Source organism: Prionailurus bengalensis, chromosome E3 (genome assembly GCF_016509475.1).
Source record: "Prionailurus bengalensis isolate Pbe53 chromosome E3, Fcat_Pben_1.1_paternal_pri, whole genome shotgun sequence".
Taxonomy (NCBI): Eukaryota; Metazoa; Chordata; class Mammalia; order Carnivora; family Felidae; genus Prionailurus; species Prionailurus bengalensis.
In genome coordinates, this window is record NC_057357.1 from 18,699,827 (window position 1) to 18,830,203 (window position 130,377).

At 51.9% G+C, this 130,377-nt stretch overlaps 11 protein-coding genes and 2 long non-coding RNA genes across 29 annotated transcripts; 8 read left to right on the forward strand and 5 right to left on the reverse strand.

Moving 5' to 3' along the window:
* Positions 1 to 584: 584 nt before the first annotated feature.
* On the forward strand, positions 585 to 2,100 carry LOC122471469 (zymogen granule membrane protein 16-like). The gene is made up of 3 exons (XM_043560096.1): positions 585 to 709; positions 894 to 1,026; positions 1,700 to 2,100. Exons 1-3 carry the CDS (start codon positions 613 to 615, stop codon positions 2,001 to 2,003), a joined length of 534 nt encoding a protein of 177 aa, XP_043416031.1. The 5' UTR covers positions 585 to 612; the 3' UTR covers positions 2,004 to 2,100.
* A 12,054-nt stretch (positions 2,101 to 14,154) lies between these two features.
* KIF22 (kinesin family member 22) lies at positions 14,155 to 28,605 on the forward strand. The gene is made up of 14 exons (XM_043560082.1): positions 14,155 to 14,257; positions 20,798 to 20,993; positions 22,534 to 22,661; positions 22,752 to 22,906; positions 23,143 to 23,352; positions 23,433 to 23,663; positions 23,998 to 24,151; positions 24,284 to 24,419; positions 26,018 to 26,186; positions 26,696 to 26,864; positions 27,235 to 27,302; positions 28,014 to 28,226; positions 28,329 to 28,388; positions 28,473 to 28,605. The coding sequence occupies exons 1-14, from the start codon at positions 14,200 to 14,202 to the stop codon at positions 28,518 to 28,520; spliced, it is 1,995 nt and encodes a 664-aa protein (XP_043416017.1). The 5' UTR covers positions 14,155 to 14,199; the 3' UTR covers positions 28,521 to 28,605.
* A 691-nt stretch (positions 28,606 to 29,296) lies between these two features.
* MAZ (MYC associated zinc finger protein) lies at positions 29,297 to 34,473 on the forward strand. Of its 5 annotated transcripts, none has more exons than XM_043560085.1 (6): positions 29,297 to 29,419; positions 30,066 to 30,152; positions 30,236 to 31,092; positions 31,494 to 31,557; positions 31,834 to 32,005; positions 32,813 to 33,015. In XM_043560085.1, the coding sequence occupies exons 1-6, from the start codon at positions 29,384 to 29,386 to the stop codon at positions 33,013 to 33,015; spliced, it is 1,419 nt and encodes a 472-aa protein (XP_043416020.1). In that variant the 5' UTR covers positions 29,297 to 29,383. The 5 variants fall into 5 exon arrangements, with proteins under 5 accessions (XP_043416020.1, XP_043416021.1, XP_043416022.1 ...); XM_043560086.1 differs by lacking the exon at positions 32,813 to 33,015 and adding an exon at positions 33,349 to 34,473 and having other exon boundaries at positions 29,298 to 29,419; XM_043560083.1 differs by lacking the exon at positions 29,297 to 29,419 and having other exon boundaries at positions 29,899 to 30,152.
* Positions 31,908 to 32,945, reverse strand: LOC122471472. The gene is made up of 3 exons (XR_006294191.1): positions 32,833 to 32,945; positions 32,251 to 32,340; positions 31,908 to 32,122 (listed from the first exon to the last, which is right to left on the reverse strand). It is a non-coding gene; the product is annotated as an uncharacterized LOC122471472 (long non-coding RNA).
* LOC122471473 lies at positions 34,297 to 35,628 on the reverse strand. The gene is made up of 2 exons (XR_006294192.1): positions 34,846 to 35,628; positions 34,297 to 34,755 (listed from the first exon to the last, which is right to left on the reverse strand). It is a non-coding gene; the product is annotated as an uncharacterized LOC122471473 (long non-coding RNA).
* Positions 35,593 to 40,407, forward strand: PRRT2 (proline rich transmembrane protein 2). 4 transcript variants are annotated; one of them, XM_043560091.1, is made up of 5 exons: positions 35,642 to 35,745; positions 36,410 to 37,376; positions 37,770 to 37,902; positions 39,526 to 39,613; positions 40,300 to 40,407. In XM_043560091.1, exons 1-4 carry the CDS (start codon positions 35,729 to 35,731, stop codon positions 39,576 to 39,578), a joined length of 1,170 nt encoding a protein of 389 aa, XP_043416026.1. In that variant the 5' UTR covers positions 35,642 to 35,728; the 3' UTR covers positions 39,579 to 39,613; positions 40,300 to 40,407. The 4 variants fall into 4 exon arrangements, with proteins under 4 accessions (XP_043416023.1, XP_043416026.1, XP_043416027.1 ...); XM_043560092.1 differs by lacking the exons at positions 39,526 to 39,613; positions 40,300 to 40,407 and adding an exon at positions 38,074 to 39,330; XM_043560089.1 differs by lacking the exons at positions 39,526 to 39,613; positions 40,300 to 40,407 and having other exon boundaries at positions 37,770 to 38,066.
* Positions 39,592 to 42,322, forward strand: PAGR1 (PAXIP1 associated glutamate rich protein 1). Its single transcript, XM_043560093.1, has 3 exons — positions 39,592 to 40,506; positions 40,696 to 40,778; positions 41,898 to 42,322. Exons 1-3 carry the CDS (start codon positions 40,025 to 40,027, stop codon positions 42,095 to 42,097), a joined length of 765 nt encoding a protein of 254 aa, XP_043416028.1. The 5' UTR covers positions 39,592 to 40,024; the 3' UTR covers positions 42,098 to 42,322.
* A 121-nt stretch (positions 42,323 to 42,443) lies between these two features.
* LOC122471462 (major vault protein) lies at positions 42,444 to 66,347 on the forward strand. Of its 4 annotated transcripts, none has more exons than XM_043560078.1 (15): positions 42,444 to 42,838; positions 48,874 to 49,006; positions 49,190 to 49,385; positions 56,948 to 57,071; positions 57,172 to 57,303; positions 57,538 to 57,632; positions 57,931 to 58,167; positions 60,369 to 60,650; positions 61,489 to 61,733; positions 61,834 to 62,031; positions 62,881 to 63,267; positions 64,317 to 64,433; positions 64,590 to 64,716; positions 65,218 to 65,406; positions 66,085 to 66,347. In XM_043560078.1, exons 2-15 carry the CDS (start codon positions 48,882 to 48,884, stop codon positions 66,301 to 66,303), a joined length of 2,673 nt encoding a protein of 890 aa, XP_043416013.1. In that variant the 5' UTR covers positions 42,444 to 42,838; positions 48,874 to 48,881; the 3' UTR covers positions 66,304 to 66,347. The 4 variants fall into 4 exon arrangements, with proteins under 4 accessions (XP_043416013.1, XP_043416014.1, XP_043416015.1 ...); XM_043560079.1 differs by having other exon boundaries at positions 42,444 to 42,806; XM_043560080.1 differs by lacking the exon at positions 42,444 to 42,838 and adding an exon at positions 42,845 to 43,266.
* Positions 66,348 to 73,562: 7,215 nt separating this feature from the next.
* On the reverse strand, positions 73,563 to 77,558 carry CDIPT (CDP-diacylglycerol--inositol 3-phosphatidyltransferase). 2 transcript variants are annotated; one of them, XM_043560103.1, is made up of 6 exons: positions 77,057 to 77,558; positions 76,828 to 76,962; positions 75,960 to 76,113; positions 75,440 to 75,521; positions 74,775 to 74,856; positions 73,563 to 74,629 (listed from the first exon to the last, which is right to left on the reverse strand). In XM_043560103.1, exons 1-6 carry the CDS (start codon positions 77,097 to 77,099, stop codon positions 74,484 to 74,486), a joined length of 642 nt encoding a protein of 213 aa, XP_043416038.1. In that variant the 5' UTR covers positions 77,100 to 77,558; the 3' UTR covers positions 73,563 to 74,483. The 2 variants fall into 2 exon arrangements, with proteins under 2 accessions (XP_043416038.1, XP_043416039.1); XM_043560104.1 differs by lacking the exon at positions 77,057 to 77,558 and adding an exon at positions 76,228 to 76,417 and having other exon boundaries at positions 76,828 to 76,941.
* A 37-nt stretch (positions 77,559 to 77,595) lies between these two features.
* Positions 77,596 to 82,268, forward strand: LOC122471477 (putative protein T-ENOL). Of its 4 annotated transcripts, none has more exons than XM_043560106.1 (6): positions 77,997 to 78,084; positions 78,521 to 78,617; positions 78,915 to 79,062; positions 79,328 to 79,358; positions 79,548 to 79,605; positions 82,071 to 82,268. In XM_043560106.1, exons 2-6 carry the CDS (start codon positions 78,525 to 78,527, stop codon positions 82,104 to 82,106), a joined length of 366 nt encoding a protein of 121 aa, XP_043416041.1. In that variant the 5' UTR covers positions 77,997 to 78,084; positions 78,521 to 78,524; the 3' UTR covers positions 82,107 to 82,268. The 4 variants fall into 4 exon arrangements, 2 of the variants coding, with proteins under 2 accessions (XP_043416041.1, XP_043416040.1); XM_043560105.1 differs by lacking the exon at positions 77,997 to 78,084 and adding an exon at positions 78,091 to 78,217; XR_006294195.1 differs by lacking the exons at positions 77,997 to 78,084; positions 78,521 to 78,617 and adding an exon at positions 77,596 to 77,706.
* A 1,624-nt stretch (positions 82,269 to 83,892) lies between these two features.
* Positions 83,893 to 102,693, reverse strand: SEZ6L2 (seizure related 6 homolog like 2). 3 transcript variants are annotated; one of them, XM_043560101.1, is made up of 18 exons: positions 101,894 to 102,693; positions 100,846 to 100,977; positions 99,875 to 100,174; positions 99,369 to 99,508; positions 98,899 to 99,100; positions 94,346 to 94,531; positions 93,526 to 93,694; positions 92,732 to 92,895; positions 90,558 to 90,758; positions 89,942 to 90,080; positions 88,906 to 89,102; positions 88,571 to 88,765; positions 86,277 to 86,468; positions 86,002 to 86,193; positions 85,475 to 85,513; positions 85,179 to 85,296; positions 84,956 to 85,077; positions 83,893 to 84,479 (listed from the first exon to the last, which is right to left on the reverse strand). In XM_043560101.1, exons 1-17 carry the CDS (start codon positions 101,970 to 101,972, stop codon positions 84,963 to 84,965), a joined length of 2,760 nt encoding a protein of 919 aa, XP_043416036.1. In that variant the 5' UTR covers positions 101,973 to 102,693; the 3' UTR covers positions 83,893 to 84,479; positions 84,956 to 84,962. The 3 variants fall into 3 exon arrangements, with proteins under 3 accessions (XP_043416036.1, XP_043416035.1, XP_043416037.1); XM_043560100.1 differs by having other exon boundaries at positions 84,956 to 85,052; positions 101,894 to 102,689; XM_043560102.1 differs by lacking the exon at positions 85,475 to 85,513 and having other exon boundaries at positions 84,956 to 85,052; positions 101,894 to 102,689.
* Positions 102,694 to 103,919: 1,226 nt separating this feature from the next.
* Positions 103,920 to 107,325, forward strand: ASPHD1 (aspartate beta-hydroxylase domain containing 1). The gene is made up of 3 exons (XM_043560107.1): positions 103,920 to 104,968; positions 106,209 to 106,322; positions 106,855 to 107,325. The coding sequence occupies exons 1-3, from the start codon at positions 104,089 to 104,091 to the stop codon at positions 106,962 to 106,964; spliced, it is 1,104 nt and encodes a 367-aa protein (XP_043416042.1). The 5' UTR covers positions 103,920 to 104,088; the 3' UTR covers positions 106,965 to 107,325.
* Positions 107,272 to 121,866, reverse strand: KCTD13 (potassium channel tetramerization domain containing 13). The gene is made up of 6 exons (XM_043560109.1): positions 121,432 to 121,866; positions 119,954 to 120,123; positions 110,819 to 110,908; positions 110,677 to 110,729; positions 109,821 to 110,016; positions 107,272 to 108,098 (listed from the first exon to the last, which is right to left on the reverse strand). The coding sequence occupies exons 1-6, from the start codon at positions 121,673 to 121,675 to the stop codon at positions 107,862 to 107,864; spliced, it is 990 nt and encodes a 329-aa protein (XP_043416044.1). The 5' UTR covers positions 121,676 to 121,866; the 3' UTR covers positions 107,272 to 107,861.
* Positions 121,867 to 130,377: the final 8,511 nt, after the last annotated feature.

Here is a 130,377-nt window from a genome sequence, read left to right on the forward strand (position 1 = left end):
TCTTGAGCTGTGGTCCAAACTCGTTGTGCAGTTTCTCAACTGTTCCGATGCTGGTATTGGCACAGTCTCGTCTATAATCACCCTCACTGCCTGGGTGACACAGAGACGCACCCCTAAAATGTTCCTTTCCTTCTGATTTGAGACCCAGCTAAAGCTAGGAATTTAAACTCTGCCCCAGAGGTCCCCCAAGCCAGCCCCATGTGTCACAGGCAGGTTGCAGTTAGGTTTTGCTCAGAATCCTGGTTTGGTAAACTCAACCATCTCTATGGTTTGGAGATGGCCTCCACTTCTTTGAAACTCTTTTCCTGCTTTGTGCCAGGAGGGACCAGGACTTACACGGGTTGGTCCAGGCAGAGGCTTAGGACTGACCTTCTGACTCAGGATGGTCAACAAGGGGGTCAACAAGGGGGTCGACTACCTCGAGACCAGGGAGGACAGAGGGGTTAAGGACACCGTACCTGCCAGGAGCAGGACTAGAGACTAGGGGCAATCCTTTCTGAGCCCAAGACTGGGTCAATTAGGTCTCAGTTGAGGGACAAAGAGGGCCGAGTCTCAGTTGGAGATCTAACCCAGGGAAGCCTGGGTAAATGAAGTCCAAAGGAAACAGGGTGAATGAACCTTGACGTTCTCCTTTCTTTCCCTTCCAGCCCCAGAATGTTGACCATTGCTCTTCTTGCCCTTGTCTGTGCATCAGCCTCAGCCAATGCCAGTAAGTGAGAGGCCAGGAGCCCAGTATTAACGTCATGGGAAGGCAGCTTCCTGCTCTGCCGGTGGCCAAGGCTTGCAGGGGCTGGCTTGGGGTGGTGGGCGTCGAGTTGTGGGAGGTGTAGGAGTGGTGAGGAGGGACTGGAGCTCTTGAGATCTCTCCTTCTGACGCCTACTGTCCCCTCCAGTTCAGGCTAGGTCCTCCTCCTACAATGGAGAGTATGGAGGCGATGGAGGTGAGCGATTCTCCCATTCTGGTTACCAGCTGGAGGGCCCCATCACTGCCATCCGGGTCCGCATCGACAACAACTACATCATAGGGTAAGATTCTTTGTGTGTCTGTGGTTTGGGGGTCATCTCCGATCCTACCACACTGGAAAGTTCTCAGTCACTTTGGGTCACATCTGTTTCAGTCAACAAGTCCCAGGGACAACTTGGGATGTGAAAGGTATCAGGAGGCTGGGGTCTGAGGCCGGTGCTGCTACAGCCCTACAGCCCCCAGCGTGCATGTCCTCAGGTGAATCTGTAGCACAGCCACTGAGGCGCTGGGAAGCTGGCTACTTTGGCCCCACCTGAGGTGTAGGTCCCCTCGGGCATCCTCCATCTTGGCTGACACCTCTCCCCAAAACATGTATCCTTCTGATCCTGGAGCAACAGAGTCTCTTCCCTCATGAAAGCCATCCAGAAAGGCCCATCTGCTTCTTTCACGTAGGGGTTGGGGGCACAGCAGGAACCTAGATTTCAAAGTGAAGATCTACCACTGTCTGGGGGGCTCCGGCCAAGTTACTTTTCCTCTCTGAGCCTATCTGTCGGCAAAAGGAGTTGAAGTTCACAGTGGGACCTCAAGGGCTCCCTCATCCCTCACACACCTTGGGACTGGCAGGGGACCTGTCATCTCTGCCACCAGTTTGCAGGTCTCTCGGCTTGTAGGCCAAGAGGTCCTGAATTCCAGTCACCCTGCTCAGTCTTCCCTCCCTCACCACCCCCCACCCAGCCTCCAGGTGCGCTATGGCAAGGTGTGGAGCGACTATGTGGGTGGCACCCAGGGAGACCTGGAGGAGATTTTCCTGCACCCCAGGGAGTCAGTGATCCAGGTGTCTGGCAAGTACAAGTACTACCTGAGGAAGCTCGTCTTCGTGACTGACAAGGGCCGGAACCTGCCTTTTGGGACAGACATAGGCAGGAGTTTCAGTGCTGTCCCCTTGTACCACAACACCGTACTACGATTCATTAGCGGTCGCGCTGGCACCCTCATCAATGCCATAGGCCTGCACTGGGACTTCTACCGCAGGTATTGAACCAGTTGCTGAACCGCTGCAGCCGGCTGTGAGAACCGCCTTACCACTACCCCACCTACAGGGTTCAATAAAAATAATAATAAAAGGACATAGCTGACGCTGGAGTGTATGTGGGTGTGTGCAGCTGGGACCCGCCACCTGACTCTGGCTGTGGATGTGTGAATGTCCTTTCTGGCTATCTATAGATGTCTTTCTGGTGAAGAGTGGGAGGGAGAGAGAGAGGTGTAAAGTCTTAGGCTTTTCTTCCTGGTTTATGGAGAAGAGATAAGATTCTGGGTTGCTCCAACTCTTTTTTTTCAAGGATAGCTCCTGAGACTGTTTATCCAAACTGGAGTTAAGCCTGAGGGTGCAGCCTCGCTTCCTCCCCAAACCCCAGATGTCCCAGTCTCTAGACCTTGTCTCCCCTTGAGATAGTGTTTCCCCACCAAAAGGCTGTCACCTGGCTCTCTTGCCATTAACCCACTTGCTGTCTCTGGGTGGCCTGGGCCATTTTCTTTCGTGCTTTCCCAGAATCCACCTGTCTCCCGAAACTTGGCCTAAGTTTTTGTTGAGAACTCTGTCTCTTACTCCAGCCTAGTCCCTCCCCACCTTTGCCCATAAGCACTGATGCTCCCTGATTAGCTTAGCTCGCTCAGAATTGGGCTTCTTTCCCTAGGAAGCTGCCACCTCCTCAACAGCTTCTATTCTGCCAATTCCATCCTCAAAAAAAGGGCATTCCAAGAGGGATAGATGTCCATGGTGGGTTTCCATGAACGTCGGGGTTGGTTACCATTCAGGGGAAGCAACAGACTGGCTGGATAGATTCAGCAAGGATACAGAGTCACTTTGGAAATAATTCTTGGGACTCTAGTGCCCAGTCCTAAAATTACCACAGTGTTTTGTTTTTGCCTTTTGGTGGTGGTGGTTGGGGATGAGGGAAGTCACTCATTGCTCCCCAAAGACTTATTCACATTATGGTGAATGCCAGAGTCACATTTCTTCCCAATTAGACAAAGATAACAATTATGTACATGTAGTTTTAGAAAGGAATATTAACATTACAGAAACAAACTCATGCCTAGATACTTTTTAGAACAATTCCTTTATTTCTCTCAAAGAAACATGGGATGGAGTATCATGTCAGAGTAATTTGTTTTGAGATATAAAGTACATAAAATTCACCCATTTATTTAGTTATTTAAGTTTATTTGAGAGAGAGCATGAGCGGCACAGGGATAGAGAGAGGGAGGGAAAGAGAGAGAGAGAGAGAGAGAGAGAGAGAGAGAGAGAATCCCAAGCAGCCTCCACACTCAGTGCGGAGCACAAAGCGGGGCTCGATCTCACAAACTGTGAGATCATAACCTCAGCTAAAATCCAGAGTCAGCCAGCCATCCGGGTGCCCCAATATTTGACCTTTTAAAGCGTGCCATTTCCGTCGTTTTTAGTATTCACGGATTGTGCAACCATGACCACTAATGCCAGAATTTCGTCATCAGCTCAGAAAGAAATCCCATCCCCATTAAGCAGTCGCTCCCCATTCCTCTCCCCCAGCCCCTCGTAACCACCCATCTACTTTCTGTCTCTATGGATTTCCCTGTTCCGGGCATTTCATGTAGATGGAATCGTCCAGTAGTGTGGTCTTTTGTGTCTGGCTTCTCCCATTTAGCGTATTTTCAAGGTTCATCCACGTGGTAGCACGTGTCAGGACTTCGTTCCCTTGTGCGGCTGAATCTGACACATCAGATACCTGGTCAACTTCAGGATCAGCTTTGCACCAGCGGGTCTCACCCTCGGCCAGTGAAGTCGCTGGCACCTGACAGGCAGCTGCCGCAGAAGAGGACGAAGTCATGGGATTCCCGGCTTTTGTGTAGTTGACATATTAGGCTTTTGTAAAAGATTTTATGTAAAGAAAATTTTCCTTTCCTTATAAAGTTCTAAAATTGCTAAATTGAGCTAATCATACGTTTATCAAATGCTCTCTGCTAGGTGCTTGGGAATACAAAGACCACTGAAGATTTCTTTTCCTCTAGTCAAAGGGAAGACTTGGTGAAGGAAGGGGTGTGTGTGTGTGTGAGCGTATGCATGTGCATGTGTGATAGGGGCACAGTACTGGGCTATGCAGTATCAGCCTATGCAGAAATATGAACACATTAAAATGACAATTGCACAGTTAAAATGCAAAGTTCTACTGGGTAAAGATGAAGCCTCATGGAAAGGCAGGGACCATGCATGTCATGCTAAACTGTTGAAACTTTATTTTATGGGCTACAAGAAGCCAATGAACCAAGATTTCGCTCAGGGGATTGGTAAGATTTATACAAAAATCATCTTTCCTTGTATAAGTGGGGAAAATGGATTGAAGGTGAAGCAGGATGAGATAATAGTTAAGAGACTAGGTCTAGATCAGAAATGATGGATGTCTGAACAAAGGCAGTGATGTGAGGGAAAAAAGAGAGGGAGGAATTTGAGAGATTCGAGGGGGAGGGGAGACTTAGAAGAACTTGATAAAAGAACCCATGAAGGTGAGTCAAAGAGGAGAGTCTAGAAGAACTATCATGTCTAGTATGGGCAACTGGGAAGAGAGAGATTCTTTCTAAGACGAGGACTACAGAAGAAGAAATTAGCTTTTGGACCTGTTGCATTTTTAAATAATACTTATTTTGAGAGGGAGGAAGAGAGAGAAAGAGAGCAAGAGAGTGGAGTAGCAGGGAAGTGAGAGAGAGAGAATCCCAAGCAGGGTCCGTGCCACTAGTGCAGAGCTTTATGCAAGGCTCGATCTCACAAACCTGAGATCATGACCCGAGCCGAAATCAAGAGTCAGACGCTTAACTGACTGAGCCAGACAGCTGCCCCAAGGACCTGTTGCATTTTGACATATCTGTGGCACATCCTGATGGAGACCCAACATTACACAGAGGACTATTTAGCAATAAAGGCGTGGATACAGCTTTCAGGTAAGCCTTAGATTCAGGAGTCACAAGCACAGAGACAATGGACTTCCAGTGATGGATATGTGGAAGAAGTCACGTGGGAAAGCTGTGGGCATATAAAATGAGAAGAAGGCTGGCGTCAGAGGATTGGAGAATACCAAAGAGGAATTGGTTAGAGAAAAGAGACGGGAGGGGCCGGGGAGGGAACGCACTCAGGGGCAAGAGAGAAATTTCATGGAGCTGTTACTGCCATCTAAGCAAGAAAAAGAACGACTTGAGATTCTTTGCCTTTGGCAATCAGAAGGTCACGAATAATCCCGAAAGAGCTTCGGGGGATTGGGGGAAGCTGAAACCAGGCTGCAGTTGGCTAAGGAATGAATGGGAAATGAGGAAATACAGGCAGCAAGACTTGAATATTCCAAGATGTCTGGCTCCAGAAAGCCAGAAAATAGGCTAGTCACAGTTATGGGGGATGTAAGGAAAGAGAGATTGGGTTTTTTTCCTAGACAGGGGAGACGTGAGCATGTTTATATGACAAAGAAGGAGTCAGAGGGAGGAAGAGGCTGAGGATTCAGGAAAGAGGAGGGAACTGATGGAACAAGGTCTCGCAGGAGATTGGGGAGGATGTGTTACGTAGCTGTTGGGGCAGGAAACCTTAAGAAAGAAGAAAATGAAGATGAGTGAAGGTACAGGTTACTTTGTAGAGGGAGTGGGTATGGAGCAAACCTTGAGGGAATTAATATCCAACCTTGACTTGTTCGGTTGCATAAGTAAACCTGCCTGTTGTATGAGTCACATTCTTCCAGAGGAAAACCAGCAGGAGACATACGTACATATATACATAAAGAGGTTTTTTTTTATGTTTTTATTTATTTAAATGCTTTATTTTTGTGAGAGAAGGAGAAAGAGCACAAGAGGAGGAGGGGCAGAGAGAGAGAGAGAGAGAGAGAGGAAGACAGAATCCGAAGCAGGCTCCAGCTGTCAGCACAGAGCCCACTCAGGGCTTGAACTTGTGAACCGCAACATCATGACGTGAGCTGAAGTCGGACGCTTAACCAACTGAGCCACCCAGGGTTCCCCTTTAAGATTTTATTTTTATTTATTTATTTACATTTTTAACACTTATTTATTTTGAAAGGGGTGGGGCAGAAAGAGGGAGACAGAATCCATATCAGGCTGCAGGCTCTGAGCTGTCAGCACAGAGCGGGACTTGGGGCTTGAACTCATGAACCGCGAGATCGTGACCTGAGCAGAAGTTGTACACTTAGCGACTGAGCCACCCAGGTGCCCTTAAGATTTTATTTTTAAGTCATCTCTACCCCCAGTGTGGAGCTTGAACTCACCACCCCAAGATCAAGAGTTGCCTGCTCTAGTGACTGAACTAGCCAGGTGCCCCTATACATGAAGAGATTTACTGCAAGGGATCGGCTCCTCAACCGTGGAGGCGGGTGAGGCCAATGTGACGTCTGTAAGGCAGGCTGACAGTCTGGAAACTCCTGGACAGGAGCGGGTGCTGCAGTCCAGAGGCGGAATTTACTCTTCCTAAGGGAAACCCCAGTTTTGCCTTTTCTTCCTTGTAAATTAATTTATCATCAAAATTTACACTCGTAGTAACTTAATTTTCTTTAGAAATTCTTTTTCCAGTTTTATTGAAGTATAAATGGCAAATAAAATTGTAATGTTTAAGGTGTACGACGTGATGATTTGATACCTTGTGAAAGAACTCCCACAATCAAGTTCATTAACACATCCATCACCTCAGAGTTAGCTTAAAAATTTTTTTTTATGGAAGAATAATTGACATACAATATTGTATTAGTTTCAGGTATACAACACAGTGATTCAATATTTATATACATTATGAAATGATCACCATCTGTCACCATATAAAGTTGTTACAATATTATTAACGATATTCCCTATACTGTATATTATATCCCTATATCTTATTTACTTTATCAATTGTTACTCTTTTATATTACTTATTTTAATTATTTTAGAGAGAGAGAGAAAGCGCACGTGAGCTAGGGAAAGGGGCAGGAGAGAGAGTGAAGCTTAAGCAGACTCCATGCTCGGCGCAGACCCTGAACGCAGGGCTCGATCCCATGACCCTGGGATCATGACCTGAGCCGAAATCAAGAGTCAGATGCTCAACTGACTGAGCCACCCAGGCGTCCAAATAGTAACCCTTACTTAAAAAAAATTTGGGGGGCGGGGGGGACGCCTGGGTGGCTCAGTCAGTTAAGCATCTGATTCTTGATCTCAGATCAGGTCTCGATCTCAGGGTTGTGACTTCAAGCCTCACATTTGGGCTCCATGCTGGATGTGAAGCCTACTTAAAATAATAACAAAAAATTAAAAAATAAAAAAACTGGGGGGGGGGCACGTGGGTGGCTCAGTTGGTGGGGTATCTACTCTTGATCTTGGCTCAGGTCAAGATCTCACAGTTCATGGGATCAAGCCCCACATCGGGCTCTACACTGACAGTGCGGAGCCTGCTTACGATTCTCTCTCTCTCCATCTCTCTCTTTGCCCCTCTCCTGCTTGCATGCTCTCTCTCTCTCTCTCTCTCTCAAAATAAATAAACATTTTTTAAAAATTAAAAAAAAAATTTGTGAGAATGCTTAAGATCTACTCTCTTAGCAAACTGCAATCATACAGTACAGTATTATCAACTATAGTTACCATGCTACACAGTGGAATGTCTGTACCCTTTTACCAACTTTCCTCATTTCCTATACTTCCCAATTCCTGGTGACTACCATTCTACTCGGTTTCTACGTGTTCAACTTTTTTTTTTAAGAAATACATTTTTTTTTTTTTTAAGTAATCTTTACCCTGAAGGTTGGGCTCAGATGCACGACCCTGAGATCTAGAGTCACATGCTCTACAGACTGAGTCAGCCAGGAGCCCCTATGTTCAACTTTTTGATTTTAGATTCCACACATAAGTGACACCATGTAGTATCAGTTTTGTTTTTAAGCCTTTGAACTGCCTAGATGATGCCCACCCAGCTTACCCAGGATCATCACTTAAAGTCAAATGATTGTAGATGGTTACCACACCTACTAAGCCTCTTCACAGCAACACCTAGACTGCTTTTGACTTAACACTCTACTACAGCCTAGCCAAACTGACACAAACTACCTGTTGCACCTGAGAAAACCTAGGAGGGCTGGGGTGGGGAATCAGGACAATGGCAGGGAATGAAGGAGTTTGCTGACCAAAGTCAGATAAAAAGATTACTGAGGAATGCTGGGAACTTAGCTAATAGCTATTAGAGGTCACAGTGGGGTTGACAGAGTATTGCACAGGGACTTGGGAAACCTAAGTCCTACCTCCCCTCGGCTACATGGCCTCAGTCAAATCTCTTAACCTCTCTGGGTTTCAGTTACCCATTTGTAAAAGGAGTTTCTCTGGGTCACACGCTCTGTATGACCTATCCAGCTCACACATGCTAGAAATCTAACAATTTACTGTTACATGAAAATAACTGGCCTCACTGTGTGGTGGTTGAATGTTAAATAGGGATAATGGAGATATGTGTAGGAAGGAGGTCCCAGGCACATAGCCTGAGGTGGCCTGGAATGGGGGCACGTCTGAGGCCTTTCCAAGTAGGGAATACTCTGGAACATGCCTGGAATGAAGGGCCCAAAGGCCCACAAACTACAAAGAGAACCCACAGCTCCTCTGATGGCAACTGGAGATGAAAGGCGATCTCTCAAAAAGAAGAGCCCACCTCCGGCTAGGGGTGCCTGGCTGGCTCTGTTGGTACAGCACTGGATTCCTGAACTTGGGGTTGTAAATTTCAGCCCCATGTTAGGTATAAAGGTCAGGAAGAAGAAAAAAAAAAAAAGGACCCTTCCCACCCTACCCTGACCCTCCCTACAGGAGGTCACCAAATTAACTGGGTGATATGACTGCTTCCCGGTTTGGACCATCATGGACCCCCCAGTGGCTGGTACTGAGTCCTCAAGCTCCCACTGCAGAGTGGAGCGATGAAAGAGCCATTTTAAGGAAACGCAGGGCCAGGCCTCTTGAGCAGTCCCAAGAATAGAGAAGCCCCAATATGCACAAGCTGATGCAGTCACCCAGGAGACAGCTAAGGTCAAATCCCTAAACAATCCCCACCCACAAAACAACCCAACTATCCAAGAAAGAGAAGACTCCCCTTGGACTACAGTTCGTGGGTTTCAAGAAAGTTTTGAGCCCAATAAATTCAAGTCCAGCCAATGACACGATGTGATCCTTGGCGCTGTCACATGTAACGTGATGGGGAAGGAGAGCAAATATAGATCGATTACTAACACAGCACATATGAGAGAACGTTTAAGGATCACTTCTGGTAGGAAGTCTATATTAGCAGTCATACATGTTTTGGGGTGTGGTTATTTCAAGCAAAATAGTACAGAGAGACGAAAAATGGAAGAGGGACTTACATTTATTTTGCATCCATTGTGACTTCAGGCACTCTGCAAAAAGTACTTCATTTATTTATGACAACAATCCTATCGGAAGGTAGTAAGCATGGTCTCATTTTTCAGATGAAGTCACCAAGACAGAAATCAGTTACGTCTGTAGGTGGCTTAAGAGTTACAACAGCAGATGTCCAAGGCCTGTTGTGTCTCCTCCCCCTCCAGCCTTAGCCCCCTGCTTATTCCCCAGCAGGTGATAACCAAGCAAACCCAAACAAAAGCATGTTTGGTTTTTTCTCTGCTTCGGTTTGCCATTAAAGGAAACTCACCCAGAAACCCTCCAAATCTTGGTGGAGCAAATGAAAGTGAGATTTCTTGGAGTCAGTACAAAGTAGAGCTCTGGAAAATTACATGGCTTCATTCAGTCATATTACAAATATTCATTAGGTGCCTATGTGTCAAGCACTCTGCTAAATGCTGTTACTTGTCTAAAGTCATGAACATAACATAGAGCAGAGTTAGGATCGAACCCAGGTCTTTCTGACATTGAAATGTGGGCATTTTCCACATGTCTGATTTTCAAACGTCTTAGAAACAAAGTCTTGGACAAGATTTTCCAGTCTGAAGATCCTACAGTTAGAAAACCACGCCATGATGGGGCATCTGGGTGGTTCAGTTGGTTGAACTTCCGACTTCGGCTCAGGTCATGATCTCACGGATCGTGAGTTCAGGACCCGAGTTGGGCTCTGCGCTGACAGCTCAGAGCCTGCAGCCTGCTTCAGATTCTGTTTCTCCCTCTCTCTCTGCTCCTACCCATCTCGTGCTCTGTCTCTGTCTCTCTCAAAAATAAATTAACATAAAAAAAAAGAAAGAAAACCATGCCATGCTTCTGCACATGAGTTCTGACAAATATATATGCCTGTGGAACCCAAACTCCTCCATCAAGATACCATCATCAAGATGTCACCATCACCACCCAAAATATTCCTTCTGGGCCTTTCCCAGTCACTTCTTGCCCTCAACTCCCAAAAGGCAACCACTCTTCTGACTTTTTCACCACAGCCTAGTTTAGCCTGTTCTGCATTCAAACTGTTGTTATATATTAGACAACATGGAGCACTTGGAAAACTTCACTGTACGCCCCTGAGAGAATGAGTGAAAAGGCAAATAACATCTTTGGTATCATGAAAATTGCTTTAACTCTGTAGAGGCCAGGGGTCCCCAGACTACATTTTGAGAATCCTTGCTCTAGGGATTACAAGATCTTATTTATTTATTTATTTATTTAGCACGCGTGTGCACTAGGGAGAAGGGCAGAGGGACAGACAGAACCTTAAGCAGGCTCCATGCTTAGCGCCTAGCCTGAAGCAGGACTCGTTCCCACGAACCTGGGATCATGAGCTGGGCTGAACTCAAGAGTCTGAGCAGCCAGGCGCCCTATGCTGTAAATGTGAATGTGCCACTCCGTTTTGTCTTCTCGAGGCGTCCTCTGCAGTGAGCAGGTCACGCTTGCCTATGCACAGCAGCCCTTCAGAGCCCACCTCTGTGCCTTCAGTAAAGGACCTGCGGTTCCTTTTAGGAACCTCCCCCCACCCCCCCAACCCCCACAGCTCTTATACAGAGTCTATGACGTGAAGGAAAAGGATGTCCACCTGGCAGACTGGCAAGGCTTCCTGGCCACCCGTGTGCTCTGTTATCTCTCCCAGGAGTCCTTCCCCACCTGGCCCCCCAGATCTGGTCTTTTCCAGCGCCAATTCCCTTCTTCATCACTGCTGCTGTGTCTCTCACCCCAGATGATCCTCATTTACATCTTCCCAGGCTTAAAGGACAGAACCGTCTTCCTCGCTAACTAGTCTCCTTCCTGTTGTTATGGCGTAAACTCATGACTTTCCTCTGTTCTGCTTTGCTTCCCAAGGGTCTCATCTGGAAATTAAAAAAAAAAAAAAAAAAAAAAAAAAAATCCACTGCTTCTTTCTCTTCACCTGTCAGGTATTTCAGAACCTAATTTCCACCAGGCAAATGCACATCCTTAAAACCCTAGGAGGCAGATTCAACCATTAATCCCTTTTACCACCTCAGGAAATGGAGGCACAGAGAGGCTAAACCCCTACCCTGGATGGTCTGATACAAAGCCCTGTCCCTAAGCTATTTATTCAACCTAGGAAGTCCTGACTCCCTGACCTATGCTCTTTGCAACTACTTCCGGCAGGTATCTTACCAAATTTCTGGGGACTGGCAACAAAGGTGAAAACCTGAAGAGCCTTTTCTGAAGTGTGGGGGGAGACCAAACTGCCAATGGTGTAAGTCCATAGTTTCCCAAGGGTAGTCTAGGAGATTCTGAAAGTGTCTCGGCAGAGGTTGGCGGGGGGGCGGGGGGAGGGAGTGTTCACAAGGCCAAAACCATTTTCATAATAAAACTAAGATGCCATTTGACTTTTCTCCTTGCATCCTTACAGTTCTCAAGAAGCTATATGATGTACTGATATCACAACATACGGAATGCAGAAGCAGGTATGAGAATACAGCTATTTTCTCTTAAGCCAGACATATTTGTAAACAACAACAACAAAAAAACAAAAACGTAAAACAATGCCACTCTTCTCACTATTGTTTTGCTTTGGAAAAAATTTCCAAATTTATTTTTGGGGCGCACTTGGGTGGCTCAGTTGGTTAAGCATCCGACTCTCCGTTTCGGCTCAGGTCATGATCTCATAGTTCATGAGTTCAAGCCCTGTGAGCAGAGCCTGCTTAGGACTCTCTCTCTGCTCCTCCCCACTCACTCACTCTCAAAATAAATAAACTTTAAATGGTAAATCTTATGGACATTTAAAAACTATCTTTAAAAGTAAAATGTTATTTATATTCTGTGTAATAGGTTTGTTATTGTAATTTTGGGGGAAGATTTTTAAATGGAGGTATAATTCACTTATCATTTTTAAGTGTATACTTCAGTGGTTTTTAGTATATTCACCATGCTGTACAACTATCACACTAATTCTAGAACATTTCTATCACCCAGAAAGAAACTCTATACCTAACTAATAGCAATAATCCTAATTCACCAACACTTCACCAACTTCTGATCTACTGTCTCTATGGATTTGTTACTGCAATTTTTAAGTGCATTAATAAACATTTAAAATTTGTTTTCTTTTTTGTAAAGTTTATTTATTTTGAGAGAGAGAGCAAGAGGGGTAAGGGCAGAGAGAGAGAGAGAGAGAGAGAGGTGGGAGGGGAGTGAGAGAATCCCAAGCAGGCTCCACACTGTTAGCACCCATTCCGGGCTCAAACTCACTAACCCTGAGATCCTGACATGAGCTGAAACCAAGAGTTGGGAGTTTAACCACCAGAGCAGAGCCACCCAGGCACCCGTTTTAATTTCTAATACAATAAGTATGAAGACACAACCCATATAAACAAAAGATCTCTTGGGCCTCAATTTTTTAAAACATTTTTAAATTATTTTAAAATTATTTTTACATTTATTCATGTTTGAAAGACAGAGAGAGACAGAGCACAAGCAGGGGTGGGGCGGAGAGAGAGGGGAACACAAAATCTGAAGCAGGCTCCAGGCTCTGAGCTGTCACTACAGAGCCCGATGTGGGGCTGGAATTCAGGAACCGTGAGAGCGTGACCGGAGCGGAAGTCAGACGCTCAACCGACTGAGCCACCCAGGCGTCCCTTAAATTAACTTTTAAGTAATCGCTACACCCACCCTGGGGCTGTTATTTACAACTCCAAGATCAAGAGTCGCAGCCTGTACCTACCTACAGAGCCAGCCAGGTGTCCCTGAGGCCTCATTTTTTTTTTTAACAATGTAAAGGATTCCAATGCCAAAAAATTTGAGAACCGCTGGTCTAACACTTGTTTTGTTTAATAGTCTAGACATGTCTGACCCAGGGCTCTATCAGGAGCTCAGAGATGGGACATTCATCCCTGGTTAAGCTTCCAGAAGGGACAGGGACTTCACAGATGGCTGAACCCCTAGGACACTGGGACCGTGGATGAAGCTAAGTAACAGACTGAACATGCCTTTAAGGCTCACTCCGATATATTGAGTTACAAAGCAAGGAACATCCGAGACCAGCCCCCCTCCGCTCAGATTTGACATAAGAGGAGACATGTCACCTGGTATCTGCATGGTGATGTGGGCTTAGCAAGAGGGGGAGTGTAACGCGACTGTCTACAAACCAGACAGCGCAGGTCAGACCTACAGAAGTGACCAGACGGTAAAGTACCGTGAACTGGCACTGAGTTCCAGTCCGAGAACCCACAAACCCACGAACCCACGGAGCGCGAAACAAGCTGAAGAAACTGCTGAAAGTGAAACTCGCTTTGAATAACCCGTTTACATGCACGTCTCCCTTTTTCATATAATCACCTCTTCTGCCACTAAAACAGCTAAAATTGTAATCAATTCAGGGAAATCTGGGAGTAAATCGATTAAGTGCCTTCGATCACTGCATGATTAGTACCAAAATTCGTGGTTGAGGGGGAAACACGAGGCGAAAAGTCTGGACTTACGCAAATCTACGACTCGAAATCCGAAAGCCAGAAGGTACAGAGAGTCCAGTGCCCAGTGGCGCTCAGCGGCTCCTCCGACCGCCACCGCCGCCCAAGCCTCGGGCGCCAGAGTTCAAGCCACGACGAGCGCCGGGGCGTCCACGGCTGGGTGGCCATCCTGCGCGCATGCGTCCTCCGCCAGGGGAAACTTTTTCTTGCAGGACCCTGAGGCGAGCCCTAGAGGGCGGGATGGTTGCGAACCAAAACAGGGGCTTCCGGTAGCGAGTAGCCGTGATTGGTGGAGGCCAGGACGGGGGGCGGGGCACCGGGAAATTCGAATGGGAGAGGCGGGCCAACGGAGGGAGCGGAATGGACGCGGGGGGTACCGCGCAGCTGAGGCGACGCGAGATGGCGGCGGCGATCTCAGGTACGCGAGCCCGGCCTGGGCAGGACGCCGAAGTCTGGAACCTGGTGGAGTAATGTGCCGGAGCCTGGTCCGGGTTCTGCGGGTTGTCGGGGAGAGGCCGAAATGGCGCGGGGGCGGGGAGGGGAGGGGAAGGTGGGAGTCTCGAGCTGGTCAGCGCACCTCGCTCTTCCCGTCTCACTTGTTTCCAGCCCCCCGTGCGGGTCAATTGACCGTGTTAAAACACCCAGTTCCGATATAGAGCTTTGTTTGAGCCTAGCGCACTTTTCCTCTGTGAGCTTCCAGTTTCTTTGTAGAATGGGGACAGTTACCCCATCTCGGGAGATTATATGAGTAAGCGAGCGAAGAGTAGCTGACACTGACCCATAGGGACCAGACGAAAGGAGCTGGATGCGCATTTTGCGAGGGGAGGGTTCTGTGTATGACGTGCTGTTCGGGTGAGCGGAGATCCCTGGGAGACGCTGGAGGGCAGGCCGAGGCACAGCAGCTGGGTGTGAGTCGACAGTATAAGATGTGCCCAGATCACAAATAGGGGGAATAAGGGACTGTTTCCTTTCGCTCTAGCCGTGGAAGTCAGTGCTATTTTAGGGTTGGAAAGGCTGTTGGGACATTACGAATCTTGTATGTTGTGAGTGTTTGTTTACAGATGTCTCTGCTCTCTTCCTGTCCCCTGAATTCTGGTCATTGATTACGGTAGATGCCATAGTAATTGATTTGAGTCCCCTGCTGTTGGTCAGGCCCCGTGGAGAAACAAAGTTGTCTAGCAGAATGTCAAACACATGTTGAGCCCTTGCTAGGTGCCAGGCACAGTTGTAAGCACTTTGTGGTGATGAATCGTTTAATTGCTACACAATGCTATGAGGTGGTTGGTTGTTATTGTCCCTGTTTTACAGATGAGGAAACTGAGGCATAGATGGGTTAAATAGCTTGCTCAAAGTTAACACAACTAGTGAATATTGGGGTCTGAATTCTCACTCAGGCAGTCCTACTCTAGGGCCTCTGCTCTTAACCATTATGCCCAAGCACATGATACTCCTGCTTTCGGAGCACAGCCTCCCTCCCCTCACTTTTCTGACACCCACTGTGCCTGGTACATAGTAGATATGGTTAAAATGCTTGAATGAATATTGACCCTTCTCCCAGACAAGTTTATAATCTGTTTCAGTGGATAATCGTATAAATATATGCTATCATGAAAAGCAATGAGAGATATGTATAAACTGCGATCGAGAGTGTAAAATCTGAAGTAAACCCTTGGATATTCTGGGAGGACCTAATTAACGGAAGTGATATTTGAAGTGGGTTTCTTTTTTTTTTTTTTTTTTAATTTTTTTTTCAACGTTTATTTATTTTTGGGACAGAGAGAGACAGAGCATGAACGGGGGAGGGGCAGAGAGGGAGGGAGACACAGAATCGGAAACAGGCTCCAGGCTCTGAGCCATCAGCCCAGAGCCTGACGCGGGGGCTCGAACTCACGGACCGCGAGATCGTGACCTGGCTGAAGTCGGACGCTTAACCGACTGCGCCACCCAGGCGCCCCTGAAGTGGGTTTCAAGGGTCGGATAGGAGTTTATCAGGCCTCAGCTGGATGAAAAGACCACCGAGTGATTTATTTATGATGTATAAAGAGGCCAATGATGCTGTCTTTGGCTCAATTTCCTCATCAATAAAAGAGGAGTTAAACCAAATGAAGTTGGGGAATTGTGAGAGGGAGGAAATTAGAAGAAGTAAGTGCTAGCCTTGCCCAACCCTTAAAGTTGCTTTTATGATGAAAGGGATACACTCTTGTACTATAAGCACTTGTATACATGTGCCTCTCCTTTCCTTCTCCCTTGGGCTGTGAGCTTTGGGACAGGAATGGCAGGGAGCCATTTTTATGAAGAAAACAAGAAACAAGACAATGCTTTATGTTCATTCACCAAAACTTAATTTGTTCAGCAAATATTCCTTGAGAACTACTCTGTGCCAGGCACTGGGGATATAAAGGTGACCAGAGTAAGACTTGTTGTCACCGAGTTCACAGTCAGATGGAGCACAGAGACACATCTACAGTTACAGTGGGATGTCATGAGTGCTTGGATGGAGGAGCCAGAGAGCCATGGACACAACTTCATGGGAGAGTAATTTTACAAAAGAGGGTTTTTTAGAGGAAGTAAGATGTATTTACCTCAGTCACATGGCGAGTGGTGGTGAGAAGGAAGATACTTCGGGGAGAGAGGATAGCATGTGCAAAGGCCCAGAGGTGTGAGAGAACTGGGCATGTTGTAGGAACTGTAGGAAGGTCATTGTGGCTGAGAGCTTATAGTGCAAGGGAGGAAGTGGGAAGAGAGCGACTGGAGGGGAGTGAAACTAGAGGAAGGGAGACCAATGTGGGAGACTGTTGAGATGATGGTTGCCTTTGCGAAGATTGTGCAGTGGGGTAGAGAGAAGTGGACTCCTCTAAAAAGGCAGAATTGACAGATACTGAATAACTGATGTAGAAGGTGAGAAAGAAGCTGGAGTTAAGGAAGACTCCCGTCTTTGGGGTTGGTTCCATTCATTTACACTAGAGAGCATAGGAGGAGGACCAGGTGGCAAGAGAGATGGGGAAGGGTTCAGTTTGGGATAGGTGGGGTTTGAAGTACCTTACGACTTCAAGAGGAGGTGTAAGAGGAGGTGGGGGGGGGTGCAGAATGTTACTGGCATGTGTGTTTAGCATAGATGTGCTAAACACCCTGTAGTGCACAGGACAGCCTCACTACAAAGAATTATGTAGCCCAAAATATTAGGGCCAAAGTTGAGTGACCTCAGGCTAGAGAAAGGATAGAAGGAGCCTGGAAAAATATTTAAGATTGGCAGAAACTTAGAAGGAGTAAGCAGAGAGCTGTTCACCTTGGCCCTCTGGCATGGAAACTAGGGGAAAATGTATTTTTCAAAGGAAGGCAGATCGAGGGTGTCCGATCCTACTGGGAAGTCAAATAGGTTGGGGACCAGGCATGTCCACTGGATTTAGCATTAGGGAGGTTATTAGTGACCCTGCTGAATGGTGAGGGCTGAAGTGAATTGCTACCTGGAGGAGTGGGTAACAAGAGTAAATAAGTAAAAGAGTGCAATAATAACAATAACTAATATTTACTGAGCCCCTGATGCCACCCACTGTGCCAAACATTGTATGTACATTCTTTTTTTGACTTCTCACAATCTTATGATACTGTTATTTTATAAAGAGAAACCGAGGCTTGCAACAGTGAAGAAGGCTTCCCAAGCTCACACAGCTACTGGGTGGGTGGAACTTGTCTCTGACTCCCAGGCCCATGGGGATACAAAGATGAGCTGAGAAGGTCTGGGGACTCATACAGTGAACTTCAGAGTTAGACCTTCATTTGAAGCTCTGTCACTAGGTAGCTGTTGACCACAGGCAAGTTAGCCAACCTCTCTATACTGAGGTTTCCACATTTGGAAAATGAAAGATGAACATAAAATAAAACACCAAGGCTTTTACCAATGTACCAAATGCCATTCTGAGCACTTTGACATGAATTACCTCATTTATTCCCTTAGCAACCCAGCGAGTACATATTTATTCCCATTTTACAATTGTGGAAACTGAGGCACAGGAATAGACCATTATGTACCCGTTTCCTTGTAAGTGGCAGAGCTGGGCTTTGAACCCAGGCCATCTTACCTTGAATAACGAACCTACTTATTGTGTGCTGGTTACTGTGTTGGTATTTTACATGTTACTTCTTTTAATTCTCATTAAGCCTCTCCGAGGCCCACCCCACCCCATTGTATAAACAAAGAAAACCAGACCACCTGGATGTTAAGTCACTTGCCCAAGGTCACAAGCTAACAAGTGTTAGAGCTGGAATTGAAATTCAGCTCTGTCTGACCCAAGTACATCACCACAGACTTCCCCTTCCCCTTAAACTTCCTTAAATGTGTCTGTATCTGCCAACTTTCTCTGTTCTCCCCCAAACCCTGGGAAAGATAGGCAAGGAGAAGCCCCTGCACACATTTCTGACAAGTCAGTGAACCTCTCTGCACTTTAGTGTTCTCACCTGCATGGGTGCATCTGCAGGTTTCTCTTGTTACGGACTTTCAGGACTCCTGAGGATCGAGCGAAAACTAGATGCCCAAGTGCCTTGTAAACCATGGAATGAGAAGGGGTATTACTGGCTTCGTTTGTCAGATAAGGGAGCAGAAGCCCGGGTTTTGTAGGCCATCCGCTTATGGGCATGCCTTATGTGTAAGATTCTCAGCAAGGGTAGTCTGCCCACCTTTTCATCTCGCTGTTCCTGTGTTGGTCACACATACCAGCCTCTTGCCTTCTCTGAGGCCTATGGCCCCGACAACCAGCTGTTACCACTAGAAAAAGGGAGAGAGTCAGAGATGCCAAGAACTTTCCCAATAGGCAATATGGCATCCTCACTGAAAGCAGATTTTTGGAGGCAAAGAGATCCAGGTTGGAATTCTGCTGTTAGCTGTGAGGTACTGTGTGGTATCCTCCACCATAAAATAGAGAAATGCCCTCCTCATGAGATATTTTTTAGCTCATTCAGTCCTCATGAAAATAAGGAGGCTATTTGTTGTTAAATTTTTATTTTTTTTAAGTAGTCTCTATACCCACTGTGGGGTGCGAACTCACCACCCCAGGATCAAGAGTCTCATGCTCTACTGACTGAGCTAGCCAGGCACCCCAAACAGGCTTTTTTTTTTTTTTTTTTTTTTTTTTTTAAAAGTAAGCTTCCCGCCTAGTGCAAAGCCCAACATGGGGCTTGAGCTTATGACCCTAAGATCAGGGCCTGAGCTGAGATCAAGAGTCAGATGACGACGAGCCACCCAGGCGCCCCCCTCAAAACAGGCTTTTTTAAAAAAGTTTTATCTCGGGGCACCTGGGTGGCGCAGTCGGTTAAGCGTCCGACTTCAGCCAGGTCACGATCTCGCGGTCCGTGAGTTCGAGCCCCGCGTCAGGCTCTGGGCTGATGGCTCAGAGCCTGGAGCCTGTTTCCAATTCTGTGTCTCCCTCTCTCTCTGCCCCTCCCCCGTTCATGCTCTGTCTCTCTCTGTCCCAAAAATAAATAAACGTTGAAAAAACAAAGTTTTATCTTGTGTTTTCTGATAAAAATATTTATAATCTCTCTTTTTTTTAATGACTTAAATTTAATTATTGGAAGCAAACTAAACAGAAAGCTTACAACAGAGGAGGATTGCATGTTAATGCCTTTTGCAGACTGAGCTGGGGCAGAAAGGGACTGGGCTGCCTTTCAACCTCATCCCTTCCAAACAAAGGTGTCCATCCACAGTGTTACTTATTTTTTTAATGCAAACATTAGAGCATCACAGAACTGGGTAACAAAAGAAACCCACATAAGCTCCATCAAGAGAAAACCATCAGTTTTGTGTATGTAACACACATGTACAGGTAAGTGTGTGTTGTAAACCTCAGGTGAGAAATAGAAGCACAGAAGAGTCAGGCAGTTCATTGACTGGTTTTGGGAGGGGCAAATGTCAGCTCTTTTAATCCTTACAAGATGCTGGTCTACAACACCTTGGCAATCCAAAGCATGTCCTACCAGCAGCATCCACACCATCTGGCAGTTTGTTACAAATGCAGAATCTCAGGCATCATTCCAGGGACGGAAGTGAAATCGGCATTTTAACAAGAGCTTCCAGGTTACTTGTGTAAACATGACAATCTACTCCCCACTGGACTTATTTGTGGAGCAAGGAAAGAACTGGGCCAAGCTGGGGACACCCACACTACAGCCAGGGTGGAAAGAGCTTCCCCGAAATGAGCTGTGGCCCCTGGCCCTCCCATGGTGTCCCCACGACCTTAGCCTCCAGTCCATCTTCCCTGCCCCTCTGTCAAGGTTATGTGGGTCTCTAGTCTACTTAAGATGCTGGGGTTTTGTTTTGTTTTCAGGCTGTGCTTACTCTTTCGAGGAGCAAAAAGACAAAATGTAGGCTATGAAACAAGGTGCGACAGCCACAAGGCCCCAGGTGTAAAATACCGACGTGCTCAGAAGAGCTGCTGCACCTCCATAAGCCTCTTTGTTGGTAAAATGGCACTAAGAGGGGACACCACGGGACACCATGAAAGATTAAAGTGTACCTGACATGTAGCCAGTGCTTACTGTTAATGTTAATGTTAATGCTAATGTTACTGTTAATGTTTGCTAAGTACATGATATGGTTTGCAACCCCTGACCTGTATGTAGGTAATCTCTGTCCTCCAACCCCCACCGTACTCCTCCTGAGACCATGTATCTGATTCATCTTTGTCTTCCATCCTGCCCTTCTCTGGTCATCCTCACTAACAGAACACAGAGTCCCGCCTCACCAGTTCTCCAGGGGGCCATGCTTTCACACCATCATGCTTTTGCATATGCCATTCCTTCTGCCTGGAATGCTGGGCAAGCTGCTATTCATCCGTCAGAGCTCAGCTCTATCAAGTAGCTCTTCCTGTAAGACTCCTACCGTTACCTCTCTGCAAAGCCGGCTCCTGCAACTTCTGTGCTACCACCATATTTCATGCCTAAAAACTTCCCTTCTCTCCTCTAGGAGCTGGTCGCTGTCGGCTAAGCAAGGTGGGGGCTGGCCGGCGCCCACCTCCAGCTCGGGTAAGGGTGGCCGTGAGGCTGCGACCATTTGTGGATGGGACAGCTGCAGCAGGTGAGCCCCCTTGTGTGCGGGGCCTGGACAGCTGTTCACTAGAGATTGCCAACTGGAGGAACCACCAGGAGACTCTCAAATACCAGTAAGGTTCAGGCCACTCTTCCCTCCTGTCCCTCTCCTCTCTCCTAGCTCATGTTATCACTTGCCCAGACAGTTTCTCAGACGTGCCTTTTTAGAATCTCCACCTTTCATAGCACAACTTTGTTCCCCACACCTTCGTTCGGGCTTTCAGAAATGTTCATAGGTGCCCACTTGTGACCAGTGTTCTGTAGGATACTTGGGGAAAGACTGGCAGCTGAACCAGATTTATATTACTATTCACAGTCTCATGGGGGAAATAGGCACAAAGTGGGGAAGGAGTAGCAAGGGTGATCAGGGGAGCCCCAGCTAGGATCAGGGAGGTGTGGGAAGGGTGGGAGGAACATAGACCAGCCAGCCAGCCAGCCCAGGCTGCAGCTGGGTGTGACAGAAGCCATCCGGATTTGGGGACAGAACTCACAAGGGCAGCTACCTTAAAACCCCACTGGAGGTGGAAAGTTGAGACTTTTCGGCCTCTCGTTCTAGGCTAGGGGGTGGCAAACTACAGCCTGCAGGTCAAATCTGACCAGGAATCTTTTTTTGTAATAAAAGCTTTATTGGAACAGAACCACACGTGTTCATTTGCATACGGTCCACGGCTGCTTTCTGACTATAATGACAGAGGTGAATAGCTGCAAAAGGAATCCTATGGCTCACCAAGCCTAAAATATTTATTAGCCGGCTCTTTACAGAAAAAGTTTGACAACCTCATTCTAGGCCCTTGGCAATTGGACTTATTTCTTACCAGCCTCATTCCCCCCAACACAGGCTACACTCCACTTAAAATACTAATCTCTGCTGTGGCCTCAGCCACGACTTCTCTACCAGAGTATAGAGAGTAGAGTGCAGGTGAGTGGAGTCTCTCCTAGTCAGAAGCAGCATCCTCTGCGCCATCGTGGTGTACCAATACTGCTTCCTATATACACTGTGTTGGGGGAAAGATCAGGAAGCCCTGCTCTTGCACACCATGCCTTCTCTGTGCTATTTTTTTTTTAAGTTTTGTTAATGTTTATTTATTTTGACAGAGAAAACACGAGCGGGGAAGGGGCAGAGAGAGGAGAGAGAATCCCAAGCAGGCTCCCTCGCTGTCTGTGAGATCTCACGAACAGTGAAGATCATGACCTAAACCAAAATCAAGAGTTGGACACTTGACTGACTGAGCCACCCAGGCACCCCTGTGTGCTCTTTTTGATACGTGGAATATCTTTCTCCTCTCTGTCTCTGGCAAAATCCTCTTTGCTCAAGCAGACTCACTTATTCTTTCTAGTGTGTCCTCCTCTTCGTTTCCTGAATCACAACAAAGGATGGGTATCTTTCTATCCCACCAGACTACAGAACTCCCAAGATCAGGGCATCAGATTCATCTCTTTATTTCTAACACCAGTACAGAGACAGGAACAGGACAGGTGTTCAGTGGGTGCTTTCTAAGGTCTTTATGCAAGAAAAGGGATAGAGACTCTTTTAAATCCGTGGCTAGTATTACCCTGTAAGTCTGGGTGAGAATGGAACCCTCCACTAATCCCCTCCATTTTTCCTGTCTGCAGGTTTGATGCCTTCTATGGAGAGAGGAGCTCTCAGCAGGACATCTATGCGGGATCAGTGCAGCCCATCCTGAGGCACTTGCTGGAAGGGCAGAATGCCAGTGTGCTTGCCTATGGGCCCACAGGGGCAGGTGAGGGAGCCAGATAGGGAATAGCCATGGGTCAGAAAGGGCTTCAGAGTGGGGAGGAAGATCTCACAGCGATCTCCACTCTTTCCCCAGGGAAGACGCACACAATGCTGGGCAGCCCAGAGCAACCTGGAGTGATTCCCCGGGCTCTCATGGACCTCCTACAGCTCACAAGGGAGGAGGGCAGCGAGGGCCGGCCATGGGCTCTCTCTGTCACTATGTCCTACTTAGAGATCTACCAGGAAAAGGTGAGCACCCCCCCCCCCGCCCCCACTCTGGTTGGGGAGGGAAAAGACAAAAGTCAGAATAAGATCCAGTTCTTAAGCAGGAAGCTCTGCTCTAGCAAGGAGGCAAGACCCGGAAAAACAAGTTGAGGTAGCAGATGGTACAACTCTGACAGCCCAGCAGAGAAAAGGAGACTGGTGCCCAGGAAGTAAGTGGCCTGGGTCTGCAGAACCCGCCCTACCTCTCACTGCTCCGATAGGTATTAGACCTCTTGGACCCTGCATCAGGAGACCTGGTGATCCGAGAAGATTGTCGAGGAAACATCCTGATTCCGGGCCTCACACAGAAGCCCATCACTAGCTTCGCTGATTTTGAGCGGCACTTCCTGCCAGCCAGTAGAAACCGGACTGTAGGAGCCACCCGGCTCAACCAGCGCTCCTCCCGCAGTCATGCTGTGCTCCTGGTTAAGGTGAGGCCCGCCGACAGGGTGAGGACCCGGGAAGCCCCTAGAACCTGAACTAAGTTGGGGGTCCTTGCTCTTAACTCCAGGTGGATCAGCGGGAACGTCTGGCCCCATTCCGCCAGCGGGAGGGTAAACTCTACCTGATTGACTTGGCTGGTTCAGAGGACAACCGGCGTACGGGTAACAAGGGTCTGCGGTTGAAGGAAAGTGGAGCTATCAACTCGTCCCTGTTTGTACTGGGCAAGGTGGTGGATGCGCTGAACCAGGGCCTCCCTCGTGTGCCTTACCGGGACAGCAAGCTCACTCGCCTGTTGCAGGTCAGGCCACCCACCTCAGGGCGAAAAGGGGCTGGAGAAGGAGGTTCTTAGGTGTGCTGGGAGGGTGGGGAACAGCAGTCAAGAAATGAAAACGTTGGGGGATGCCTGGGTGGCTCAGTTGGTTGAGCCTCCAGCTCTTGATCTCACAGTTCCTGGGATTGAGCCCTGCTGACAACAACAGAACCTGCTTGGGATTCTCTCTCTCCCTCTCTCTCTGCCCCTGCCCTGCTTGCGCTCTCTCTCTCTCTCAAAATAAACACTAAAAAAAAAAAAAAAAAAACAACGGAAATGTGGGGTTTCTGATCTGCCTATCCTGCCCATCCCCATCCCTCAGGATTCTCTGGGTGGCTCAGCCCACAGCATCCTCATTGCCAACATTGCCCCTGAGAGACGTTTCTACCTAGATACAGTCTCTGCACTGAACTTTGCTGCCAGGTCCAAGGAGGTGATCAATCGTCCTTTTACCAACGAGAGTCTGCAGCTTCGTGGTGAGGACTGGGGTTGGCAAGAGTGGAAAAGCCAGATCTGGACAGCTGGGGAGTTTGCTGACTCTGCCAAGCATCAGCATAGAGGCTGACCGCCCCCCCCCCCCCCCCCCCCCCGCCCCACATCTTTCCTAGTCTTGGCACCCATTAAACTGTCTCAGAAAGAACTGGTAGGCCCATCAGAGGCAAAGAGAGCCCGAGGCCCTGAGGAAGAGGAGATTGGGAGTCCTGAGCCCACAGCAGCTCCAGCCTCTGCCTCTCAGAAACTCAGGTGAGCAGAGTGGGAGGGGCCTTGGGTATATTCCCTGTTCTGTTGTGTCTGGGTTGGGTGCAGGGCAGTAGTGGGTTTAGTCTGTGAACTTGTTCCTCATTGAATTCACCCCAAATGCTACTCTACCGAACTCACTGAAGTGCTAAGGTCAAACTCTGTCCTTGGTGCTGCTGCCCGGGGCCTGAAGAAAGCCTCCTCCTTGAGTTCCTAGCCCCTCCCTTTCCATTTTCCAATCCCTTTAGGCAGTCAGCAAAACCTCACATTTGGGGGCAGCTCTTTCTGGTTCAAAAAGTAATCTAGATCAGGTCTTTCAGGTCTAGAGGATAAGTGCAAAGCAAAGAGACAAGGAGGAGATGAAGAGCCATGTGTCCCTGAGACCTCTCAGTCTGTGCGTTAGAGTCCAGCATGTCCAGGACCCTACAAGGAGCCCGTTGCTATCTAACTTTGCTTCTAACCTCAGTCCAGAGTCACTGAGTCCCTCCCTTCTATGTGTATGGCGAGTCTCCCTAGTTCTGATGGCCCCAGCTCATGGCCCAGTATGCTTGAATCCTTAGGTCACTGCTGTTTAGTGGTCTTGCCTAGCTTTCTGTGTCTGGCCACCTGGCCCCCCCTAATAATTCTAGGGAGCCAGCCACAGTTTTTACTTTGCCCAGTTTCTACCCAAGCCCAAGTACAGTCTCTCTAAACTGTAAGTCTAAAGACTAGTGAATAGGGGTGACCAGAGGAGGTCAAGGATTAGTACATCCTCTGCCCTGGGGAGGCTGCTGTAGTTGAGGATGGATGGCATATAGCAACAGGTGCTTGCTTGCTTAGAACTCCATGTCAGTTTTGTCTCTCCCAAGCTATTTGTCAGCAGAAATGTACACCCCTGCACATGTGAATAGGCAAAGCTCAGAGATGGGGCACATCAGACCTAGTCAGACCTTGACCTCGGGCTCTAAAGGAAGAAGACTAGAACATCAGTATATGATGGAGGGTAGGTAGTACAGGATGCAGTAAGGAAAGAGGAGCTGCTTCTGTGAGAGCCAGGAAGGAAGAAATGACTTCTGGTATTCACCCATATTTTCTGATCCTGCTCTTCCTAGGCACTTGCACACAAAGAACAGGGCAGTCCCTGTCCTTGAGGAGCTAGTTCACAGTATAGGAAAGAAGATATACAATCAAGCTGGGTTTTACGGGAAAGGTGGTATCAGATTGACTTTTGAATGATAATTGTGAGGGGAAAACTTCCAGGCAGAAGGAACAAATGTTAGGCATTATGCTCAGATTAAGTCAGGACTCAGCTCGAATATGCCTTTCCTACTGCCCATGGGAAGAAGGCTTGGCATTTGAGGTCTGCAGCGGCTTTCAAAGCCCTGCTGAGGATGACTTCCTTTGTGAATCTTTCCCCACATGCTTCTCCTAGTGATTGATCCTCACTCACTTAATGAAGACACTACACCCAGAGAGTCTGAATGACTTGCTCAGGGTTGCCCAGCAACTTAATAGCAGAATCTGGAATCACAGAATATACCAATTTAAGGCATAATGAAGGGAATCCTGCTGTGGAGAGGGCGATAAGAGGAGAGGTGGGTGTGGAGTAACCTTTGTCTGCTCAGCCCCCTACAGAAGCTGAGCAGCATGGACCCAGCTGTGCTGGAGCGCCTCCTCAGCTTGGACCGTCTCTTGGGCTCCCAGGGGAGCCAAGGAACCCATGGGCTGAACACCCCGAGGCGAGAGCGGATGGTGCTCATGAAGACCATGGAAGAGAAGGATTTGGAGATTGAGGTAAGTGTTGGGCAGGTGGGGCTGGGATTCCTATTGGCCTTGAGAAGCAATCTGAGGATCTTCAAATAGGGAAGGACACTGAAAGGCTGGACCAGCATCCGATTTCTACCTAACCGGGAATCCGTTCTTCAGCTTCTGCTTGAATGTCCTTAATGTGGCTGGACCTTGAAAATAATTGATCAGCGGTGAGGGGGGTGGAAATCCAGGTAAAAGGAACAATAGAAGAGACTGTCATTTTGTAACACCAGCTCAAATTAAGTTAGGACTTTCGAACGGTCTTTCCCTTCAGTGTTTCACAAAGGGGCCCATTCCACCTCTGAGCATCCCTGATCATTAGAAAGCCCTTAATTACAGTGGCTCCAGTTGTCTCCTGGTAGCTTCTCTCCTTGGTCCTTGCCCTGCCTGCTAGGGCGTCAGAGCCCTGTACTCACTTTCCTAATCCACTGCCATCCAAGCTGCCTGAAAGTCGTTGGTTCTAGGTGACATGTCTCCTTGATCCTTTCCAATAGAGGCTGAAGATGAAGCAAAAAGAACTGGAAGCCAAGGTTTTGGCCCAGGAGGCTGTAGACCCAAAGGATAAAGAAAACTCCTCTCCTGCAGTGCTCCGACCGCTTGCACGCCGCACAGTCACAGTAGCTAAGCCCCTCAAAAAGGCTGTGGTGATGCCCCTGCAACTGAGTAAGTGTGGTGGTGGGGACCAGGAGGGCCAGATAACACATCTTGGAAAGGGAAGAGGTGTTTGGAGCAGCTTTCATCATGTCATTTGTGTGCTCCCACTATGTTGCAACCCCAGGGAGGGGTGAGGACTGTCTGAAATAGAGCTTGAGTGTTCTGTTCTCAGGCATTTAGTATGTTAACTAACATACAGACTAACAACAGACTACTTTCCAATACAAGAAAGGTCACATGGAAACAACAAAAGAAGAGGTTAATTTGGGATGGAGGGGACCGACCCAAGGAATCAGAAATGGGAGAACCAAGGGGCCACCAGGGAGGGTGAGAAGAAGTAGCCTCTGCCATGATTCTGGTTCACAATTCTTGCCTTCAGTTCAGGAGCAGGCGGCATCCCCAAATGCTGAGATCCATATCCTGAAGAAGAAAGGCCGGAAGAGAAAGGTGAGAGCAGCTGGAGGCTTCGGCTACACTTAGAGCGGAAAAGGGTGGGTAGTAAGCTCTAGTGAGAAGAGCACTGGCCATGGAGTCAAAACACGTACCAGCAATTTACAAGTTATTTATCCTCTGAATATGGAGACACCTCATAGGGCATTTAGGATGACATACAGTATGTACCTAGCGGAGAGGGTGTCCAACACCTGTTACTTCCCTTTCTTCTTGATGGCTCTCACCCTCAGTCAGTAGCTACTTGCTAGGTACATTGTGTAGCCTGAGTCCCACTCTCTACCAACTTAAGAGCCCACTTAGGGAAACATGACCTAAGCATTCAAGAAATGAAACAGCACCGAAAAAATCCTAAAAACTGAGATGATATGTTGGGGGCATGGGTATCATTTATCGCATGCCTTCTGTGTTCCTCCCTAGGAGTGAAAGATGATTTTTGGAGATGAGGCAGATTTAAGAGCTTACTATGTGCTTTGTCCTCAGCAACAGTCCCCACTCTTTCACAAGTCAGATAAAATGAGAATCAGCCCAGAGAGTGACCGGGGAGGAGGGTTTTTGGACAAACACTTGAAGGAAAGAGAGGCTAGGAAGGGCGGGGAGGTAGCTGCTGTTAGGTTCCTATCCTTGGCAGAGGAGTCTAAAGCAGTTTGCTGCCACAGGCTGAATAGCAAACTCTGTTTCTGTCACTCACCTCCCCCTGCCTCATAGCTGGAGTCCCTGGATGCCTCAGAGCCAGAGGAGAAGGCTGAGGACTGCTGGGAGCTACAGATCAGCCCAGAGCTACTGGCCCATGGGCGCCAAAAAATACTAGATTTGCTGAACGAAGGCTCAGCCCGGGATCTGCGCAGCCTGCAACGCATTGGCCAGAAGAAGGCCCAGCTCATCGTGGGCTGGAGGGAGCTCCACGGCCCCTTCAGCCAGGTAACGGCCCCGCGAGGGTGGCCTGGAATGGGGGGCGGCAGAGGAGAAGCGCGGCAACCCCCCTTCCTCCCCTGCCCCTTCCTATCGCTGCTGTCCTGCCAGGTGGAGGACCTGGAACGCGTGGAGGGCATATCCGCGAAACAGATGGAGTCATTCCTGAAGGTGAGCCCACGGCCTGGCCCCCTCCTCACCCTGGCCTGTGCCCCGCCCCCAGCTCTAACGCTGCTCTCCCCTCCTGTGTTGCAGGCGAACATCTTGGGTCTCGCCGCGTGTCATCGCTGCGACACCTCCTGACTGCAGGCTCCTTTCCTCACTTGGCCATTTTTTTTTAAATTCTCGTATAACCGTGTGTCGTGTAAATACAGTTTTTACTCTGGTGCTTCAGCCTGATTCTTGGGACTACGGGGGTGGGGCCAAGGGTATAATTGCCCTTGGGATGGGCCACAAGCTCCGCCGCGTAACCTCTTTCGGCGCCATCTTTGGGAAGAGCAAGCAGGAAAGAAGCGGGGCAGGATTGTAAATAAACCGCTGGAATGGGGGAGAGGGGAAGGACGGTGGCCGAAAGGAATCAAAACACTAACGCAAAAGCCCCAGAAGGACGACCGTTAGGCGGGCGCGCGCTTCGTGTTTAGCCCCGCCCCATCCGTACCCCCGGCGCGCGCTCCCCTGTTCTCCCGCTCAGCAACGACAGCGGTTTTATGCGCGTGCGCGCGAAATAACGGCCGCTGGCGGAGGGAGGAGGGGGGTGGAATCTTTGAAGGGGGGGGAAGAGAGAAGCCGCCCTGTCTCCCGCGCGCCCACCACCTGCGCCATCGTCAGCCAATCAGCGGCCGTCTCAGGGGTCTCGCGCTTGGGGCGACTCGGGCTGCTGGGTGGCTCCCCCGTCCCTCCTCCCGCCAAGAGTCCCTCTCGTACCTCCCCCCTCCCGCTGGCCTCGCGCGCGCTCGCGCTCGCGCCCGCTCCAGCCTCTTGTGTGTCCTCGCGCCCCCCGCCCGCCCTCCCCGCGCGCAGTGTGCTCCGCTCCCCCCACCCTCCTCCTCCTTCCCCCCTCCCGCCCGCCCCGCGCGCCTCCTCCCTGGGTTCCCCCTCCCCCACCGCCGCCTCCTCCTCCTCCCGCCCCAGGGTGAGCTCGAGCCACCTCCCTCCCTCCCTCCGCCATGGATCCCGGCAACTGGAGCAGCTTCATCTTCCAGGTAACAACCCCCTCCCCCCGCCCCCCCACCCCCCCTTCCCACACCCCCTCCCGCCCGCCCTCCCTCCCGTCCCACCCCCCCTCCGCGCGCCCGGTGCGCGCGCAGCTGTCCCCCTCCCTCCCTCGCGCCCTCCCCCGCCCTCCCCGAGGCGCCGGCTGGGCGCGCGCGCGGCGGGGGCCGAGGCTGCTCCCTCGCTCCCCCCACCCCGCCCCGCCAGGCTCCAACCGCCGCCGCCGCCGCCGCCGCCGCCGCCGCCGCCCGGGCCCCCGCCCCCTGCCCCCGGCCCCCGGCCCCGCGGGGCCTCCCGCCCCCACCCAGGGGGCGTCGCCGCCGCCGTCGCCGCCGCGCTCCGCGGCCCGCCAGGCGCCCTCCTTCCCTCCCTCCCGCCGGCCGGGGTGCGCGGGCGGCGGGGCGGCCCGCGGGCCATGCGTTCGGCGCGGCCCAGCCCGGCCGGCCGGGGGCGGCGCCCCGAGCCCGGGCCCCGCGCGGCCCGCGCCCCCGGCCCCCGCTGAGCCCCGGGGGCCCCGCCGTGGCCGAGGCCATGTTCCCCGTGTTCCCTTGCACGCTGCTGGCCCCCCCCTTCCCCGTGCTGGGCCTGGACTCCCGGGGGGTGGGCGGCCTCATGAACTCCTTCCCGCCACCTCAGGGTCACGCCCAGAACCCCCTGCAGGTCGGGGCTGAGCTCCAGTCCCGCTTCTTTGCCTCCCAGGGCTGCGCCCAGAGTCCATTCCAGGTGAGTAGGGGCCGGCCGTGGCGGGCCGGGCCGGGAGGGCGCCGACCCGCGGCCGCGGCCCACACGGCGCCTTGTCTTCGCAGGCCGCGCCGGCGCCCCCACCCACGCCCCAGCCCCCGGCGGCCGAGCCCCTCCAGGTGGACTTGCTCCCGGTTCTCGCCGCCGCCCAGGAGTCGGCCGCCGCCGCGGCCGCCGCCGCAGCTGCCGCCGCCGCCGCCGCCGTCGCTGCTGCGCCCCCGGCCCCGGCCGCCGCCTCCACAGTGGACACAGCGGCTCTGAAGCAGCCGCCGGCGCCCCCGCCGCCGCCCCCGCCGGTGTCGGCGCCCGCTGCCGAGGCCGCGCCCCCTGTCTCTGCCGCCACCATCGCCGCAGCCGCGGCCACCGCCGTCGTAGCCCCAACCTCGACGGTCGCCGTGGCCCCGGTCGCATCTGCCTTGGAGAAGAAAACAAAGAGCAAGGGGCCCTACATCTGCGCCCTGTGCGCCAAGGAGTTCAAGAACGGCTACAACCTCCGGAGGCACGAGGCCATCCACACGGGAGCCAAGGCCGGCCGGGTCCCCTCGGGTGCTATGAAGATGCCCACCATGGTGCCCCTGAGCCTCCTGAGCGTGCCCCAGCTGAGCGGAGCCGGCGGGGGAGGGGGAGAAGCGGGTGCGGGCGGCGGAGCGGCCGCCGTGGCCGCGGGTGGCGTGGTGACCACGACCGCCTCGGGAAAGCGCATCCGGAAGAACCACGCCTGTGAGATGTGCGGCAAGGCCTTCCGCGACGTCTACCACCTGAACCGACACAAGCTGTCGCACTCGGACGAGAAGCCCTACCAGTGCCCGGTGTGCCAGCAGCGCTTCAAGCGCAAGGACCGCATGAGCTACCACGTGCGCTCACATGACGGCGCTGTGCACAAGCCCTACAACTGCTCCCACTGTGGCAAGAGCTTCTCCCGGTGTGCACGGGGCCTCGGCCGCCCACTGGGCGGGTGGGGAGGGAGGGACGGCTACGGAGGTGGCCTGGCCTTGGCTGGCGGGGAGGGAGGAGGTTTCTGAGGACGGGGACCGGGAGCCACTCCCCGGGAGGAGGGAGGAAAGCCTCTCCTGGTTACCAGGGAGCAGGGGGTGGTACTTAGCCAAGGAGGTGGGTCCTCCGGTTGTAAGAAAGCTTCGCGTGGGAGGAGGACCAGCCCGCCCTGCGTCAGGGGGAGGGATTTCCTGCCGCGCCAGCGCTCCGAAGCCTTGGGCTGGGCCGAAAAGGCAGGGGTCTTTGGAAAGGCCGGTCGTGCTAAGTTGGGTAGAATTGGGAGCGCGTCCGCTCCCCAGGCCCCTAACCCCAACCCCAACGTGTTCCCAGGCCGGATCACCTCAACAGTCACGTCAGACAAGTGCACTCAACAGAACGGCCCTTCAAATGTGAGGTAGGAAGCCCGCCGCCTCCTGTCCCGGTTTTCATGATTTTGATCCTCATTGTAGCTGTCTGAGCTCAGCCTCTCAGACCCCCTTTTTCTCTCTCTTCTTTTTGCTTTTTCACTCCATTTTCTCATCTCTTCTTCAAGACCCTGTCATCTCACTCCCATTTCCTACAGATCAAAGATCCCCAAGGCTCTGATTCCTTTAACCTCTTGCCCCCCTCTCCCCACTCCCCAAAGCTTTAACTCTCCTGACACCCCCCACGCCCCTCCCCCCTTCCCCAGAAATGTGAGGCAGCTTTTGCTACGAAGGATCGACTGCGGGCGCACACAGTACGACACGAGGAGAAGGTGCCATGTCATGTGTGTGGCAAGATGCTGAGCTCGGCTTATATTTCGGACCACATGAAGGTGCACAGCCAGGGCCCTCACCATGTCTGTGAGCTCTGCAACAAAGGTACATGCTGAAAGATGCTGGGAGGGCCAGGGACAATGGGTAGGGGACAAAGCCAGAGGCCCTTCCACAGACGTGGGTTAAAGGTGTTGTAGTCCAGAGCTCATGGCATTTAGAGCCCTTTAGGAAGCAAATGGAACAACATCAGGAGGACTGAACCTCATTAAGTTTTGAGAGGTGTTGACTGGAGGAGATGACCTACCCGGAAGAGTCAGTCTCGGGGTGGGTAGGGAGGGTGGGAGCAGGACTGCTGTGGGGAAGGAGTGGTCAAGAGCCAGTTCCCAAGGGTTGGAAGCCAGGGTTTCAGCTGTGTGGCCACATGTTCTGCTCTTTGGCTCCTGGGGCAAGCAGAGCGCGTTGGCAGGGGTTTAACAAGCTCGCGCCCTGCCCCAGGAGCAGAAAAAGCTGCTTTTAAACAGATTCACATATTCACGGAGTAATTGGGCTGAGACTGTATGGGGCCCTGGAGGGAGGGGACACAGCCGTCTCTGCTGAGGGTCAACTCTTCAAGTGGCTAGGAATCAGTGCGCTGTCATCCCGGAAGAGGTCCCCCAGCCACGGAGAATAGGCTCTGTGGGCACCAAGGCTAGGAAGCTGACACCACTCAACCAGGCCCCAAACTTAGGGAGGAAATGTGCCCCACCAGCCCCAACAGAGTAGCTGGCCCCAGGCTACCAAGGATATGGTGGGAGGAGGACAGGGCCATCTGAGCAGGGCGTCCCCAGCCTAGGAGAACAGCCCCGTCTCTGGGGTCTCCACCTGGCTGACCCCCCATCCCCCATCCCAATCCACCCCCCCCCCCCCCAATAGGCTTCACCACAGCAGCATACCTGCGCATCCACGCGGTGAAGGACCACGGGCTCCAGGCCCCGCGGGCTGACCGCATCCTGTGCAAGCTGTGCAGCGTGCACTGCAAGACCCCTGCCCAGCTGGCCGGCCACATGCAGACCCATCTGGGGGGGGCCGCCCCCCCTGTCCCGGGAGACGCCCCCCAGCCACAGCCCACCTGCTGAGGGGGACCCCCGCACCCACCAGGCAAGGCGTGGGGCATGGCTGGGGGGGGTGGGATGGGTTGTGTGGGACGAGGGGGCTCAAAGGGCCCAATAGGGGATCTCAGGAAGGCCAGGGATGCCCATCCATCACTGAAATTAGGGAGACTTCTGGGGACAGGGAAGGCCCTTCAGGACAACTGGGTAAGGATGCAGGCGGAGGCCTCTGGGGACCAAACAGGAAGTGAGCAACGGCTGTGTCCCAGGGGAGGGAGTCTGGGAATGAGTCTGGGGCAGGGGGCGAGGCTCTTGCCTTTCAGATTGTACTGTGATCTCCTGGTGTCTCTCGCTGTGCAGGTACCGGTGAGGTCTGTCCTATGGCAGCGGCGGCGGCGGCGGCGGCTGCGGCGGCGGCGGCGGCAGCGGTGGCGGCTCCCCCGACAGCTGTGGGCTCCCTCTCGGGGGCCGAGGGGGTGCCCGTGAGCTCTCAGCCACTTCCCTCTCAGCCCTGGTGAGCTCCAGGTTGGTGGCGGGGAGAGCGGAAAGTGGAGGAAAGTCCCTTGGTACCGTCTCCTCTTCCCCTCTCTTCCCACCAACTCCTCACTACTTCCCCACCAACCAAGGAGCCTCCAGAAGGAAAGGAGGAAGAGATGTTTCTTAGGGGAATTCGCTAGGTTTTAACGATTTGTTTCTCCTGCTCCTCTCTTCTCCCTGTCAGACCTGACCCCACACAAACACCTGTCCCCTCGGTTGTGTTGAAGCCCCCTGGACAGTGGGCAGGGGTGGCAGAGGACAGGAGTGGCCACTGCCCTCACCCCCTCTCCTCCCTGTAACCCCCTGCCCTGCCCTTCCAGGGATCTGTGAGCCTTCTCCTTGATGGTCCTTGCTCTCCTCCTTCCATCTCCCCCCACCCCCCACTACTGTCTGCTGCCCCTCCCTGGGGAGTTGGTGCTTTTTTTTTTTTTTTTTTTTTTTTTTTTTTTTTTTTTTTCAGGGGGAGGGAGGAGAGGAAGGAGGGGAATCAAAGATTCTGTCCCAGAGGGGAAAAGGTGAGATTGGAGAAGGGGCAGAAGCAGGGAAGGCAACGGTAGTACCTTCATAAGGTGGGGTTGTTTAGGGTCAGGCCCTAAACATTGTCCTACTTAGAATCTGTCAGGGGAAAACACGTCAAGGGGAGCAAAAGAAGGAGCCACTAGGGCCAGAGGCAGGATAAGAGATGGAATTTTAGGGTGCCAGGGTAAACGGGGGGATCCAGGGACTAGAGGTGCTTCCTGGGGGTGGGGGGAATGCAGTCACAGTGTCTCCCCCGTCCCTCTTCCACCCCAGCTCCAGCCCTGGCCTTTTCTTTTCATCCCTCTCCCCCAAGACAGAAGCTGTGGCCCTGGCCATGTCATCGTGTTCCTGTGTCCCCTGCATGTTCCCCACCCTTCATCCCCTCCTTTTGCGCGGACCCCATTACAATAAATTTTAAATAAAAACCTGTCTCTGACTCTGGATTGGATGAGTTGCTCTCACCAAACCCTCTGTCCCCACCCCCAAGGAGTTTCAGCCGGGTGTCGGTCCCAGCCTTGCTCTCGACCCAGCGTGGCTCTGGGGCGCTGGCTCCTCCCTCACCCTCACCGGAGGCAGCACCAGTGGCTGCAGTCCAGATCCAGGGTGGGGCCGAGGCTCCAGTGACTGGAGAGCAGGTTCCAGGACTCCCAGGTCTCCGGAGAATACCCAATCTGGGCAGGCCCAGAATAGCCACTGGAGGTTTGAAGACGCCTGGGTTAGAAACCCAAACAGTTACCAGACAGAAACGCTGCTCTCCCCCATCCACACCCCTTGCCTGCTGCTGAGACCCCCGCCGAATACCTGCACACCCTCAAGGCCCTAAGAGGTGACGGCCGGTGGTGGAGTTGCAGAAAGGACGGGGGAAGTCAGCCCCGGGACTGGGAGCAGTGAGGGCGAGAAGAAAAACCGCACTGCTCCCCACCTGTCCCTTTCACCCTAGGCGTGGCCCATTCTGCGTTTGCGGGCTCCGCGGCCCCAGCCCCCTTCCTGTTCCAGACTGCCCCTGCAGCCTCTGCCCTGGAATTCCCTTCTGAGTCCTGCTCCAGGGGCCCTGGAGCCTTCCAGCGCCCATTTCTGCTGCTGCTTCCTCGAGGGTAGAGGGACTTCCTGTACTGCAGGCTCCGCTCTCTTAAAACCCCACCCTGTTCTTCCTGAGCAGCCTCCCTAAGTTTTGCCTCATCTCCCTTCCCCTCTTTCTGCTTGTTGGGGTGCCACCACCGGGTCCCGCCTGTCTCACAGGTCCCGTCTCCTCGCAGACCCCTCTCGGTTTCCCCCGGCCCCCTGCCTCTGCCAGGACCCCCGGTGACCGTTGGCGGGAGGGGCCCGGGGCTTGGGAAGGGGGCACCCCCAGGAGGCGCGCGTGGGAAGGGGTAGGGAGGGGGCGCGAGTGGTTACCCGGCCGGTTGCCCGGGTAACGCGGGGCCTGGCACGCGTGGCTCCCTGGGGCTGGCCGGGACGGGCGGGAGGCGAGCTAGGGGCGGGGGCGGTGCGCGGCGGCAGCGGAGCGTAGGGGAGGGGACCTGAGAGGAGCGAGAGGAGGGGACGAGCAGAGGGGAGGGGAGACCCGCCGCCTCCCTCCCTCGCTCGCTGACTCGCTCCCTCCCGGGCTGCGGCTGCTGCAACGGGGCGGCGGTGGCAGCAGCAGCGGGAGCAGTCTAGAAGCCGGCGTCGAGGTGAGACGGGGATGGACAGAGGCTGCGGGTAGGAGTGCGCGGACAGACGGCGGACGCCGGGAGGGCTGCACCGGAATGCGGGCGCCTGGCGGACTGGCTGGTGGTGCTGGGCGCGCCACGCCGATGGGAGGAGGAGGCGCCGGTTCCCCGGGGGTTGAGGGAATCCCTGAGAGAGGGGCTGAGAAGGGGCTCAGAGGAAATGCCCAGGTCCCCCAGGGAGGGGCGGGGGCGTCTGCGCCCCAGACGCGCAGTGAGAAAACTGCACCGGCGGGGCACCCAGGGAGGAGGGGAGGATGCAGAGGGAGTGGAATGTGAGTATCGGTCCTCTGCCCAGTGTGCCTGTCTGCCTGTCGGAGTGTTACGAGCGTCTGCACAGCTTGTTGATTTCGGGGTGCTGGGGCATCTGCTAGGATCTGAGAGTCTGGCTCTTAACGGGTGGACCCAGGAAGAGACCATGGGGAGGGTCCTGTTTTCAAAAGGGTTAATCTCCCCGGGGCTCTCCCAGCAGAAGACTTTGAGCAGAGCAGTCCTCCCCAGGGATGTCCCACCCTAAGGCAAAGGAAACCCCAACTTTTCTTCTTCTCCCCAGAGGCAGCCCAGGGCTGGCCCTAAGACAGGAGCATAGCCCTCTTGGGCTGCAGTGCCGAGAGCCACCTCTTTCCTCACACCAAACCTGTCTCCTCCTCTTCCAGGATTGCTGCTGTCTCTGCTGCTCCATCCACTCCATTGAGGTCCTCTCCTCTCTCCCCTCTCAAGATGGCAGCCAGCAGCTCTGAGGTCTCGGAGATGAAGGTGATAGAAGAGGGTCCCCAAACCCAAGGAGAAGGGCCTGGCCATTCTGAAGCCGAAACTGGCCCTCTCCAGGTCCCAGCCGGGGTCCCAGATGAGCCAGAGGCCCTGCAGCCCGGCCCAGACGACACTGGGGCCCCTGTGGACTCAGAAACCAAAGCTGGACTGGCTCCAGAAACCACAGAGACCCTAACTGGGGCCCCAGGAACAGCCCAGGCCAGAGACCTCAGCTCAAGTCCAGGAGGGGAGTCAAATGCCAACCCCAGCCCCAAAGAAGCACACCAAGAGCCGGCACCCAAACCAGAAGCAAATAAAGAGGCCACTGCAGACCAGGGGTCTGATCTGGGGTCTACAGCCCCACTTGAGCCAGCCTCAGAGTCTGCTCCCCAGCTGGACACCCAGTCAGACCCTCAGCCAGACTGCCAGCCAGATTCCCAGCCCACCCCCAAGTCAGCTCTTCAGCCAGAGCCCCCTACCCAGGAGGACCCCACCCCTGAGGTCCTGACTGAGAGTGTGGGGGAAAAGCAAGAAAATGGGGCAGTGGTGCCCCTGCAGGCTGGCGATGGGGAAGAGGGCCCAGCCCCTCAGCCTCACTCGCCACCCTCAACAAAAACCCACCCAGCCAATGGGGCTCCTCCCCGCGTGCTGCAGCAGCTGGTTGAGGAGGATCGACTAGGAAGGGCTCACAGTGGGCATCCAGGATCTCCCAGAGGTAGCCTGAGCCGCCACCCCAGCTCCCAGCTGGCAGGGTCTGGGGTGGAGGGGGGTGAAGGCACCCAGAAACCTCGGGACTACATCATCCTCGCCATCCTGTCCTGCTTCTGCCCCATGTGGCCTGTCAACATCGTGGCCTTCGCTTATGCTGTCATGGTGAGCCCCATGGGACCCTGGCCCAGGCCTGCTGTGGCTCCCAGCTTCCTGCCAGCACCTGGACAGAACCCCGGGAGTAGCCTTGTCTTCCCCTCTCCTCTCTGCATGGATCTCACTTCCCAATTATGGGGATTTTCCCGGCCTCTCCCTAGGACTTTACCGTCTGAGCCACCACTGCCCTACCCCGTCAGGTGGGAGGGATGCCAAGGCGTGTTTCACGCCACCTTGCTGACCTGTGCCCTCCTCCCCCTGCCTCCCCAACCCTCTTTCCTCCTTTAACCACTGTCCACGGGGGCCCGCCTGTCTCCTCTGGACAACTCTTTCACCTGATCCCTGCTGGGCTGCCTTCTCCTGACCTGGGCCATGGTGCCCCACCCCTCACCCTAACCCCAGTCCCGGAACAGCCTGCAGCAGGGGGACGTGGATGGGGCCCAGCGTCTGGGCCGCGTGGCAAAGCTCTTAAGCATCGTGGCGCTGGTAGGGGGGGTCCTCATCATCATCGCCTCCTGCGTCATCAACTTAGGCGGTGAGTGGGGGTCTGGGACAGGCTGGGAGGAATGGAAGGGTTGGCAAGGGCAGCTTTACTAACCCCTACCCCTGCTCTCTCCTGTCTGTCCTCCCTACTTCTCCTTTGTCTCTCCTTGTCTCCCCCTCCCCCCTACTGTCTCTGTCTGTCCCTCCCTCTCCTCTCCCACAGTGTATAAGTGAGGGGCTCTGCCCCGCATTCCAAGATTTTTCTTCCTGTTGGGAGCTGCCTTGGGCCCATCCTCCCCTGGGGGGAGCCCAATCGATGGCCCAGGCCCGCACCCATAGGGACCAAGGGAGCCTGAGCGGCCTTGTTTACAGCCAGCTTCTTTCCTGCTCCTGCATCCTGCCAGGCTCCTGTGCCAACCGTAGGCCTCTCTTCTTCCTGCACTGTTTCCAACCTCCCTGCACTTCTGCCTGCATCCCCTCCAGCCTCTTGGCCTCCCTATCCCTGCACTTCTGGAAACCTCCCTGCACTTCTGGAAATCTCCCTGAAGGTCTCACAAACTCTCTCTGCTCTCACCCTCCCTGCACTCCTCCCAACTTCCCGAATTCCCTGCACCTCAGCCCCAGTGTCCCCCTTTCAACTTTCACTGTCGTGGCATATTTCCCCATTCCTTTCTTCCTTCTCCCCGGTATCATCTCTCCTTCCCCTTTCACACCTTCTGCCCCCTTCCTGCCTCATCTCCCCTCAGCATTTCTTCCTCCCCTCAGGATCCTTTCCTCTTCCCTCTTGCCACCGTTTTCTCTGCAAAAACTCCAGCACGTAGGTCAGGCTGGGGGAGGGGAGCGGTATCAGGGGAGGGCTCCCCAGCCTGGGTTCCGACTATTTTCTGCTGGGCCCACCCAGGTCCTGACGCCCCCGGAGCGCCTCTGGGTCGCAGAGCTGGCAAGCCAGGCCTTGTCTGGGGACTTGTGCAGGGTGTCGTGCACTCTTGCTAGCTCTGTTCTGAACACGCACCTGCGAGGAGGAAGGGGCGTGGCTGTTGACCCTCTCCGGTCAGCCCGAGTTGACCTGCCCCACCTGGGCTTTTTAACCCGGTCAGCGAGTTTCTTAAAGGCGTCGGGACTGGGGTCATTCACGTGCTTTGTAGCGAAAGAACCCCGAAATAGATCCAAAGCTCCCAGATGCAGGGAGCGAATGAGGGGCGGGAAGCTCTATAATTATTTTCCAAGAGGACGAGAGAGGTTTGTTGCACGCGACAGTCCGCTAGGGAGGCGGGGACCGAGCTATGACGCTGTTTGGAGTTGGCGGGTTTTGTTTTCTTAAAAAAAAAAAAAAAAAAAAAAAAAAAAAAAAAAAGGCGTGGGGGAACACTAAAAGTCTTTAAAAAAAAAAAAAAGATACATCAAACAGATTCTCCCTCTTTGTATGCCGGATGCTGCATGAGTCTGAAACACCAATAAACGGAGACTGCATGAGACTCGCCTCTAAGCCTCAGTTGGTCCTTACGTCTGTCCGCCGCCGCCGGGGCCCGTGGCACTGCCCTCTTTCGGGCAGAACCTACTGGGTGGTGTGCGCATGCGACGACCCGGTGGCCATCTTTACTGTGGGCCGAAGCCAATTGTGCCCGAGCCTACCTGCGCATGTGCAATCCTCCCCTTGCTTTCCTTTTCCAAGTAGCTTTGGCTAGAGCGGAGCCTTCCGCGCCATCTCTGTGCGCCTGCGTACTGTGACCCTGCGCAGCCCGGGAGGCGGGTCTTAGCTCCAGGTGCGTACGGCGGCTGAAGTGGCGGAACTGCGAGGTGTGGGGAGAGGGCGTCGGATCCAGGTGTGGAGAGGGGCGGTGTGAAGGCGTAAAGAGCGGCTCCGCCCCTCTCTGGCCCAGAAAGTGGTTCCGGTGATTCCTGGGAATCTTGGAGTACCGGATCTGGATCCGTGGGGCGGGGTCCTCGGAGGGGACTCAGCGCCCCCTCTTGGGAACCGGCGGTCTCGTCGCAGGGACCGTTGTTGGAGCCTGATTGGTTGCAGAGACAATTCCTAAACTCCTGGGCAGCCCAATCCCTTGGGGGAGGGGGACGGGAGGCCCCCCCCCCCCTCCAGCGCCCCCTACACCCCCCCCCCCCCCCGGCTTACTACTCCTGCATCCCCTATCATCGCAAGGCCCCTCCCCTAGTAGCCTATGTCCCTTGTTCGGGGTCATGGAGACATTTCGGCCACCACGGCGGCGCCTCTGTCTGAAGAAGGGGAAGTGACCTCTGGCCTCCAAGCTCTGGCCGTGGAGGATACCGGAGGCCCCTCTGCTTCGGCCAATAAAGCCGAAGAAGAGGGGGAAGGAGGCCGGGAGGAGACGGAGCATGAGGGGTCCGGGGCTGAGGAGGTGCAGGGAGAAGCCCCCAGTGCTGACGGGGAAGAGCAGGCCAAGGGAGAATCCGAAGACTGGTACGTGCCCTGCAGTGATGAGGAGGTGGAGCTGCCCGCGGATGGGCAGGCCTGGATGCCTCCCCCCTCCGAAATCCAGCGGCTCTATGAACTTCTGGCTGCCCACGGTACCCTGGAGCTTCGGGCTGAGATCCTGCCCCGCCGGCCACCGACACCTGAGGCCCAGAGTGAAGAGGAGAGATCCGATGAGGAGCCTGAGCCCAAAGAGGAGGAAGAGGAAAAGTGAGGGCACACCCTTACACCTTGTTCCTGGGGCTTGCTTCCTTTGATGCCCGGAGGAAATTGGGAGGGGAGGTGGGACCCTGGAGCATGGAAAGTGTTGGCACAGAAGGGGGGGGGGGGGGAAGACCGGCAGGGTGGGGTATTTGGGGAGACCACTCTCACCCTTCACCCTATGTCCACCTCTCCCAGACCACACATGCCTACAGAATTTGACTTTGATGATGAGCCAATGACACCAAAGGACTCCCTGATTGACCGGAGACGCACCCCAGGTACAGACAAGGGGGGCGGGGGGGGGGGAGTGGTGAAGAGCCTCTACTCCCACTGACCTAAAAAGTGACTGCTTAAAAGAGGCCTATGCTTGGTGCCTTGGTTGCTACACAACTTGTAGCTGCAGGAATGAGCATTTCCCCCAGTGTTGCCCTCCTTCCGGCTTGGATAGATACCTTATCTTCCTTTACAAAACTTTCACGAATAATTCTATAATGGTCCCCATTCCTTTTATCTCTGTCTCCCTAAAAGTTCAGGTCTTTCTGGTAATTCATTATTATCTAGATCCTCATCCCTCTACTCCCGTGTACATCTCCTAACCTGACCCAATTTAACACCCCATGTGCCTTCCTAGAATTTACCCTTAGAGCCATTCTTGATTTCTCTTTCTCTTACCCCAACATTCAAGCCAGCAGCAAGTTCTGTTAGCTCTCTACCTCCATGTTTCCAAGTTCATCTGCTACTCTCCGCCTCCAATACCACACCCACATCCAAGCCATTATTTCTCTTGCCTGGATATTTGCAGTGGCTCCTAACTGGTCTCCCTGCTTCCATTCTCAGCAACTAGAACGATCCTATTAAAATATAAATCACGTCACTACTGTGTTTAAAATTCTCCAAAGGATTCCATCACTGGAGGAAAGAGCATGTCAAGAGAATCCATACACTGCAACTCCCCTCCCCTGTCCCCCCCCCCCCCCAACTCTGCCACTCCCTGGGTCACCAAGGCTTCCAAGGACATTTCCATTTAAACTAAGAGATCCAAGCCACTCCTCTTGACTTTGGCCTGTGAGTCGATTCTTTGAGCACATCTTTCAGTCTCCTCCCCCAGCTTTCTATACTCTTCTTTGAACAGGCCTCCCTGCTCCTGCCTGGGGCCTTTGTACTTGTCCTTCCCCTGCCTGGATACCCTTCCCTGGTCTCCACATTACTGGCCCCTTCTCGTGGTTCAGACCTTCACTGCTTACCCCATCTGAGGCCGAGCCCTAAACCTCAGAACCTCCACGACAGAGGTCTGGAATTCTCTATGTTTAATGAGCTCCGCAAGTAATTAATTAACATCCGGACAGGTCTGGTGCACACTGTTTCCCATCCACATTTCTTACCTTACTTTTCTCTAGGGAGCTCAGCCCGGAGCCAGAAACGGGAGGCTCGCCTGGACAAGGTCCTCTCAGACATGAAGCGGCACAAAAAGCTGGAGGAACAGATCCTTCGCACTGGCAGGGACCTCTTCAGCCTGGACTCCGAGGACCCCAGCCCCACCAGCCCCCCACTCCGGTCCTCAGGGAGTACTCTCTTCCCCCGGCAGCGGAAATACTGACTGCTGCTCCTTCCGCCACCTTTAGGATGCAGGGTGTACACGTCCTGGGACCTGGGCCCTCCTTCCCTGACCCGGGGCACTGGGGAAGAGGACAGAGACTCCCAAGCTCCCAACACCGCACCTTGCCAGAAGGAGGACATGTGTGTATTTACGTTTTCTGGTGAACATCTCTTTGGAGAACCTGGGTTGACTTTTCTGAATCTAAAATAAAAAACAACAAAGTTATCTTCTCTTAGGGGCTGGGCTGCAGCAGGAGCCCAAACAGTTGTGGGGTGGCAGAAACATATTCAGCCAGATTGGGAAATGAAAGTCACGTGGGGCAGAGGTGAACTCAGCACCTGCCCCTCTGACCCTTCCCGGTCTCATTCCAGCACTGCCAGCTGGCTCTGAGGTGGGACCTCAGGGAGAGAGCCAAGAGGCTGCAGTGCCTTCAGCTGCAGTAGAAGCCGCCCAGAGGAGGAAGAAAGAACCAGCTGCGAGGGCCCTTTAAATGGCCAGGCCCCACCCCCGAGTGCCTGCCCTGCCGGGAAGTGATCCCTAGGGCTGGGCCTGGGAGTTTCCCCCTCTGAGGGGTCTGGGGCAGGCAGCACTCCTTCTGGTTATACTTCGTGCAGGTCCCAAAGCCCCCAAACAATTGGTGGGACCTTGTGCCCCCTAAGGCTCGCCTAGTCCCGTCCTGCCTTCTAAGGCCTTGCTTCTGCCGGGGCAGGTAAGACATCTCTGAACCGGAGGAGGAAGAAGGTGGGTAGAGGCTTGGCCGTGGGAGGTTTTGCTTTCCTTGCTGGGTTTTTTTTTTTTTTTTTTGGTCTTTTGAAGTAAACGTAGATCAACTTGTTATCTTGCCAACACTCCTCCACCCCCCAAATCGAAGGCCTCTTGACTTCAGGCTCCCATATCAGAAGTTAGGGCAGAGGCAAGTCGGGTCCATTCGCACTCTCTCCTGGGTCCCTGGGTCCCTGCTGTAGGCCTCTGCCTCTTCCTCCTAAGGACTTCGGCTCTGGCCTGTCCTCTCTGAGCTTTTAGAATGTGATTCCCGCCCCCCCCCCCCCCCCACACTGAGATCCTTCATCTATGCCAAATGTTGAGGATTTCCCACAGCCTCACTTAAGGCTATGCTGACCGTGATCCTAGCAGGCCATTTGGGAGGTGGTTAGCAAAGCGATCTCAAGGTAGGCTTGACTTCTAGAAGGCTTGGGGGTTGCTGAGCAAGGTTCTCTCATTTTCTCTTTTGGGGGGGGTGGGGGTGGAAGGGTGGGGGCTGAAATCAAGAAACAGGAAACTCATTTGGACCCGCCAGCCTGTGATTATGGGGATCTTAGAGCTGGCTCTCAGGAGTGAAGTATGGGGGTGGGGGATGGTAACTGAGGCAGATGTTCCCTGTGTTGTCTGTTTCCCGCCTGGGTGGTCCCCTGGGTTGTGAGGGGGAAAGCTGGCTGTTACATGGGGTGCAGTCAGGGGGCTCCCTAGAAACTTCTGCCTGTTTCTGCCCTTGGCAAACAGGGCACCCAGCCTGACCCCGGGTGAAGCTTTCTGGGTGAGGCAGCTCTCTGGAGCAGCCACCCTGAGTGGATGGCCCAGGGACAGCCTGAGGGCTCCAAGGTGACTCTGGCCTCCTTGTTGGATGGAGGAGTTCACTCCCCCCCAACCCCCCTCCCCTTGCAGAAATTGCTCGGCTGTGAAGTGCCATTGACCCTGTCTCCCAGAGAATAATCTGCCCCACCCGGGTCCTAAGTTCTTGTTCTGTGCTTCCTGGTTTGGGAGCTCTGCAGCAGCGATCCCAGGCTGAGTTCTGGCTCTGTCCTTTGATCATTGCATGATCCTGAGTGATGTTGCTAACTAATCTAGGTTCTTGTGAGGATTAAATGAATGAATTAAAGGTCCTTAACACAATGCCTGGCACAGTTTAAGTTCCTAATAAGCGGGAGCTGTTATTTGGGGGACTCTTGCCAAAGACACACATTCTAGAGTCTCCTGGAAACTTTGGTGCGGTGGGGCTGGATGAGGCCTGGGAATCAGCATGAACAGGAGCAACACTCTCAGCTGGTTCCTGTGATGGAGCAAGTTTAGAAAACATTGATCTAGATCAGGGGTTCTGAAGCCTGGTTCCTGGGTCACTTCTCAACTGGACAACCTTCGTCTTCACTGAGTGGCATTAATTGGCAGCATCCAGGAAGTAGGGTGAAGATAGGGCGAGGAGCATCCTGAGCTGGCAGAACTGTTCTGTCCCCAGTGAGGCCACCAAGCTGCTCCTCCTCCCACAAGGTAGTTGAGCTGGAGCTCAGAGAACACTTTCCTAGGAAGAAAAGTTCCCAAAAAGCTGCTCTTAAACCTGATTGGTGGGAGACAAATTCTTGAATTTCCACTCTAGTCCCCCTATAGTAGGAAATAATCTCCCTAAACTGGGAAGCTGGTAAATAAACAGCCTCTGAGCAGTCCCTGAGTAATGTGACTCTTGCATTCTCCAAAGACTAGAATGTTTACACAGGGAAACGGCAACAATGAGCCCCTGTGTATGTTGAGCGTCCTGTACATTTCCCTAAACCTGAGCTTGATAGGGAGGATGGTGGCAGGCTGAGTCACCGACTTCCCCTCCAGCTTCAGGTCTGCTTGGGGGCTCCTTGGACCTGCCATGGACCAGGCTGAACGAAATGCCCTGCCCTTGAGCCGTCTGTAATCTGAGCTCATTTTATTCTCCCTTCTCCCAGCCGCCCTCTGAGCTCCTGTGCCCTAGAGCCATCCTGTAGTCACTAATCTCTTTAGGCCCAGGAAATAGTCCTTCCTTTCCATTTCTCGGTCTAGGAGACTAAGGCTCAGAGCTAGCAAGTGGCCCCAGACTGACAGAGCTCAATCTTTGCTGTGTATCAGGGTCAGTGGGAGAGATTTTAAATCTAGCCATGCCTGCACCCCACCTCAGGCCACTGAGGTCAGAATCCCCAGAGATCAGTGCTTTTCGAAGACCTCCAGGTGACTCTCAAGTACAGCCAGGACTGAGAGTGGCTGCTTGAGGCCGGAGTTGCTGGTACTTTAATATGTGCCCAAATCATGAGGGATCTGGTTAAAATGCCGGCTGATTCAGCAGCTCTTGAGTGGGGCCTGAGAAGCCCCCTTACTAACAAGCTTCAGGTGATGCCGATGTCGCTCACTACAGACCAGTACACCATAAAGCTGGTCACTCAGATATCTGTTTGAATCACTGTGCCAGGCGCTCACAGTTGACCCTGAAGATCTCTGACGGGTAGTGACCAGAGAGGCTCATTGAGTTTTGCTGTAGTGTAAGTTTCCTTTTTGTAAGTTTCCTTTGGAGCCAAGACACTGGTCTATAGCTGCGTCTTAACTAGCGGATGAAGCAGCTTCTGCCTACAGGTTTTGTTCTCTGCCCTTCCACCCACTACCCGCCCCCCTTCTTCGTGGGTGTGGTGCAGTGTCTGAGACTTTGGGCAACAGCTGACGGATTCCTGCAGGAAGCTCGTGACATCTGGGGGAAGTGTGATCAGACCAAGCTGGGCATGTATGCAGAGAGCAGACTAGGGGGCAGATCCTGGAAGCAGGCCCCGAAGGGGAGGGGATGAGTGGATTTGGAGTGCCGGGGCCAGCCCCAAGGTCTAGGCAGGACCTTCCAAAGGCCAACATCATCCTTAACCATTGTTTTTTGAGGGGCTTTATGTTCTGACTATCCATGTCATCTGGCACACCCCAAAAGTGTAAATCTGGGACTTGTCACAAATGAGCTGCCTGAGTCAAGTGGTTTCCCTGGCTCCCTGGAGAGGTCATACGTGGAGGCTTCTTTTTACAGATAGCAAGAGGATGAGAGCAAAGTCTGTTCTGGGGTGAACAGCAGGGGGTCTAGGTGGAAGGCACAGCTTTAGGGTATGGTAGTGGGCAGTCAGGGGGGATAAGATAGGGTCCCAGTACTGAAACAAGGGCTTGGCTTTGGAACAAGGCGGAAGCCCAGCCAGATCAGCTATAAGGATGATTCTCAGCTGAGTCACTGAGCTGGGTGAGGCTCTCAGCCCCCCTGACTGGGCCCAGCTGGGATGACAGATGGTGGAGAGGCCTCAGCCATAGGGAGTGGGGGATTGTCCAAAAAGGAGTCATTGGAGGCTGTTCCTGGGGCCTGCTTCCCAGCCCTTGCATGGCCTTCTAGAGTTCAGATCTTCCCTAGGGGGTGCCTCACGGAGCCCTGTCCACACCTCCGCTTATAGCCCTAGCCCTTCCTCTCCCCCATCTGGCTTCCTGGCCAGGCTTCTACCCTGCAGAGAACCTGGCAAAGGCTTCACTTAGCCTTCAGATGCCCCTTCTTTGCTGCCATTCTAGCCCCACAGCTGGGGCGACACAAGACTTGCCAGCTTTCTGACCACTCAGCAAGGGGGGTTAAGGTCGGGTGGGTTAGGGGGTCTCTGGTGCTAGGCCCCATCCCCTAACTGATTATGGGAGCTGGGCCTCAGGCTATTCCTGCCTCAGCAATAAGTAGCATAGTGCTTCTGAAGAGTCGGGCTCTGTTCCAAGTACTTTATGATTACCTCAGTCCTCATAACTCGGGTAGATGCCCTATCCGTTCACAGTTTACAGGCCGGGAAACGGGTATAGGGAGGGCAACAGTCTCGTCTGAGGTTACCCCATCCAGTAAGGGATGCAGGTACTTCCGGCTCCTGGGGGCTCTTCGGGGGGCTTCCTCAGGAAGCCACTTTGGAAGCACAGCAGAGAGAGACTGGGCAGTAGGGAGGAAGGAAAGAGAAGGTCAAGATAAGAGTGGGGAGGAGAACAGATCAAGGAAAGCAGAAAGGCAGCCCCTGTATTTTCAAACACTGCCTGAAAACAACAGAAGAGGGAGCCCTGACGTTAGAAAAGCCACTCCTACAAGTCCCGGGGAATTAACTTCACATAAACCAGAGCAACAAAAAAGTATCGAGGTCAAATCCCATACAAAGTTGCAAGATAGAGAGCAGAACATTCTTTTGATGCAGAAAGTGTACCAGGAAGACAGGTGAAAACTGTAACCTTTCAAAATGAGGTAAGATGTTAAGGAAACAGTACAAGGCAGGGAATCAGAACCGTAAGACCGGGCAGTCTGGCTGAATCTGTGCCCCTACCCACTGTCCCATGGCTGCCACCAGAGAAGGACAGGACCAAGCATTCCATGGGGATTCTCATCCCACTGATTTGCTGCGTGGCCTCTAATGATCCATAGTCCCTACCTGGGACTCGGCTACTTGGAGGTACACTGTAATGTGGGACCGACCAACCTTATTTGGCCACCTTGATGGAAATTTAATGTTTAGTTCCTCAGTTCCCCTGGTCACATTGCAAGTATTCAGTAGCCGCCTGTGACCAGTCCAAAGAATCCAGATTTAGAATATGTCCATCATTACAGAAGGTTCTACTAGATGATGCTGAGTTAGAGACTTAAGCAGGAGCCAGGCAGGTGATGTTGAGTGCGGCAGCCTAGGTAGAAGACAACAGGGACAGCACGTGGGGATTGTGGTAAGCGCACGATTGGCGGGGAGGGGGCAGGCGGGCGTGGGCGGTGGGGGGTGTCACATCTATAGGCAGCAGCTGTGACTTGACTCTAGCCAGTTTTGCTAGGTGGAAATGTAGGGTGTAGCTCCTAATTCTTCAAGAGAAGCAGGAATCAGGAGGTTGTGGAAACTCACAATTGCTAAGCCAAAAAATAAATAAAAATTTTACAGAGTGTGTAGGTTAAGTAGAATTCTTGTGCCTTTCCCTGGCTTCTGCAATTTTGGGGCTTCAGCCTGTTTCTCCTGCGCTAAGCCACTCCATCCTCGCTTCCGCTTCTCAGGTTAGAAGTTAGTTGAATGGTGGGGCAGATGAAGTGTCCCTCCTTTTCTGCTGGTGGCTTCAAAATGGCCTGACCAAAGTCTCAGAGGGCAGGGCTTTGAGTTGTCTAATAAACTTGGTTCCCTCTGTGTGACCCCAAGGGATGTATCGTCCAAAGTCCAAGGCCTGCTGGAGATAGGGACGGGGGTTCAGGCAGGAGGCATGACCTTCCTGAACCACCCAGGATTCAGAAGCAGGTAGGATGGGGGTGGGTGAGAGACTCACTTGTTCATTCCCTTTCCCTTCCCACCCACCCCTACCTGCAAACACAGGAAACCAAGAGTGACCACAGACCAGAGAGAACTGGAGAGAAAAGGACTAATTTGGTTGGGGTTTGCAACCCAGCTGACTATGGGAGCACCAGTTCCGCCAGGGATCCCTCCCTTGAGAGGTGGCCCGTGTCTGAACAGTTCATCCCAGATTGCTTAAAATGTGTGTGGGGGGCATGGGTGCAAAGATAGTGTAAATATTCTTAGGCTGTGGGCTACCATTGCAATACAGTTGGGTCCCGGGATCCCCTGAAATAAACAAGCCTGTGTCTGGAGGAGCCGGGGAGCCACCCAGCCACTGCTCCTGCTCTGCTGGTGAAGGCCACCTCCGGCACCTCCAGAGTCTTCATCTAAAGCCCCTTCCGGTGCTGCAGGCAGCTTGGGGAGGGAAAGGAATAGGCAGAGAACAACCTGGGCTTCCGCGGTTAATGGTGTCAAGCAGGTCTCGGCAGGGATGAGGTCTGGATGGGCTGTGTGCCCTGGGTGGGGAGAACAGAGGAAGCGGCCGGCGTGGGGCTCAAAAGGGTGAAATAATCCGAGCTGGAGGAGGACAGGCCCACTCCCCCATCTCCAGCCAGTCCTCCGGCTCGTGCTGGCCCCGTGCCGGCTCCCTGTGCTCATCTTGTTGGATCTTCTCCCCACCTGTCTGTCCCCCTGCTGCCCTGGGCTCAGGAGTCACCATGGCAACCGAAGAGTCCATCATCCGCATCCCCCCATACCACTACATCCACGTGCTGGACCAGAACAGCAACGTGTCCCGCGTGGAGGTCGGGCCAAAGACTTACATCCGGCAGGACAATGAGAGGTTGGTGTTGGGACTGTGCCGTGGGGTGCCTGTTAGTCTGGCTGGCGTGACCGTCCATCTCCTTCCTGTTCCCAGGCAGGATTGACCCTGGGTCGGGTGACGCTTTCTCTCCCATTCACTGTCCCCTTCAGAAATGAGAACACGGTCCCCCAGGTCCTCACACTGCTTCTCACCCTCCTACAGGGTCCTGTTTGCCCCCATGCGCATGGTGACTGTCCCCCCACGCCACTACTGTACAGTGGCCAACCCGGTGTCCCGGGATCCCCAGGGCTTGGTGCTGTTCGACGTCACAGGGCAAGTACGGCTCCGCCACGCTGACCTAGAGATCCGGCTGGCCCAGGACCCCTTCCCCCTGTACCCAGGGGAGGTGCTGGAAAAGGTACCTGGCTTGCTTCCTCTATAATCATTCTGCCTGTTCTGCCGCCTTGTCCTAGGGCTCTGCGCTGCCTTCTGAAGGGAAAACAAACTGGGGCTGTGGGAGGGGGTGGGGGCAACATTTGCAGGTTCTCCCCAAGGACAGAATTGCTGCTTCCTTCCTTCCTCCTCGCATGCCCACAGCAGACCCTCCCCTCCTTTGAGAGCTGTCAGCCCATCTCCCCTCCTGACCTTCCAGGCTCTGGAGCCTGCTAGAAGCTCCCGACCACTCTGGTGCTAAACAATTATGCCGAGTGTGAGCATTTCATCCACTCAAACGGTGCCAGACTGTTGGGCAGTCTGGTGGGCAGTGACCGCAATTGTGGACGAGATGAGTTTGGGCTCGGGGACTGGTGACTGTTCCTCAGGAAGGCATCACAGGCCTGCGCTTGTGGCCTGGCCCTCGTTTACGTGGCCCTCGGGCCCTGGCCTGAAAATCCCCCATACCCAGGCCCTACCTCGGATCAGCTCAGTCCCTCTCTGGGTGGGGAGTGGTTGGGGGGGCCGGGAGGGGGGGCAGTGTTGGAAGCTCCCTAGGTTCCCCAGCCCACAGCAGCTCATTCTCTCAAACTCCACATCCTCCAGGCCAGGAGGACAGGGCCTCTCCCTCTTTGGAGCCCAATGTCATGGAGCCGTTCCTTTTCCACCCTCTCTGCCCACACCTCTTCCCTTCCGGTCTCCACTGAGAAGGTGCCTGCCTCAGGCCTCCCTCCCCCTCCCCTTCTGACTCATGGGAGCCTCACTAATGTCCTTGTGATGACCTTGTCAATGACTTGGCCTTCTTGACCTCAACTCTTCTGTTCTGCTGCAGCCCCTCCTGGTGCCAGTCCACTCCGGGACCTGGTTATTCTCCCACCTCCCCCACCCTGGAAACTCAACCCCAGCCTCCTCAGTTGTCATGACCCCTCACGGCTTTTCAGTCCGTCTTCTGTCCCTCAGATTCTCTTCCTGGTCTCTTTCCTACACCAACTGGAGGTTGTCATCTTAACAGTCTCTTATGTGCAGGACCTGTGGCCAAAGCCGGTCCTGGATTGCTGTGACCCCGACCTGTCCTTCCTGTCCTCATACCTAGGAGGGGCTTCCTGGCCATGGGGACAGATCCACAAAGATGACAGTATTACAAGTAGCTGATGGGTCAAGTGGCTCATTTCCAGACCAGCTCTGTTCAGTGGTTCTCTTCCTTCCTAACCAGCTTTCTCTCCACTTTTTTTCTGCATGCCTCTAAATATTTATCGTTTTCCACTCCCTTCCTATTTTCTATCCTATTTTTTAGTAGCATTTTATTTTATTTTATTTTTTTATTTTTTTTAATGTTTATTTATTTCTGAGAGAGGGAAAGACAGAGTGCAAGCTGGGCAGGGGCAGAGAGAGAGAGGGAGACACAGAATCCGAAGCAGGCTCCAGGCTCCGAGCTGTCTGCACAGAGCCCGACGTGGGGCTCGAACTCACGAACTGTGAGATCATGACCTGAGCCGAAGTTAGACACTCAACCAATTGCGCCACCGAGGTGCCCCTTTAAGAAGCCCTTTAAAGTTTATTTATTTTGAGAGAGAGCACATACGAGTGGGGGAGGGGTGGAGAGCGAGGGGCGGAGAGCGAGGGAGAGAGGGAATCCCAAGCAGGCTCCACGATGTCAGCCCTGAGCCCGACTCAGGGCTCGGCTCAAACCCACGAACCATGAGATCATGACCTGAGCCGAAATCAAGAGTAAGATGCTTAACTGACTGAGCCACCTGGGTGCCCCACTCACTCTTCACTTCGCCACATACTTAGAAGTCCAGGCCATCTGGCAGGATCTGGGTCTGCATCCCCTTCCCTTATTTTATATCTGTGCTCATCTCCTTTCTACCTGTTGGGGACTCCATCAGGTGGCCCCGGGAACCTGGCTTATCCTTCTGTGTCTCTTTTTAATTTAATTTAATTTTAATCCCAGTGTAATTAACCTACAGTATTAGGCTTGGGTGTGCCATACAATGCCATATGCTTACTCAGTGCTCATCAGGATAAGTGTCCTCTTTACCCCCTTCACCTAGTTCACCCATCCCCCTCCACCTCCCCTCTGGTAACAGAGTTTGTTTGTCCTCTGTAGTTAAGAGTCTGTTTCTTGGTTTGTCTATTTTTCCCTTTATTCACTTGTTTCTTAAATTCCACATATGAGTGAAATCATACGGTACGTCTTTCTCTAACTTACTTTGCTTCCCATCATGCTCTCCAGCTCCATCCATGTTGTTGCAAATGGCGAGATTTCATTATTGTTATGGCTGCGTAATATTCCATTGTGTGTATATACCACATCTTCTGTATCCTTTCTTCTGTTGATGGACGCTTGGGCTTCCACAATTTGGCTATTGTAAATAACGCCGCAATACACAAAGGGGTGGATATATCCTTTCGAATTAGTGTTTTCACATTCTTTGGGTAAATACCCCATAGGGTGATGACTGGATCGTAGGGTAGATCTATTTTGAATTTTTTGCGAAACCTTCATACTGGTTTCCACAGTGGCTGCACCAGTTTGTATTCCCACCAACAGTACGCAAGGATTCCTTTTTTTCTCCACACCCTCGCCAACTCTTATTGTTTCATGTGTTTTTGATTTGGGCCATCCTGACAGGTGTGAGGGGATATCTTCTTGTGGTTTTGATTTGCATTTCCCTGATAATGAGTCCTGTTGAGCATCTTTTCATGTATCTTTTGGCCATCTGGATGTCTTTGGGGAAGTGTCTATTCATGTCTTCTGTCCGTTTTAATTTAGATTATTTTTTGAAGTTGAGTTGTGTAAGTTCTTTATATATTTTGGATACTCTAACCCTTTATGGATATGTCTTCTCCCGTTCTGTAGGTTGTCTTAGTTTTGTCGGTCATTTCCTTGGCTGTGCAGAAGCTTTTTATTTTGATGTAGTCCCAATAGGTTGTTCTTGCTTTCTCTCTCTTGCTCAGGAGACCATACCTAGAAACATGTTGCTATGGTCAATGTCAGAGACATTACCGTCTGTGCTCTTTTCTCGGATTTTTATGGTTTCAGGTCTCACATTCAGGTCCTTAATCCATTTTCAGTTAATTTTTGGGTATGGTGTAAGAAAGCGGTACCGTTGCATTTTTTTTTTTTTTTTTTGCATGTAACTGTCCAGTTTTCCCAGCACCATTTGTTGAAAAGACTTTTTCCCATTGCATTCTCTTGCCTCCTTTACCAAAGATTAATTGACCATATAATTGTAGCTTTCTATTCTGTTCCATTGATCTATGTTTATTTTTGCCCCAGGACCATATTGTCATGATCACTACAGCTTTGTGATAGAATTTGAAATCTGGAATAGTGCTACCTCCAGCTTTGTTTTTCTTTTTCAAGATGGCTTTGGTTATCCTGGGTCTTTTGTGGTTCCATACAGATTTTGGGATTGTTCTAGTTCTCTGAAAAATGCTGTTGGTATTTTGATAGGGATTTCATGAAATCTGTAGATTGCTTTGGGGCAGTATGGACGTTTTAACAATAGTCTTCTAATCCATGAGCGTAAAATGTCTTTCCATCTGTGTCTCCTTTAATTTCTTTCATCAATGCCTTGTAGTTTCAGGGTACAGGTCTTTCACCTCCCTGGGTAAGTTTATATACTTCTATCTTTTTTATTTATTTATTTTGAGAGAGGGAGAGAGAGAATCCCAAGCAGGTGCCGCGTCATCAGCGTGGAACCCGATGGGGGGCTCGAAGTCCTGAACATGAATGAGGTCATGACCTGAGCCGAAGTCCAACACTTAACCTGTAACCCCACCTGGAGCTTCTCTTTCCTCTCTGTCTTTAATTTCCCCACTACTGCTGCCTTTCTCTTGGCCAATAAATATGCTCTGTCTCTTCCATCCTTCTCTGCCCTTAAAGGCTTACTTGCAGAAGCTTTCATTCTAAAGAATACATCCAGAAGGCTGTAAGGTCCTTCGTGACTTCTGCCCCCAATCTCTACTCGCCATTCACCGGAGCCCTCTACTGTCATCCATTCAGGGTCTGTGCTTCCAGATATGTTTATGCATTAACATCAGTATGTATAAAAAAAAATCATATCAACTATAACCTATTTGCATAAAGCTATCACATTGTCACTTGCCAGTGTATTTTTTTTTAATTTTTTTTCAACGTTTATTTATTTTTTGGGGGACAGAGAGAGACAGAGCATGAACGGGGGAGGGGCAGAGAGAGAGGGAGACACAGAATCGGAAACAGGCTCCAGGCTCCGAGCCATCAGCCCAGAGCCTGACGCGGGGCTCGAACTCACGGACCGCGAGATGGTGACCTGGCTGAAGTCGGACGCTTAACCGACTGCGCCACCCAGGTGCCCCTGCCAGTGTATTTTGAATGAGCTTCTGCATATTGTTATATAAGTCTCATTTGTTCTATGTAATTCCAGATGATGCTAAAAGCTCAGCCATTTTCCTGTTGAGTATCATTCATGGTGTTTCCGATTTATAAGGAAAAAGTGTTGTGACGAGTATCCTTATCTGTGTGTCCTTGTTCATGTTCCTGTTTGCTGTTTGTGTGTGTGTGTGTGTGTGTGTGTGTGTGTTTAAAAACATTTTTTCAAGATTTTTTTTAATTAAAAATTTTTTTAATGTTTATTCATTCTTGAGAGACAGAATGTGAGTGGGGGAGGAGCAGAGAAAGAGAGGGAGACACAGAATCTAAAGCAGGCCCTGGGCTCTGAGCTGTCAGCACAGAGCCCGATGTGGGGCTCGAACCCAGGAGCCGTGAGATCATGACCTGAGCCAAAGTCGGACGCTTAACCGGCTATCAGGGCCTCTCAAGATTTTATTTTTAGGGGCGCCTGAGTGGCTCAGTCAGTTAAGCCTCCAACTTCGGCTCAGGTCATGATCTCACAGTTTCTGAGTTCGAGAGCCCGGAGCCTGCTTTGAATTCTGTCTCCTTCTCTCTCTGCCCCTCCCCACTTGTGTTCTTTCTCTCAAAAATAAATAAATAAATGTAAAAAAAAAAACAAAAAAAAGAAAGAAAGATTTTAAGTAATCTCTGCACCCAACCTGGGGCTTGAACTTACAACCCTGAGATCGAGTTCCATGTTCTACCAACTTAAGCCAACCCGGCACGTATAGTGTTTCCTGTTCTTTAAGAGTAGAAACTATTAAGAATTGCTGGGTCCCAGGATACGCACGTGAAATTTTTTTACATTTATTTATTTTTGAGAAACCACAAGTGGGGGAGGGGCAGAGAGAGAAGGAGACACAGAATCCGAAGCAGGCTCCAGGCTCCGAGCTGTCAGCGCAGAGCCCGACGCGGGGCTTGAACGCACGAACCGCGGGATCATGACCTGAGCTGAAGTCGGACGCTCAACCGACTCAGCCACCCAGGCGCCCCTGAAATTTAAATTTAAAAGTAGGAACTTTTATGAGGGCCCTATATATAAATCCAATTTCTAGCTATTTACTGCTGCTGCTTTCCTTTCATACTTACCCTTTGATAACTGCTTGATGTCCTCTGCCCCATTTCCTCACAAGCCCCTACATCTGTCCCTGCCCCCACCCCTCACCTCCACTGAACTTGCTTTCACAAAGCTCCAAGGCCTCCCGACTCCTAATCCCTAACCTGGGTGGACATTCTGTGTCTCATGGGTCTTCTTAGCCACAACCATTGTTGACCTGCCCTGTTATTAAAACTTGTCTTTTTGGAGTGGCTCCCTTGGTTGAGTGTCTGATATTTTATTTTGGCTCAGCTCACGGTCTCATGGTTCATTAGTTCAAGCCCCGCATTGGGCTCTGTGCTAAGGGCATGGATCCTGCTTGAGATTCTCTGTCTCCGTCTCTCTCTGCCCCTCCCCTGCTCACTCTCTCTCTCTCTCAAAATAAACACTTAAAAAAAAAAAAAACTTGTCTTTTTTCCCCTCCACCCGGCCCCCCGCTAAACCTTATCTTCCTGTTTTACTCTGTGGATATCTCTTTCCATCTTCTTCTATGTCTCCCTCTCCTCTCCTGCCCTCTGCCTTCAGATTCTGTCCTGAACCTCCTGTGAGCCCTCTCATGCTCTTGTGGCCTTGACCACTTCGTCTATGTTAGACATCCACCCCTGTACCGTCGCTGGGAGCTGCCGACCTGTGAGCCCCTAGCTGCCTGTGGGAGGCTCTCTCCTGGATGTCCCACTGCCACTTCCTACTGGACATCCAAACCCGACACTTTCCCTTCCCCCCAAATCTGCTCTTCTCCCGCATTCCCAATCTTATGTGGCGATACTACTGGGTACCTAGTCACCTGAGCTGGAAGCCTGCAGTGGCGTGGGGGATAGACAGGAAGGAGACCAGGGTGGCCGCCAGGAGACAGATTAGGAAGATCTTTCCATTATCCAGGCAAGAGATGGTGACTTAGGTGAGGGGAATGGCAGCGGTAAAGGCAGATGTAGCTTTCAGAGGAACAGGGAGAAAATGATGATAGAGTAGATGTGGGAGGTGAAAAACCCCCACGTTCCTTCCAGAAATCTCACTTTCTCCTCTTCCTGCACCTTTATATCAAAAGCCAGCTCTTCCTTTGAGCCCCTGCTCAAATGCCACTCCCAGAGGGCTTTTCCTGATGTGCCCTAGGTTTCTGCAACCTCTGTTCCTTGACACTGTCCACGGTGTGCTTGGAGACAGGGGTCTGTATCTGTCTTATCACCTGCTGGACACTTCCAATCCAGGAAGATGGGTGTGTGTGTGTGTGTGTGTGTGTGTGTGTGTGTGTGGCCTGCCCCTACCACAATCAGCCAGGTGCTGTGCCCATTGAAGATGCACAAGGAAGGGCTCGCCTGCCTCCAACCCAGTGTGTGGTCAGTGGGGAGAGAGTAGAGCTGCTCGACCTTTCTGCGCTGGGTCACTCTGGTCAGCGAAAGGAGCGGCAGGCAGCTAAGCTTCACTAAAGACTGAGGTTCAAGTCCGGATCCCGTTCATCACTAGTTGTGTGACCTTGGGCATATCTCTTCCAGTCTCTCTGAGCCTCTTTCTCTCCTTTCCTGCCTCCCTCAGATCAAAGACCAAGTGAAGTTCTACTCTTAAAAACCTTTCTACAAACTTCTAAAAGGTTTGGATGCTTGTTGCCAGGTCCCCCTTCCTGATGAAAAGAGACGTGATGGCTGGAGCACGGTGGCCATCTTGTGACCATGAAGCGACCCCGATGAAAAAGCCACGTGCCAAAGCATGCCTGTTACAGCCGTCCAGGCTTCCCACTTCCTTACTTTCTGCACTTCCCCGGGGCATACTAGGCCTTGAGGTGTGTCCCAGTTTCCCAGCCTAGGTTTCTAATTCAGAACCACTTCTAAGCACTTCCTACAGAGGATCGCGTGTTCTTGGCTCCTTGGTAGTGGCTTCCTCTTGCTCGGTCAGCTGTTTTAGTTCTTCAGGTCAGATGGCTTTGGGACTACCCCTACCTTGTACATTCCACTTGGCGGCTTTTGGGGGGACCTATAAAGATGGGTGCTGCGGACTCTGACCTCCAAGGTATTGGGCGTGACTCCTGGAGTCACAGTACTTACTGGATGTCCCATGACCTCCCTTCTTCCCTTGTCAGGACATCACTCCACTGCAGGTGGTTATGCCCAACACTGCCCTCCATCTTAAGGCGTTGCTGGATTTTGAGGATAAGAATGGAGAGAAGGTGGTGGCAGGAGATGAGTGGCTATTTGAAGGACCTGGTAAGTTCCTTCCGTTGGCCGGAGTCCGGGTCAGAGGCTCCTGGCCTTTCCATTATAGCTCTGATACCTGCTCACCTCCAGCCTCTTCTCCCCTCCCCAGGCACATATATCCCCCAGAAGGAGGTGGAGGTCCTGGAGATTATCCAGGCCACGGTCATCAGGCAGAACCAGGCCCTGCGGCTGAGGGCCCGCAAGGAGTGCTGGGACCGGGACGGCAAGGAGAGGGTGACAGGTGGGGTCGATAAGGGGTGCTGATGGGGGCGGACAGGCCGTGCTCTGCCCGCAGGGTTGAGGATGGCCACTGGCAGCCTGGGAGGAAGTACTTCCCTGGGATCTCTCTTATAAGCTTTTGGGGGCTGCCCACTGCTGCTTTCCCTAACCCCCCCTGTGCGGGCTCTCCCCTGACCCTGTTTCATGTTGACATGGCTTCTCCCTCCCCCCAACCCCCACCCTTCACCCGACCCAGGGGAAGAATGGCTGGTGCGTTCCGTGGGGGCATATCTCCCGGGAGTGTTTGAGGAGGTTCTGGATTTGGTGGACGCCGTGATCCTCACAGAAAAGGTCTGTGCTCTGGGGGGTTAAGAGACCCTGGGGTAGGGATCACTCTGAGTGGCAGAGAATAGTGGCAGAGGACATGAACGTGAAAGAGAAGCAATATTTCTAAGGCCACTAAAAGAAAACTGCAGAGGTCAGATACCTGAGGGGTATCCTGAGTCCTCTGAGAGGGTTAAAATGCCCTCCTGGGTTGGTGGAGACTGGCGGTCAGGCCTGGGAGCACTTAGTGGCCAGTGGGGCTCCCAGGTCCCCTGAGGAACTTGGAGATCGGTTTCCCCAAACGCCCCGACCTCTTGTCCTACAGACGGCCCTGCACCTCCGGGCTCGGCAGAACTTCCGAGACTTGAGAGGAGTGACCCGTCGCACGGGGGAGGAGTGGCTGGTGACCGTGCAGGACACGGAGGCCCATGTGCCAGACGTCTACGAGGAGGTGCTGGGGGTCGTGCCCATCACCACCTTGGGCCCCCGCAACTACTGTGTGATTCTCGACCCAGTGGGACCGGATGGCAAGAACCAGCTGGGGCAGAAGCGTGTGGTCAAGGTGAGTGCCTCCATTTCACCTGGAGCTCTGCTCTGGGAGGGCGAATGCCCTTGACTGGAGGCCCTCGGACCTCTTCCTTCCCTCCTCCCACCCCAGGTACATGTTCTAGAAGCACCAAGCTTGTTCTGGCTCCCTCTGTGTCCTTGCACGTCTAGTTCTGTCTTTTGAGACAGAGTCCCCCGATCTCCCTGGTGGCCCCCAACCTCAGTTTCCACACAGTTTCTTCTGGGAGCACCTCCCGGGTCCCATCCGTGCCTGCTGTTCTGGAAACCTTGTCATCTTGCATAAAACAAACCTCTTGGTTTACGCTTCTCCCCGCCCCACCTCACCCCTCTCTTAACTCTACATGGGACTACCAGGGATCGACACACTTTTCTGTAAAGGGCCAGATCGTAGATACTTTGGGCTTTGGGAGCACATTCCACTGTACTGGTGGAGCAAAAGCATAGACAGCTTGTAAATGAGCGAGTGCCTCTGTGTTCCTGTAACATTTTACTTCCCGAAATAGCCCAAATGTCTAGCGGTGGATGAACAGATCACAAATTGAGGCATATCCACACAATGGAATGTCCTTCAGCTATAAAAGGAAATAAGCATGTACGGATGCTCGTGTGCTAATGATCAGCATTCAGGGCGCCTGGGTGGCTCAGTCGGCTGAGCGTCCAACTTCAGCTCAGGTCGTGATCTCACAGCTCGTGAGTTTGAGCCCCACATTGGGCTCTGTGCTGACAGCTCAGACCCTGGAGCCTGCTTTGGATTCTGTGTCTCCCTCTCTCTGCCCCTCCCTCACTCACGTTCTCCCTCTCTCTCTCTCTCTCTCTCTCTCTCTCTCAAAAACAAATAAACATTAAAAAAAAAAACTACATTAGTATTTCAGCTAGTACTTGGAATTGTTTAATTCCATTTATTTTACTTTTTAAAATGTAGTTTTTTGGGGGGGAGGGGCAGAGAGAGAGGAGAAAGAGAGGATCCCAAGTAGCCTCCACGCTTAGTGCGGAGCCCGATGTGGGGCTTGATCCCATGACCTTGAGATCACGACCTGAGCTGAAATCAAGAGCTGGATACTCAACTGACTGCGGCAGCCACGCACCCCTGTGTGGTTCCGTTTATACAAAATGTTCCAAATGGGTAAATCCGTAGTGATAGAAAATAGATTAGTGGTTAGAGGGGGGAGGGATGGACAGAGAGGAACCGCTAATGAGTTTTTCAGGGTGATGAAAACCCTGGGATTAGATCCTAGAGATGACCGGACAACTCTGTGGATATGCCAAAACAACTGAATTGTAGACTTTAACCGGAAACATTGTATGGTATATAGATTATATCTCAAATAGATTGTGGAAAAAAAAAAAAATAGTGGCCAGATTTGGCCCAGAAACTGAGTTTGCCAATGTCCAGACGACACCATCCCAAGAAAACAACGCATGGGAGAAATGAGCAACAAGAGGGTCATTCTTATTTTTTTTAAGCTTTTTTTTTTTTTTTTAATGTTTAGTTTTGAAAAAGAGAGAGAGAGAGTGCATGGGAGGGACGGGGGTGGTGAGGAGGGAGGAAGGGAGGGAGGGAGAGAGAGAGAATCCCAAGCAGGCTCCACACTGTCAGCACAGAGCCAGATGTGGGGCTCAAAACTCCCAAACCATGAGATCACAACCTGCCCTGAAATCAAGAGTTGGACACTTACCTGGGTGGTTCAGTTGGGCGTCTGATTTTAGCTCAGGTCACGATCTCGCAGTTTGAGTTCAAGCCCCGCGTCGGGCTCTGTGCTGACATCTCAGAGCCTGGAGCCTCTTTTGGATTCTGTGTCTCCCTCTCTCTCTGCCCCTCCCCCACTCATGCTCTGTCTCTCCCAAAAATGAATTAAAAAAAAAAAGGCGGGGGGGGGGGGGTTGGACGCTTTAGTGACTGAGCCACCCAGGCTCTCCAAGAGGTTTATTCTTAACGGTTGAGCTTGTGAGGGTCCAGGTCCTGACGGTTTACAGGATTTATCAAGGGCAGTTTGACCGGACAAGATCTGTGGGCATTTGTCGAGAGCCTCATGGTCCCGATAATGCTTCGCTGTATTACGGTGGGTACGTCAGGAGGGTCTTTTGGGGCTCCTGTCCTCATCAGAAGCCTGCGGCCACAGGAACCAAAAGAGGTGCTATCAGAGGCAGTCACAACTCTGGGTGGAAACCTCTTCTAACCCCATGTCTTTCCGCTAGGGCGAGAAGTCTTTTTTCCTCCAGCCTGGAGAGAGGCTGGAGCGAGGCATCCAGGATATATATGTGCTGTCAGAGCAGCAGGGGCTGCTGCTGAGGGCCCTGCAACCCCTGGAGGAGGGAGAAGAGGAGGAGAAGGTCTCCCACCAGGCTGGGGACAACTGGCTCATCCGCGGGCCCCTGGAGTACGTGCCCTCTGCCAAGGTAGAGGTGGTGGAAGAACGTCAGGCCATCCCTCTGGACGAGAATGAGGGCATCTACGTGCAGGATGTCAAGACTGGAAGGGTAACAGCTGAGGGATGGGCACCCTTACTGTTGTGCGGCCACGGTGGTGGCCTGTTCGGGGCTGACGGGGACAGGTGCGTGGTGGAGATGGGGGAGGAGACTTCGACAGCCTTGGTGGTGGCATCCGAGCAGGCCGGCATTCTGTGGAGTATCTACCTTCCCTTTGTCGTAAATAGCGAAGTGCAAACTTGAGAAGTTCCCCAGGGAGAAGATTTAAGGTTCCCCAGGGAGCCAGGTTTAAGGACGGGGACTCTGTCTCCACTGCGGAACTGGCCCCAGCATAAAGATCTAACTGGGGAGTGGCCTGGGAACAGCAAGAACCAAATTCCTCCCCCATCCCCTTATCCAGGTGGAATTTTTCCTCTTTGCCAACCAACCCCCCCCCCCTGCCCTAATCTAAAGCCTTGACCTTGCTCTGACCTAGGACCACATCTCCAACCTCTTTCTCTAAGACACCAACCTAAAAGTAGAGCTCAGAATCCTAGGAAGTGTTAGCGAATGTTACCTAGGTCCTAGGATTGATGGCATCTGTCACTCCGATGCCCTCCAAGCTGCCCCCAGAAGGAAAGTTCCAGAAGAAATCCTCTGAAGCCCTTACCACGTGCCAAGTTCTCAGCACTAGACATCTGAGATGTCATACATTCCTCAACCCTGTGCGGATGAGGAACCAAAACAGGGGTGCGCCCAAGACGACCGAGCTAGCAGCCGGTGCATCTGAATACAGCCTCGTTCCAGAGACCATGTTTGGCCACACCGCCACCTCCCCCCCCACCGGGCTGCTGGCTGGGTCCTTCCCCCTTCCCTTCCCGGGTGACATCCCTCCCCGTTCTCTCTCAAGGTACGAGCTGTGATTGGAAGCACCTACATGCTGACCCAGGACGAAGTCCTGTGGGAGAAAGAGCTACCTCCTGGGGTGGAGGATCTGCTGAACAAGGGGCAGGACCCGCTGGCAGACAGGGGTGTGAAGGAGATGCCCAAGACCCCCCAGCCCTCCCCTCTCCGGAACAAGACCCGCGTGGTCAGCTACCGGGTCCCTCACAACGCTGCCGTGCAGGTGTATGACTACAGAGAGAAGAGAGCTCGGTGAGGGGCCATGGGGGGGGAGGCAGGAAGGGCCACCGGGGGCGAGGGGGACGAGGCGGGAGGGGTTCTCCGTGTGTCTGACTCCCAGCTCCCTCTGCAGTGTGGTCTTTGGGCCCGAGCTGGTGTCGCTGGGTCCCGAGGAGCAGTTCACCGTGTTGTCCCTCTCGGCCGGGAGGCCCAAGCGTCCCCACGCCCGCCGCGCTCTCTGCCTGCTGCTCGGGCCTGACTTCTTCACAGACGTCATCACCATCGAAACAGCAGACCATGCCAGGCTGCAGCTGCAGCTCGCCTACAACTGGTGAGGGGTGGGGAGGGCTCGGCTGGGGTGCTGGCGCGGCCCGGGGTGGGGGAGCCAGGAGGAAGAGCCCTGGGTCCCGCAGCGCTGGGCTCACGTTCAGCCAACCACATAACTGCAAGGTCATGAAAATGTCGGTTGGACACACCCAGTGCGAGTGGGCAGATGTCCCCAAGCACAGGCTCTGGGGCTCGCTGCCTGGGTCCCGGCCCTGCCGTTTGCTAGCTGTGGACCTAGGCCAGTGACTCGGTGCTTTCCTCCATCTCCCAATCTGTAAAATGAGAGTGACAACCGTCAGCCTCACGGGGCGGTCGAAGGGATGCGGTGAGAATTGGAACAGTGCCCTGTACGTAGTTAGAGCTCAAATGGCAGCGACCGGAGTCGGGGGAGGGGAGTCCCATACGGTCGCTGTGCCCCACCACCCCCACCTCTGGGCGGAGTGGCCAGGACTGTGACAGGGGCAGATGGGGGCGCTGACTTCTCTGGGGCGGGGGGGGGGGGGGGGTGGGCACTGCAGCATGGTCGCTAAGAGCATAGACCCTGGAGCCACGCTGCCTGAGTTCACCTTTCTGGCTTGCCACATATGATGTGACTTTGGGCCTGTCACTTAACCTCTCTGGGCCTCTCTTTCCTCATCTATAAAAGGGGATAGTGCTCATCCCCACCTCCTAGGGTGGCTGGGAGAACAAGATGGCATCTCACCTGGGCCCGTGGTGGGTAGCAATTCTCGTCCTCTGTCGTGGGAGACCCTGGCCAGTGACAGGGGGTGGGGGTCGGAGTCCTTTTCAAAGACGAGAGTGGCCGTTTCCTGGAGGAAGATGGCTTCCCTGTTCTGGGCCTCTCTGTTCACAGGCACTTTGAGCTGAGGGACCGGAAGGACCCACAGGAGACAGCCAAGCTCTTCTCAGTGCCTGACTTCGTGGGTGACGCCTGCAAGGCCATCGCGTCCCGGGTGCGGGGGGCCGTGGCCTCCGTCACCTTCGATGACTTCCATAAGAATTCTGCCCGCATTATTCGCACTGCTGTCTTTGGCTTTGAGACCCCAGAAACCAAGGGGCTCGACGGCAGGGCTCTGCTCCAGCCCCGGGACCGGGCCGTCTTCCCCCAAAACGGGTTGGTGGTCAGCAGCGTGGACGTGCAGTCGGTGGAGCCCGTGGACCAGAGGACCCGGGACGCCTTACAGCGCAGCGTCCAACTGGCCATTGAGATCACCACCAACTCCCAGGAGGCAGCTGCCAAGTGAGTGAGGCCTGGGGGCAGGGCTTCCCCACTGCCCACAGTGCCCACTGCGGGCCAGACCTCTCCAGAGTCCTCACCTCGGCCCACTGCCACGACCTGGGTAACAAGGTGCCATTCCCCCGCCCCCGCCTACGGTCGGCCTGCGATCACCCTTAGCAGATGGCATGGCCCACTTAAGAATACGACTAGGACAGGGCGCCCGGGTGGCTCAGCTGGTTAAGCGTCCGACTTCGGCTCAGGGCATGATCTCGCGGTCTGTGAGTTGGAGCCCCGCGTCGGGTTCTGTGCTGACAGCTCGGAGCCTGGAGCCTGCTTTGGATTCCGTGTCTCCTCTCTCTGCCCCTTCCTGACTTCTCTCTCTCTCTCTCTCTCTCTCTCTCTCTCAAAAAAAAAAAAAAAAAAAAAAAAGTATGACTAGGTGCCATCCCCCTCCTGTGGCTTCTCACCTTGCTTGTGCTAGAACGCAAACTTGTTCCGTGGTCCTTCCAGGCACCGGGGATCCAGGCCTACCTCCCCCACCTCACCTTCCGGCCTCTCCCAGGCTCACGTGCTCCAATCCCACCAGCTCCTTTCTGCCCCTCAGATGCACAGCCGGGCTCCCCGCTTCGGGCCCTCTGCGCTGGCTGTTCCCTCCGGCCAGAATGCTCTTCGCCTAGAGTGCTTCAGCCGGCCTCCTCCTCGGGCCTCAGCCCGAAGCTCGCCTCCTCGCAGAGCCCAGTTCTTTCTGCCCCAACTGAAGCAGCACCCGCTCTGCTTGGTGTCCCATCACCCACTTTCAGGGAACTTGTCATTGTCCGAAATCAACCACGTCCCTTTGTTTCTCCCCACTGGAGGGTGGGCTGTGTGGAAGCGGGGGCCTCGGGTCACCAGTCCGTCCCTTCCCCTGCGCCTGCAATCGTGCCAGGCTGTTAGCGCGCACGCCGTTCTTCCGTTGGCACGTTGAGTGCTTCCCGCGGGCACCCCCGGCGGACTGGCGGTCCCTGCCCTTGGAGAGCTGGCTCGCATCTTCGAAGATGGCCAGCATCTTCCCAGTCCCCTCTCCCGTCCAGGCACGAGGCTCAGAGACTTGAGCAAGAAGCCCGCGGCCGGCTTGAGAGGCAGAAGATATTGGACCAATCCGAAGCTGAAAAGGCTCGCCGCGAACTCTTGGAGCTGGAGGCTCTGAGGTGGGTTGAGAACCAGAGGAAAAGAGGGCCCGGTCTTGGAAAGCAGCTGGTGGAGGGACTGAGACGAGTGTGACTTCTGCTGCGCAGAAGTGAGGGTGGAGGAGGGCAGGGCTGGGCTTCCTCCTGGCGTCCCCTGACCCCCCGCCGCCCCTCCAGCACTGCCGTGGAGAGCACGGGGACCGCCAAGGCGGAGGCCGAGTCCCGCGCTGAGGCCCTGCGCATCGAGGGAGAAGGCTCCGTGCTACAGGCCAAGTTGAAAGCCGAGGCCTTGGCCATTGAGACGGTGAGTGGGGGCGATGCCTGTGGAAGGGTGCGGCCCCGGGGGTCTGGAAGAGGCCCCATCACTGCAGCCCTGGAGAGGAGTGGGAGACCAGGTGTCCCGATGCAAAGCCCTATTTAAATACTCCGTGGTTTATAAAGTCCTTTGCCCTGTGTCTATTCGCTTAACCACCCTTCCTCTCCGGGCATGATGACCTCTGTCTTCTGTGTAATGTGCACTCACACGTTGGCCAGCTTTGTGCAAAGTGCTGCACGTGTCTTACACACACGGTCTTGTTTAGTGCCTGAAGTCCCATTCGGGCGGCAGGTACTGTCTCCATTTTACAGATGGCAGAACCAAGGCTTGGATTGAGGACTCCCAGCTACAAGGCAGCCTGGCCAGGAGTCACCCCGAATTGACTGTCCGTTTGCAGTTCCATCCCTTTGGCCTCTGTTCCCTCTGGCTTGCTGGGACAGTTCCCAGGGGCCACACAATCCTGCGTTCTCTCCCCCCACCCCCTTCCAGGAGGCTGAGCTCCAACGGGTACGGAAAGTGCGAGAACTAGAATTGGTCTATGCCCGGGCCCAGCTGGAGCTGGAGGTGAGCAAGGCCCAGCAGCTGGCGGAGGTGGAGGTGAAGAAGTTCAAGCAGATGACGGAGGCCCTGGGCCCCAGCACCATCAGGGACCTTGCTGTGGCTGGGCCAGAGATGCAGGTCAGAGTGGGGAGGGGGCTGGTGTGTGTGTGCGTGTGTGTGTATGTGTGTGTTGGGACCATATTTGAAACCAAGAAGGCAGAGCTGGGGCAGACGTATCTGGAAAGATGATGCTGGGGGCGGAGGGGAGAGGAGGTGGAACTGTCCCCATGTCCTGGCCTGTAGCACTTGTGCACGGTGGCCTCTGTCAGGCACTGTGCTAGCTTCGGCAGGGAGCTGCAGCCCCTGGGGCGGATGGTCATCAAGTGGAACCCCAGTCCATGGCAAGTGCTTTGAAGGAAGTCGAGCCAGGGATGCTGGCTGGTTTGGGGAGAGTCCCTCAGAGGAGGGGATACTTGAGGCCGATGTAGAGTTGACGGGAGCTTCCTGGGAGAGGCTCCATGTGCAAAGACACAAGGACAACAGAACTCAGTGCGTTTAAGGAACAGAAAGGACTGAATGGCCGCGACCGAGGGTGGAATGGTGAGCTTCTGGAAGCAGCTACAGTGGGGCCGGGTCTTTCAGGCCTTCTAAGCCCCGGTGAAACCTTCAGTCTCCCCTGATACACCTCGCTTATTGTCCCCGACTAATCCTAGGAGGATGGCTCGGGTGACAGCTGCAGAGTCCCATAAGTGTGGGTGGTGGCCAAGGAGACAAGAAAAGGAACAGGGGCCTGACTCTTCCCTCTTGCTCCTCAAGGTGAAACTGCTCCAGAGCCTGGGCCTGAAATCAACGCTCATCACCGATGGTTCCACCCCCATCAACCTCTTCAACACAGCCTTGGGTCTCCTGGGGCTGGGGTCGGAGGCCCAGCCCCCAACCAAAAAGGCAGCCGGCATGCCCAGCCCCCAAGAGGGCTTGCTTCTCCGGTCCCCTCCTGCCCCTCAGTCTCTCGGAGACAACCATGTTGTCCCTTAGCGCCGTGCTGCAACCGACAAATTAAACATTTCTGGGCATTCTAACCTTGGGCCTCAAGTCTCTGTCACAAGGGAGCATTGTGGATACCCCTGAAATCTCAAGGTAGCTACTAGAGACTATCCTTGCCTGTGAGGTGGAGAGGAAACTGAGGCAGGGAACAGTCACGCTGATGGGAATGTGGCCCCAAAGTCTTACTAGTCGCACTCTTTTTTTTTTTTTTTTTGATGTTTGTTTGTCTTTGAGAGTGAGAGAGACAGAGCGCGAGCAGGGGAGGGGCAGAGAGAGAGGGAGACACAGAAACCAAGCGGGCTCCAGGCTTTGAGCTGTAAGCACAGAGCCCGACATGGGGCTCGAACCCGTGAACCGGGAGATATGATCTGAGCTGAAGTCGGAGGCTTCACCGACTGAGCCACCCAGGCGCCATGGCTAGTCAACTAGTCGGACTGTCTTTGGTGGTCAGCTCCCTTAGACCCCAGGTGGGGGAGCTGATACCACAGGGGAGAGAATGGGGCCCTGCCTAGGCAGCCTCCCTGGGATGGCTCCTGCACTAGCAACGTCTCTCCTCACTGCTAATTCCTCCAGGAAACTGCAGGCTGGGCGGGTTTTGGAATCTAGCCCTCAGGCCGCAGGTGCATCCACCCCTGCATCCCCTCCCCCGCCTCCCAGCACTTGGGAGACTCTCTCTCTCTCTGGCACCACCTGCTGGTCCCACCGCATAGCCGGCAGGCCTGTGCACTTGTCCCTCTCAGATGGGATGTCAGGATCCTGCCCAGGGGCCACAGGAACTGGAGTGGCTTTCTGGGCTTCTGATATGGGCTCTTCCCAAGCATCGAGGGAGGAGTTCCCTCTTTCCACCCTCCCCCGCAACCAGTGCAGAGCTCTTTCTGGGGGAAGGATCCAGGCGTGATCAAATTTGCAACCAGTGCAGAGCCCTTTCTGAAGGAAAGATCAGGCGTGATCGAATTTGGCTGCACAGAGGAGGCTGCACCAGCCCTTTGCCCAGGTAGAGCCGTAGGTACTAGGTTGATAACTAAGTAAAAAGATCCTGGGGAGAGAGAAGCTTGGGTTTACTTTCGGTATAACTGAGGAAGGCAACTTCTCTGATCTCCTCTGTCCGTGAAAGAGGCCAGGAATTCTCCTCCTGAACAGGGCTGATGCTTGGTTCGGGCCTTCTTCCTCTTCGTGCACTGAGGCCTGACCCTACGAGCCGCTCTCTTTCCGAGTTGAGGTGCATTTGTGTGGCCAGTGGCTCCACTCAAGTCTGAGCTTGAGGCCAGAGGCTGACTGTTGAGCCCACAGCACTTGGTGGAGCTGGCTCAGAGTTGACAGGGCAGGCAAGTGAATTGGCCCCTCCAGCCCAGCTTCCTTCTAACTGTCCTATATTGTCCCTTGAGAGAGGTAATGAACTTAACATGTGCCTGGTACCAGCTGAAGAGCTTTACATGCTATGTTAGCACAGCTTACGGCCAAGGGCCTCTGGGGATGGGTGACAGCAGGCGAGGTGGGTACGTTCCTACCCCTCAGCAACCGGCTCCTATGGCCGTCCCTCTGCTTGTCTTTACTAATGACCATCCCACTTCTGCCACCAACAACTGCTGCCTCACCCTCACCTTCCAAAAACCATTCCTTCAGTGACCTTGACCACCCCCTCAACATTGACACTCACCCTTTGCATGTCTGGGTAATTCACTCACTAGAAACCTCTGTCCTTAACTCCACCCTCCCCATCCCCTGGGCTACTTAGCCCTGTCCCTCCTTAAACCATCCACCGCCCTCTCTGCCCGCCCCTGCCCAGCTGCATGTTGCTGGGGGAGGTACAGCCCACATGCTGACTGATCTCATTTTAAATTCCTGGCAACACATCTCAAGGGAGACCTAGGGCCTCTGACTCCGCTTCTCCCGCTTGTGCAAGATCTCCTTCAGAACTACCACTCACACCTCTCCCCTCAGCTTCCCACATCCCCACCCACTTTCTCTCACCTCTGAGAGAAAATAGAAGCACTTTGGGCAGGAAGCCCCCCCACCCCTGCTTCCCAGCAGCAAATCTAGCAAACTACCAGCACCTGGACTCCAACCCCCCCCCCTGGTCCCACTGGGGATGTGTCCCCCTGAGCCCCACTCCTCCCCTTGAGCTCTACAACCCACCAATCTCAAGTCCCTGAGCCCACTCCTCCACGGATCACCTTTCTATCCCACACTGTCAATCTCTCCCCTCCGGGCTCCCTGTCACCAGCAGGTGTGTGTGCTCTACTTTTTGCCACACAGACTCAACGAGTGAGCTCCCCCTGGGCCCTGCCCTCCCTCCCGCTGCACCCCCTCCTCTATTTTCCCTTCGCAGCCACATTTCTTAGTTTCCATCCCTCACCTCTCATTATCTCCTCATGTCACTCCCATCAGCTGCTGTCTCCACCCCTTCCTTCATGGAAACTGCTCTTATTGGCATCACCGATGACATCCCTGTTGCTAGACCCCGCAGTTAGATTCTCTTTGTTCAGCCTCTGCCGTCATTCGGGACAGGGGCCGTCCCTCTTCCACACTGGGCTCCCATGACATGGCCTCCACCTCAGGGGCCACTCCTGTTTCCCTGGCCAGCTCCACTCCCTCTGCTCCGTCTCGGTCACAGGTTGCCCTGAACCCCATTCTTAGTGACAACCTTGGCCAGTCCCATGGCTTTAGAGCATCTCTATCCCACGGACTTCAAATGTAGTCCTCTATCCCTGACCTCACCCCTGAACTCTGGACTCCTTTCCAACTGAGTTGATGTCTCCACATGGCTCTCTGATGGCCATTGGGCTTGGCTGTATGACTTGTTCTGGCCCGTGAAATGCAAGGGGAAGTGGCATCACTGTCCTCTCCTTTCCCTTTTCCGTGGTGACAGGCAATATTCCAAACAGAGGCTGTTCTGTCGGTGTGGGTTCCCGAGAGAGAAATGGCATGAGGCAGAGTCACAGCTCACCCACAGTAGACCTGCCACAGGGACAGGAAATGTTTGCTGTGTTAGGGAACCGAAGTTGCAGGGGCGGGGCGGGGCGGGGGTGGGGGGTGGTGCTACCATAGCGTAACCTAGCCTATCCTGACCACTTCCGTGTACCTCACAAGGTTGTAGTCTGGTAAGGCAATGGGGGAAGCTGTTCTTTAAATTGTACACATGGGGCGCCTGGGTGGCTCAGTCGGTTAAGGGTCCAACTTCAGCTCAGGTCATGATCTCGCGGCCCGTGAGTTCGAGCCCCGCGTCGGGCTCTGTGCTGACAGCTCAGAGCCTGGAGCCTGCTTTGGATTCTGTGTCTCCCTCTCTCTCTCTGCCCCTCCCCGGCTCATGTTCTCTCTCTCTCTCTCAAAAATAAATTAAAAAATAAATAAATGTACGCAGGAAGACGGGCCCGGTACTGATTGTAGGGTGAGGGAGACCAGATATACCCCAATGACAGGAAAAGGGGCTTCACTGGAGATAATGTGGAGCTCACATTGTCCGGTGTGAGCCGGATGTGAGCCGGATTCTAAGCCAGTCCCTTTGGTACTAAATTTACCCTTGAGAGTCCCTTAAATTGCCCATAAAATACAGAACACTGTGACCTCTGATGAAGTTCAACACAACCTGTTTTCCTCCAGCAGTCGAGCAATTGGTTTTTCTTTGCTTGAATACTGATAAAGTAATTGACTTAAGGACCCTTTGAGTAAGAAAGATCTGTGTCTGGGCGCCTGGGTGGCTCAGTTGGTTGTCTGTCTCGATTTCAGTTCTGGTCATGATCCCAGAGTCATGGGATTGAGCCCAGCACGGGGCTTTGCACTGAGCATGGAGCCTGCTTTAGATTTTCTCGCTCCCTCTGCCCCTCTCCCCTCTCTCTCTCTCTCTCTAAAAGTTTATTTTATTTATTTTTTTTTTTTAAGGACATGGTTTATTTTTACTTTTTTAATTTTTTTTTCAATATATGAAATTTATTGTCAAATTGGTTTCCTCTAAAAGTTTAAAAAGAAAAATGGAGCACCTGGGGTGGCTCATTTGGTTAAGCTCCCTCCCAACTTCAGGTCATGATGTGGTCTGTGGGTTCAAGCCCACAAGCTTCAGAGCCTGGAGCCTGCTTTGGATTCTGCGTCTCCCTCTCTGCCCCTTCCCCTGCTCGCCCTCAGTCTTTGTCTCTCAAAAATAAATGCTAAAAAGAAAAAAAAATTTTTTTTAATTTAAAAAGAAAGAAAAATGTGCATCTTTAAACAGTGAAATCACACTCAGCGTGGTAAGATGTTTACCCAGTCTATTTTCTCTTCCTCCTAAGCCCACAACTAATCTCTATTTCCCAACCTCCCTTGCATAGAGATGTGGCTGCATGACTGAGTTGTAGCCAATGGAAAGTGAAGGGAAATAGACGTGCCAATTCCCTGGCTTCCCGTAAAAGCCATCCTCAGACAATCCTCCGACAATCCTCCAGGCCCACCTCCCCCGCCTAGCTAACGCCAGGGTGGAATGTTCTTGGAAGTCCTGTGTTGAAAATGGCGGCTTCCCTGAGCCTCAGCTTCAGGAGAGCTGCTTCCCAGTCGGGAGCTCCTGATGAGGACTTAACAGGAGTCAGAAATAAACTTCTGTTGTGATTGAGCCACTGTGCATCTTGAGGTTGTTATAGCGGTGAGGCTTACCAGAAGGAAGAACAGATTCACGGTGCCCAGGCCGTGCCCTCCCGGAGGCTTGAGCCCGTTGAGTGGGATGAGCAAATGGAATGTCTTGCATGGTGGTTATTCGTTTATTCTGAAAGCATATACTTGAAATCCGGAAAGCTCTTACTGCACATATGATGTCTTAGTCCATTCGGGCTGCAAGATACCACAGACTGGGGGGCTTATAAACCACAGTCATGCATTTCTCACAGTTCTGGAGGCTGGAAGTCCAAGATCAAGGCACCACCGGCACGGTCAAGTTCTGGTGAGAATTCTCTTCCTGCTTCTTCCTGCCGGCACCTTTCACTTTGTCCTCACTTGGTGGAAGGGGCAAGAGAGCTCTCTGGGGCCTCTTTTGTGAGGTCCCTAATCCCATTCATGAAGGCTCAAGACCTTATCACCTCCTAAGGGCCCCATCTCCAAACGCCATCGCATCGAGCATTAGGTTTCAACATGAATTTTAGGAGCATACAAACACTTAGCCCATGGTAACTATATGGCTCCACCATGTTCCTTAAAAATTTTTTTTCTTAATGTTTTTATTTATTTTTGAGACAGAGAGAGAGCATGAGCAGGGGAGGGGCAGAGAGAGAGGGAGACACAGAATCCGAAGCAGGCTCCAGGCTCCGAGCTGTCAGCACAGAGCCCGATGCGGGGCTCGAACTCACAGACTGCGAGATCATGACCTGAGCCGAATTTGGATGCTCAACCGACTGAGCCACCCAGGCGCTCCTCCACCACGTTCCTTAGATCAAATTCAGCCTAGACTTTCCCCTCTGGCCTCCTCCAGGCCACTCTGCTGGGCTCAGTCCAGCCACTGGACATGGGACCAAAGGCACAGGCTGACCTCCAGGCCCTACCAAGGGAGGGGACTCACGAGTCTTTGATGCTGGGGCCTCAGGCCTCAGGGGTGTATTCTTCTGAGTGGAGACACTCACACTCCCCTGCCCACCTCTCCCTCTTTTTTAGGCCATGGTTTGCTGGGTTTATGTAAGTTAGAGACTCCTGGTGTCGCTGTAAATGGTTAGGGTCAAAGAGCCAAGGAGGCAGGGCCGGCGGTGGAGGGAGCCATCTTGAGTGCTGAAAGGATGCATCCCTCTGGAGGGGACAGCTGGTTCATGAGGGATGAAGGACAGTGGCAGATGGGAATCTGGGAGCAGGCCAGGCAGGGGGACCCCTGAAGCATTGGAATGGCAGCTGACTAACGTATACTAGCTTCAAGTATAAATCTATCCCTGCCTAGACAAGTGCCCTCCAAAAGAGGGCACAGGCGATTTACCACAGCCTCATTTGTTTTGGTGGCAGGACCTGGTGAAACAAATAATGGAATTCTGTGCCACCATTAAGCAGACTGCCGACGTGGACGGCTGTGGGCAGTAAACATTAAGGGTGCAGGCTCTGGAGCCAGGCCAACCAAGATGGACGCCTCTGAGGGCCTCGACCTACTCTCTGGAAAATGGGCACAATAAAAGGCTTGTCGTGCTGTCTAGTACACAGGACAGCGTAGGTGTGGGGCGAAGTGAGGGAACAGACGCACACAAAAAGCACTTGGCACGAGGGTGGCTTGGGAGAGTGGAACAGCACACCCGCAGGATGAGGTTTATGATATGCGAATGTGTGAGTGCAGACGTGGAAAATTTACCGAGACAGACGTCTGAGCTCTGAGGAGCCCTGGTCACCTCTGGGGAGGAGTGGGGGCTTAAGGAGGCAGACTTGGTCACGATTTAGTATCTTTGCCGCACGAATATTTTACCTATTATTTGGAAAGATTTCTTCGGTGGCTCCATGTGGCCCTCAGGACAAAACCCAAACGCCCTACGGGACTCCTCGGGCTGCCCCGCTGGCTTGAGGGCGTCTCTTACCCGCCCCCCAGCCCCCAGCGCTGAGTGTTCCAGGCACATCGATCTGTTTCCATTTCCCTTTCTGCAACTGCTCAGTGTGCTCTCTGGCCTCTCCAGGCTCCCGAAGTCTCAGCTGCGAATCCACCCTCTCTGATACATTAACCCTTCCCGCCCCAATCCCTAGCAGCGGTCTAGACACCCACCCGCTTCAGCCACACCTAAGCGCTCCGGGGGGGACTTCCGGACTTCCTTCTCCTGTCCCCTCCTCCAAGCACCACCAAACTACTCCCCCCCCCTCCCCCACATGCTCGCCTGTGACCTCCAGGAGGGCTGACCTAATCCCCTGGGCCTAGCACAGGCGTTGAGGCTCAATACCCATCTGCTAAATTTCAGCTCTCCGGGACACGAAGGCCTCCTGGCCAAGCTATTATAAGGATGAAGTGAGTGGCATCCGCAACCCCCCAGCACAGGATCTGGCATATGGTAGGCTCAATATAGCCTTAAAAAGCAAGCTGGTGCCAGACAGCAGAGAAAGCTCAAATGGCAAGGGTAGGTAGCTATTAGGGACAGATGCCCAGAACTGTTTACGAAGGAACAGTGATTCTCAACATTATGGGGAAGAATTGGTCACCTGCAGTGTATTAAACTTGCGGACCTCGGGGCCCATCCCTAGAGATTCCAACTCCAAAGGTCTGGCACAAGGTCCGGGCAGCTGAATTTTAAAGAAATAATCCACAGGTGATCCAAAGACTGCACTCTTGAGAAACCAACTGATCTGTTCGTGAATATTTATTAAGTGGCTATGATCTGCCAGGTTCAGGTTAATCTTCATTGTGGGGACAGAGGAAGAACAAGAAAAGTCTGTGCCCTCAGGGAGTTTACATTCTGGTGGGGATAGAAAATATGAGGTATACAAATAAATGGAGACGGCCAGTGACGAGGTCATCAAGAAACTAGGCAGAGACAGGGTACGAGCTTGGGTGGCAGGGAGGGCCTCTGTCTGAGGTCACTGTGGAACGACAGGACAGAGCCAGACAGTAAGCAACTAGGGGAAAGCATCCAGATGAATCTTCTTTTTCCCCAAGCTCCCCTCAACCCAGGCCTTGGTCCAACTGTATCTCAAAGGAAACCAAATCCTGGAGAGTGACGTCCCCCTCCCCCTTTATTACAGAGGTTTTCAGAGCTGGGATAGACCAGACACAGGAGGCTGGGATGGGAAAGGATCTGCTCGGCTCCTTCTCTCTTGGCCGTGGGACCGCAGGCTTCCTCTGGCCAGGGGCACAGGCCTGACTCCCTGCCTGTCGAGAAACCCGGCCCCTACCCCATCTCCCTCATTCAGGTGTCTCTGAAGCCTCAGGCCAAGCCAGACCCCAGAGCTGAGCCAGCAGGTGCGACAATGCCCGGTCCTCAGACAGGTCTCTTGGTGCTCTAGGAGCACTGCCCGTATGGGCGGGGCCTCCTGAGCATCCTTCCTGATTTGAAGTCCAGGTCCTGGGGAATCCTACTGGTGGGACTGGTCCTCAGGATTTCAGAGAACATGGCATCACCAAGGAGGCCGACGCCCTTCCCAGCAGGCCGGACAACACATTAGGAAGACGTGAGCCTGGGACCTCGCGGGAGTGAGAGGGGGAGCCGCGTGGCACAGTGAGACTCCCAGGGCAGGTGGGCAGCCAGGGGCTGGAGGTTCCAGGGTCACTTCTTCCTGGCACGGTCCGCGGCGTCCAGGGCAGCCATGTTGCGGGCGGCTGTGATCAGGTGGACGACACTGATGAGAGACTTGAGCACCGCGATAGGGGCAGTGACCCAGAGGCCCACTCGGAAAAGACCCACAGAGCCAACTGCAGAAGGGAGCACGGGGAGGATACAAAGAAAATGGGATGCAGGTGAGGGAGAGGCCTGGGAGCTGGCGGCCTTCAGGCCTTCGTCACCCCGGGGCAGGCCAGGCCCCCCTCCCACGCTCCTGCCCAGCCCCTCGCCTCCTACCTAAAGGTCCCTCGGAGAAATTGAACAGGTAGAGGAGACAGTAGAAGAGCTCGTTTCCAGCACACAGGGTAAACAGAGCGGGCTGCACAAACAGCAGATCGGCTGCTTCAGCAAGGGTAGTGCCGCCCCTCCCCCTGCGAAGGGAGGGGGGACCAGAACCCTCTGCGGATGGGTAGCCGGGAAGAACCAGACCCGGGAAATGGGTGTGCAGGGTGGGGCAAGGGTGAGAGGAAAGAGCAATCTCAGCTCTCTCTTTATTGCTTCTCTCTTGAAACATCCTTTCAGACACGACCTCCGCTTCCAGAATAAAGCCCACACTTTATGGCCTCAGACTCCTTGCGCACTGGCTCCAAAGGCCAATCTGGCTTCCCTCTCTCCTTCCCTCCAGGGCAGGTTCCCCCTCTCTGGATGCACCTGCCCCTCTCTGGGTGCACCGGGCCTCCAGCCCACCTGCTGCCTGCACAAGTCCTCCTCACCAATCCTGCCCTCCCCTTCGTGCCTCAGCTTACAGGCCTCCCCTGCCCCCCCCCCCCCCGGAGAAAACTCTGGGTTGGTTCCTCCCTCCCGACCCCTAAGGTAGGACTAGGGCTGCCCCCCCCCCCCCCCCCCCCCCCCGCAGGAGCTGAGGGAGCTGAGGGAATAAGGGAGGGGCAGGAAATGCTCACCCTGGAGGTGTAGTAGATGCGAAGCACGGGATTTCCAGACAGGTCGATCATCTTGTGACTCTCACTGCCTCGGACCACAGAACTTGGGGAGAAAGCAAGGGGAGTCCATGAGCACTCCTGACCCATCTAATCCTCCTATCCACCCTCACGACGTAGGTGCTGGGATCGTCCCTGCCATACAGAGGAAGTGGGGCACAGTGGCCTGAAGCCACACAATTACCTCGTTGGTAATTACCTAGCAGAGTCAGGATTCGAAGGCTGTTTCAAAAGCCCCCAGCTGTTATCTATTTGGAATTCTGAGACCATCCGGTCTGAAGAGTTTTAGGGATTGCTTAATTCAACTGCGAACAGGACCAAGAGCTGACCGACAGAGGATTTGCCCAGGGTCCTTTAACAAAGGAGAGCTGAAAGGGAGACCTCCCAGGAAGCCGGAAGCCGTCCCAAACACCCTCCCAGACAGTCTCCCCCCTCCCCACTCTAGTTTCTTCTTCAGCTGGCCGGCACCCCCAGAATCGCAGACCTGTGGAGGTGCAGCCAGTGGCTGGCCACATCCAAGCTCATGCTGAGCTGGAAGAGAAGGGTGGCCCGTGGGTACAGCAGGGCCAGGTTGACCAGCAGACACATGGTGGAGCACCGGTCCGTCAGCATGTCCAGCATGGCCCCAAACCGGGTCCCTGAAAAACGGGGGCTGTTAGGTGGGAAGGGGCCATCAGGGGCAGGGACCCGGTTTGCTGTGTCTTTCTGATGCAGAGTCTAAAAGAAGCCTGAAAATGTCACCACCTACTTGCCTGGGGAGGAAAACAGCCTGCTGCTATCCGTGCGGTGTGAGGTCAATGGACAAGGGTCACCATGCAGGAAATGCAGAGACACAGGAGCGCGTAGCAGAGCCTGAGAAGGCTAGGTCTACAACTCCTCAATCCCAGAATCAATGGTCCGGGACTCAAGACAAGCAGACTTAAAGTCTCAGGGGAAGTCTTGCTGGTGGGTTTGGAGAATAGAATAAAAAAAATCAACCCTCCAGAAACTATCCGTCTTCCCTCTCCAGTCTCCCTCTAAACATGCCTTCTGGAACCCCTATTCCTTGTGCCTGGCACACAGGAGACCCCCCAGCAAACACCTGTCGAGTGGATTTTTATTCAGAGAGACCTTCAGCACTGCCACTGCCACCTCGTCTTGCTTACCCCACACCCTATCAGTGAGTTCTTCTTCAGAGCCCGCTAAAATCCCTTCGGTTACAAAACCAGGCCATTCTGTTCTGCCTTCTAGAGATGGGAATGACGGAGCCCTCTGGTTCCGAGTACCCGCCCGCCCTAAGGTCCTCAGGAAGCAGGAAAAGGGGACCGAGGGTTGTCGGGCCCCAAGGCTGGTTGGGAGGAGGTGTCAGTCACCTTGATTAAGGGCTCGAGCAGCGTGTCCATCGAAAGCGTCCAGAAGTCCACTGAGCAAGTAGAAGGAGGAGGCCGTGAGGGGGCAACAGGGCATGAAGTAGAAAGAAACGATGGCAAAGACAATCCGGGCATAACCTTGGGATGGACGGGGGCAGAGAGGGTGGAATCAGAGACCCCGCCCGAGGCCCCTCGCCCTCCCGTCCGGCCCGGAGCCGCGGGCAGCACTCACCGATGAGGTTAGGCACAAACAGGAAGATATTTTCGCCTGGCATCGCGGCGACCCCCTTGCAGCCCCGGGCCCGATCTGGAGGTGGCAACTGAGTCCCAGCCCCGCCGCGCGGCCTCACCCTCCGGCCCGGCGCATCGGCAGCGCCAAGAGCGCGCAGCTCCCCGCTGTCCCCGCCCGGCCGGCCGCAGGTGTTAGAGCTCGCAGCCCGCCGGAGCACCGGCCGGCCCAGATGTGCGTCGGGCGCCGGGGCGCGCACACGCCGCCCTCCCCGGGGGGCAGGCCCTCGCGCCTCCAGCGGCCGCCCTCGCCACCCCAGCTGAGCCCCACCGGGCAAAATTGGAAGAAAAAAGAAAAAAAAAAAAAAAAAAAAAAAAGCTTAAAAATGGCTGCGGCCCCTTTAAGACCTGCCCGCTTCCTCTTCCTTTTCCTCCCTCCGCCCCTTTCTATCGGCGCGTACCAAAACGCAGAGGGAGGAGGGGGGCAAGGAACCCATGACGCCGAGGAGGGAACCGAGAAGGAGAGGTCAAAAGAAAAGGAGGCCCAGAGGAACTGCTTCTACTCTTCTCTCTCCGGAGGGTATAGCTTCCTGGAGACGAAGACACGGAGAAAATATTCCGCCCTCCTAGACCTACGCGTCCCTGAGATACAAGGTTATTTAGTACAGCCCACATGGTTTCTTCCCCGCCCCTGTCTCGCCCTTGCTCTCGCAGGCTCCAGGGAGCGAGAGAGTGGCTAGAGAGGTTGGAAGGCGGCCGAGGGCGGGGTTGTTTCTTGCGTGCCCCTAGTGGTAGGAGGACTGGGTCCCAGGCACCACCTGTGATCTTCCAAAGTTTTTCAGACTTCTGGTGCTGGGCCCAGCATCCCCAAGGAGGGACCCAGAAGGAGGTGGAGTGGAGACCAGAGGAGCGAACGCGACATGCTGGGAAAATGCTCCCCCTCCCCGGCCCCCGCCTTTGGTTCTAGAATCCCTAATATCCTGGCAACCGGGCTGCAGAACGTCCGCAGACACCAAGGGTTTTGTAGCGACGGTAGCCGCACCACCCCGGTCCCCCCCTCTTTCCAACCTTCCTCCCCAGCGCCTACTCCCCGTCCCCTGAGACCTAAATAGGAGCTCCTTAGCCCTCTCCGTTTACCTCTTCCCGAGACTTCAACTCCTGCCAGGTCTGGGCCGGCAAGCCAGCTGCCTTGATTTGGGAAGGGCCTTAGGTGGGAGGAAGGAGAGTGTCCCTGGGAGAAGTGGGGGTGGGGAGAGGATTGTTGTGAGCGTCCCTATTCCACTCCTTCCCCCCAGGAAGATTTAAGGCAAGGATTTCCCCCCCCCCCCCCCCCCAGGGAGAGAACTGAGACAGCAGGATGGTTCACCTAAAGGCCTTATTTAAATCTGGCCCCGAGGAATGGTGGTGGGATGGGTCTGGGGGAAGTGGGCTGGTTTCTCAGCCTAACACAGGCTCCACCTGTTCCCAGGAGGATGGCGTCCACACCTACCAGGAATGAGGAGGAAAAGGGCAGCAGGATGTCCCAAGCTGCAACCTCCTTGGGTGGAGGTCCAGTGAGCATGGGGGTGAGATGGAGTGGAGAGCTCCTAGGCCAAGGGTTAGAGTCTCCAGCCTTGAGAGGCTAGCTTCAACCCTGAGCCCATAGCCCCCAGCACTAGGCCCTCAGGTCCTCAAAGAAACTCCCCCCCCCAAAAAAAACTCACAACGCCCCCCTACCTCCAGGGCCGCCTTTGTCAAATCTCAAGACTCAGCCCTCCAGTACCAGACTCCTTAGACCCAGAGCCCCAGCCTGAGAGCCCCCAGACCCAGGACTCCCATGTGGGGACTCCTAGGCTGAGTCTCTCTGATTTCCCCTTTTGCAGGTTTCATTATCCCGTTCTGAGGAATTCCTGACCCAGATCAGCACAGAACTTACTGATGAGGCCTTGTTTACCGCTGGCTACGGCACGAACCCTGTGCCCACCAAGGATAAACAGACCCAAGACCGAGGGACTCAGATATCCAAACACGGTGACCCCACCTCCAGGACCACTGTGTCCAGAGACCCCACCATACCCCTAGTTCCAATCCCTGACCCCTTCCAACCACAGCTGAGCTCTCCAGCAATCTCACGTCTCACAGCCCTCCCTGGGACTGCTTAGTGCTTCCCCGCACAACTCACCCGGTACCCACTCCCCACTGCTGGCCGGGAATCACCTCAGCCCCTTCCTCTCTAGCCACATCTCTTTCTGGCTAGAGGGGTAGGAAATTCTCTGACTGGGGCTTCTACTTCTAGTGTTCTTCAAGACCCGAGGCACCGACACCCGGTGAGTAAATCTTCAATGGAGATGCCTTTGTCCTGGGAAAAGGATAAGGAGCCTGGAGGGGAGAGAGGGAGGGTTTGACAACATCCTAGCGGGGCAGGGGGATTTTTAAACCGGGAAGTCCGATTCTCTTCTGGTCTGATCCTCAAATTCAGACTTCTCAGCCCTCCCCTTTCCGTCCGCCATCTCTAGTTCTGACAGAAACCGTACCCGCACCAAGACCCACCTCCTGCCATCCCCTCGTGACAAGGTTTGTACCGAGTCCATGAATGACAACGCCATTCAGTATTAACCGAACGTGTGGAGTTCACAGGCTATGCGAGTCCCCGTTTCAGGAGTTTGGGACCCAGAAACGAACGATACAGTCTCTGCCCCTGAAGAGTTCACGGTGTCATGTGGGACCGGTCAAGTAGATGGTCAGTTATAGCATAATATGTATAAGAGCCCTGTAATAGAAGTAATAGAAGTGGAAACAGTGAGAAGAGCCCTTATTCCAGCTGCAGTTGGAACAGCAAGGAAAGGAATCATGGGACTTCCTGGAGGGGGTGACACCGAAAGAAAGAATCTTCTAGGAAAAAAAAAAATGGATTGGTCAGTGTATTCCAAGTGGTAGGGCTTGCATGAGCGAAGACACAAAGGTGAGTCTCACTAGAGTGCATGGGAGTGTATGGATGCTTAGGGCAGGGGAGAGGGTGGGACCAGAGGCAGGTTAACTGTGGGAGGACTCAGGCAGGGTAGCCAGGGACTACTCAGAGACCTTATGTGTGCTTACTAAGATCAGAAGTCACTGAAGAGATTTGAGCAAGAGAGGCTGCAATTTTAGATCAGTCACTCTGGTGGTCAGTGGGGAGAATGACCTGGAAAGGGAAGACCGGAGGTGGAGGCCAGTTAGGAATTGTGCCAAGAGACTGAGTCGGTGATGATTAGGTCTCGAATTGTCACAGTGATAGTATAGCTGAGAAGAGGAGCAGATATGAGAAATAAAGACCAGGAAGACTGAGTTTGGTAATTGATTAGAAATGATAGGGGAACAAATAAAAGAGGAAATCAGATGACCCCTCCCTTCCCCCAGGTTTCTGACTTAGGTAACAAGTCTGATGACCTCATGCTTCTGCTCCGAACGCCACACTAGTTCCCCATTTCGGAGTAAAAGCCATAGCCCATCATAGCTTATAAGGCCCTACATGATCTCTCTCCTTCCCCTTGTTTGCCCCTGTTCCAGTCATCCCAGCCTTCTCACTCTTCTTGGAGTATGGCAGCCATGCTCCCGCCTTTGGACAGATCCCACTCCGTGTGGAAACGTAGTGTAGATAGTTGGAAATACGGCTTCAAAACTCACTGGAGACATCTGGGCTGGCTACAGAAATTGGATTTCGGAGGGAGTTGGCAGTTGAAGGATGTGTGGTTGCCCCCAGAGGTGGGGGTTATGCAGAGTAAGAAAAAAGAGGACCCTGAGGGCAGAGCCCTGAAGAGTGTCTCCGTGTAAGGAGTTGGTGGAGGAGGAGACGGGGGTCATGAAAAGGAACTGACAGCAAATGTTTATTGAGTGTCTTGTTCGTGCCCGGTCCACCAGGTCTGAGGGATAGTCATTTCTCCAGGGCTGCTGCTTCAAATGTTCATGACCAAGACCAGAAGCACAAGAGAGCTGAGAACAATCCACTGTTCTTATCCTCAGGGAGCTGGCTTCCTAGTGCCTTTGGGACACTTGAGGTCTCCCAATTGGGCTTTGGTGTTAGAAGCAGCTTGAAGTAGCAGAAAAAGCCTGGGTTAATCTGGTGTCAACCTGATAGTTAGCTTAGATAGGAAGCAAGTTGCTTTCTTCCTCCCCATGTGTCAAATGGGAGCCTTGGACAAGATGCTCTGTAAGGGCCCTACCTGCCCATACAGTGGTTTCCTGCTTCTTCCCAAATGGCACTTGATTGAGAATTTCATCCTGAGCCAATACCCTCTCATCCCCCCGGGCAGCACCCCATGGTCCCAATGGATTTTTTCCTTCCTCGAGAAAGAACGTGGAAGCCTACAGACCTTTGAATTGCCCCTTGAAATATAGGTCATTGTAGGTGATTGAAATGTTGAGTGGGGGGATGGGTGAGTGGATGGAGAGGGTAGGCAAATGGATGAATGGATAAATGGTTAGGTAAATTCACTGAATGTTCATTGGACACTTTCTATGTGCCAGCAGTGCTGTAGGGGCTGGAGGCTAGAAGTGAGCAAGATAGAGTCCCTGCTTTTGAGAAGTTTAAATGGGGGCGGAGTGATTAGGTGGAAGAGAGGTGAGTGAGTGGATGGATGAATGAGGGATAGGTGGATGGGCAGACAGATGAGCAGAAAGATTGATGAAGAATGATGGGTTGATATGTGGATAAATACGTGGATGGATGGTTGGATGGATGGATGGATGGATGGTGGGTGGGTGGGTGGATAGATGGATGGACGGTGGGTGGATGGATGGATGGATGGTGGGTGGATGGATGGATGGATGAGTGGGTAAATAGGGAATAGTGGATGCATAAATAGGTGAGTGGGGTATATGGGTTAGATGGATAGGTGAAGGATAGAAGGATAAGAAGACATGAGCCTTGGGTCCAAAGAATCAGAAGGCTCTTTTGCTTTTCTAGAGAGCTCTGCCTAGCAGCTTAACATCTGGAGGATGACCCCAAGCCCCTTTGGTGCTGCTCTTGGCCTCTCAAGTCCTCCCCTGTTCTGTCCTTCTAGAACGTACATCAGAGCTCCTCTTTCACGAGTCATTAACACTTCACTTTGCTGGGACTTCTGGTCATGAGCAACATACCCCTGGAAGCTTCCTAGGTGTTCAGGAACCATCACACACCTCTTCCCCTCAACTGGCAAGAACATCACCAGAAATCAAAGGCTTTAATAAAAAGACAGAGGTCCTTCCCTCCTCCCAACCCAGGTCATGCTCTGGAGTGACTTCTCTGGGGTGGGGATATGAGAGGGTGGCCCTATCTCCCCCTTCCTTCCTTCCTTCCTTCCTTCCTTCCTTCCTTCCTTCCTTCGTCTCCTCCCCCCTCCTCCTGCTCCTTTTTTTGTTTTGCCAGATGTGTGGGCATATTGGTGGACAGGAATATTCCATATTATTGGAATGGCTTTAATATAGGCAGTCAACAAACTGTTATCAGTCAACCTGTTGGCAGAGATGAGTTCATGGATCCAAACCCAGCCTCCTAGCCAAACTCCAACAGCTTAAGGTCTAGGCCTCTGGCATCTGAGAAGATACACCCTTGCTTCTGGCATCTGAGGAGCTTCTTTGCCACTAATGGCAGTGCTGAGGCCTCCCCTCCAAGCTCTGGGGCCTCATGCCTAGGGGAACAGGTCACACTCATTATAGCCAGCTTTGTAGAATTTGCATTTAAATCTGAGTTGGGGGGGGGGGGTTGGGGTGCACCTGGGTGGCTCAGTTGGTTAAGCATCTGACTCTTGGTTTCAGCTCAGGTCATGGTCTCACGGTTTCATGAGATCGAGCCCTATGTCAGGCTCTGCACTGCCAGCGTGGAGTCTACTTGAGATTCTCTCTCTCTCTCCCTCCCTCCCTCTCTCTCTCTCTCTCTGCCCCTCTCCCACTCGTGCTGTCTCTGTATCTCTAAATAAAAACATAAATAAATAAATAAATAAATAAATAAATAAATAAAAATAAATCTGGTCCGGCCACTTATTGGAGCCTCATGAGGAAGTCCATTCACATCTCTGAGCCTCAGTTTTCTTGTGAGAAAAATGGGAATAATTGTCCCTGTCTCACAGGGTCCTCGTAGGGGTTAAAAACATAATGCATAGAAAGTGCTTAGCACAATGCCTGGCACAGAATAAATGCCCAGAAATGCAGGCTGTTATTATTAGTAAGATCAGCTTGCATCATGTTCTCCTAAATTCAACCTCCTTTTGAGTATTTCAGTGTCCTTTCGAGTGTCCTAAGAGTGTTTAATTATATTTAAATATAAAAATCTGAATTAAGTGAAATGCAATTAATTCGGAGACTCTTTAGACAAATGGGCTACAAATTCCTTATAATGTTCAAAAGTGGATATGCCAGAAAAGGAAGCCCACAGGGTAAAAAACAAGCTCATTCTTTGTGAAATGCTACAAATTTGACCCTTCCTTAGTAGATGCGTAACAGCAGATTAGGGGACAAAAGAATGGTATACTTGGATGGATACAAAAGTTCTCAAAAGGAGCTTGCATTTTAGGTACACTGGTTATGAAACAAATGGAAAGCTGTTTGCCTCCTGCCTACTGTCCGCCATCTCCTGACTAGGTGCTTCTATACGAGCCTAGAAGCACCAAGCCCTGGCAGAGACAGCTGAAGCCCAGAGGGGGCTCAGCTTCCACAGAGGGTGAGACGAAAGCCAGGCTTTTTGACCCCTAGCCAACCCCCCTTGACATTGCCCTGTGCCCAGTCTTGGAACGCCATCTTTTTTCCAAATTGTTCCCCTTTCCCCAGGCCTCTCTCCAGATGGGCCACCGTCACTGTGCCCAGCACTCTGTGACCCATCTTCCCATGCCCCACCAGCCCAGTTACAAATGGTGGTTTTCTGTTTATTGCTCAAAAACAAAAATCCATAAGCAAAGGCGAGGAGATTGTGGGCTGGGAGACGGCATGAAGTGGGTAGGGGCCTTGTCCCTGTTTTCCCCTACATCTCTCTTCCTGTGACTCTCCAGAGCCCAGGGGTTAGGCCTGGGGCCAGAGCGTCTGGGAAGAGGCTTCATGGCCAAGGGAATGCAGAGCTCTCAGGCAGTCCTTTGGCAGGGGGCGGCGGGGGGGGGGGGGGGGGTTGCCCTGGGCTGGAGGGGTCCCAGGAGTTGCGGGGGGCCGAGTTCCCCTCCCAGGGTCCAAAAGCCAGTAGGGCCAGAGGGGAGGGGCAGGCCCCTTGTTTGGCAACTGAGAAGAGGAGGCTTGGGCGGCAGGATGCTGGTTTATTTACTGTAGGGTCCCCAAGGGCCATCAAAGCCCCCTCGTGGGACCAGGAGACTATTTACACATCAGGGAGAAAGGGAGCCAGAGGCAAGGTCCTGTACTCCTCCCTGCCCAGGAGGGGGAGGGGAGGGGCGTCCTGGGTCCTGCGGCCTTAGTCTTGGGGTTCAGATGGAAACTTCATACTCCCGTGTATCCTGGAGACAGAGAGGTGGGATCAGTTGCTGGAGTGGGAGGGGGATGGAGGAGGGAACAAAGTGAGAGGAGGCACCCACAAGGAAGGGGAGAGACCGTGGGCTTTTTACAAATAACATCGATCGCGAGGTTTGGGAGCCAGGGGGTGGGAACAGCCAGGGGATGTTCGGTTTATCTTATAGTATCTTAAAATCACATACAAAATCAGAGTTTCTGGATTGTCTCGAACAACTGGAAGATCTGGCAACTGCGCCCGAGTCTCCACTACAGACCCGATGGGGTGCAAGGTCTCCATTTAGCCACAGTCCTCACCACCCTCTATTGTTCACACCTGACTTGCTTTGTTCATTGGCGTGGCCTTGGTAGGCAGCTGAGGTTGAAATTCCCCAGACAGGTATTACAGAGACTTTGAGAGAAGGTTATGGAGTCCTGGGGGAGCTGAGAAGTGTGGCGCTCCGGGGGCAGGGGAAGGGCTCACCCCAGCTTCATACAGTGGATTGCTGAAGTCTGACTCCACAGTGATGGGGCTGTAGGAATGGGAGCCCGAGAAGCCGAAGAGGGATTTTCCCTGTAGCCTGGGAAAGGGAGGAGATAGAGGGGCTTATCGAGAGGTGAGCCCCCAACCCCCCCTCACCCAGGCGTCTGTGCCAGGCAGGCAGGACGTCTGCCCTGGCTCGAAGCTTCCCGAGTAGGGTACTTACTTGGTGTAGTATATGTAGACGCCGCTGCCGAGGACAATGACCAAACCTAGGGGCAGCAGGATAGCCAAAGCCAGGTTCCCACCCTCCAGCTGACGCGACGGATCTGTGGTCTGGGTCACTGGGGAGAGGAGAGGCCAGTGAGTTGGGGCTGGGTCCAGCCCTGGGCTCTCCCAGCCTCCTGCCCTGGGCCTCGAACCCTGGGCCTCACCCCTCCGGGGCCTGGCCTCCTGCCCCCGGCCTCTGCCTTGCCCCCCCGACTCAGCCAGGCCTGGTTCTCCACCTGTGCCCTCACTGACCTTCCAGTTTTCGGTTGTCCAGGAGCTCCTCATAGGCCACTGCAGGGAGAGGAGGGGGAGGGGACGGGGTCTGAGCCAGGGAGGGGAGGAGGCTGGGTAGAGGCCGGGAGCCCAGGGGGGCTGGGCTGGACAGCCTGGGTCTCTCTGCCCTCTGCTCACCCTAAACTTTATCCTTCCCTTGGCGGGGGCGTGGCAGGAGTAGTCAGGGCAGGGCCTTCTTCCTCCTTCTCCAGACCCCTAAAAGTTCAGCCTTCTTGGGCAGTCTAAATGAATCAGGTCTGTGGAATTTGTCAAAAGTAGGGAAGTGGAGACTGCTCCAGAGGGCACGGGACTTCCAAGCCAAAGCCCCCTCTGCTCCATCATCCTTCAGGACAATTCTGTAATACCCGTGAGGATCAGAGCCCTCCGTAGGTGAAGGGGGAGCTCGGCAGGGTTGACCGCTGGTCTCAAATTCGCTTCCTGACTTTCCCAGCCCTGTCACTCCCCAGACACTGCTGCGCCCCCTCCGGCCCTGTCTGCCCAGGCACCTTTGCAGAGTGGGGGCTGGCTGGTCCACTGGGAGGGGTGGCCGGGCACACAGGTGATGGTGACCTCGCCGATGAGCTCAAAGCCCTCATAGCAGAAGAAGCGCAGAGACTCGCCCGCCTGGTAGTGATGTTTATACAACGTCTGATAGCCATTCTCTGGCACCCCTGGGTTCAGGCACGGCTCATACTTCACTGCAGGGCACATGTCAGTCACAGGCCGGCTCGCTGCTGAGCAGGCCACCCAGCCACCCTTCCCAGGGTGTCCCCAGACTCACAGGCACACTTGGGGACCCGGTCGCTCCACTTGGGTGTGCCTGTGTCCCGGCTGTAGCAGGTGAGTACGGCCGCCCCCTCCAGGCTGTACCCGGGCAGACAGCGGTACTGGACGTGGGAGCCAACAGGGAAGCCAGCGTCCGAGGTGGTACGGTGCCCATTGGTGATCTCACCAGGGTCGGCACAAGTCATGACTGTTGGCAGGAGGGCAAGGTCAGGGGGAACTCGGCCCTTAAAGGATCTCCCAGAAAGCTTAGGGCTGAGCCGTGGGCCGTCTTCCCTCTAGGCAAGCCCCCCCTCTCCCCCTATTTCCTCTGAATGAAGAGATCAGAAGTTGGAAAGCCCTAAACCCCCATGCATTTTAGGTTTCAGGCTTCTTCCAGAAAAGAGTGGTGGGGGCAACCCAGGCCCTCACCCTAGGGTGAAATTTGAAATATGGTGGCCCCTGTACCAGAGCAGACCAGCTACACTCCAGCACTGCCAGCCCTGCGTGGTGGATCTTGGGCGGGACAGCAGCTGCTCTCTTTAATTTTATTTTTGAGAGAGAGAGGGAGAGAGAGAGACAGGGGGGCAGGGGAAGGGGGGAGAGAGGGGGAGCATGAGCCGGGGAGGAGCAGGCAGAGAGAGAGATGAACAGAGGATCCAAAGCAGGCTCTGTGCTGACGGCAGAGAACCCAGTGTGGGGCTCGAACTCACGAACTGTGAGATCATGATGTGAGCCAAAGTCGGACACTTAACCGACTGAGCCACCCAGAGGTCCAGCAGCTGTCCTCTTTAGAGCCCTCCTGCTCAGCTCATCACTGTCCTTCCCAGCCCCTTGTGCGCTCCTACAGCCCGCCCTGCAGGTGCTTACTTACTTGTAGGAAGTAACAATCATAGCCATTTCTTGTACTTAGACCTGCACAAGGCACCCTGTTAAATGTTTTACAGCCACGGTATCCTATACCCTGATGGTCCCGAAAGGCCAACGTGTCTCCCAGGGCTCAAGGCGGTCAAATAACTGGTCCATGGCCACTCAGCCAGGTCACAGCCCCATAACACTGGGCTGAGATTCGGAGACTTGAGTCACAGCTCAGCTTCAGGCTCAATGTGCTGCCTTGGCCAGGCCCTATCCCCTGTCCCCTATCCCCTCTGGGTCCTGCCTCCGTCCCTTCCTGTCTCTGTCCCTGTCCTGTCCTGTCTGGGTTTCAGACTGGACATCCTGTGAATCCTTCCAGAGATGGGGAGCTGCGTCATCCAGAACGTTTTCCTTGTGCGCAGCCCAAATCTGCCTTCCTGAACTTAACCTCATCGGGCCCACCGTTGCCCCCAAGGACCAGGTAGAAGACCTCCCATCCCATGTCCTCGTGGCCGGCTTCCCCAAATTTGAAGAAAATGACAGCAACCACCCCTTTCTGCTATTCTAAGAGATAAACACTCCCAGCTCCTTTAAATGTCACCTCCTCTGCGAAATCTCCTGTCCCATCACTGGAACAACGACCCCCCTTCCCTTCCCTTCTTCATATTTATAGCAGCTACTACTTACTGCTGACACGCGCGCTGTGTGAACTTGATTTGCTCTTCACAGCCCCTTTTCCTATTTCACCGATGAGGCAGCCAAGGCTCAGAGATGTTAAGCACTTTGCCCCAAATCATCCCGCAGTTACCACTGTGCAATATTCTGAGTTATTTAAGCGTCTGTCCCCCTCCTGGACTGTGAGCTCCGCCAGGGTCGGGAGGGACCCCAGACCCTCTGCATAACCCTAACCCCGCATGGGGCTTCAAAGACTGCATTAAAACAAACCGAATTCTCTGACCAGCCTCGGCCCTAGTACAGTGACTCCCCGTAAGGTCAAAGGTTAGGGACTGAGAGACTGGAGCAGGGTCTAGAACGAAAAGAGCAAGCGGGAGCTGACCGGGAAGGCCGGGAGGGGTGGAACTCGGCCTCAGCAGAGGCGGGGCCAGTAGGCTGTGGGGCGGGGCCGCGAAAAGGTGAGGCTGAGCCCAGGGCACGCGGGGTCAGAGCCCAGAACAGTGCACTTGAGGGATGCCGCCCGGAGATGAGAGTGGGTCCAGAGGGGACAGTTTTGGGACACCGAGGATCGGAGGAATGGACCCCAAAGGGAAAGGGGGACGGGGCCTGAGCAAGATCTGGGCAGAATCCAGAACGAAGGGATGAAACGCGGCCGGGATAGGGGCGGGGACACAAAGGGACCGAAGCGGGACGCAGAGGGGTCTGGTGGCGCCCAAGCTGAGCCGCGAAACCCAGATGGGGAGGGGCGGGGCCACGAGAGATGTGGGCGGGGCCCGAACTCACTCTTTTGGCAGGCGGGCGGCGCTGCGCTCCAGGACAGGTCCCACTGGCAGGTGAGAATGTCGGAGCCGAGGAGCTCGTAGCCAGGCTCGCACTGGTAAGTAAGCACGGTGCCCCGGATCAGGTCCCCGTGGGAGGCTGTCCTCCAGCCCCACTCCGGGGGTGGCAGCTCGGGGCACGTGTCGTTCCTCGGGACCTCTGCAGGGGAAAGACAGAGAGTTTGGATACTACCCTGCGAATGACTCGGGGAGCCCTTCCAGCCTCAGGGACCTCGACCTCCTCCCGCGATCTCTGGCCTGCCGGACCCCTGCCCATTTCAGGAGCTTAGACCTCGATACCTTTGAAGTGCAACACGAAACCCTGCCCCAGGCCTGGGTTTGGGGGCCCTGGCGGTGCCTGGAACTGCAGCGTGAGGTCGGGCCCAGAGGAGAGGAGGCGGCGGCGCGGTTGGGGTCCCCGCAGCTGGGCCAGGACTCGGGCGCTGGGACCGTCCCCGTCGAACAGTGTCAGCATGTCCCCTTCGCGCACATTCAGGCTGCGGGGAGTGGGACCAGATAAGGGGGCTGGGTTATGATCGGCCCCTCCTATCCGGTTCTGCCCAATCCCTAACTCAGTTCATTAGTAACCCTACCTACTCTCCAGCCCTGCCCACATTCTTCCATCTCAGGCCCGCCCCGACTTTTGACCAATTTTGGGCTTCTCTGTGCTAACCACTCCAGGTTCCACCTGTTCTGTGGCTCTTCCCAGTTCCTGCTTCCCCATTCCCAGTCCAACTCCTTGCGACGACCTCGCACTCTCTGGTCCCTCCTCCATCACGTGGTGAGCCACAGTCTCGCACAAGCCCCGCTCTGACCAATCACAGGCCATGTTCATTTACCACCAGCCCAACTCCAGGCCCCACCTGAGTATCTGCAGGCCCGCTTCTGGTTCGTCACGTGACCACCTCACACCAAATCAGCTCACCGGATTCTCCTCACACCCACACCCACCTCTGGTGCTGGTGGTGATACAATAGCTTGGGCCTGGGTCCCTGGAAGTTACTCCAGGGGCGGCCTCAGAAACAGCCAAAGAGTGGGAGACTCCAGGCCAGAACCCCCTGTTCACTATTACCCACCCACCCCCCCCCCCAGCCGCAGAAGACTGCAGTAGCCCATTTCCTTGTCCAAAATCGCCTGGCTAATAATTTGTACCTAGGTCTACCCGACAACGCACTCCCCCATCCTGAACCCTTAGTTGCCTCTTTCATTAGATCGTATATTCACCAAATCTCATGTAAACGTGCAAGCCGGCCAGGCTCAGAATGCAGGCTAGGCTGTTGTCATACCACGCTTCACCGACCCACGCCCGCCGCACCCCTGCAGCACCCAAACGTACATCTCCACTTGGAGCAAGATGCGCTTCTCTTCTTGGACATGTAGGCCCCACACGCAGTCCTGGCCGGGGCTATAGCTCTGGGGCCAGTCAGGAGAGAGGACCACACCAGCTGCCTCTGACAGCTCCCCTCCACACATGGCTAGGGTGGAAGGGGGGGGAGGGTCGTCAGATTCAGAACCCAGGTGGGAGGGCGGTCTCCAGTTCACCACAGACCTCACCGTTCCCAACTGCATGCACTAGACCACCTCACAGGTTTCCTGTTATCTATTAAGACACCTGTTTCTCGATGTACCCAGTCCTGTTGTACCCAATCCCCAGCCCTGCTCTCAATTAGCCCTGCCCATGCTCCAGCCTATGCATTACCCACCCCCCCAACCCATAACTTAGTTCTATTTCTAGCTCTTCAAGACATTTGGGTTGTGACCCCTAAGTTTTGTAACAAACACACCAGTTATTTAGTTAAGAAAACTATTTCTGAAAGGGACAGGGATTTGCCCAAGGCCTGGGTTTATTAGGTTTGGAGAGGCAAGTCTCCTCCCTGAATGGCCTTCCTAAGATTCCCAGCCCGGGGAGAGTCTGTAGACTGAAGGACCTCCTGCCGATGTCGAGGGCTCACCCTTGCAGGCTGGCTCTGTGTCGTTCCAGTGGGGCTCTGTGGGATCCACACATTCGATGGCATTGGGGGGGCCCGGGGGCTCTAGGGCATATCCTGGGAGGCACGAGAAGGTGGCCAGTGCCCCTGGGCGGTACTCAGGGTCCGTGGTGGTGACATTGCCATGTGCCAGGAAGGGGGCGAAACAGCGATCTTCTTCAAAGGCTAGAGAGGAGTCAGTCACAGAAATTAAGCATTAAGATAGGTCTCAGGGGTCTCAGACTGGGGGGACTTAGGCTGAATTCAAGTGTCGTTTGGCCATTCCGTGGTCTGTTTACAATGGAATGCTTAGGGCTTAACTTTCACTCTCCAGTCTCCTCCAAACCCTAACACTTCTCATTTACACATTTCTGTTACCTTCCTGGCCTCTGGAGGAAAACTGCTAGGCTAGTCAAATCCCAGCTCCCATTCTACAGATGAGGAAACTGAGGTCCAAGGACAAAAAGTCACTTGCCCAGTGTCATACACTAGGGCAGTGGCAGAATCAGGTCTCAGACTCACATGGCATGATTCCCAGATAGAGACACTTGGTTTTAGAAACTCCAGAGGAGGGAGAGGAAAGGGTGCCTTTGGAGAACTGGCTCATGTAAGTGTGCTCTCCCCTCAAAAATAGCAGATTCTGATTACCCCTGATCATCCATGCTGTGGCTAGAATCCAAAAGTGCAGTGAATGCAGAAGCTACTCAATTTTGATTTTGGACTAAGTCAGCAAAAATAAACATTTGGAGAGCATTTTAGTTTTGGCCCACGTGATCATATCTTAGCTGCAAAACTATACGTGAAGAGGAATCTGAAGCTCATGGAACAGCAATGACCCACAACTAGGGAGGCAGGCCTTAAACCTGGAACTCTTTTCACATTTTCAAAGACAAAATGCAAATTATTTTTTAGATCCACTGTTGTAGTTTACTGTTATTTAACCCGATGAGGTTAAGTGTCATGTCCAAATCCTATGCACCCATCAGGGCCCAGTGCCAATTCCATTTCTCCCTTGATTCATACCAGAGACCAGCCCCTCCCATCTCTGAGCATTTCCTTTTCTTTATCTCTCTCCTGCTACTGTTTGCACAAATCCTCTGCTCCAGTCACACTGAAATTTCCTGTTTCCCAAACATACCAGGCCTTTCTATGACTCTTTACTATTGCTCACACTGTTCCTTTCACCTGAGATGCTCATCCCTAATCTCCCTCTTTTATTTATTTATTTTTTTAAGTTTATTTATTTATTTTGAAAGAGAATGAGTGGGGGAGAGGCAGAGTAAGGGAGAGAGAGAATCCCAAGCAGGTTCCACACTGTCAGCACAGAACCCCACTCAATGCTCCAACTCACGAACCATGAGATCATGACCAGAGTGGAAACCAAGTCAGACCCTTAACCGACTGAGCCACCCAGGTGCCCCTAATCCCCCACTTTTAAAATTCTCTCTATCCCAGAGCCTGGCCAGTAGGTAGAGTATGAGACTCTCAAAATTCTCTCTATCCTGTAAAGGTGTTCAAACACCTCTTCTCCCATGGTCGGCTCACCTCCTTGTTTCTACCTGTCCAGCATCCGGTCCCCCTTCTTCTGTTTACAGCACTCCTTTTTTCATTTTGGGATACATGCCTCCCCGGTCAATGAGGTCCGGTTGGGGCCAACTCTGGATGGTTATGTGATGTGGATCTGCCAATCCTAACACCACCTGACCCTAGCTTTAATGAGGCTCGAGCGTAGGCACATGACCTAAGCCAGGGAAATGAGAGCCCTTCTTGGCATTTCTGCTGAGAAAGTGCTATACTTTCTCTTTCTGGTTGACTTACTAAGTTGGTGGTTTATCAGTCAGAACTGCTAGGTCCACCACATATGAGAGCCTGACAATGAAGCCAACGCAGAGCAAAGAACTGAGAGATTAAGGTAATTGGCCTCTTGGCTATGTATCTAGAGCCAGCCATATATGAAACTTAAAGAGAAAAAGCCACTTCAGGAATTAGAAGGGGTCCATCAGAGGGGATTTTTAGAGTTTTGGGGTGGGAAAGCAAGTTAGGTTCCAGGGATCCAAACACAGAGATGAACAGGGACAGTGTTTGTGCTTGTGACTGTACCTGGCCATCAGGAAGAGGGGAGAGTGCAGGAGTTGGGGCCCCGAGAGGAGGGCGGTTACCTTCAAATCGGAGGCTTAGCAGCAGGGGATTGGCAGGTGTCTCTGAGAGCAGCTCCACATACAGGGACTGGGCATCACTGATGAGACCCCGCTCTGGGACATCATCCATGTCTGAGTCATAGATGACTGGGGAGAGGGGACTGCCCCCTGAGCGCACCATTAGCCTGAGATGGACAGAAGGGTCGTCAGGAGCTCAGTTTCCCCTCAGAAGCTGCCCCACCTCTTGCCAGGCTCTCCTCACTCATTTTCAAGCTATTGTTTTCAAAGGTCGACTACATGCCAAGTACTCTAAGCCTTTACACATTTTGTCTCATTTAATTTTCACAAGAGCCCTTGAGTGGGTACTCTTTATTACTCCTTACTTTAGAGATGAGGACACGGAGGCCCAGAAAGAGTAAATAACCTGCCCAACATCACACAGCAACTCGTGGCAGAGCTGCGATAGCAGTTAGATAGAGGGGGTACCAATGATGATGAGGATGCCAAGCACATTTACAGTGCTCTCTGTGGGCCAGGCATCCTTCTAAGTATTTCATGTGTCTTAACATGTATCCTCGCAGAAACCTTCAAAAGGAGGTCCTATTATTGCCACTCTACAGGAGAGGAAACTGAGGCACAGAGAAGTTCAGTGATTCATCTAAGTTGACACAGCTATACTGCCTAAGAAAGGGAAGGACCAATCTGTATTTGACACAAATTTTAACTGGGATCCACCCCAGACCTGTCTGACCACCCCTTGCAGCCTCCCTGTTTCCCAGAGGTGGGGACCTCTGACTCAAGGCGCAGATCCTCACCGGTCATTGTCCTCATCCAGTGAGACCCTCTCGAAGTGCAGGTGAAGCCGGCGTCCCTCAGCTGCTTCAATGACCCAACGGCAGGTGAGGTTGGGCCCTGCCGCTCCCCCAGGCTCAGGGGACACGATGCGGCCCAGTGTAGCATTGTGGATGGTGCCACCACAGGATGCTGTGGGGGGGGGGGATATGTTAAGGTGACTTGTCCTCCTGTCTTCAGAGCTGTTACATCCACACCTTTGGTTGGGACCTGGCCTCAGGGTGCCCTACAGGCTCACGGCAGAGGACAGGACATTTCCAGGCCACCACTCAGGTAGGGAACCAGCCCTAAAATAGGAAACCCCAGAATGGACACCTCCTAGGATGGAAATCCTGCTAATATGAACACTCTCCAGATGTGGATACCCTGGCATCTGGAGTTATGGGGGATCCCCCAAATTGAAGCCCTCAAATGGAAAATCTTCCAGACAGGATCACCAGGATGAAGACTCTCCAGGATAGATAGAGACCCTCTAGATATGGACCTCAAGAATGGTTTCCTTGAGGATGAGGAGTCCCTAAGAGAAGAGGCAGCCAGAATGGTGACTCCCCAAATGGAAACCCTCTAGGCAGGACATCCCCAGATAGAGACCCCCAAGAATGGAGATTCTCAGAGGATAGGGACATTCAGTGTAAGGAGCTCCAGATGGAGACACCAGGATAGGGACTCTTCTAGGCAGAAACCACTTCAAGATGGATGTTCCCCAAAGATGGAGATGCCCAAGATAGTACCCTCCCAATGGGGCTCCCAGGACAGGCCCCACTTAGCATGCAGGAGACTCACCCATACAGCTGGGGGGTTCACCACTCCAGGCTGGCCGGGTGCCATTGAGGCAGATAAGGGTCTCCTCACCCTGCAGCTGGTAGCCCGAATCACAGTGGAAGGTGGCAGTACCCCCAGGGTGCAGGTCTGTCACGCTCACATCCCCATGGGTCGGCCGGGGAGGGAAGCCACAGCTCAGGAGATAGGCTGGATAAGGCAGAGCAGGGAGAAGGACTCTTTTCTCCAGGCCACTCTCACCAATCACCCAGCACTTCCTTCCCCCTTTCCACATCCCCCTGGAGGCACAGACTGGCTCCTTACTGGAGTTTTCACATGGCTACTTGGTCTAATGAAGAGATAACTTCAATATCTCTTATCTCCCCTAATCTTTGTAATCTACCCACTTTGGCTTCCATTTTAGAGATGAAGTATCTGAGATTCAAAGACATTCTGACTGTGGTACATATTTGGTGTGTGACCTCGGGCAAATCAGTTGACCACTCTGAACCCATCCAGCTCTAATAATAACAAATAGTATTTCCAGAGCCTGTTCAGCTGCTAAGGTGAGTTTATGCAGCACTTTTGAGGTAGCCAGAGTAAGACTGTGATACGTTTTCCAGATGTAGAAATTGGTTACTAAGTGCCTCACCATGTTTTCTCCCTCCTTTAAAAGCATTTTTTTAATGTTTTATTTATTTTTGAGACAGAGAGAGCATGAGTGGGGGAGGGGCAGAGAGAGAAGGGGACACAGAATCTGAAGCAGGCGTCAGGCTCTGTGCTGACACGGGGCTCAAACCCACGAACCGTGAGATCATGACCTGAGCCAAAGTCAGAGGCTTAACCAAGTGAGCCACCCAGGCGCCCCTATGCTTTCTCCCTTCTACACACATACAGACTCTCTTCCACGGAGGCGCGTGGTGGTAGGATTCCCTTAGCTTTCATCCAGAGGAGCCACATGAAACTCCTTTAGGAACTTTGACCATCTTGTCATTAAAGACCTTCATACTCAGTGCCCCCTAAATGAATCCTCCAGTGAAAGTGAAGTGCTAGGGAAAGCTTTGCTTTCCTTTGTTTCTCTCCTCCTCTCTTGCAGTGAGAACTATCCAATCTCTCTTTTTGTGCTGGCTGCTAAGACGCTCGGAACCAGATCGAGGCTTGTCCCTAGCAACAAGGGCCTGTCCATCCACGTCTATTTTTTCATCCTTAATACGCACTTCCTGGCACCAATTTTCTTCTTATTTTATTTAATTTTGCTGTGTTCTTTTTTGAAAGCCTCCTGAAAACCTTGTGGAATCCTATGAGAGAAATAAATAGAAAGTGACTTTGGGGATGCCTGGCTGGCTTAGTCAGATGAGCATGCGACCCTTGATCTCAGGGTCATTAGTTTGAGCCCCATGTTGGGTGTAGAGACTAATTAAATAAGAGAAAGAAAGAACGAAAGAATGAAAGAAAATAGGAAGGAAAGGAAGGAAGGGAGGAAGGAGGAAAGAAGGAAAGAAGGAAGGAAGGAAGGAAGGAAGGAAGGAAGGAACAAAGAAAAAGAAAGGAAGAGACTTGGTAGTAAACAATGGACTCTAAATTTGGTCCTGACACAGTTCTGTGTGTCTGTTTCAGACCAGTCACAGTTCATCAGGAAGGGCTGCCAGGCGGAGGTGCACCAAAGCTGGGTCTCTGTAGCAGGGGTAGGCTCTGGGTAACCGTGCTGGGAAGGTACCAGTTTGCCTGGGCCTTTGTTTTTGCTAACTCTCCAGCCCTAAGTGATTCTGTCAGAGACCTGGTCTCTCCCTACTTCAAAATTCAATAAGCATTTCCTTGGCTGGGTGCTGGGCACAGAGAGGCGAAAAGGGCCCCCAGGCTTTGCCCTTCGGGAGTTCACAGTCTATGAAGACAAACACAAAAACCTTCTAGAATACAGTGGTTTAAGTACATATTAGCCTCTTGATGACTCTCCACAGTTAGCAGAATCAAGTCCAAATGCTTTGGGTTGACATTCAAGTGCCTTCCATAGCTGTGTCCAGCGCAACACTCCCAGCGTCAGGTCTTAGCACCCGCAATCTGTATATCCTACACAATATAATTTTGTGACTTCCATATCTTTTCACACCATTTCCCCCACCTGCAAAGCCCTCTTCTCGCCCTTTTTCATTTCTCAAGGAGTAACTTAAGAACCACCTCTTCCAGGAAGTCTTCCTCACCCCTCCCCTTTCCAATTGAGTTTGTTTCTTTCTTGCCTCCTCACATGCACCTGCATAATCTTATCATCACATTGCTGTCTATTGCCATGATGAGACAGAACCACGCCTTATTTATTTTGTCTCCCCAAAGCCTAGCCTAACTGGTCCACTGATGCGGCAGCGAAGAGGGTTTTTGGAACAATACACAAGAGCACTGGATTTGGAACCGGGCAGACCTGAGTTCTGGGTCCAGCTCCAAGACTTATTAGCTGTATGACCTTGAGCAGGTGATGTCACCTCTAGGGCCTGTCACCTGTAAATGGCAGTAATAACCACTATCATTGACAACTGGCCTTCAGGTTAAAGGAAAGAAACACGCAAAGCACCTGACACATAGAAAGTACTCAGAAAAGCTTAATCACTTGCCACTCCATCTCAATTAATGAATGCCTCAGAGTCAGGGCTGGGGACTGACTGCTGACTCTGCAATGAACTTACAGGTGGTTTAGCATCCATCTGACCTTTCATCCTCTCAGAGCTGGGGGTCACTCTCAGGGGTGCTGGGAGATGCAAAGGAAACCACAGTTGGCGCAGGGGTTTTGTAAATGGGAACGCTCGCTGGGCTTGGGGCAAGCAGTGATGGAGCCTTTGGCCTTTCAGAGAAGCTAATGAGGCCACTTTGGACCAGAGGCCCTAGCTAGTGCAGACTGGGGAGCGCTTAAACAGGGCCTCGGTCCCAAAGGTGCCCTGAGAAGCTGCAAAGCAGGGAAGACCGAGGCAGGTAATGAAGGCCAATTTATGCAATAGCCCTGCTTCCCCAAATGTTCTACTTAGTCTAAAGAGTCCTATTTTCAATGCCCTAGGGAAGTGGCTGCTTAAGAGAGCCAGCGGGGAGCCATTTTGTAAAATCGGAAGTCCTGCCCTGGGCCCGGGCCCTGGGCCATGCCCTTGCTTCCTGCTGATCCGACCACCAGTTACATGGCCCCCACCTCACTGGGTTCTCCGCGAATAGGTCTCTCCACCTTGCACACATGAGCCCCTGGGGCTGGGCAGAGGCCTCAGGAGAAACTCGAAAGGGTGTGAGGAAGGGGTACGGGCGCTGTGTGAGCTGGATAAAGCCCACAAGGGAAACGGGGGGCAGCAGAGCACACAAGAGGCAGGCAAGGCCATGAGGTGATGTAAATGGGGACATTGGCCCCAAACATAGTTCCCTCTCTGTTTTCCAAGGAACACAGGGACTTTGGAGATGGCAGCAGGGTCCGGAATGGGACAGTGGGCTGGGACTGTTGCCTCATACACACGTGTATGCTAGAACATACCCTTGCACTGTGGGAAGGTTCCCGTACACACGGGTGAGCACCAATGTCCACCTGTCTGTAGGCTGTCTGTGGGTGGTTGCTCATGAATGCAGTTGTGCCTCTTACGCCCCCCAAACCCAGCAGGATCTTTCTAGGCCACAAATCTGAGGCTGTCACTGTCTTGCTTAAAACCTCTCAATCCATCTCCGTGCCCCTTGCAGGATAAAGTCATCTGTACTCCTTACTGAAGCTGATAAGGCCCCTCATGATCTGAATCCAACCTACCTCCCAGTCTGGTCTCTTAGAGCCTGCTTCCCGCCCACCACTTTCTGGGTTTTTCTGTAGCAACAACTGACATTGCTGAGCTCTCACTCTGTACGAGACACTATTTTAAGCACCTGACATGTATTAGTTAATTTGATCTTCCTAATAATGCCATGAGCTAAGTATTATGATCCCCACTTTTCAGGTGAGAAGTGAGGCACAGAAAGGTTAAGTAACTCGCCCCAGGTCACACAGCTAAGACAATTCTGTCTTCCATGCTGAATCACTTCAACTCCTCAAGGAGGCCATGCTTTTTCATCCGTCAGGACACTTGCCTCTTTCTCCCCCTCCCACCTTCCCCTAGTAGCTCATCTTTTAGTTCCCAGCTTAGTTACCTCCTCCAAGAAGGTGTCCCTGTATCCCTTAGGAGAAATTTAAGTCCCTTTGAAATTTGTTCCCTCTGCCTGTGTTTCCTTCATCATAGGGATATAGGTCCGAATCTCACTGAATTATAATCATCCTGATTACTTGCCCATCTCTTTACCTAGATTCTGAGTTCCTTGATGATTTACATCTAGCTTGTTCATTTCTCCCTCCAGGGATAACACAGGGCCGGTATGAAACGGGTGCTCAATAAACATTTGTCGAGTGAATGGGTGAACTGCCACCTGGATGTGTGCACACCCAGACACAGGTCTGTGAGTGTGTGAAATAAGTATATGTAGATCTCCTCTATGGGCTCTGCCCCCAGGGTCCTAGCCAGGAGGAAAGGCTCCTGGTGATGTCCCTTGTGCCCAGTGTGGCCCCTCCCCTTCCACCAGCACCCCAGACTCCTCACCCTGATAGTGGATCCTGAAGCCACCGCCCCTTGGGACCCGTGGACTCTGGAAGTGCAGGAGCAGTCGGTTGGTTGGACTCCTAAGGACCTGTCCTTCTCCCAGCATGGAGGAGTTGGCCAGGAGTCGGGGGGCCAGGCCTGGGGACCCCCCACCAGCCAGCACCAGGAGTTCCTCCTCCCGAGACAGGTTCAGCGTCTGCACCTAAAGAAGCCAGACCCAGACCCCCCGGGACAAGTCAGTGAGGGTGGGTGACCCCTAAGTCCCCCACCCCTTGCCTTCCCCTCCCTTGCGTGTGGCAGCCAAATATCACTGTGACATCGGTCAAATTATAGAACTCTAGGAGAGTCTTTGAGATCCTCGGAAAACAGGCCCATTTCAGTTAGGAAACAGGTTCTCTGGTTCCCAGGCCAAACTTGTGCACACCCCTGGGCCTAGAGGAAAGGGCTTGGGGGCTTCAAAGTCCAGTTACCTGGATCTCAATGCCATAGCCAGGGTAGACATGGATGCTGTATGTGCAGTCCAGGAGCCCCAAGGTGCGGCTGGCTGCGCTCCCCAAATCTGGAGACTCCACATGCCCTTCGCCCTCAGAGATGTTGTTATTACACAGAACTGAAGAGATACAAGTGGCTGGAGTTGGGAGAATCCCTGTGTTCTTGCCCCCCCAGCCAAGCAACTCTGGGGGTCCTCACCTGTCTTGGCCCCAGCACCCCTCTCACCACCTTTATCCGGTGCTCCCTCTCCACCCTCCCCCTCCCCCATGCCCACAACTCCCTTCCCCAACCGTAATGGAGATAAAACACATAGAGAGGTGCTGGTACATAGCAAGGGCATATGAATGCCAGCCTTTATTATTATTGAGCGGAAGCCCAGACCCCTTCTTCCACACGATCCCAGCAGCCTCTCCCCCTGCACACCCGCTCCTCTCCCACATTCGTACTCTTGCACACTGTCCCCATCCCCTTTCGCTCGCCTCACCTGGGCTGGTCACCGTGGTGGTAACAGTTGTCGTGGTGATGATGGTGGTCGTGGTCTCCTCCTCTCCTCCCTCAGGCCCGAGGGGTGGGCCTGGGGAGGCGGGGCCAGGAAGGGGCGGGGCCGTAGTTCCTGGGGGCGGGGTCAGCAGCTCTGGTGCGGTGGGGCCTGCCCCCCTGCCCCCTTTAGGGGTTACGGCTGTTGTCAGAGGCCCTGTCCCTGGCTCAGTGGCCCGTGGCAGGGAGGGCGCTGCAAGAGTCTGGCCGGCTGGAGGGGTGGCTAGTGTGGGGTCTGGATCAGATCCTGGGACAGTGCAACGGAAGTCAGGGCACAGAAGGAGCAAATTGGGGGGCCATGGGTAGGGAGCAGGGCTGAGGGAAACTGGGGGCTCCCCCACTGAACCCCAAATACCTCCCCCACAAGGTGCAGGCCCCCCCCCCACGTCTCCCTTCCCCACCCGAACTTTGAGCCTCCTCCCAAGGCGTCCACAGCCTGACCCCCCATCCCTCGCCACCTCTCTGCCTAGGTCCTTCCACTCTGACAGTCTCCTTGAGCCTCTCCATGCCTCCCCCTTCAGATCCGGCTCCCCTTCCTGTGTACCCCTTTCTCTCTCCTCTCTCTCTCTCTTTCGCTGTCTCTGGAACTCTTCTCTGTTTAGTATTCCCGTGGCTCTCTGACTTTATGAGTCTAAATCTGCTACTCTCTGCATTTCTCTCTCTTTCTGTGTCTCTCTCCCCCTTGTTCCTCCGAATCTGGTTCTCTGAGTTTCCATCTGTGTTTCTCTCTGATGGTCTGTTTTTCTGTCTGGCTCTGTCTCTTGATCATTCTGTCTCGATTTCCCTGGGTCTCTGCCTATGCCCAGTTTTGACACGCTCTAACCATCACTCTCTGAACGTCACTGGCTTGGGTTCCCATCTCCCTGAGTTTATTCCCTCCCTCTCTGTATGCCACTCGTGCCACTCTGGGGGCCTCACCCGGCAGGTAGCCCATCTCTGGACCCCTCCTCAGCAGGGCCCCATGGAGCAGCTCAGCCAAAGCCTCGGAGGCTACTGTGGGGGCCTCACTTCCGGGCTCTGGCAGTACCTCTTCTTCCTTCAGGGGCAGACCTAGGAGATGAAGTTGTGTGAGCCCTTCCACTGCCCCACACTCTTTCCTTCTCTAGAAAGATCTTTTCCAGAGCTCTTCCCCTCTCCCCAGTCAACAGGGCCTGCAGGAGCTCAGAGGGTCCCAGACTGGGCTGAGAGCCAAGATTGGAGGAGGGGCTCCCAGCTGCCTCACACACTCCTGCACCTTCCCCTCTCCCCCCACCCCCCAGGCTGAGTGGGCCTTCAGTGAACCCTGGACAGCGCCAGCAGCGAGGCCACAGTGCTACCTTCATTTTCCCCTCACTGGTGCTCTTCCCCAACCCTGGAGCTCTGCAGAGGGTCTGGCAGTACCTCCCAGCCCTTGCTTCCGCAGTGCCCAGCTTTCTTTCTGGGTTTCTGTCTCTGCAGTGTGGTGTTCTCTCTCTCTTTCTCTCTCTATGTCTCTCTCTCTCTCTCCCTCTCTGCAGTCTCTGCCAGCTTCCCTGGAGTCTGGCGAGGGGTCAGATTAGAGGACTGAATATTTGGTCTCTGGTCTCTGAGCACTGCCTCTGTTCATCTGTCTTTGTCCATTCGTCCAAGAGCGTTTGTGTGTGCAGTGCCTGGCGTTTCTCCCACCACCTCCGTGTCCCACCCAGGTACCCTGCATGCTTCATGCCGCCTCCGCAGACATCCCCCCAACTTCCCCAGCCCTTCTTCCTGTATTTAACACCGCCCCTGGCTCTGGTAAAAGCTCCCCTCATTCATTCCCCCACCTCTTCAGTATTGGGGGTTAGGGCTCCAGGCACCAGCGAGAAAGCCCTGGCTTGCCCCTTCCCCATCAGCTGTACCCCTCCCCTCTCCCAGAAGCTCAGAAAGCCCAGGATGTTCAGAGAAAGGATGGCAGAAGACCCAGCTGAGGACCTTCCCCGGGCCTACCCCCACGCTCCCATGTCCTTACCCTGAATCCAGGGACAGCTCAGCAGAATTAGGAACAGCAGCTGGGGAGGCGGCGGGTGCTGGACCCTGGGAGTCCCCATGGCGACTCACACAGATTTCTCTCCTCTGCGTCTCTCCTAAATAATCTGTCACCTTTCCTCCGTCTCCTTTTATCTTTCCCTTTACTTATTTATTTTTTTCCCTGCTAGCATGGAGCAAGAAAGACAATTTCTCTGCCCCTTGGGATGGAGGGGCAGAATTGGGCTGGAGGTCGCCTGGATCCCACCCCTCCTTGCCCAATCTCCTCTGTCTTCTGCTCTCGGGTCTGTGGGAGAGGGGGCGCGGCTCCGGCTGCAGGGGGTGGGACCAAGAAGGCCGAAGGGGCCGGGTCGCTTGGGTTACCCTCTCGCTCGGGCGCCTGGGCCCCCCCCAGCTGGCTGGATCCCAAGCTGGGGGAGTGGGGAGAGGCAAGACAGCTTCAGGGGGTCTGGGGTGGGGTCGAGGATCAGGAGGGTCCCTACTGTGCTCTAGCGGGGCTTGGCGGGGAGGGGAGGGGGTTGCGGAACCTGGAGAGCCGAAGCTCGGGCACAGGAGCTGCGGGAGGGAGAAGCTGAGAAAGGTGTCGAACCCACGTCAGATCCTGGGGACGGGCGAAGGGAGGGGCCGGGATTTATTTGGGGGCGACGGGGAGGGGGGAGGGAGAAGGAGGAAGTGCAGATGGAGGAAGGAGGGACCACATGAGCCAGACCGTAATCCTCACTCCCGCGGCCCCTAGGGGAGGCAAAGGAAACTCTGGTCCTAGCTGTAATTACAACCTCTTCCCCCAGCCTTTCCAGCACATCTGGAATCTGAATCTCCTCTTCCCAGGGTGCCGAGGAGCGGCACAGCTGGGTTCACGCTTGCTCGGCTCCCCAGTATGCCCCCTACCCACATCCAGGAACCCCACCCCCCACAGGACTTCCCTTTCTGTTTTACAGCTCATGTGCAATGGGCTCCCCTCTTCCAGGAGAATGGCAAGTTTACACGTTTATGAGAAGTCGCAGGGGCGACAGGCCGCGATCTGGGGAGGGGAAACCCCTTCTCTTACATTCACGACCCCGGCCAGCGGCCAGGCAGCTTCAACTTTGATTTTTTTTCTCCTGGCCTCTGTCACCACGCCTCTGGGGCGCCCTTTTCAGCACCACCAGCCAGCGGACAGCTCTTCTCGGCCGAGCTGGAGCGGGCCCGGCCCCCCGCGCCGCCGGCGATTGGCTGAAGCCACCCTCACTATCAATCAGTCTCCCGCCGGGGGCCGGCTCTAGTGAAGGCGGAGGGGGAGGGGAGTCACAGGCCGACTGGTCAAGGGATCTGCAGACCTATGGACGGGCCGCAGTGTCCCTGTCCTCAGTCCGCGAGCGCCGGCCTTGTCCATCAGTCCGCGCGCCCGCCCCGCCCCTTGCCTTGCCACGCCCCTCCTCAGCCCCCGCCCCTCCTTTTCGCATTGCGGGGCGGCTGGAGGTTGGCACAGTGCCCCCTGCGCCCCACGTGGCGCCCCGTCGGGGCGGGGAGGCAAATCCGGAGACGACCCCCCCCTCCCCCCATCCCGGCTGAGATGCGGCTGCCACTGGGTGGGGGCGGGGGTAGCTAAGCTGAGAGGACTGTGGGGATGGGTGACGTCAGGGTGAGTGGGAGCCAAGGAAGGAACGAGTAGGAGAGAGGGAGGGAGGGGGGAGAGAGAGAGAGAGAGAGAGAGAGAGAGAGAGAAGGAGAGAGAGAGAGGGAGAGAAGACCCGCGGGTCGGGTCGAGTGAGAAGCGAGGGCAGAGGGGAGAAGGGGGAGGAAGGAGAGAGAGAAGCCGCTGCGGAGGACGACTGGTTGCGGGTTCCCGGGGCTGCGGGTCCAGGTGGGGTAGGAACTGCTGTCCGGGGAAGCTAGAAGGGAGGGAGAGCTTAAAGAGGGGCGGGGAGGAGAGGGAAGAGAGGAGAAAGGAGAGGGGGAGACAGAGAGAGTGGGGAAAGGAGAGGCTGAAGGGGAGAGAGGAAACTGCCGGAAGGAGAAAGGAGAGGGGGTGGGGGAGGAGGAAGAGGAGAGTGTTGAAGGAGAAAAAAGAGGTAGAAGGAGAGAGAGATAGAAGGGAAGAAAGAGAAAGGAGGGTTGGAGGTATTTGAAGGAGGTGAGAAAGAGGGAGCTAGAAAGTGAAGAGAAGACCTCAGAAGGAGACAGAACCAAGAGTGGGAAATGTGGAGGGGAAACAGCCCAGGGGGTAACCCTGGAGCAGCCACAGAGGGAACCGGTGGAGAACTGGGGGGACAGGGGAACTGGGGTCTGGAAGATGCCCCAGGCCTCCTGGCCAGGGCCTCCCTGCCCATCGTGCCTGCGTGGCCATCGCCCCTGGCCTCCTCAGCCCTTACCGTGCTCCTTGGAGCCCTCACTTCCCTTTTCCTCTGGTACTGTTACCGTCTGGGCTCCCAAGACATGCAGGCCCTGGAGGCTGGGGGTCGGGCTGGGGGTGTCAGTGGAGGGCCTAGGGGATGCTCTGAGACTGGCAGGCCAAGCCCTGGGAGCTCTGGGGAGCCTGGGGAAGGACTCAGGACAGAAGGCCTAGTGAGCCGTCGCCTGCGGGCCTATGCCAGGCGCTACTCCTGGGCGGGCATGGGTAGGGTGAGGAGGGCAGCTCAAGGTGGTCCAGGCCCTGGGGGAGGGCCAGGGGTCCTGGGCATTCAGCGCCCAGGCCTGCTTTTCCTGCCAGACCTGCCCTCAGTCCCCTTCGTGCCACGGGATGCCCAGCGGCATGATGTGGAGCTCCTGGAGAGCAGCTTCCCTGCCATTTTGCGGGACTTTGGGGCTGTGAGCTGGGACTTCTCAGGGACAACTCCTCTGCCTCGGGGCTGGTCCCCACCCCTGGCCCCTGGGTGCTACCAGCTCCTGCTGTACCAAGCAGGCCGGTGCCAACCCAGCAACTGCCGCCGGTGCCCGGGGGCCTATCGGGCACTGAGGGGGCTGCGGAGCTTTATGAGTGCCAACACCTTCGGCAATGCTGGCTTTTCTGTCCTCCTGCCTGGGGCCCGGCTTGAGGGTCGCTGTGGGCCCACCAATGCCCGGGTCAGATGCCATCTGGGTAAGTAGATGCTGCCTACAGACAACCTCTTTGCCTCCACGATTCCTCCTCCAGACTTTTCTCTGCCACCAGAGCTTTCTACACTATGGTTCTGATCATGCCTCTCTTCTCAGAAATCTTCCATGACTCCCTGTTGCCCACAGCAGCATTTCCTGAGCTTCAGTTACCTGCGAACCATCTTCATAAGCTTTGCCATGGTCATTTTCCACCTGTACTGTTTTTCTCGATACTGATTCTCCCTACATTTTGTCTCGCTTATTTAAAAGGAATCTTTAGAGAACAATGATAATCAGTATTACTTGCTCCAAATAGAAAGGACTCATAAAAACAAATTTAAACTTAAAGAAAGAAGCAAGCTTTAAAAATCCCAGCTAAATACTCTAGTCTCTCTGAGGCTGAAGCCTCCACTCTGTTCCTTTAGAAGGGAGCAGTGTTGGTGGGGTGTTAAAGTTATGGTAGCACCAAACTGAGATTCTCTTCATGTTTTAAAAGCTGAAAGAAAATGGAAAAGGAAACATTTTTTGTTATTTAATGTGCTGTTACTTAAAACCTTGTTTTGCCTAAAAGCATTTTGTGTGCTACCAGTTTGACGTGTCCTTCACTTCGAAGCACACCGGTCTCAGGATCAAGTCCAGATTCCTTCTCTCCTCATCTCCCACCAGTTCCCTTCCTCCCCTTCCCTCCCACCATGTGTTAAATCATGAGAGCTTTCTGGCTGATCCTGGCAGATGCCACACTCACGCTATCCTCAGTCTAGAATCTCTTTCTCCCTTATCACCTCCTGGAAAAATCCTACTCAGCCTTCAGGACTCCACTTTCAAGTGCCGCACTGCCTCTGGGAGGTCTATTCCCCATCATTGGAGTTGGTGCCCACTTTTCTCACAGCACTCTACTGTGTTGTGGTCCTGGGGCCAAAGTGGATCCATCAGTATTATACTAATGAGGGCCAAGCACACATTAAGTAGCTTCTTGAGTTAAATTGGCAGAAGCCCAAGAAAAGATGCCACTTCCTCCAGGGAGCCTTCCCTTTTCTCTGAAACAAATATTGTGCTTTGCACTGCCTTTCCTGTATCTCCCAGCACTTCAGCTGCTACTATATCGTAATTACATTTGGGTCACCTTCCAGCAAAGAGGGACACTACATGGGGTGCTTAAGACTTGCAATTCTGCATTTTGACTAAATGGGGTGGGCCCATTTGATGGAAGCAGGGGTGTTGGATGCCTGGGTCTCTTTCCACAGGCCTGAAGATTCCTCCTGGCTGTGAGCTGGTGGTCGGGGGAGAGCCCCAGTGCTGGGCTGAAGGACACTGTCTACTGGTGGACGACTCCTTCCTGCACACAGTGGCTCATAATGGTAATGGGCTCCCGTTCTGCTAGGAGGGATGAGAGACTGAGTGAAAGGGAATAGAGACTGCAGAATCAAGCCCAACCCGCTTCCTGTCCTAGCACCATCATTTTCCAGCTGCATGACCTTGAACGAGTCCTATAACTTCCCCAAACACCTGTGAAATGGGGCGATCACCTTTATTGGGTGACTGCAAGGATTAAATAAGTTAATGTAGGTGCATAGCCAAGTGGTTAACAGCACAAGAGTCTGGGCCTGAACCACCTGGGTTCCAGTCCTACCTCTGGCACTTACTAGCTGTGTGATCTTGGGCAGGTTATTTAATCTCTCTGTGCCTCAGTTACTTTGTATAAAACGGGAATAATTGTGGTACTGACCCTCAAGTTTGTTCTGATGATTAAGAGTTAACACATACAAGGGGTTAGAACAATGCCTGGCACTTATTTACAAAGTGTTTGCTGTTAGGAGCACCTGGCGAGTGCTCTGGCATATAAGTAATTAATGTCAGCTGCTCTCTTGTCTCCATCCCCATGTGCCCTAGGCTCCCCAGAAGATGGGCCTCGAGTGGTCTTCATCGTGGACCTTTGGCACCCCAACGTGGCTGGGGCTGAGCGCCAGGCCCTTGACTTTGTCTTCGCACCAGACCCTTGAAGCAAGGGGCTCCCTTCAGACATCTGGGCTGGAGAGATGCTGCACTCAGGGATGGCTTGAGTGGTAGCCAGGACCGCCTCTCCACTGCAGGGGGTGGGGTGGGGCTGCGGGTGGGAACGGACCAGCCAACACTGAAATACAGATTTTAAATCCTCTCCTAACTCCTGACTACCTTTTTCTAGCTACCAGCCCAGTTCAAGGCTTTGGGCAGGAGCTCCTGGCCTGTCCCATCCAACTAACCAAGTACCTCCTTAACACAAGCCATCTCCCCAATCCTCTCCCTCAGAGCCAGCACCAGACCCTCAACTCAACTTTATTCCAATAATTTAATAGAAAATTAAAATAAATAATATGAAATAGATTGAGAAGATGGCTGAGCTGGTGCAAGCCCAGGCCAGCCTAGTACAAAGTTAAGGAGGTGGGGGGGAGGGGGGGCTGGTGGGGGAAGGACGAGGGAGGGAAACTACCCTGCACGGCGGTGGGGAGGTGGTTCAGTAAGGGCTGGCTTGACACTTTGGCGTGTACTATGTGCTGAAAAAACGGGGGGGGGGGGTGGGGGACGGGGTGGGGAGAGAGAGAGAGAAGGGGAGAAAGGGAGCTCTAAATCACTCTAAACCAGCTGATGAGGGAAGAACAGGACAAGAATGGGATAAGGGAACAAATGCAGGCCTTCTGAAGGGCTCTGACCTAGGGAGGGGGCTGGAATGTACCGTGCTGTTAGCAGTGAGGTGGGAATGAATGGAAAAGGGCCACAGTGAAATGTACCATGCGATGAAGGGACAGAAGATGGGCCCACGACTTGGCCAGCAAAGCCGGGGCAAAGGTATGGGAAAAGGAGGGAAAGAGAGAGGAACTGGGTTCCAGTGGCAGGAGGAAAACAGGGAGAAAGGTCAAAGGTCAGTCCTTGAAGACAATCTGTTGGCCATGAGGACGCTCGTCGTGGGTGATGTGGCGCCGGACATGGATCCTGCGGACACGGTGCTCTCGGTTCTCCTCATCCTCCCCTCGGCCTGCCCCACCACCTCCAGCTGCACCCCCTGTGGCCTCGAGGAGGGCTGGGTCTGGGCCCCGGGGAGTCTCGTAGATCAGGATGTTCAAGGTCTCCTCAAAGATTCGGGCCTCTGGGAACTCCACCTGCAAAAGGCCAGCAACGCCCAGCTCCAACCCTCTGATCCAGATACACAGACGTGCCCCTCCCCCAGCTGGCCCTGCACTGGCACACCCCTGAGCCTTTGCAATCACAAGTTCTTTGGCCTGGACTATCTTCTTTGCAAATTTTTTACTCAGCAAAGTCTTACTTATCCTTCAAGGTCCAGCTCTAAAGTCAGGCAGAGTTATTTGTTTTCTCTCCTTTGCTGCCAAGTCTCTTGGTATGTTCTTTCATTTGACAAATTTTACTGAGTGACTGCACTGTACCAGGCATTGTTCTAGACATTGAGAAGATAGCAGTGAACTAAACAAAGTTTCTATCTGCAGGAAGTTTACATTCTAGGGGGAGGACACAGACATACAAGTAATAAAAAGGGGGCGGGATTGTTATGGCCAGGAATGTTACAATTTTAGAGAGGGAGTTCAGAGAAAGTCTCGTGGAAAAGGTGACATTGAACCAAGAGACAAAGGAGGAGGGAAGGAGCCGGGTGGATAAGCAGAGAAAGAGCAGTCTGGGGAACAGGCAACAGCAAGTGCAAGAGCTCTGGGGCAGGAGTGCACTTAGTATAGTAAGGAGGGAGGCAGTGGAGAGAGTGGAAAGGAGTGAAGTGAGGAAGTGATGGAGGGTCTCTTTGTGTGGCCTGGAGGGATATAACTAACTCTTAACAAGCTGCATTCTCATTACTGGTTTATCTTGTTTTCCCAATTACAGTGGAAACTTCTTAGAAGGTGGATTGGTCACTCATTCATTCATGCATGCATTCAATGAATGTTTCCTAGCTTTCGCTGTGTGGCAAGTGCCTGTCTAGTACTAGAGAGATAGGAAGAAAAGATAGACCCCCTACGCTCAAGAAGCTAACCCCTTGCTGCTGGTGTGACAGCCCCCTATCTCCGCCTCTGCCTGCTGCAGACTAAGAAGGAAGTATGATCAACTCTGGGGTTGTGGGGTTGAAAGTTCATGAGCAAAGGTGTCCCAAAGAAAGCTGTGCTTGACTTGCGTCTTAAAGATTAAGCACAAGTTCATTAGGCAGACGGGGCTGAGGAAACAGTCTAAGAAGAGGGACAGTGTGTACAAAGGTGGGGAGGTATGAGATAGCACTGGGTGCTCAGAGGGTGTATCTGAGGCTCTTCCCTCGTATCAAGGGCAGAAGGAAGTAGATGCCATGACAGAGGGCTGGTACTTAACCAGACATTTCATTCACCTTGATTTGAAGCCTGGTGCAAAGCTTAGTGCAGAGTAGGTGCTCAGGAAGTTATCTGCTGATGACTGTCATGTTAATGACTCAGGAATTATACACTCACTTGTTCTAAGAGACCTGTGTGTTCTAAGGTCCTGAGGTTTTAAAAGCCTATTTTGAGTCATGGACCCTTCTGAGATTCTAACAACTATGGTCTTTCTAAATGGAAAGATGCATACACACTCCCAAACTTGCAAACCACTTCCAGATAGCCTGGAGACCCAAATGGCCTAGGTAAAGAATCCCACTGTAATCCAACACCTTCATTTCATGGCAGAGAAACAGGCCCACAGAAGTAAGGTGACATGCCCAAGGTTACAAAAGACCCTGGAACTTGGAACTGCAGCTCCTAGCTCCCAGTAACGGACTCTCCGCTGCCTGGTCTGCTGAGCTGCCTTTGTCCAGTCCAGGGTCCTGGTGCTGCCCACCACCACAGCCCTCCCTGATCAGACTCTGAACCCCTTCTGACCTTGGTCTGCTTCTTTTCCGTGGCATAGACAATGGAGGTGCAGCACACCTCGGCGATTTTGCGGCCCTGCCCGTAGAAGGACCAGCAGCAGATCTCGTCCCCCAGTACATCCTTGAGGAAAAGCAGCCGCCCATGGAAGCGCAGGGCCAGTTTGTCAAACAGCTCGATGTTCTTAAGTAGGTTGTCATCTGAAGTGCTGAGGACCAGGGGCCAGGAGGCCTCAGTACACTGGCTTCCTGCCCGCTGTTCCCCTAGCCTAGGGGCCCCCCTACCCAGCACTCTGGTCCTGCCCAGGGGTTTGGTGCCCAGCAGGGAGCTTCTTCCACCCCTGGGGCCAGGCTAAGCGGGCCTCAGGGAGGACCAGCATCTGCGGAGCAAATCCCAGCACAGCGGAGTGGCTCCCAGTGCAGGCTCTGGGGCTGGGCTGCTTCACCTAACGTCCTAGACCAGCTGCTTTTTAACTGAGTGACACCAGGAAAGCTACTTCACCTCTTGGTGCCTCAGTTCCCTCATCTGTAAAATGGAGATCACAATAGTACCGACCTCAAACGACTGTGAGGATGATGGGAGTTAATATGTGTGAAGCACTGACAGCAATGCCTGTTACGGAAAAGCACTTAGTAAATGCCAGCCATTATCATCTAATCCTCACCTCAAGCCTGTTTACTGGTGATCACATTGAAGCTCAGGAATGAAAATGACCTGCCCAAAGTGCCCAGTGGGTAAGTGGCAGAGCTGGAACCCTGATCTAGGCAGGCCTTCTCTTTGTCCCTCTGTCCCTCCCCCTGGGCCCAGACCTGGGGTGTGCTTGAGCTCAGGACTCCACCCGGTGCACCTCCCGCCCCGTGGTGGTCACCTGGTGTAGGAGTACTTGTTGTTACTGCGGTTGTGCAGGAGCTTCACCACGGGCTGTTGGCGGAGAGAGCATGGAGAAGGGTGGGGGTCAGGCTGCAAGGAGAGGCCCCCAGCCTCCACCCTACAGGGCTCAGGGGCCTCACCTTGGAGGTGCTGGCCAGGAGCTGCTGCTCCTCCCGGGGAGATGTCACCGTGGGGATGAGGCACAGCGGGGACAGGTTCTCCCTTTTTTGCTGGAGAAGAAGCGGAAGGTGGTTAACAGCACAACCAAAGGTCACTCACTCCCCCACTTAAAAGCTGTCAAAAGTTGTTGTTGCCTTTGGGAAAAAAATTCAGACTCCTTAGTGGTCCACAAAGCTCTGCAGGATTCAACCTCTCCGATCTCATTCTACCACTCTCCCCTACTTGCTGGGCTTCAGCCCCACCCATAGCTGTTCCTTGTGCCCACCCAGGTGTTTGCTGTTCCCACTGCCTGGAATGGTCTACACTGTTGTATGTATGGCTGGCCCCTTCATACCATTAAGATAACTCAAACAGTACCCCCCAGAGGGTGCTGGTCTAATTCCTGAAGCTCCCTGACCACTACTAGAGTAAAGTAGGCTCCTCTACTTCCTTTTCACATTAACAGCTCATTCTTCATGGCTCTTAGTTCTTCACATTTTCTCACTTTGGGGTATGTTTGCTTATGATCTGGTCTCTTCTCACCTAGGGAATTCCTAGTATACAGTGGATGCTCAGTGTCTGTTCAATAAATGAACTTGGTTGGGTGGGATGAGGTCTGAGGCAAAACCAGATACATGGGCTTCTTTCCTCTTTCCTGTCTTTAAGAATCTTTATGCCAAAACCCCTCTCACCTCTCTCAACCAGAAGATCTCTTAACTAGAAATTCCAGAAGAGTTTTAAAAATTAGGGCACCTGGGTGGCTCAGTCAGTGAAGCGTCTGACTCTTGGTTTTGGCTCAGGTCATGATCTCACCCGGTTCATGTGTTTGATCCCCACATCGGGCTCCGTGCTGAAAGCGCAGAGCCTGCTTGGAATTTCTCTCCCCTCTCCTCTCTCTCAAAACAAACGAACAAACAAACAAACATTAAAAGAAAAAAAACTCGGGGCGCCTGGGTGGCGCAGTCGGTTAAGCGTCCGACTTCAGCCAGGTCATGATCTCGCAGTCCGTGAGTTCAAGCCCCGCGTCAGGCTCTGGGCTGATGGCTCAGAGCCTGGAGCCTGTTTCCGATTCTGTGTCTACCTCTCTCTGACCCTCCCCCGTTCATGCTCTGTCTCTCTCTGTCCCAAAAATAAATAAACGCTGAAAAAAAAAAAAAATTTTTAAAAAAAGTTGTTGTTGCCTTTGGGAAAAAAATTCAGACTCCTTAGTGGTCCACAAAGCTCTGCAGGATTCAACCTCTCCGATCTCATTCTACCACTCTCCCCTACTTGCTGGGCTTCAGCCCCACCCATAGCTGTTCCTTGTGCCCACCCAGGTGTTTGCTGTTCCCACTGCCTGGAATGGTCTACACTGTTGTATGTATGGCTGGCCCCTTCATACCATTAAGATAACTCAAACAGTACCCCCCAGAGGGTGCTGGTCTAATTCCTGAAGCTCCCTGACCACTACTAGAGTAAAGTAGGCTCCTCTACTTCCTTTTCACATTAACAGCTCATTCTTCATGGCTCTTAGTTCTTCACATTTTCTCACTTTGGGGTATGTTTGCTTATGATCTGGTCTCTTCTCACCTAGGGAATTCCTAGTATACAGTGGATGCTCAGTGTCTGTTCAATAAATGAACTTGGTTGGGTGGGATGAGGTCTGAGGCAAAACCAGATACATGGGCTTCTTTCCTCTTTCCTGTCTTTAAGAATCTTTATGCCAAAACCCCTCTCACCTCTCTCAACCAGAAGATCTCTTAACTAGAAATTCCAGAAGAGTTTTAAAAATTAGGGCACCTGGGTGGCTCAGTCAGTGAAGCGTCTGACTCTTGGTTTTGGCTCAGGTCATGATCTCACCCGGTTCATGTGTTTGATCCCCACATCGGGCTCCGTGCTGAAAGCGCAGAGCCTGCTTGGAATTTCTCTCCCCTCTCCTCTCTCTCAAAACAAACGAACAAACAAACAAACATTAAAAGAAAAAAAACTCGGGGCGCCTGGGTGGCGCAGTCGGTTAAGCGTCCGACTTCAGCCAGGTCACGATCTCCCGGTCCGGGAGTTCGAGCCCCGCGTCAGGCTCTGGGCTGATGGCTCAAAGCCTGGAGCCTGTTTCCGATTCTGTGTGTCCCTCTCTCTCTGCCCCTCCCCCGTTCATGCTCTGTCTCTCTCTGTCCCAAAAATAAATAAACGTTGAAAAAAAAATTTTTTTAAAGAAAAAAAAACTCATATGACTTTTTCTAAAATTAACATGTAAAAATAAAAGTCTATTACTTAGGTCAATTTTTAAAAAGAACCAAGAGAGGGGCGCCTGGGTGGCGCAGTCGGTTAAGCGTCCGACTTCAGCCAGGTCACGATCTCGCGGTCCGGGAGTTCGAGCCCCGCGTCAGGCTCTGGGCTGATGGCTCAGAGCCTGGAGCCTGTTTCCGATTCTGTGTCTCCCTCTCTCTCTCTGCCCCTCCCCTGTTCATGCTCTGTCTCTCTCTGTCCCAAAAATAAATAAACGTTGAAAAAAAATTAAAAAAATAAATAAATAAATAAAAAGAACCAAGAGAAAAGACTGACTCTATCATATATTAATGTATCCTACAAAGCCATACTAAAGAAAACAGTGTGGTTTTGGTTTGGGGGAACAAACAAGAAACCAATGGAACACAACAGAGAGTTTGGAAACAGGCTGGTATATATATGAAAACATATTTATAAAGAGGACACCACATATCAGTGGGGGCAAGTATGAAGTATGTATTGGTTATTGCTGTGTAATGAACTATCTCCAAACTTGGCAGCTTAAATCAACAATAAATATTTATTACCCTAGTGTCTGTGGGTCAAGGATTCAGGAGTGGCTCAGATGGGTCGTTTTGGCATAGGGGTCTCCCTTGAGGTTGTAGTCATGTCACCCAGTGCTGCAGGAATCTGAAGACATGCCTGATTTGGACGGTTTGTGTCTGAGAAAGCTTATTCATATGGCTGGCAAGTTCATGCTGGCTGTCGGCAGGAAACATCTCATCCCTGTCATCTGGACCTCTCCACAGGGTTGCTTGCGTGTCCTCACAAAATGGCAGCTGGCTTCTCCGGAGCAGATGATCCGAGAGACCAAGGTGATGGGCTCAATGTCTTTCATGACCTAGTTTTGTCAGCTCTGTTCAGTGTGGAAGGAAACTACATAAAAGAATGAATACTAGGGAATAAGAATCACCGGGGACTGCCTTGGAGGCTAACTAACTCTACAGGCCACCTTCTGGCTCCTTTGATTCAACTCCTTCCCATTGAAAAACACACTTCCTCCCTCCCAAGATCCCCCAAAGTCTCATCCCATTTCAGCATCACTTGAAGTACAGAATCTTGTTATCTAAGTCAGTGTAGGTTGGGATGAGGCTCCTTAGGTGTAGTTCCTTAAGTATAGCTCCGTAAACATTTCCACTCTATCTGAAGACCTGTGAACTAAAGAGACCACTCATCTCTCCCATATACCTACTATGCAGTGGTGGAACAGGCATTAGCACAATCACCGGGACACTCTCGTTCAAACGGTTGGGGAGGAGGTAGGTGGCACACGGAAGTCACTGTTTCGTATCAATTCTGTAATCCAGTTGGATGAATACTGGGAGCTCTCTGATGCCTACTCTTATTCAGAAATGATTCTCTATGGCTCTTGGCTCTGCCCTGAGTCATCCTTCCTTTTCCATGAAAGATAATCCATGCTCGCAGCTCCATGGTTTCCTGCCAGTAGAACTCTGGGGGTCCAAAGGTCTTGCACGGTCTGTCACTTTTGGTCCAAGCTGGCAGTGTTTCTGCCAATATAACTCTCTTAAAAACTTAATGGGTGTCTTGTGAGTCTTGGGGTTCAGTTCATTAGACAAATGCCACACCCACAAATCTTCGTGAGATAAGCTGTCCTCTACTTTGGGCTTGTGCTGAGACTGCTGAGGTTCTCTGAGAGGTTCAAAGGTTCTCTGAGGCATCTTCTTGGATATTTCTGAAGTCTTAACAAAGGATTTTACAATCATATCCTCAGTTTCATCTTTAGATCATGTTTTATTGAGAATGCCCTATATTTGATCTTTGCCTGGAAGCCATTTGTTAATTTTAACATCATGCGTTACCTGGAAAGGCTGGGGACTTTCAAACCCAGTAATACCTGGCTCCTTTGTGTTCAATTGTTTTTTACCCTCTCCTCTTCTATTTTACTATCAGCAACAATAAACCCAGTGGCACCTTCAACATTCTTTCTGGAAATCTCTTTAGCTAACCACCCAGATCATTAGGTACATTTTCCACTTTCTACATTACTGTAGGAGACAGTGTTGTTAAACTTCTGCCACTACATAACAAGGATCCCCTTTACACCAGTTTCCAGTAACATTTTCATCCCAGCAGCCTCCTCCAAGGTCATCAGACTTCTGTGAACAGACCCTCTCAAGCTCTTTAGGCTTTTATTAATATTCTCCTCAAAGCCATGCCAGCTTGTGCCCACTTCCCAGTTCTAAAGCCACTCCTACACTTTAGAGTTTTGTTACCACAGAACCCCACTCCAGATACCCAATCTGTTCTCTATTGCTGGGTAATAAATTACTACAAATTTAGCAGCTTACAACAATAAACATTTATTATCACACAGTTTCGGTGGATTGGGAACTTGAGATCACCTTAGCTGGGTGGTCCTGGCCCAGGGTCTCTCATGAAGTTGGAGTCCAGACATTGGCCAGGGCTGTAGTTATCCGAAGACTGGACTGGGCCTAGAGAATCTGCTTGAGATAGTTCACCCATATGCCTGGGAGTCTGTGCTGGCTATTGGCTGAAGCTGGCTATTGGCTTCAGTTCCTCACCAAGTGAACCTCCCTTGTCCTCGTGTGGCAGCTGGCTTCCCCCAGAGTGAGTGACCCGAGATAGGCAGAAATGGCAATGTCTTTTATGACTTGGCTTTAGAAGTCACACACCATCACTTCTGCAATATCCTACTGATTACATAGGTCAGCCCTATTCAGCGTGGAAGGGGACTAAACAAGAGCATGAATAAGGAGGAAGTAAGAATTGCGGGTGGGCATCTTGGACACTGGCTACCACAGAATATTTAGTAGGTGGCATTGGGAAAACTAGTTCACTCTATGGAGGACAAAAAATAGTTAAATCCCTTCATAATTTACATTTATAACAGTGAATTCCATTTAGACCCATATATGAAAGATAAAACCATAAAGCTAATAAAAGATGTAGAATGGAAAAAACAAACAAAAAACCTTTTTAAGCAAGACCCTGAAAGGATATACCATTAAGGGGGGAAATAAAGGAGCGGGGAGGAATTTGACATTAAAAATCAAGAATTTCACAGGAAGCCTGGGTGGCTCAGTCAGTTAAGCAGCCAACTTTGGCTCAGGTCATGATCTCACGGTTCATGAGCTCGAGCCCCGCATCAGGCTCTGTGCTGACAGCTCAGAGCCTGGAGCCTGCTTTGGATTCTGTCTCCCTCTCTCTCTGTCCCTCCCCCACTCACACTCTGTTTCTCTCTTTCTCTCTCAAAAAAAATAAACATTAAAAAAAAATCAAGAATTTCTCCAGTTAACAACGGAAAACGTGACTTTACAAATAACCCCAGGTCATAATGTTGAAGGAATAATAACAATTATAATTACTCCACAACCCTAATGAAACTACTGATTCACATAAGGATTCTCAACTGGTGTGTGTTTGATAGATAACTGCCATTCACACAGTGCATAAACATTACACAGATTGCTTTATAGCTGTCATGAAGGAAGTGTAACTATAATGGAGGGATCAGACCATTATCACCTGAATCTAGGAGCCAATTCTGAGCATTACCAATGATGGGTCATATTAACAATATCATGGGTCACTTCATATAACATAGTATGAAATACATAAAATTACCTACAATGTATTCTAACCAAAATGTTTAGTGTCAAGTCTTTAAATCTACAGTCTTCTTTACAGAAAACTCAGAATAGGGTAGAGTAACAAACCAAATGACACCACAGGTAAACAACCACACAAATTTGGAAAGTGGGTCACTGTGCAAGACAGCTGGTGGTCTCTTTAACAAGTCAGCATGAACAAAAGGGATGGTTATCGGCTGGAAGAAGACTTAAAGAACATAATAACCAGATGTAATGCAAAGATCTAGACTGGATCCTGGTTTAGATGAGTCAGCTATAAAAGATGTTTCTGGAACAAATGGAGAATTTGTATACCCTGGATGTTAGATAAGAAAAAATTTTATTGACATGGAAAGATGGCAATTATTAACAAATAAACAAAAAAACCAGACTACAAAACAGCACATACAGCACGACCATAATTTGGCAAACACACACACACACACACACGCACACACACACGAATAGACCCAGAAGGATATTTGGTGCTTTTATTTTTTTTGATTATCTGTGTTTTCTAAATTTCCACAATACATATGTATACTGCTTTAAAAATAATAAATAGTTATTTATAATTTAAAAAATCAAGGATTTCTATTCAACAACAGATGCCACAGACAGGTGACATTTCAAGAGAAAATACTGGCCACAATTAAAACTGACTAGAAATTATCTGAAACAGATTTTCTCAACTAGGATTCCTCACCCAAATCACAAACCCAGCAAATAAATAATTTGAGTAACTATTTTCTCAATTCTTCCAAGGATGATAAGCAAACAGTACCATTCTAGCTGCACAGGAGGAGAATAAACTTATTATGTACAATATATGCCTTAGGGCTTAATTCTCCCCAGGAACTAAACTAAAATATGCAAGGATCTTCTGCAAAGCAACAAGAAAAAGATAGGAAACTCAGTAGAAAATTTGGTAAAGAATATGAATAGGCAATTCACAGAATGGGAAACCAAAAAAGTGAGTTAAGCATATGAAAAGATGCTCAATTCATTAGTAATCAGAGGCATGCAAATTAAAATGAGATCACTCCATACGAATCATATTTGCAAAATTAGAACACTGGATGATGCTGTGTGTGGTTGAGAATATGCAGAAACGAGATCCCTTAAGCATTGCTGATCAAGAGTATAAAGTACTACAGTCAATGGGGAGAGTAATCTGATGATACTTGCTGAAATTTATTTGTATGTGTTCTGTGACCCAGCAATTCCACTCCCAAACATGAGAAACCCTGGCCCAGGATCCACACTCACAGTGGCAGGTGGCACTGTTTGTAGGGGAAGGAAGTAGGAGGCAATCTAGGTCTCCAACCTCAGGGGAATGTATAAATAAAATATGGTGAATACAAGCCATAGATTCTTGTGCAGCAGTCAGAAGTAAAGAACTAAATGTACATATAGCAACATGAATAGATCTTGAAAAAAGTGTTCAAACAGAAAACACAATCAAATAGCTCAATGCCATTTATGGATATTTAAAACGTACATATATAAAACAATGCTTTTAGCTTTTCAAGGGTACAAACATAATCCAAGTATATGTATCAAAACATTAGAATTGGAGGGCTATCTATGGGTCAAAGGGAAATGGGGAAGGGACTGGGAATGACAGGGAAAAAGTAAAAAGAGAGAAGATTTGTATACACCAATAATGATTAAGTACCACACACTGAGGAGTATGATGAACTCAATTCTCTAAACCCAAATCTTAACAACAAAAACAAAACCTCCAGGCAAACAAGAAAACTCTGAGTGGGGTGAGGATGGGAATGGTGTCAGGGAAACCTGGAAAGGAGGCAGCTGGAGTACAGAGGAAAAAGCACTGCACCTGGGAATCTGAGCTCTGCAGCTTACTGGCTCTTTGACCTCGAAGGCATCCCCAACTTCCCTCCTTTATGTCAAACAGGAGGTACAAGATGTACACACAAATAGATAGCAGAATTGCTCCTGACACACAGTGGGTGTGAGGTAACACTGGATAAATGTAGAACTACAGAGCAGGAACCCACTTTCAAGATCATTTAATGCAATGGTTTTCAAACTGCAAGTGGTGACTCATTAGTGGGTCATGAATAAGTTTAATGGGTCCCAAAAAGCATTAAAAAGAGAACAGAATATATCAGTGTGTATTTCACTAAAAGTATCTTTTCATAAAACTCTTATTTAAGTTATATATATGTGAGTATAAAATGCATTTTTTCTTCTATGGGATGCAGTTTGAAAAACATGGATATTGCCCAAAGGAACTCTATATTTTTGGATTTCCAGAACCAGTAAGTATTCACCAAGACAACAGAAAGTTGTTAATAGTTGCCATGTTTTAACACATAAAGGGCATTAAGAAAAACCTCATTATCTCCTATTAATATTGTATCATAAAAGAAAGGACATGTTTAACATTGTAAAAGTAGAACAGAATAAAAGGCTTATGTAAAACTCACTACACTGTACATATTTTTCTTGTTTCCCTATCTTTTGGAACATGAGGACAGAATGCCAGAGGTAGGAACTGATTCAATCAAGGTCGTTCAGTGAGCTGTGGGAGAGGTGACACTTAACCCACAGGTCCTGGCTATGCTTTCTATCTCCTCAGAATCCTAAGAGATCCATAGAAGAGAAGCCCAGCAGTTGGGGCTCTGGAACCCCCAACCTGTTGTATTGGGAGCAGTTCTGCTTCTAGGATTTCAACGCTATTTAAAAAAAAAAAAAAAAAAAAAAAAGTTAAGAAAAGGAAAAAAAACCAAACCTGGTTGGAGGTGGAATGCTGCCTCCCAGGACAGAAACAAATCACACAGGTCACTATATTCTAGTTTAAATTAGTTTTTTGTTTTTGTTTTTTCCTAGTGGCACATGGAGTTATTTAAGATTTCTGAGCAAGGAGGAGAAGAGATTGGGATTGTGTTTAAGGATCATCATTCAGGTGGTAGTGTGAGAGCTCCATTAGCCAGGTAGGAACAGCAAGGAGGGAGCAGTTATTTAACAACTGCATTAGTCCTGGCATGAGGTGGTGAAAGAGGTCCTTCTTGAGGCAGCAGGGATACAGTGGAAAGCACCCCCAAATTTTCTGTGGTCATGACCAGTCACGGCCAGGCCACAGGCAGCATCTCTGGACAGTACCCCATATGCCTCTTTTCTCTCTCTCTTTATTTTTAATGTCCTAGTATCTAACTGCTTGGGCAGCTCTCCCAGGGACACAGGCATAGGGTGGGACCCAGGGACCCTCACCTGCAGTGCTAGCTGGCAGTCCTCAATCAGGCCCTGTACCAGGTAGTAGCGCGCTTCGCCTAGTAGCTCCCCCAGCTCTCTGGTACTCTCAGGCAGTGGCACGGACCCATCCCGCAGGTAGTTGAGGATTGTACCAAAGTGACGGCCGCTCCGGTCAATCAGCACCCAACCTGGTGGGGTGGAGAGAGGCAGGAGGAAGGCTGGCTTTGCAGGTGGCTCCGGAGCTACTAAACTTTTATGAAAAACAGATTTTCCCTCTTCGAGTCTGAATACTGATCTGTCTCAGACCGCTGCCATCACCAAGAACATCCCTTTTAAAAATCTCCAGTGAGTTCTCCCATAGGCCCCTTTTTAACAACATATTGCAGACACAGAGAATTAACTCCCTTCCAAGTCTGTCCCATGTTGAAAAAGCTCTCACCGTGAGTAAGTTATTACAGATTACCGTATCAACAAACTCTAACCTTTGGTGTTAATTCTGACCATCCTACTTAATTAAAATGTCTACCCCATCCTCCAGTTCACTACCATTTTAACGTTTATATTATTCATAGAACTTACTACTATCTGCAATTACATGTATTTTTTGCATGTGTACTTGCTCATTATTTTCCTCCTGCTCCCACAAAAAAGTAAAGTCCACAAGACTAATCTTGTTTGATTCATTTACCAAAATATCTCGGGCACTAACTGGCGCTTTACAAATAATTGCTGACTAAATACATTCTTCAATTTCAGATATTTGAAGACTGAACTCCACCTCTGAAATTTTAATTCTCCTGCTCTTACAATCCTCGTTATATCCCTCTAAATCCCCCCCGCCCCTCACAAAAACTTTAAGGTTCCACCGGGGCATGTGTGTCCAACCCTGAAGGCAACACTCCAAGAACGTAAGGTTCACCTGCCAAAGAGAACTGTCCACCCTCCATTCCGGTGTCCCTGGCAAACCCAAAGCAGCCCTTTTCTACAATCTGCATTTACAGATGAATCCCTAGAGTGTACAGGGACCTGTGTTACAGGAACACGCTAACAGACAACTCCTCCCGGCTGGTGGTTAGCAGTGCTGAGGTAGAGAGGCAAACATAAGGCTAAGCAGTTAGAAGGAACCTGAAGGTTGCCTGGAAGGGCGCTGCTGGCAGAAGGGCTGGTTCCCAAGTCGTTTGGGCAGAGGAGCAAAGGGTGGGAGAATTGGAGGGAAGTGATAATAAAAATTCTGAAGTGACATGTTGAATCACAACCGTAGCACCTGTTGCGGGGGGGAAGTGATGTTCCATAAACATTGGTTATTTGCAGGGGGTGAAGGACTGAGGGAGATTATGGATGAGAAAGGGGAGATAAGACGGGATGTGGGGCTGGAGGGAGGTGAATAAGAGTTGAGTGGACGATAGAGACGAGAGAGGGGGTAGGAGGACACTGGGCGAAGAAAGGCAGACGGGGATCTGGAAGACCACACAGGTGAGGGCGGCGGCGCGGCGTACCTCCCGCATCGGTGAGCACCTCTGCGCGGCCGCTGAACATGGCCTTGAGCATGGTGTCCTGTCCCGTGAGGGTGCGCAGCGTGGTGTAGTGCAGCGAGCCGCCCACGTTCAGCTTCACGTACTTGCTGTTCGGGGTCAGCGGTTTCAGACCGTAGGCGGCGGAGCCAGGCTCGAGACCCGAGGGCTTAGGCGCTTCCAGGGACGGGGCCTCGGCCGCCGCCGGGCCCGAGGCCTCGGCCGACATGCCGGGGAGTGGCGGCGGACGGCTATCCTAGGCTCTCTCCGCACCCTCCGGCGGCTCCCAAGTACCCGGAGACCCAAGCCCTCGGGTCACACCACCCGGCCCGCGCGACCTCACGCCGCCGCTACTCGGCGGCACTGGCCCTCAGCTCCATCGCGCCGATACCGCCCGGAAGCCGGGGCCGAGCAACTGCGCAGGCGCCTCAAGGTCCCGCCCCCGACCTCGCGGGCCGGCGGTGCGGAGCATGCGTGCTGGCCTTGGGCCCGGTTGGGAGACAGCGCTCCGCCTATGGCGGGGCGGGGCCTTGTGCAAGGTGGGCGCCCCTCCGCGAGCCCGGGACCCTGAGTGTAGGAGGCTTCCCCCCCCCCACTCCCCTCCCCCCCCCGGTCGCGAGTCTGCCGTGGAAAACGAGGTCTCCTCCGCGTCGTTGGGTCTCTGCCCTCAGAGCGCTTCGTGGGCGTGAAGGGCAAGGTTTCCCGCCTCCCATCGCCGCGTTTTTGACAAACTGAGAAGAGCTGCGAACAAAGCACCAAGGGAGACTCTTACAAAAGACTGCTGTGAGGTGGCCTTCTAGAGGAGGTGACAGGAGTGCTAGGGCATGCAGGGTGTGAGTAGGTAAGGTCTAGAGGGAGCGCGTCCCTGAGGAGGTGATGCGGGGCCGAAGCAGAGAAGACGCGGCCACGTGGAGGTGTGAGGGACAAGAGTTCCGGGCTGTGGGAAGGGCACAAACACAGACTCCAGGCCAGAACACGCTTGGTGGTTTTGAGGAGGAGAATGAATGTCAAGGGTGGCTGCCGCAGCCAGGCTAGGGTCTCAGAATCCCGGCTGATGTCACGAGACAGCCAATCCTGAAAGAAAGAAGGAATAAGATCGGAACACCTTGTTGACAAGAGCGTGTGTTTTATCTGACTGAATCTACTTTCCTTCTAGAAGCTGCTACTTCAGAGATTTAATAATGGGCCTTTAATGTCTAGCAGGGAAAAACGGAGTTGTAGTTTCCACCATGCTCCCAGTTCACGGAGTGATCCTAGGCAAGCCACCTCTCTCTGGGCTTGGTTCCTTTTTTGCTTAGCGACGGGTGCAGATTTCAGTGCCCGGGGACGGGAGTGTAAATGAGTGGGGCGGGCCATTGTAAGGCACTGGGGAGTAATGGGGCCTGGGGTGACCCAAAGAGTTCATGTTTTACCAGAAGGGATTGTCGATTGTGATTTTACAAGTGTAGCTGGTGAAAAAGAGAAAAGCAGCCCATCACAGCTGAGAGCTGGTGGGCACTCTCCCTCTAGAAGCCTTGGTATTGCCAGGAGCTGGCCTAGCACTGTCAGCCGGGCTATGGTGTTGTCCTTTTGAGCGTAAACAATTTCACAGAACTCCCAACATCAGACAAAGGCAGTCTCTGATGGATTGAGAGAAAGACCGTTTCATAATCATGTCTGCACACAAAAACAAGAACATTGTCCCAACCACAAAAATGACCAAACATAACTCTTTCTCCCCCCCAGTTTGAGTGACTGCCTTTTTATTTTTTTACCAAGTACGGCTTTAATCCTTGATCCGTTCCTCCTAAATTCTAGATAAGAATTATTAAGATAACCAAAAAGAATTATCCCTACCTCCTGACAACTTCCAACCTAGTGCAAATCTCCTGTTTCTCAAACCCTCCTTGAAAATCATCTGACACAAGCCTAAATCCTATAATAAATAAGTCCTTCCTAACACACGCTTGCTGAGATGTCCATGATGGGGTTCCCCATGGTGTGCCATCGCCCGTTTAACTACAGGTGTGTTCCCGTTGATCTTTGGCTGGAGGGCATTGTCAGAAATGGGGAATCCACAGAGATTCAGCTAAAGCCCTTACCACCGTGGACTGGAACCCTCCACTCTAGTAATAATGTACACATCTGAGATCCCTTGTGTCTCGGAGGTGCCATCCTGTCCATGACCAGGAGCCAAGTTCTCACTATATTGAGCTCTAATATTTTGTTAAGACCCTTATGTGTTAGGATTATTTTGTTTTTCTTGGTATAATGTCCCCGTTGGTTTTTTGGTTATCCAATTAGATTTTTATTTTTCCTTGGTAAAATTGTTTTCGGGCTTTTTATACCTGCTATTATGGTCTGACCTCCTGTCTAGTGTTTTGAATGCCATTTGTCTATAACAGGAAACGTTTCTAGGGAAAGGACAGGTACACAGTGCTGGATGTCTAAGGTCATCACAGACCTGTTACTGCTCAAACTCTAATGATTGAATGTCACTTGTCCCTTTAAGAAGCTGGAGATTGTTTCAGATTCTGTGTCTCCCTCTCTCTGACCCTCCCCTGTTCATGCTCTGTCTCCCCCTGTCTCAAAAATAAATAAAAAACGTTAAAAAATTAAAAAAAAAAAAAGGGGGGGGCGCCTGGGTGGCTCAGTCAGTTGAGCGGCCGACTTCGGCTCAGGTCATGATCTCGCGGTCCGTGAGTTCGAGTCCCGCGTCGGGCTCTGTGCTGACAGCTCAGAGCCTGGAGCCTGTTTCAGATTCTGTGTCTCCCTCTCTCTGACCCTCCCCTGTTCATGCTCTGTCTCTCCCTGTCTCAAAAATAAATTAAAAACGTTAAAAAAATTAAAAAAAAAAGCTGGAGATGCCAACCACTCAGGGGTCATATAACTAGTTAGCATGCTGGAGTGTCATTTATTACGAGGATAAACCAGACAAATCACTCTATCAACCAATGCCCAATAAGTCTGTGCTATAACGAGTCTCAGAGGCTATGAAATTCAAAAGGTATCCTCGGACCAGTGTCTTTTGGATAAACTTTGCAGCGGATTGCCATTTTAAATTGCTATAAGGTCTTCTTCCTCAGTTTTGTTTGTGTCCCTGCAAACTTCTTTGTTTCATTTCTTCTGACCAGAATCAGGACATTTTCTCTGGTCCCTGTCAATGAAAATTGGCCTTTGGCAAAGTTCTGCAGATGCAAGGTTGCACAGCATCCTTATGGATCCTTGTCTCAACTAAGATTGGGCCAAATACCTGCTTCCTTCTCACAATTATACTAACTTGTACCCTTATCTCTCTGACACAGTCTCACTAGGGACAATTTAGAATTGCAGTGGCCCCTAACAAGATTATTTATTTGAGAGGTACCTTAGAACAAAAAAAGGAAGAAAGTCTCCTGAGGAGATTATTTGTCTTATTTGTCAAAAGGAGAGATTATTTTATGGGGTGCCTGGCTGGCTCAGTTAGTAGAGTGTGCAACTCTTGACCTCAAGATTGTGCGTTCAAGCTCCGTATTGGATGTGGAGCCTACCTAAGAAAGAGAGAGACAGAGAGAGAGAGAGAGAGGTTATTTTGTTTAACATAGGTGATTATTTCATTTCCATACTTTGGAGATTAATAAATGCTGACTTTTTAATTGTATAGCTGTATTACATTGCCAAGTGCCTCATTTATTTTTTTTTAAATAGGCTGGAATATCATTGTGTGTGTGTGTGTGTGTGTGTGTGTGTGTGTGTGTGTGTATGTCAAAATGTGTTTTTTGTTTTTTTTAACATTTAAACTGTTTTCCTTCTCCTTGCAGGAAAAACATGAATTAGCTTTTAGAGTGATAGTTTTATAGCCTTAAGTAGCTACCTCTGACTTTTTTTGCTGTCCATTTTCTTCTCTTGGAAAACTTTAGGGAATTATTCTGTTGAATGTGTGCACTCTATAAATATCTAATCTAGTTAAACAAACATGTCTAAACTAATTGTTAAACTATATATGATTTCCTCAGTGTGCACTGAAAAGTATATTTATGTAATAGGCTTTGTTATTATAGTACAAGATAAGAAAAGGCCTCAGTTCAAAGATAAATGAAGAGCTTTTGGCATAATCCAATGTCTTTAAATTTAAATTTGCCATGTAAAAATAATACCAGTACGATATTTTGGTTTGTATAAGATCAGTGTCAGTCTTCTTGTGATTTAAACCTTCTTATATTTTATATTGATTTTAAAAGTTAAGTAAATTATCATAGTTTTCAGATACTATTTTCCTTAAAATATTTTTCTTTTAAAAATAGTCACCATGTTGGGGTGCCTGAATGGTTCAGTCAGTTGAGTGTCTGGCTCTTGATTTTGGCTCAGGTCATGATCCCAGGGTCATGGGATCGAGGTCCACATCTGGCTCTGTGCTCAGCATGCAACCTGCTTAAGATTCTGTCTCTCTGCCTCTGCCCCTCTCCTCCACTCTCTCTCTCTCTCTCTCTCTCTCCCTCCCTCCCTCCCTCCCTCCAATAAAAATAAAATAGTCACCATGCTGTACATTACATCCCCAGAACTTATCATATAATTGGAAGTTTGTACCTCTTGACCATCTTCATTCATTTCCCTTACCCCAACCCCTGCCTCTTTCAATCACCAATCTGTTCTCTGTCTCTATTAGTTTTGTTTGTTGTTGTTGTTGTTGTTTAGATTCCACATATAAGTGAAATATTATGGTGTTTCTCTTTCTTTATTTCACTTAGCATAGTGCCTTCAAGTTCCATCGATGCTGTCACAAATAGCAGAATTTCTTGCCTTTTTATGGCTGAATAGTATTCCATCGAATATACATATCAATCACATCCTCTTTATCCATTCATCTATCAGTGGACACTTGGATTGTTTCCATATCTTGGCTATTGTAAATAACCCCTTGGCTTCAATAAACATAGGGATGCATATGTCTTTTTGAATTAGTATTTTCATTTTCTTTGGGTAAATACCCAGTAGTGGAATTACTAGATCATATGGTATTTCTAGTTTTAACTTTTTGAGGAGCCTCCACACTGTTTTCCACAGTGGTTGCACCAATTTACATTCCCAATGACTGTGCACGAGGGTTCCCTCTTTTCCACATCCTTGCCAACCCTTGTTTTTTCTTGTCTTTTTGATATTAGCCATTCTCACTAATGTGGTGTGATATCTCCTTGTGGTTTTGACTTGCATTTCCCTGATAATTAGTGATGCTGAGAATCTTTTCATGTATCTGTTGGCTATCTGTATGTCTTCTTCGGAAAAATGTCTATTCAGGTCCTCTGCCCATTTTAAAGTCAGATTTTTTTTGGTGTTGTATAAGTTCTTTATATATTTCAGGTAAAAATATCATTATTGGAGTTTTTTTTAATGTTTATTTATTTTTGAGAGATAGAGAGAGAGAGAGCGGGGGAGAGGTAGAGAGAGAGGGAGGCACAGAATCCAAAACAGGCTCCAGGCTCTGAGCTGTCAGCAACAGAGCCCAACGTGGGGCTTGAACTTATGAACTGTTGAGATCATGACCTGAACCAAAGTCGAACACTTAACTGACTAAGCCACCCAGACACCCTAATCCCATCATTGGATAGTCATTTACAAATATCTTCTTGCATTTAGTAGGTTGCCTTTTTGTTTTGTTGATAGCTTCCTTTGCTGTGCTAAAACTTTTTATTTTAGTGTAGTCTCAATAGTTGATTTTTGCTTTTGTTTTCCTTGCTTGAGAAAACATATCTAGGAAAATGTTGTTAAGGCTGGTGTCCAAGAGGTTACTGCTTTTATGTGTTCTTTAAGAAGTTTTATTATTTCAGGTTTCACATTTAAGTCTTTTTTTAAAAATTATTTTACGTTTATTTATTTTTGAGAGACAGAGAGAGATAGAGCACAAGTGGGAGAGGGGCAGAAAGAGAAGGAGACAGAATCCAAAGCCGGCTCCAGGCTCTGAGGTGTCAGCACAGAGCCCGACGCGGGGCTCGAACTCACAAACTGAGAGATCATGACCTGAGCCGAAGTCAGACGCTCAACCGACTGAGCCACCCAGGCGCCCCTCACATTTAAGTCTTTAATCCATTTTGAGTTTATTTTTGTGTTTGGTGTAAGAAAGTGATCCAGTTTTGCATGCAGTTGTCCTGTTTTCCCAGGATAAACTGTTGATTGATGAGACTGTCTTTTCCCTATCATGTATTCTTGCCTCCTTTGTTGTAGATTAATTGACCATATAAGTGTGGGTTTATTACTAGGGTCTTTTCTGTTCTGTTGATTTATATGTCTATTTTTTGTGCAAGTACCATACTGTTTTGATTACTATAACTTCGTAGGATAACTTGAAATCAGGAATTGTGATACCTCCCACTTTGTTCTTCAGGATTGCTTTGGCTACTTGGAGTCTGTTGTAACACCATAAAAATTTGGGGATTATTAACTCTTGGTACTTTTTTTTTTTAAGTTTATCTATTTATTTTTTGGGGGGAAGGGCAGAGAGGGAGAGAGAGAGAATGTCAAGAAGGCTTAGTACTGTCAGTACAGAGCCTGACACAGGGCTAAATCTCACGAACCATGAGATCATGACCTGAGCTGAAATCAAGAGTCAGATGCTCAAACCAACTGAGTCACCCAGGCACCAAATATCTCTTTTCTTTAGATATTTGTTTCCTGTATATTGTTTCCTCTACAACTATTCTTGATTTTTCCTTTCCTAGATTCAGTCCTCAAAATTAGATTAATAACACTATTAGGATATTTTTTATGCCTAAATTAGCTTCGATTTTCTAAAAAAGCCATTAGGTAACACAGAGATCTTCTCCTTTACTTTATAAAATGAAGAACAATAGGAATCATTAGGTTTACCAGGAATTCTCCAAACTCCTCTAAATTCTCCTATTAGTTTGAATTCATTAAATAAGAACTCTTTTGTCTTCTATACTCATAATTAAAAAATAATAAACCAAAGAGTTTTCTTCCTAAGTTATTTACACGTGACTAAAGTGTAGGTTAATGTAAATATCTGTCAATGATTATATGCTTTTTAGTAAAAAAAAATAATCATTTTTTTAAGTTTTTATTTATTTAAGGGGGGAGAGAGAAAGAGAGAGTACAAGTGGGGGATAAGCAGAGAGAGAGAGAGAGGGAGAGGGAGAGAGAATCCCAAGCAGGCTCCACACTACCAGTGCAGAGCCCAATGTGGGACTCGAACTCACAAACTGCGAGATCATGACCTGAGCTGAAGTCGGACTCTTAACCAACTGAGCCACCCAGGCACCCCAAGCATAATCATTTTTAAGCACAAAAATTGGTGTGATAACTATCTACAAAAAGATCAGTTTCCAAGATTTTAGTGTCACAAGCATCTTTCCTTTATCTTCATGAAAAGTCTGAACAAGGGGCTCCTGGGTGGCTCAGTGGGTTAAGTGTCTGACTTCGGCTCAGGTCATGATCTCACAGTTCATGGGTTCGAGCCCCGCGTCGGGCTCTGTGCTGACAGCTTGGAACCTGGAGCCTGCTTCGGATTCTGTGTCTCCTTCTCTCTCTGCCCCCCCCCCCCCCCGCTCACGCTGTCTCTCTTTGTCTCTCAAAAATAAATAAATGTAAAAAAAAATTTTTTTAATAATAAAAAAAAAGTCTGAACAAGGATTAGGAGTACTGGTCAACTTTCAGATGGGGGTCATCAGAGGCCTACTGCTTATTTCAGTTTTTCATTAGATCCAATAGCCACGGCATACCTACCTTGTCTAAGAGCTATAGAAACAACAGCAGAATGCATACAACTTTCCATTGATTTATCTCTGCTAACTATGGTTCCCCATTCTAAAGACTCTTCTACTGACAGAAAACACTCAACACTTCTCAGCTGGTGGCCTATCTCCCTATGAAATACTATTATTTTCCCTTTACGTGTCATTGTCCGTCACTGCAACCCTGTAAATCAGACACCCTCCTTTTCTTACATGGAGGAGGAGAAGCCCATGGTTGTTTTCTCTCTCAGGGAACTCACAAATCCTGGAAAGACCATCTAGAGATTCCCTTGTACCCCTGCTTTAATTGCGTTTGTTGATTAATCTTACTTTAAAAAGATAAATACCAATACCAGACATAATGGAGCTTAATGAGGAAAGACTGAAAGCTTTTCCTCTAAGATCAGAAAAATAATGAGAATGCCTACTATTGCCATTTGTATTTAACATAGTACTGGAAGTCCTAGCCACAGCAGTTAGGCAAGAGAAAAATTAAAGTCATCAAACTGAATAAAAATGTCATCCAAATTGGAAAGAAGAAGTAAATTTTTCTTTATTCAAGGATGACATGATCTTATACGTAGAAAGCCCTAAAGATTCCACAAAAAACCCACTAGAGCCAATAAAGGAATTTTAACAAAGTGTGCAATACAAAATTGACACTCAAAAATCAGTTGTTTCTACATACTAACAATGACCAATCTGAGAATGAAATTAAGAAAACAATTCCATTTACAATAGCATCAAAAATAATAAAATACTGGAGCACCTGGGTGGCTCAGTCATTAACCATCTGACTTTGGCTCAGGTCATGATTTCACTGTTCGTGAGTTCGAGCCCTGCATCAGGCTCTGGGATGGCAGCTTGGAGCCTGGAGTCTGCTTCTGTCTCTGTCTCTCTACCCCTCCTCTGCCTGCTCTCTCTCTCTCTTTCTCTCTCAAATGTAAAATAAAACATAAAACAAATTTTTAGTAATGAAATACTGAGGAATAAGCTTAACCAAGTAGACAAAGTGCTTGTACACTGAAAACTATAAAATGTTGCTGAAAGAGCTTATGGAAGAACCAAATAAATAAAAAGAAATCCAAGTTTATGAGTTGGAAGACTTAATATTGTTAAGATGTCAATACCACCCAAATTCATCTACAGATATGTGCAGTCCCCTATCAAAAGCCCAATAGTGATTTTTGCAGAAATAGGACAATCCATCCTAAAATTCATATGGAAT

What these genes read in the sequence shown, in the direction of transcription:
- KIF22 (XM_043560082.1), top strand. Translation starts at nt 14,200, where the DNA reads ATGGACGCGGGGGGTACCGCGCAGCTGAGGCGACGCGAGATGGCGGCG. An exon ending in ATGCTGTGCTCCTGGTTAAG is followed by an intron (nt 23,353 to 23,432) that starts GTGAGGCCCGCC and finishes TCTTAACTCCAG; the next exon opens with GTGGATCAGCGGGAACGTCT. An exon ending in AGATGGAGTCATTCCTGAAG is followed by an intron (nt 28,389 to 28,472) that starts GTGAGCCCACGG and finishes CCTGTGTTGCAG; the next exon opens with GCGAACATCTTGGGTCTCGC.
- LOC122471462 (XM_043560078.1), top strand. Translation starts at nt 48,882, where the DNA reads ATGGCAACCGAAGAGTCCATCATCCGCATCCCCCCATACCACTACATC. An exon ending in CAGGGGAGGTGCTGGAAAAG is followed by an intron (nt 49,386 to 56,947) that starts GTACCTGGCTTG and finishes TTCCCTTGTCAG; the next exon opens with GACATCACTCCACTGCAGGT. An exon ending in AGGCCTTGGCCATTGAGACG is followed by an intron (nt 64,717 to 65,217) that starts GTGAGTGGGGGC and finishes ACCCCCTTCCAG; the next exon opens with GAGGCTGAGCTCCAACGGGT.
- LOC122471469 (XM_043560096.1), top strand. Translation starts at nt 613, where the DNA reads ATGAACCTTGACGTTCTCCTTTCTTTCCCTTCCAGCCCCAGAATGTTG. An exon ending in ATCAGCCTCAGCCAATGCCA is followed by an intron (nt 710 to 893) that starts GTAAGTGAGAGG and finishes TGTCCCCTCCAG; the next exon opens with TTCAGGCTAGGTCCTCCTCC. An exon ending in GACAACAACTACATCATAGG is followed by an intron (nt 1,027 to 1,699) that starts GTAAGATTCTTT and finishes CCCCCCACCCAG; the next exon opens with CCTCCAGGTGCGCTATGGCA.
- LOC122471477 (XM_043560106.1), top strand. Translation starts at nt 78,525, where the DNA reads ATGGCGTCCACACCTACCAGGAATGAGGAGGAAAAGGGCAGCAGGATG. An exon ending in GAGGTCCAGTGAGCATGGGG is followed by an intron (nt 78,618 to 78,914) that starts GTGAGATGGAGT and finishes CCCCTTTTGCAG; the next exon opens with GTTTCATTATCCCGTTCTGA. An exon ending in TGCCATCCCCTCGTGACAAG is followed by an intron (nt 79,606 to 82,070) that starts GTTTGTACCGAG and finishes CTGTCCTTCTAG; the next exon opens with AACGTACATCAGAGCTCCTC.
- SEZ6L2 (XM_043560100.1), bottom strand. Translation starts at nt 101,972, where the DNA reads ATGGGGACTCCCAGGGTCCAGCACCCGCCGCCTCCCCAGCTGCTGTTC. An exon ending in GAGCTGTCCCTGGATTCAGG is followed by an intron (nt 100,978 to 101,893) that starts GTAAGGACATGG and finishes TTCATCTCCTAG; the next exon opens with GTCTGCCCCTGAAGGAAGAA. An exon ending in CTGGATGAGGACAATGACCG is followed by an intron (nt 92,896 to 93,525) that starts GTGAGGATCTGC and finishes TGTCCATCTCAG; the next exon opens with GCTAATGGTGCGCTCAGGGG.
- ASPHD1 (XM_043560107.1), top strand. Translation starts at nt 104,089, where the DNA reads ATGTGGAGGGGAAACAGCCCAGGGGGTAACCCTGGAGCAGCCACAGAG. An exon ending in CCGGGTCAGATGCCATCTGG is followed by an intron (nt 104,969 to 106,208) that starts GTAAGTAGATGC and finishes CTCTTTCCACAG; the next exon opens with GCCTGAAGATTCCTCCTGGC. An exon ending in GCACACAGTGGCTCATAATG is followed by an intron (nt 106,323 to 106,854) that starts GTAATGGGCTCC and finishes CATGTGCCCTAG; the next exon opens with GCTCCCCAGAAGATGGGCCT.
- CDIPT (XM_043560103.1), bottom strand. Translation starts at nt 77,099, where the DNA reads ATGCCAGGCGAAAATATCTTCCTGTTTGTGCCTAACCTCATCG. An exon ending in GCATCTACTACACCTCCAGG is followed by an intron (nt 74,857 to 75,439) that starts GTGAGCATTTCC and finishes CTGTTTGTGCAG; the next exon opens with CCCGCTCTGTTTACCCTGTG. An exon ending in TTTCTCCGAGGGACCTTTAG is followed by an intron (nt 74,630 to 74,774) that starts GTAGGAGGCGAG and finishes TCCCTTCTGCAG; the next exon opens with TTGGCTCTGTGGGTCTTTTC.
- MAZ (XM_043560083.1), top strand. Translation starts at nt 29,961, where the DNA reads ATGTTCCCCGTGTTCCCTTGCACGCTGCTGGCCCCCCCCTTCCCCGTG. An exon ending in AACGGCCCTTCAAATGTGAG is followed by an intron (nt 31,558 to 31,833) that starts GTAGGAAGCCCG and finishes CCCCTTCCCCAG; the next exon opens with AAATGTGAGGCAGCTTTTGC. An exon ending in CTGTGAGCTCTGCAACAAAG is followed by an intron (nt 32,006 to 32,812) that starts GTACATGCTGAA and finishes CCCCCCCAATAG; the next exon opens with GCTTCACCACAGCAGCATAC.
- KCTD13 (XM_043560109.1), bottom strand. Translation starts at nt 121,675, where the DNA reads ATGTCGGCCGAGGCCTCGGGCCCGGCGGCGGCCGAGGCCCCGTCCCTG. An exon ending in GGTGCTCACCGATGCGGGAG is followed by an intron (nt 120,124 to 121,431) that starts GTACGCCGCGCC and finishes CCACCCCACCAG; the next exon opens with GTTGGGTGCTGATTGACCGG. An exon ending in ACTGCCAGCTAGCACTGCAG is followed by an intron (nt 110,909 to 119,953) that starts GTGAGGGTCCCT and finishes CTTCTTCTCCAG; the next exon opens with CAAAAAAGGGAGAACCTGTC.
- PAGR1 (XM_043560093.1), top strand. Translation starts at nt 40,025, where the DNA reads ATGTCCCTTGTTCGGGGTCATGGAGACATTTCGGCCACCACGGCGGCG. An exon ending in AAAGAGGAGGAAGAGGAAAA is followed by an intron (nt 40,507 to 40,695) that starts GTGAGGGCACAC and finishes CACCTCTCCCAG; the next exon opens with ACCACACATGCCTACAGAAT. An exon ending in TGACCGGAGACGCACCCCAG is followed by an intron (nt 40,779 to 41,897) that starts GTACAGACAAGG and finishes ACTTTTCTCTAG; the next exon opens with GGAGCTCAGCCCGGAGCCAG.